Raw genomic sequence first — 120,509 nt, forward strand, 5'->3', positions numbered from 1 at the left:
TAATTGAACATAGACATTGATGATACAATTCACCAATTCTTCCCCACCCAATCTTTGGCCAAGAGGAATAGAGTATTCATGATGTTAAGAGATTTCTGGGATGACAGAAAAAATGATCTTAGGGAAGTTCTCAGAGACTCTGAGGGAAAAAAAATTGAATATTCTCGATGACTCCTGGGAATTCCTGGCATGAAGACACTCAAACTGGAGAGGTACCATGTGGGAAGGCAACTGAACATAATGACATCAAGCATCAGAGGGTGTGGGGAACATAAGCATTTAAGGCATCATGCCAACCAATTCATTTACCAGCCCTGTCAATTATCTCCTATCCACCCGTGGCAAGGATTGTACATCCTATATTAGCTCAGAAATCAGAGAATGAGAATGTAAGCTATCATCGACCATGAGGGTCTGCCTAAAACAAAAAAGTAATCTGCAGTGTCCTCTCAGCTACAGAGATCTGGATTTGATCATTAAACAAGACAACAATTTTTTTTTCAAAAGGTTTGCTTCCTGAAAATAAATTGGAGATTATTTTTTCAAACTGAACACAAAGATAATTTCAGATTTGCTGTATCACATGGGAAGTTGGAGAAACATTAAATTAACTTTTATTAAATTTAGCATGTTTAATAGCATAATGACGCTGACACGTTGGATTCAAATGACCTAAAAATATTTTGCTGCCGATTTTCATTTATACTCAGCATCTGATGCCTCTTATGTCAAGCGTTCAACAATAGTCAACCAGCATCGATGGATTCCCGTTGCTCTGATACTGCTTTTCCATGGTCACAATGACCTGGTAAAACCTTTCACCATGTTCGTCATTGCCTACACCAAGATCAGCAAGTATTTTCAATGACATGTTGCACTTCACATTTTTGTATGTTTGATGTAGACTTAAAATCTACAGGAATTTATAAAACAGGCTATATCTAAAATAAACGGTACGTGGTAGCAAAATGTTTAAGGTGCTCTTCATGATCAGCAGCCCAAAATCAATAAAATACATCTGAAAGTGTTCAGGATGAAAAATCTTCCTTGTCCAGTGTGGCATTTCCTCTAGGTGCTCTGTTTTCCTCACATATCCCAAAACCTTGAATGTCCCGATGTGTAGATGGGGAGAATTGTTGAGACTAGAAGGAGATTTAAATGGAAATAAAGTAGGATTTGTTAAACTGGATGCTTAATGATCAGCACCAATTTGATGAGCCAATGCTATATGACTCATTTTATTCATGACTAGTCATTTGATGAGATTGCAGACAGTTGGGTTTGAACATAATTCCTTCATTGTTGGACATAATTAAAGGTGCCCTCAGCTGACCAAGTTTTCAGCCGATGTATCTCATTTTGGTCCATTTAGTTAAATTTTACATTCTCTTGGTGCCTGCCACATTGACCACCGCCAGTGGGCTGATATCGCCTCCAACCGTGCACCTTGGCGCCTCACAGTTCGGCGGGCAGCAACCTCCTTTGAAGAAGACCGCAGAGCCCACCTCACTAACAAAAGACAAAGGAGGAAAAACCCAACACCCAACCCCAACCAACCAATTTTCCCCTGCAACCGCTGCAACCGTGTCTGCCTGTCCCGCATCGGACTTGTCAGCCACAGACGAGCCTGCAGCTGACGTGGACTTTCTACCCCCTCCATCAATCTTCGTCCGCGAAGCCAAGCCAAAGAAGAAAGAACATTTTATTTAAAGCTGATTCTGACCATTTAAACCCATGCTGCCCAATTCTTCTTTCTTCTTTGGCTTGGCTTCGCGGACAAAGATTGATGGAGGGGTAATGTCCACGTCAGCTGCAGGCTCGTTTGTGGCTGACAAGTCCAATGCTGGACAGGCAGACACGGAAAATTGGTTGGTTGGGGTTGGGTGTTGGGTGTTGGGTTTTTCCTCCTTTGTCTTTTGTCAGTGAGGTGGGCTCTGCGGTCTTCTTCAAAGGAGGTTGCTGCCCGCCGAACTGTGAGGCGCCAAGATGCACGGTTTGAGGCGATATCAGCTCACTGGCGGTGGTCTTTAGGCAGTCCTTGTACCTCTTCTTTGGTGCACCTCTGTCTTGGTGGCCAGTGGAGAGCTCGCCATATAACACGATCTTGGAAAGGCGATGGTCCTCCATTCTGGAGACGTGACCCACCCAGCGCAGCTGGATCTTCAGCAGCGTGGATTCGATACTGTCGGCCTCTGCCATCTCGAGTACTTCGATGTTGGTGATGAAGTCGCTCCAATGAATGTTGAGGATGGAGCGGAGACCACGCTGGTGGAAGCATTCTAGGAGCCGTAGGTGATGCCGGTAGAGGCCCATTTCAGTGCTTGACGTCCTGTTTTGCGGAAAATGCTGCCCAATTATACCCAAATTAACCTACAACCCTGAACGTTGGAGGGCGGGAAGAAACTGGACAAGATGTAAAATTGAATTCTATGTTTGTAAAAACAAAATGGCTGCTAAAATGGTGGAATAGATCTGAAATGGGGAATATATAGCAACTAAATATCTTTGAACCTAATGGGCAGATCACCCTTTCAGTTTGTACTATGGGAATATTGTGGTTGCTTCTGGGGAGTATAATTTTCACAGGATATTATATGCATAAAACAATAAATTGCTGGGTGGTGAAGCGGCCACAAAGGATATTTTAGCAGATCTATTTCACACCAGCTGATCTATGGAGAAGGTGGAAGAATAGAAGAATAGAGGTAACTACCATGCCAGGGATTCTGACATCAGCCTCTCGCTCATGACCATGAACAACGAATCAAATTCTATCCAGTGTATACAACTGGGCATGCAATGGAATGGGATTCTTCTATCCCGCTTGAATGTGTGCTGAAACAAAATCTCCTCTGTTAAAGAGAAAGTGGAGTTCTGGTTGGTGGTTTCCTGCAGATTTCATTCTCTAGCAGCAGGTGGATTGTTGCCAGGACATCCCAATTTTAAAAAAAATCTCATATTGAAAATCTTAAGGCTGGGAAGGAATATGGCAAACTATAGAGAAAGAAAATGGACAACATATTAACTGCATTAAAGTTTATTTCAAAACAGGTTAATTCACGACAACTCAAAGATTTAGGGCAGGGGGTAGGGGGTGATGGAGAGGGCAAAAACAATGTAGGTGATAGAGGAGAACACTAACAGAGGCGATATGAAACTAGTGTTGGTGGCTTTTGCACAGACTCCCGTCTCAGAATGTACTTGGATTTTAAGGTTGGAGTTGCTACGTGTTACAAGTAAGTAAAGTGCGGAAACAAACATGACACTGAAACTTGTAATCATCAATTTAGCTGTGAACGAAGCTGAGATTGTATAAGAGTCACAGGAGGAGGTGTTACTCTGCACTGGACCAATTTAATTTGTAGTTTACCTGGATGATAGCTGCAAATGACAGACTGAAATAACATACTGAACGTTGCCGTCATCCACAGGCCATGATGAGGTTTTGCCAGAAGTCACTGTTTCCTCTCTACTCGTGAAATTGATCCAGTGAAGGAGGAACCATCTCAAACTGAGATGAGTGAAGAAGTAACCAGACAGTAGAATTTATGTATGGAAATGTATACCATATATCTCATGTAAAAGTTAACCCTCTATTTTTGGCTAATAAATCTTTAATTTTCCACATATCTCGTGTAAAAGTCAACCCTAGTCTCTCACCTCTGATTTAAGAATACCTGAAAATGGCCCAATTTAGCTAGTGCTTCTGGCATGGCCGCATAATTGTTTTCCCACATTACAGTGTGCATATTCCAAAATTACAACTGCAAAGTCTTTAAAGCACTGAGTTAAAAGGTTCCTTCATGGCTTTTACAATTTTTTTTATGAACTCACCAATGTTGTCTATTCCATGGCTCATATTACCAGGAAGAATATTGTCTTTCTTTTTCAACATATGGTTGTATTTCTCCATTCTTTATTCAACAATCTTGTTCTTTCTGAAGAATATTTCCGTTCTTTCAATGCACTGGGACAATAGCAAAGCTTCTTTAATTTCTGAAGCTGCCATAACTATTGCTTCACCTCAAGAGACTTGTTCTTGTTTCATTCAAACTTATTCATGAATCTGGAGCTCCCCCAGATAGCAACAAACTCCTCAACAACATGGCATTAGAAAGTTGTTTCAGTTGCTCTTCACCAACACAAAGATAGAGCTACCAAAATTTAAAAAAAATCTAACTACAGATGGTCAATAATTATCCAACAGCAGTGGCTGCTATCAGCTGTTATCTGTGTGCGCACCATCATTTTTTAAGCACCACTTAGATTACATGTTTCAGATATGTAAGTTACCCAATTAGACGATGGGCAGATTCTTCCAACAAATCCCTTACTAATGTTGTCCAAGGCATTCCAGCCCCTTTCTTTGTTGCAGGGCCATATCCGACCAGATGTATCTGCTATACGAATATAAAATGTTCAAACCACCAGCTCTGCCTCTATCACCAACCCCAATACTTGATCAAAACTAAGGTATGCATAATTTTGAGAAATTCAGACTTACAAGGATATGATCTTTACTCCTTCTGAATTTTAAATTTAGACATACAGCTTGGTAATAAACCCATCCAACCCATGAGCCTGTCCCGCCCAAATACCCCAATTGACCTAAAACACCCATAGGTTTTGAAGAGTTGGAGGAAACTGGAGTGCCCAGAAGAAACCCACGCAGACTTGGGGGAACGTACAAATTCTTTTCAGACAGAGCAGGATTCGAATCCGGACCACTGGCATTGTAATTGCATTGTGCTAACCACAAAGCTAACCTTGGTACCATTTTTTTTTACCATTTTGCTTTAATCATTTTAATATGAAACAAGTTGGTTTTAATAGTTACCATGTTTCTCCTTTTGATTCAATAATGTCACTATTTCAAAAGGACCCACGACAGCAAATGAGTGGGCTGAGAAAGTCCCCTCAGTGGAAATGGATGACTGTGCTAATTTTTAATTTTGATGTTTGAGTTGTTAACTCCCCTCTATCTTAATGGAGTATATATCCTTTACATTTAATAAACATTACTTGTTGATTGGGATTGCCTTGATGACATGCAATCTTTTAATTCACATGTCCAAAGCCAACCAGGACCATAACTCATTCAAGGTAGCCTCATTGATGAAAATATTGATGCAATTGCAAACCTTTTTGAAATAAGCCTTTAGTATCCTTTGCCACTGGTAGAACGGTTCTATTGGACTCTGCCTCAAAAGTCTGAAACATCCTCCGTACTTATTAACCTTCATCAACCCTTTCTAGGGTAACCTCCTCAGTTACTGATGTTCATTCCTGCCAAGCAAATTCAGCCTCCGTCTTTAGACCATGTGCACATGGAATCAACAGATTTTTTGTTCATATATTCACAGGAAGTGGATATGTTGGCAGAATTTATTATTTATCCATTATTGCCCCTGAACCAAGGTAGGATTGAACAAACATTTGTCAAGAGTTCTATCTAAGGATGGCATATTTCCTTCCCTGAAGGATATTAGTGAACTTAATAGCTTGTCCATCACAGAGACCAGAAAAAAGTTACGATTTGATTTGTTGACACTCAACTTTGTTGCATTCATAAGAATATAAGAAATAGAAGCAGAAGTAGGCCATCTAGCATTCAATGCAATCATGGCAGATCTGATGATAGATTCATTTCCACCTACATGTCTTTTTTTCAGATCCCTTACTTCCCTTAATATGTAAAAATCTACCCAACTTTGTCTTAACTATATTTACTGAGGTAGTCTCCAATGCTTCAATGGCAGTGAATTCCATAGATTCACCACCGTCTTGGAAAAGCAGTTCCTCCTTATCTCCAACCTAGATCTACTACCCTGAATCTTGAGGCTATATCCGCTAGTTCTGGTCTCCCCTACCATGGAAACATGGTCTCCCCTACCTCTATCTTATTTATGCCTTTCATAATTTTATATATTTCTATAAGATCCCCTCTCATTCTTCTAAAATCCAGCGAGTACAGTCCAAGATAACTCAATCTCTCCCTTAGGCTAACCCCTTCATCTCTGGAATCAACCTGATGAGCCTCCTCTGCACTGCCTCCAAAGCCAGGATATCCTTCTTCACATAAATGACTAGAACTGCATGCAGTACTCCAGATGCAGCTTCACAAGTACCTTGTACAGTCCAGCATAACTTCCCTGCTCTTAAATTCTATCCCTCTAGTAATGAAGGCCAACATTTCATTTGCCTTCTTGACAGAGCTTGCTGGACCTGCAAACCAACCTTTGCACAATCATTTAATGGATCAGAATAACTAAAGCCACAATCTATATCATCAAGCAGGTCACCAGCGCATGGAAAGCACCCTTCAATTAACTCAATCAATCCAGATTTACCCTACCATATAGAGTATTCTGTGTCCAGAATAATGGTGGTCTATTGCAAACTCCAGTAAGGATGCTTGGAATCATAAGGCAGAAATCCATTGTTTTACAATTGCATGCAAGTTAAAGAGTGTCAAAATTGTTTTAGATCAGAAAATTGGTATTTTTTTAACGTGAACCGGAGTTCTAATTGTATATTGGTTCCCAGTCTTACCTCTGCAGTTACTAATATGTACAATCCCTCTTCCTCATCATCGAGCTTTTACATGTAACAACCCCTGATGTCACAGCAGAGGTAGAATTAGACTTATCAGACTCATATATTGATGAGCGAGATGCCCTTGAGGGGCCAGCATGAACTTTTCATCCCCTACATATCCTAGCTGGGTCATCAGATTGAAACATCGGTAATTTACCTCCTATGGACATTGCGAGACTGGCTGAGTACCTCCCAGCATTTCTGTATGTTTCTACCTGGTCATCGCGTTACCTGGCAGCATGTGAAGAGCTGAGTGAAATGGGGAGCTGTGAAGAGAAGTGAAATCACTGCCCTTTCATCCATCTCTTCTTTCACCTTCATCTCTCACTCTTGCACCTTCCTCAATTTCCTGCTCGTGAGCTGCTAAACAATTTGCTCTAAAATACTGGGTGGATAATGTTATGGATTCAAACTGCACAAACCCTCTGTGAGAGATTGCATCCACTAATACAACTTTCATGATATTTCACGCATATGGCTACCTGCGCCACGCTAATACATCATCGCGAGAACCCTAAATATCGTGTCATACATGAAATGGAATACTGTTGCGTGTTTTGGATGCTTGCTGCTGTTGACATTTTCTGCTTGTTTCTACCTTTCCAGGTGCTGCATCTGCTGAATAGAACCTGAGGGTCAATGTATCCTCCAACACTGCCATCTCTGCAGAAAAGTGTGCAACAGTGAGGGGATAGGGTTTGGGTGATGGTAAAAGCAGCAGAAAGGCCGAACCCCAATAGCTTATCACGCAAAGCAAACACGATAAATTGATGCTTGTACACGCTTTTCCCGCGTAACATCCTCCCACGCATGCCTCCACAAACTGGTCACCGCCATATTGAACCCTAGGTATGCTGTTGGAAATTTAGTTTCTCTGCCAGCTGGCAGGTTTCTCTCACCCCAAACTATTCCTTTGCATTAGCAAATTATCATTCATCCCATTGTATTTAAATGAATCGCTCCAAGATTTTGATCCTTGGAAGCCACTCTGCCTCATTGCCAATAGTGAGCGAGTTGGCACAAACCAGTGAATCTTTATTTTTAAGAGAAAGATGAGCTCCTTCTCAAAATTGCAATGAATTTTAAGTGAACACCCATTTGTACAAAAATCCTACAGGTGTGCACCCCGTTATATTTAGTTTATGCAGCCGGTAAAAAAAATTATTGCAAATTGTCCTGAATGCAGAAAGAAAACAAAAAAAAAGCCCATCAGTCAACAGGTGGTTTCCTTTTCAATTGCCATACATTTCATGGTTTGCAAAAGGCATTTATCACAATTTTGCATCCTGATGCTTTTACCATAAAGACTGTTCCAACAGTGGAGACATCCTCCCTGCTCACTCCTTTGAATCATTTCAATGATTTTCAATCATTTCTGGATGTGTGTCTTGGAAATTTCGTGAAATTGTCTGACACTAATTAAAACAATGCATCACAAGTCGTTGCAAAAGTTACCACATCATATGTGTGTTTGGAACTTCAACGACACCCCTTCTGTTGCAAAGTGGACCAGCCCCTGCTAAACCTGTCTGTTGCGTTGGCCAGCCAATTTCTTCTGGCAGTCACCGTTGTATACTTGGATGGACAGGTATTGTTAGTGAAGTACAGGGCATCAAATCAGGGAGATGAGAAAAACATTTAAACTGAAGTAAGTAATGATTTTTGAATTTAATTTTAGCAAACTGTGAGTGCTCTTGAGTGGTATAATGCAGCAAGATATATGATCTTCCAGGTTAAAGAGTGACTGCAATGGAAATATAAAGGGAAACAAGTTACCAGAGCATTACAGAACAGGAGAATGCCATCGTATCTCCAAAAGGTAATTACCAGAATACTTCAGCAAACAGCTTTTCTTTTCGTGTGTCTAATACACGAACTTCAGTGCATCAAATTATGTGACTGAATCTATTTCCTGTTTTGCAAATCCAAGATAATTCAGGAGGAAGAAACACTCCTGTATTTTCCAAAGCAAAAGTTTTTTAGTTTGCAAATGTATTTTAAGTAGACCCATTTCAAAAAAAGCATCAAGGTGTGAAATGAAATTTGAATGGGTCACCATATTTACAATTGAATGACATAAAAGTCCACAAAATGCTGAGATTTCTAAATATAAAGTGTAAGTCTTTGATCAGACTCTGCAACATTAGTGTGACTGAAAATTAAAGGAATATCACCCATGAACTTTCTTCATCTGACACATTTGGAACTTTATATGTACTCAGAATAGTAATGAATTCTATTCCACAGTGGATAGCTGAAAATGTATGCAGATTTATATGGCATAGAACGACCTGCAAGCAATGAAAATGTTCTTTGACCAGTCAACATCCAGGTACCATGTGAAAATATGTGACCATAATATTTTATGGTCTTTAAGTTGGCAACAAATTGATAAATGTAAAACTGCTGGAGAGACAAAAACATTGATTAAATCAGTTATCCTACCATGTGAAAATATTAAACTTCTAGCACATTATCCAGCCTTTTTTTTTGCAAGTTCACCTTTATGACCCCATATTGGGTTCTGACAATATTGGCTGCAAAGGACTGAACTCTTTCCTAGTTTTAAAAAAAGAGATAGTAAGAATAGAGAAAGTGTGTTTTTTTTTGTAATGTCATTGGCAGGAGAAACTCCACAATTATTTCTTTTTGTTTCCTTTTTGTTTTGCCAGTTACTTTTTAGATGATGGCACAAATGACACGTTTTAAAGAAGACAATTGATCATGTGATCAGTGACAACTTTTAAGTGAATGCAAAAAAAAAGACTCTTTAAGTACAGGCCAGCATAATGAATGTCACAGAATTGATTTGGAGTTGTGTATCTCTATTTTTCCTGGTCAACCAATGGCTGCACGGGAGAATATCACTTAGGATCAACACTGCCTTGGATGAGGTCTGAGTTAACAAAATGACTTAAATTTCAATGTTGAGGGTTCTTGCAAAGAAGCAACATAGATGTATTTTAATAAATCTTTCCAGGTGCTGATGAATTTCTGGCACATGAATCAGAGTTGTTTTTACAGGAATGCCATTGTAATGCATCTACAAGCATAACATATGCCATTTTCTCCTATCCATATACAAACTCTGATCCTGATTGGACAGGCATTCTTGTTTTACAGCAATGACACTTTGATGGTGATTGTTGTCAAGTTTTTCTTTTGAATTTACTGCATACAGACTTAAGTTTAGCATTGTTTTTGTTTGATGATTCTCACGGAATCTTTTCTTGGGGCTTTTGTGACTGTTGGTGTCTACACAGTGGCAGGTGGTATTGGCGTATCATCAGGTTATTTCATGTAACAAGGTGTGATAGTACAGATTCTATCACCAATGTGTATATGTACATATTGTAGTGTAGGATGACTGTGATTGGCTGAGAGTGTAGTCACGCCGACTGGCAGGTCTTAAAGGGTTGCTCCTAGCCAGACCAGGTCATTCTGGACTGGTCAACCTACATGTGATACGCTCCAGTCTTCTAGTTAATAAAAGCCTTGGTTTGGATCAAGAAGTCTTTGGTTCTTTCGACGCACTCTACACAAGGTAACCATGAATACAACTGAATATGCGTGGAACCACATGTGTTTACTAGGGGCTATACAGAAAATCCAGGTGTGCATGACCATTCAGCTTGTAATTCAGCAAAATGGTCAAGTGCTTCAATGTGAAAAACATAACTGAGGTTGAATTAAAAAAAAGTGATAATTAAAGAGCTTGAAATCTAAACAAGCCAGACTTTTGACAGTGTATAAACAAGAAGCATTTGGCATGCTAAAAGATCTCCTCATACCATTCAATCAGAAAGATGTAATGTTGAAGAAATACAAAGTTACTTTGATCCACAACCTTTTTAATGGGGCAAGGTATCAGAGGAGAGTGTAATGTTTCATTAAATGATTCTGGCGTCTTTTTGGTATGCACCTTATTGAGTGAATTTGTGTGTTGACGGATGGACGAACAAGATGTTGAACATCTGAAAACTGGGATTTAGATTTGCAGGTCAATCTACATTATCAATAGAAATGGGATATAATGTCAGCAAAATCTGAATGCCATAAGTGATTGGTCTTGCTGAAGTTCTCAAAGAAGTATTGTGAAGTCTAAGAGCACATAATGTACCAATGGGACCAACTTAATCATTGCCTACAGTGGTTTGGCCAACTCTCACCATGTTCTCATTAGGTTAGGACAGATTTTCAATTACCAATGCTTCAAATACCAAAAGGGAGCTCATAGAACATTACAGCACAGAAAACGGGCCCTTCTACTCTGTGCCAAACTATTAATCTGCCTAATGCCACTGACCTGCACCCAGTCCATAGCCCTCCCATCCACGTACCTGCCCAATTTATTATTAAATGTGAAAATTGAGCCTGTATTCACTGCTTCAACAGCTCATTCTGCTCTCCTGCTTTTCTCTGTGTGAAGAAGTTCAATCCAATGTTCCCCCTCAACATTTCCCCTTTCACCCTTAAACTCATGTCTTCTGGATTGTATCTCACCTAACGTCATTGGGAGAAAAAAAACCTACTTGCATTTACTGTATCTATACTCCTCATAATTTTGTATACCTCTATCAAATCTCCCCTCATTCTTCTTCGCTCCAGGGAATAAAGTCCTAACCTGTTTAACCTTTCCCTGTAATTCAGTTCTTGACGTCCCAGCAACATCCTAGTAAATCTTCTCTGCTCTCTTTCAATCTTATTGATATATTTCCTGTAGTTCAGTGACCAAAATTACACACAATACTTCAAATTTGGCCTCCCCAATGTCTTCTACAACTTTACAATAACATCCCAACTCCTACTAGCCTTGTGATCCAAGCAATGATAAAATAAATGCTGCTGGAATTCCAAATGACAACAGAACAAAGGGGCATAACTTGGAAATGTATTCGCTCATCTAGGATTGTGTGGTATTTACAAAAATAGTTAGCGCAATGCTATTATGGTATCAGCAATCTGGGCTCAAATCCAGTGTGGTCTGTAAGAAGTTCATATGTTCTCCCCATGTCTGCGTAGGTTTCCTCCCTCCTTTCAAAACTTATGGGGGGGGGGGATGTAAGTTTATTGGGGTATTTGAGCAACATGGACTCGTGGGTCAGAAGACCCTGTTACTGTTCTGTATGTCTTAAGATTTAAAAAATTAGTTGTTAATTGGAAACCGCTGCATATTGTATGAATTGATACTGCCATACTTTCTTGCATCAAGAAGATACAGTTTATGGATGGCATCAACAAATAAAAATTAGCACTGATGTAATTTTCATGGACATTAAAGAACAGAACATGCACAATGTTACAGATCGAAAAGTGAATACATCCGTCCATTGTTGTGGGGAACAATGAAAATGGGAATTTAAATGGGGAAGGACGCTATGGAATGACCTGTCACACCTTGTCATGTTGTGAAGAAGATTGTAGACTCTCATAGCTTGCACACCAACCATCAAGCCTCTATCATGGACTTCCCCTCCTTCATATTCCTGCCTCCTACTTGTATTAAGTGCACTTACTAGGAACTAATTAATCTTCCAGATTTACTCAGATCAGATTTCACATTTATTGTCAGAGTACATGCATGACATTATGTACAACACTGAGATTCTTTGACCTGTGGGCGAGGCAGAATTACCACATAATGGGAGTGGGAAAGAAAAAAACTGTACTCAAATGTACACATGTATGTAAATAAATAAATGTATACAAACTGCAACAGCGAGAGAACAAAAGTGCAAAATTAAGAGTCCTTAAACGAGTCCCTGCTTGAGTTTGTTGTTGAGGGGTCTGATTTTTGGAGAAGTAGCCGCTGCTCCTGAGCCTGTTGGTGCGAGTCCTATGGCACTTTTCTTCTTCTTTGGCTTGGCTTCGCGGACGAAGATTTAAGGAGGGGGTAAATGTCCACGTCAGCTGCAGGCTCGTTTGTGGCTGACAAGTCCGATGCGGGACAGGCAAACACGGTTGCAGCGGTTGCAGGGGAAAATTGGTGGGTTGGGGTTGGGTGTTGGGTTTTTCCTCCTTTGCCTTTTGTCAGTGAGGTGGGCTCTGTGGTCTTCTTCAAAGGAGGTTGCTGCCCACCGAACTGTGAGGCGCCAAGATGCACGGTTGGAGGCAAGATCAGCCCACTGGCAGCAGCGAGAAATGAGTGTGTGCTGGTTGATGTGGATCCTTGATCATTGCTGCTGCTCTCTGACGACAGTGTTCGCTGTAGATGTTCTTGATGGTGGGGAAGGTTTTGCCTGTGATATCCTGAACTGTGTTCATTACCTTTTGCAGGGTTTTCTGCTCAGGGGTATTGGTGTTCCCATACCACACAGTGATCTAGCCTGTCAGCACACTTTCCACCAAACATCTGTGGATATTTGCCAGGGTTTCTGATGTCAATCTAAATCTCCACAAATTCCTGTGTAAATAGAGGTGCTAATGTGCTTTCTTCATGATGGCATTAGTATGTTGGGTCCAAGAATGGTCCTGTGAGATGGTGATTCCCAAGAATTTAGATTTGCTCACCCTCTCCACCTCTGATCCTCCCTGAAATGTAGACCTCTGGTTTTCCCCTTCCTGAAGTCAACATTCAGCTTTTTGGTTTTGATGGCATTGAATGCCAAGTTGCTGTTGGTGCTCCAAGTTTTCATTTTCTGTCCTGTATGCTGACTCATCACCCCTTTTTTTTTATACAACCCACTAAAATGGTATCAACAGCAAATTTGTAGATGACATCCAACCAACATATCTCTGAAATGTAGGAGGAAGCAAGAGCATTTGCAGAAATACACACGGTTATATGCAAATTCCACACAAATTGTACCAAAGATCAGGATGGAATCCAATTCTCAGGACCTGTCCTAACAGCTGAACCACTGTGTTGCCTGGTATGTTTGAGAATACAATGCTGTGTCTATTTATCTTAGATCCAATGCAAAACCTGTTTATTGCAAACTGAGTCCAATCCAGGAGGGAAGTTGCAAAGGAATTCAATAATCCAGATCAAAAGAGTGAAAATGAGTCCTTCTGAAAACCAGAATGGGACACACCATGAACTGTACATAAGGCAGTCAAACTTTGAATGGTTCTGAGTAGATTATAATGTCACACAAAATCAAGGTGCACTAGATGAGCAAATGCTGCCACACACTTCATGAGACCTTCCAAGGAGTTAACAGGAACAAAAACATTTCACAAAGTTGGATCTTTTCCATTCATATTCACAGTTGAGAACAAAGATAATAAAATGTGACTAATCAATATGCACAAACGGTCGACTCATTCACAGTTATCCAATAGAGTGATGTTTTCAGCCAAGATATTCTAGATCATGGTGGATAAAGTTGTGCAAGGGCTGTTTTGTTGCTTCTATAATGGAGAAGATCTGTTGATTGTAAGAGAATAAACATTCTTTTTTATTTTGAAGGACACATTCAGGAAATTGCGTGTGAATTTGCTCAACATGGAGCAAATTCATATTATTGTAATGAGAAGTAATGCATCTTTTTTTCTGAAGCTTGATGCCAGTGACCTACAACCAGTGAATGAAAAGGGAGAAGATATCATTGATGCTCTAAAATCTTAAAAATAGTAGAGTTTAGATCATTCCAGGAATTATTTCATCAAGATTTTGAGAACACCCCCAGACTATTGCATCACTAGCTGTCGACCAAAGAGTAATAAAGCACATAGAGTAAAACCCCTGGTATCCAGAATTCAAGTATCCATCAGCCTCAAGCAATCGGCCAAAAAAAATCAAAGAAAATAAATGGAAAAAAAAAATAAAATAACAGGTAAAAATACTTTATGTAAAATTATAAAAGTAAATGTTTTCTGAAGTTACACAAACCTTTGGTGAAGATGGGAGCAAATATTCAGCCAGTGGAGAACCTTGGTCGTGCTTTGCTCAGAGCAACTGTTTTGAATAAGGTTGTGTTAAACAGCAACGGTGTCACCTAAGGTGCTCGCCGTTGGGGGTGACTCTCTTAAAGTGTCTCCTTATCCCTGCTTATTAAGAGTCATCCTGGTCTTGAGTTCATTCCATCTTGGACATCTATGTGAGGTTGTGCCTTTAAAAATAAAAAGCAGCCTCTATCCTCAGAGTCGCCCAACACCCTGGTCAGAACCTTTATCTGTAAACTTCGCCACGTCCTTTTCACTCTACTATCTTTGAGGGGGTGGGGGGTGGTTCAGAAGCCTAAAGCCAAGCACTTCTTCCTCACTGCCATCAGATTCCTGAATAATCAATGAACCATAGACACTCCCTTACTTTTTGTGCACAATTATTTTTATATTTATTATAAACTTTTTGTGCAGAATTATTTTTATATTTATTATAATGTTGTAAGTTTGGTATAATATGAATGGTTGCACTGTGATGCTGCCACAAAGCACAGAATTTCATGACCTGTTCATGATCTGCCTAAATTTATAATACAGTAAAATACCTGGTATCCAGCACCTATGGGAATTGGTTAATGACGGATAAGTGAATTTTCCGGTTGCTTGAAATTTACCCTTGCAATGTTAATGAATACACCTGCATTAAGAATAAACAGTTTAAAAGATAAAAAATACTACACTTACTTACACTTACCAAACTTCATTTGCATAAATATATAAACCTTAAAGCATTTTACTTTATTTTCTATCATTCTTTGAAAACATTTAACAGTCGTTGCATCTGCAGCTTCCTCCCCCTCCATGGAGCTGTACGAAAGATTAACAATAACATAAAAGATAATTAACCACCCCGCCCCCCCCCCCCTCAACTTTACAGATAAAGGATATTTGAGGATAAAGGCTGCATTTTTTTTAAGGTCCCACTTCATGTAGATGTCCTAGATGGAATGAAGTCTGGTGCCTGTAATGTCACAGCCTCAGTTAACAACCCTCTGGAGTTTATTCTTGTCCTGAGAGTTGGCACCTCCATACCAGGCAGTGATGCAACCAGCCAGAATTACCAACTAAAGTTTTGCCATTTCATTCATGCTTTATGTGTGAGCTGAATTAGAAATGTGCACGTGCGGTAAGAGTCAAATGATGCATGCTGTGTGCATTGTCTGGAAGAGTGAGCATAATTAGGCACAAATCAAGAAGGAATAATTTGGAATGGTGCTTGAAATGTACAAGTTTTTACCTTCCCGAATCTTTACCCACGTTACAAGCCACAACACCAACCATTTGGATCCCAAATCATTCGTACTACATTTGTAATAAACACACAGAGGTTTATAATCCTTGACGTAATGTTAAATGATGGCACATTGGAATTCCAAACAAAATGACCCCGGAGATGCTCTGACACAAGATGCCCAATGAAAACTCGGTGGGCTTTACACATAAAATGAAGTTGATGAGAATTTTCCAATGACTGAAATTACTGTACAACCCTGATTATCGGAAATGGTCGGGACTGCACCTATGTCAGATAAACGGGTTTTTCATTGAACTGGTCATTTTTTAAAAACATCCCAGTAGCAACAGCAAATCACTTGTTTATATAACAACAAATGACAAGGAAAGCTTTTTAAGCATTAAAATAATGTCTCATTCTCGCAAAAAAATGCTGACTGCAACGTCAACCACCGAGACCTCCAAACCACTGCTGTCGATCCACAGGGAGGCTTCCCGGGCCGATGGAACACTCATTGGCGAGTCGGCGGGCTCCTGTCTCCCTGATCACTAGACCTCCTGACGCCCAAGTGCATGGACCCTGTTCTTCCCAGAGATGTGTTTGATCGTGATGGTGAATTCGGATATGTACAAAAGGTAATGTTGATAGTGGGCTGACCACAGGTCAGATACTCTGGCAAACACAAAGGTGAGAGGCTTGTGATCTGTGAAGATTGTGAACTCCCTCACTTGCAGGAAATACCTGAAGTGCCACATAAGCAGGTACAGGGCCAGCAGCTCTGTCGAATGCACTGTACTTGATCTCTGTGGGTCGTACGTGCCGGCTGAAGAAAGCAAGCAGTTTCCACTGGCCTTTAATTAGCTATTCAAGTATGCCTCCAACTGCCGCTTCAAAGGCATCTACTCTGAGGGCCCTGGGGATGTCTACCCGGACTAGGAGCTTGGTGTTAGCTAGAGCTTTCTTGGCCTGGTTAAAAGCTGCCATTGCCTCCTCCATCTAGACAACTTCTTTGGCTTTGTTAGACATCTAATTGAAAAGGGGCGCATAAAGGAATGAACCGGTGGTAAAAGTTAACATTCCCAACAAATTCCTGTAGGCCTTTGTGTTGGGCTTGGCAAATTGACAAATGGCTCCATGTTTACTGGCAGAGGAACAGCTTTGTGATGGTCGATCTGGTGTTCCAATAAATCAATGGTGGTTGGCCAAACTGGCACTTGGTGAGATTGATCACCAGGCTGTGGTCACTGAGTAGTGGCAAAGCAGCCATAGATGTTCCTTGCAGGAGTGGCTGGCTGCCAGGATGTCATCTAGGTAGATGAACAGAAAGTCCAGATCCTGCCCTATTGCGTCCATGGGATGCTGGAAGGTCTGCTCTGTGTACAGCATCTAATGAATTGGAACAGGCTGAACGGGGTAATGATGGCCACCTTTGGAATATCATTGGGGAATTGATAATACCCTCAAACCAGGTCAATCTTTGAAACAATGTGTGCCCTATGCAGGTTGGCCATTATGTCCTGGATGTGCAGGACTGTATATTTATTGGAGATGGTTGCATCAATCAGCCTGGTGGAGTCACCATACGGCCTCCATCTTCCATGGACTTGGGCACCATATGGAGCAGGGAGACTCATTGGCTTTCTGAACGCTATACAATCTTCATCTCCTCCATTTTGTTAAACTCCTCCCTTGCAACTTGGGCCTGGGTGTGCAGGGGGTGTCCCTATGTGGGAATGTGGTGCATCATGCCGTGTTTGGAGGCTGCTGTGGAAAACTGGCGTGATGACGGATGGAAACTCTGGCAACGCCCTGGCAAACTCATCCGAATATATGATGGAGTCCAGGTGCGGAGACGGCAATTTGGCCTCACCGAGGGAGAAGGTCTGGAATGTCTTTGTGTTGGCCAGTGTTCCTTCAGATCCAAGAGCAAAAGGTGCGCGCGGAGGAAGTCTGCACCCAACAATGATTGTGATACCGTGGCCAGCGTAAACGTCCATGTGAAGCGGCCAGAACCGAATTGCAAGGGGATAGATAGTCCACATGCTGTAGGTGCGGATAGCGCTGCTGTTGGCTGCCGTGAGCTCTGGTCCGGCCCTTCTGGTTCGGGTGTTGTGGCTCAAGGTGGTGGGGGTAAGGAAGGACACTTCTCTGTGCTAACCCCGTATATACTGATGCCCCTAATATCCAAGAATCTTGATAGACCAACAAAGTTCTACCTGGCCATTTCCTTGAATCTCATCAATGGCTGCAATACCTCTAAATTTGTGAAATGTGTGCTCTTTGGAGAGAAATGTTTTTCAAACCTAATTGCATTTTCAGAATCAGAATTAAGGGTCACGAAATTTGGTGTTTATGGCAGTGTCATAGTGCAAACGTTCATATTATATCCATCTTGCTATCATAAAAATAATAATGGATGACAAGTAAGGCAATCTATTTGGTTCATTGATTATTGAGGAATCTGAAGGCATTGGGGAAGAAGCTGTTCTTGTGCTGTTGAATGCTCGTCTTTAGGCTCCTGTACCTTTTTCTCCTGATGGTAGCAGAATGAAGAGGGTGTGGCCTGGGTAGTGGGGGTCTTTGAGGATAGATCCCCTCGATGGAGTGATGTCGCAGGCGGAGTTAACAACCCTCTGGAGTTTATTCTTGTCCTGTGAGTTGGGGCCTCCATACTGGGCAGAGATGCAACCAGCCAGAGTGCTCTCCATGGGACACCTGCAGAAGGTTACGACCATAATCACAAGCATCAAGCTTTTGAACATTTGTCAAAATAATTCTGTAGCAACTTGCTGGCTTGAGCACCTTTGATGAAATGCACTCCAGAAAATTCTTCACAATCGCCAAGATCTGTCATCGGATCTGATAAAGAGAGAAGACAAATTAAAGCATTTCCAGGATTATTTGCATGAAGACAGTTTTCCTGTACTGTATAGCCTCGTTGAGCTTTCTGTTTGGATATCGTTTTTTTTTCCTTTCACTCCTGATTGTTTTAATTTCTTCTTTTATGCCAGGTTGTTTTTTAAAAATTAAAACAATTACAAACCAGACAGAAGAATTTCGGGGAATTTCCAGGCAACATATATTCCAGGAATTATCTTGCTCCGAACTTCCTCTTTTTCAAGAAACTGGATTGCAGGAAAATGAACATGACAACATATACAATTGGTCTTATTACACATCTTCAGCAGCTTTTTGTTCCCAAAGACATTGTATTCTTCTGTAAATTAAAATTTTAAAAATACTTTGAATGTAATCAGTGTTTCATTCAGATTATATGCTTGACAGTATAGTCAAGGTACATGCACGACATCACCTACTATCTTTTTCTGGAAGAAAAAGAAAGTAAGAAATCTGATATTTAAAAAAAATCCCTGAAAATATTGTAATGCTCAGCAGGTCATGCAGCATGGAAAGAGCAGTCATGTTGATTTGATCATTTCATAAGGTTCATTTTCTTGGATTTCAATGGTTGTGTCACTTCACTGAGGTTGGATGGGAAGAGACATGGTCGTGCAATTAGTTTATTTTGCACCCATGCACTTTAGTTTTAATGGAGGTGTCTTCAACAAAGTTCTAAACAGTCATTACTGAATTTCTCATATATCTCCTACTTGGTGTCATTTTCTGCTACCTCGACTTTCTCCCATTTGAATCTTATAACACTTCCAGTGACTTGGCCTGCTCTGGTGGAAAGCTTTCAATCTCCCGTTTGTATTTAATTCCCCGAGGCATTCTGGAATTGTTCCAGAACCCCCACCCAACTGTTGAATGCAACTTCCTGAAACATAGCATTTCACATGATAGCCATTTTTCAGTTCTTTTGATCTATTTCAACCAGCAGGACTTGGAGAAACATTGAAAAACATGTCCAATGGCTCACCCAGCCGCAAAAATCATGCAGTCAATTGACTCATAAGTGCTTTATCATCCATGTAAAAGGGGTGGTGTGGTTGGTATAGCGGTTAGCACAGTGCTATTTCAGTGTCAGTGCAGTAAGGAGTTTGTACATTCTCCCCACGTCTGCGTGGGTTTCCTCCACGTGCTCCAGTTTCCTCCCATTCTTCAAGACGTACGGGGGTTGCAGGTAATTGGGCGGCGGGGGCTCATGGGCTGTATGTCCTAATTAAAAATTTAATTTAAATAGTTGTAATTAAAATTCACCATTCTGTTTAGCAACATGTTCAGATATAGAAAGTCTTGATTAAAGGTCGGAGCCAAAAATGGAAGCTTCAAATCTGCAAAACGAATGAACGAAACAGGTTTTATTTGGTACAGGCGTTGGCTGAAATTTTGACAATATTCTTACTCTAGGGATATTTTATCAGCCTTCACGATAGTTGCTGTAATTGATCTATCAAGTAAATTCATTTTGTAATCCATAGGGGAACTCGTAATTAATCCATATCTAACTGTGTTTGGCTTCAACACAAATTCTTCCGTTTACTTCAAGGTAAAGTGAAGTGCATGCATTATGAATTATGAGAAGTACAAGTTATCTGTCATATTCATTAGATACGTCTTTCCTGACATCTGCCAAAATCTTAGGGCTCAGATAAAGGAGCCCATGAAGCATCCAGTTCTATGCTTGCATACTAAAATGTGGAGTAAACCCGATCAGTAAATTTAGTGAAGCTTGGGGCAAATTTAGTGAAGCTTGGGGCCAATCTGGAGATGAGATGTTAATGCACAATGGATGCTGGATCTGCTCATCTCAGTGAGCAATGCACATTTGTCACCATTCTGTTAATGTTGAATCAGATGTAAATCAAATGGGACGAGGATTTGCTAGGGATTCAGATTAAAGATTTATGGTGGAATACAACTGTTGCTATGAATGTAAAAACACACAGAAATGTACAACCAACCGTAGAACATTACAGCACAGAAACAGGCCCCTTTGGGGAGGAACTCAGCTGGTCTTGTGACGTCCAGAGGAGAAAAAGATATATTATTGATATCTTGGGCCTGAGGCCTTCAGGATATAAACAAAGAACAGGAAAGCATCAGAATAAAGACTGAAGGGGGAGGAGTCCAGACCAGCAAAAGATATTAATTGGATATGATAAGAGGAAAGGTGAGAATTTGTCTCTGAAAGGAGGTAGAGGGAGAGAGAGAGAGTTCTTTGCTTGAGCTTTGAAGAAGGGTTCAGACCCGAAACAGTGGTATTGTATCTTTACCTCTTTTGGATGTCACGAGCTCAGCTGAGTTCCCACAGCATTTATGTTTGCTTTTGTTGCTATTGATGACCCATGATGGCTCACGGATGCCTAATATTTGAGATACAAGGTCCATTCTGTCAAATGAACAGTGATCTTGTCTTTAGCATCTGAGCTTTCATGTGGTGAACAGTTTAGTGCATGCACAATAGTCCAAAAATGTGATGAAACTGCTTTCAGTCTCATCTTCTCAGAAAGATCAGAGTAGTGAGGTGGTCTGTGGCATCTGCAGAAAGAGAAATAGTTGATGCTTCAGGTCTAAGAACCTTCATCAGAACCGAGAAAGGGAGAAACAAATTAGTTTAGAGAGAAGGTGAAGTGAAAATGAGATGAATTTCTCTGATAGAGTGAAGTAACCTGCTGGGTAAGGCACAGAGTAACTCCTCTGATTGTTTAATGTGTTGCTAATGTGATAAAGCAATATAATATTGTAGTCTAGGCAAAGAGAAAGGGAAACATTGACATAAGTGAAGTGAAGTTGGAAAAATCAATATTAGAGTGGATATTATGATGGATCAATCTTGAAATGAGCGGTAAGAGTTTAGGCTGGTGAACTGACAGACAAATACAAATGTATGTAGGAGTGGCAAGATTTGGAAGATGATAGTTGAATTCCTGAGGGAGTATGAGAGGTTTGTGCTCTGGGGAATCGTGTTTACTGCCCCAAGATATCATTTTAGCGAATCTTTAAGTTTAATTGGCGACAGAAGGCTGGATAGCTGTGATGTACTCCTACCTCCACTGTAACAGCAGCATTAATGGTAGTAGTGTGAGGCTGTATACAACTGGCACCCTACAGTTCATCACTCCATTAAATTATAGAATTGTGCAGCACAGAAAAAGGCCCTTTGACCCATCCAGTCTGCACCAAACTTTCTTTCCCTGCCTGGTCCCATTGACCTGCATTCAGACCATAGTTCTCCACACCCCTCCCATCTATGTACAGTACCTATCCATCTCTTGAATGTTGTAGTCTGATCATTACCACCCTCTAAGTGGGAAGTATCTCCCCCAAAAGGTTTCCCTTGAACATTTCACCTTTAACCCTAAATCCATGTCCTCTGGTTCTTGTCTCAACCCACCTCAGTGGAAAAAGCCTGCTATCTATACCACTCATAATTTTGTCTACCTCATATCAAATCATCCCTCATGCTCCAGGGAATAAAGTCCTAACCTATTCAACCTATTCAACTCTGCTGCTCAAGAGCTGGCAACATCATTGTAAATTTTCTTTGCACTCTTTCACTCATTGATATCTTTCCTGTAGGTAAATGAGCAAATTTGCACACAGTTTTGGCCTCCGCAGTGTTCATACAAATCTAACATAACATCTCAATACTTTGATTTATGAAGGGCAATATTCCACAGGCCTTCTTTATGGCCTCATCCACCTATGACATCACTTTCAAGGAATTATACATCTCTATTCCTAGATCCCTCTGTTCTACTACACTCCTCCATTCCCTATTATTCCCAAATCTCCCAATTATCTGCATTAAATTCCATCTGCCATTTTCTGTCTCATTTCTCCAGGTGGTCCAGCTTTGAAAGACTTTCTTGCTGTTCACTGCACCCAAATCTTAGTGTTACAGTGAATGTTCTGGTCTAATTTACCATATTATCATCCAGATCACTGATATAGACAGATGGTAGACAACAATGGACCAGCACTGATCCCTGAGGGTCACCACTAGTCATAGGCCTTAATAAAGTACAGGTACACGATCCTTTATCTGGAAAGTTCCAAAATTCGGCAAGTGGGGAGAGAGGCGGCAGCACGAGTTGGGTGGGCAAGGGGAGGAGACTGGCAGCGCGAGTCAGGTGGCTGAGAGACCGGCAACGCAAGTCGGGTGGGTAAGGGCGGGTGGGGTGAGACAGCAGGATGACTGGAAGGGGGTGGGGGTGGATAGGGCACCACAATTCTTGTCGGCTTAAATTTGGTTTTCTGAAATCTGGAAAAATTCGAAATTCCGAAATCTGGAAATTCGGAACCCCAAGAGTTCCAGATAAAGGATCGTGTACCTGTACATGCAGATAACATCCATTGTCTTTCCTTCATCAACTTTCCTGGTAACCACCTGTCTTGGGTAAACTTATACCTCTCATTTTGTTCATTTAGATTGGTCACAGTGTTTGAGCTACCGAAAGAAAATAGACACACACACCGAGAGCAGTTCAGTTTATACAAATGTTTATTACTAATTCAAAAGCTGATTTCACACTACAATATGCAAGCCCTTCCCAACTATACTTATCAACGCTTGGACTGGTCCCAACTGCCGAAGCGAGGCAACGACTGCACACTTGTAGTAGGTTGTCAGGGCGCTGGTAGCAGCTTCTCCACCTCCCCCGACCGGGACGTTGCTCGGACTCTGGCTGTTCTTCCTTCTTGACAAGGGGTGTTCCCACCCCTCGGAGAGTCTAAACTTCAGCAGCAGGACCACAGGCTTATATACCCCAAAAACAATTAATCATGCGCCTACTCCTTCTAATATTTGTCAGTCAAAATCAAAACTGAACATTACATTCTACAATTTAGAAGATTAATTATTCTGGAACCAGGATGTTATAACTTCCTGGTTTATCTCGTAGATACAAAGACTTATTAAAACTTCTCGAGCAAGACAGGTTGTGACCAATTCGTCAATTTCAGAGTGTTGCATTTGACAACTGCTTTCCCTGGGCCTCACAGTGGAATTCCATTTCAAAGTGTATCTTCAGATAAGTCCCCATGGCTGAGTTTAATTACATCTGCTAGTTCTGAAAGTAAGGTGACCTGCGTGTGGACCCAGTGTCGTCAGTTCCACATAAGCAAAAAGCATCTGGGTACATGGTTTTAATCCTCCATTACACCACCTCAAAAAATATGTCTATAAAATTTGTTAGACATGACCTAAAACTCACAAAGCCATGAGCACTATCCGTGTTCAATTCCTGCTGATATACCTTCCCGTTACTTAGCCATCGCTGATATCAGACTCACTAACTAAACAGTTCCTGATTTATTCTTGGAGCCTTTCATAAACCACAAGCAACATTAGTGATTTTTCCCCCAATACTCCAGTACCTCTTCTGTGGCTAAAGACCCCCATAATTTCTGCACAAGCATCCCTCAAAAGTCGAAAGGAATATCTTGTTCCTGCTTTGGGGGGGTTTATCTCAAAACAGCAAGTATCTCTTCCTCCATGATCTGTATAGGGTTCGTGACCTGTATAGGGTCTGTGACCTCATTGCTATTTTGCTTCCCTTCTGTAGACACTCTGTCTCCTCAGCAAATACAGATTTTAAATAAATAATTTGAAATCTCTCCCATTTTTTTGTTCTCTCTGAGCACAGATAGCCTCTCTAATCTTCATGTAACCAATTTTGTCCTTGCAATCCTTTTGCTTTAATATATCTGCAGAAGCCCATGAGATTGTCCTTCCCCTTGTCTGCCAGATCTACCTTGTGTCTTCTTCCTCCTGATTTCCTTCTAAAGATTTTACTTGCATTTCTTGTATCCATTGTACCTAATTTGCTTCATGCTGCCTTCCCTGCCATGCCAGTATGAAATCCTATTAGTTTAGAATTTTTCGAGCAGGCTTATTTTGGAGGTATTTCTTTGGATGAAAAACTCTGGTTATGACGATGATTAATGGAAGCTGATGGTGGATGAGTGGTGGAAGTGTAATGAATTGAGTTGTGGTTAAGCCTAACAGATTGTAATGTTTGTAAAATGGGTTTGTTCACAAGGGTGTCAATTTAAAACAGAGATGTGGAAAAATGTCTTTAGTCAAACGGTCGTGAGTCAGTGGAACTTTTGTTGCCACAGGTGCCTATGGGTATATTTAAGGCAGAAATTGACAGTTATTTGATTAGTCAGGGCATCATGGGTTATGTGGAAAAAATTGGGGAGTGAGGCTGAGTGGGAGGATGGATCAGTTCATGATTAGAATGGCAAAGCAGACTCAATGGGCCTAATTCTGCACCTTTGACCTTCTGATTTGAATTGCTTGCAGCAGTGCATGTAGATTCTCCCAGCCAGACTCCTGGTAGCTACCTCCACTGGAACAAGTTCTTGGGAGGGAGGGCGGAGAGCTTCTTCAGATGAAGAATAACTGGTCACTCTCTATCCCCTTCAGCCTATAGGCTGATGAACATGAAATAATGACACACAATTGCAGGCAACTCAGAACTCTTTTACTCAGGTCGTCCGTGTATTCCTTTAAAACATTGAAACACGCGCGCCAAGTCATGACGTTATGACGTTAGACTTCTGGGAGTTGTAGTCTATTTGTATTGCTGTTACAACCCAACCTCCTAACATTTTACACAATATAGATGACACCCTTTCATTCTTCTCCAGTCAATTCCACTTGAAACTAATTCCCAGCACTTGCTCTGTCAGCATCAGTGGAACTGAGGTGAAGATAATAAGGAGTGACATCTTGAGCATCCTAGTCTAACCATGTCGATGTGATGGGCAAGTGTCCTAACACCTCTTAATTCCTCTGAAATCTGAGGAAATTTGGCATGTCATCTGTGTCCCTCAATAACTTCAACAGATCCAGCAGTGAAAATATCCTACTAGGATGCATCGTATGGGAACTGCTTTGCCCAAGGGTGCAAGAAACAGTGGAGAATTGCGTACGTTGCTCAAACTATCGTTCCAACCTCTTCCTTGCCATCAGCTCCATGTACACTTTGGCTGATTTGGACCGACAGCCAACCTATTAAAACACTTATCCCACCCTGGCCATACTCTTGACTCTCCTACCTGGAAGAAAATTCACAGAAATCCAATTCAATGCCAGATTCAAGAGCAGTGTCCTTCCCAACAATGTCACGCTCCTAATCAAATCTCACACTTCTAAAATAATGTTGACCTTGCTGTTCGCACAGACCTCTCTTTGCAATTCTTCTCTCTTTTTAGTGCTGTGCTATGATCGCTGGTCACTTGAAAATTCAACTTTCTCACTGTACCTCGGCATTTCCAAAACTAAACTTGAATAAACTCCAGAACTACCTTAGCTTTGAGAGATGTGGGCTTGCTTTAAGAAGTGCAGGTTGGCTTTAACTGGAGCACTAACACAGGATCTTGTTATCCTATAAACAAAATTATTTGCAATCATTGATGACTTCCTTGATATAATGTAATACTGGATTCAACTCATCTGTTGTACTTCAGTTATTTTGATGTATTGATAATTAACGTAAAATTTCAAACACAAAAAGGATGGTTTTTGTTTCAGAATTTGGATTATTACAGTAAACAAAGTTTGTTTAGTATTGCATATTTGTTTAATATTATCATAATTTGAATACATAGGTGTGGATGCTCTGGGGGTGGGGGTCCTGACTGTTGTCCGGGAACCAAAACTCGATTCTTTACATATTATTCACTAGTGGGAGGAGTAGGATTAGAATAAAGGGTGGGGGGGGGGGGAAACAACTTTATTTTTCATTTTCTCTTAAAGAAGAAGAGATCACTCTAATTGGATAATTTACCATGAATACACTGTAATATTAGAATATGAAGTTATATAAGACAATGTATAAACTAATGGTTCTTATACTGTATTTTATAAAGTTGTGTGGTTAATATCTGGGCTGTCATATTCTGATGTCATTTCAATTTAAAAAATACAATACAAGATAATAGGTAAAATCAGAATTGTTTTAATTAATGCTATTCAGTCCAAGTCTGTGGCCATTCAGAATTAGTTCAGAAACTTTAACACATTACATTGGCAAATTCAGATTTTGTATGGTGGCAGCTAATAGGTAAGTTACAGTATACAACACCAATAAGAAAGCACGTGATTCCACAGCAGGGGAGAACTAACAAGCGAGGGTGAAGGTGCACTTCACTAACTGGGTAAATACAATGTAGTTTAGGGAAACAGTAAAGAAAGTTTACTTGCTCATTGTTTGTACATTTGTTAAACTACATGGAACAATATAAAAGCTAGCACTGGAGACTTTTAAACACAACATTTAACCAACCTCAGTGTGCAAAATGTCAATTAATAGGAAAGATTGGAGTGCTCTCTCCAGGTAGGTGCCTTTTAATATTTAACACTTTGACTACTTCCGTATTAGTGCTTAATTTGCACTTGAACTTGATTGGACAACTGTTATGAGAACTAAAAAGTGAAAAATCAAGTTTGGTATCTTGGTAGTTACCATTTAAAGGAAATGAAAATTGAATGCTGCTTATTAAATCTCTCCTCCCTTTTAAACCATACAGATTGGTGGAATATCTGGCAAGTAGGGTAACAAGGTAGAAGCCATGTACAAATAAGTAATTTGACTTTGAAGTAATAAAATAAGTTTAAAAGCTCACCTAAGTGATACCTTCAATGTGTGAACTCATGAATTCCTGTTGAACCTGAACATTCTGTGGACTCTTTTACAAGGGTCACTCTGAGTATGATAAGAACAAACATATTGATTTGTCCTCATAATTATTGGTCACGGACTAATGGTAGTCATTACTGAAGTCCTTGAATGGTGGATTTGAAATGTAATTATTGGTCATGGACTAATGGTAATCATTACCGAAGTCTCTGAATAGTGGATTTGAAATGTAATTGTTTTAAATAGAATGAAATTATCACATCAGAAGCTTATGGTCGTACTGTGAAATTGGTCAGAGGCTGAGTGAAGGCAGCACACTTCTTGGCTTCTAGAATTGGAATTTTGTGTCACTGATGTGGAAAAGCTTTTCTATTTCTAGGGAATTGAGTTTTTCTTCTCCAGTTGACGCAAGATGTGTTGTGGACCGTATTTAAGACTGGCGTTCATGGTTTGGATTGTAGTTCACATGTCGCTTTTTAGATTTTTAATATCCAATTTACATTAGACTTAATGGCACTCAATTTATAGGAGGGTACGGATACAGATTTGTAATGGTACAACACAGAGACAGGCCCTTAAACCTTGGAGGTTTGGACTGACCATCAAGTGTCCATCCATATTAATCTTGTCTACTAACATTTGATTGGTCGAGGTCTTTGCCTTGGTCATACAGATACTCATCCAGTCAGTTGTTAAATGTGATGTGAGCATCTGCCTCTACCACCTTGTCAGGAAGTACATTCCAGATTGCATCGATTCTCTGAGTGGTAAAAATGGAAGAGGATCTATTTTTAAGTACTAAAATATGCTGCATTTACTGGGTATTTTATGTTATCAATCCAGGACAATTCAAAGATGGGTAAAGAAATTATAGAAGTGAGGTAATGATGTAGTGGTCTGCACTACTCAATATAGATAAGTTCATTTGAAACATTTGCAGCCAGAACAATTTCCTCTCTGAATTAAACTTTAATCACACATCAGGCCAAGTTTCTTGTCAAGTGAATCTTACTGGCATCTGATTGCACAAGTACAACCTGGCGAAACAGCGCTCTCCGGTCCTTGGTGCCAAACATGTAGACACACCACCAGACATAACACACACAGACAAACAATAAATATGCAGGACAAAAATGTTCATCTATACAAATGAATAAACAAATTAATTTTGATTCATGAATATGATACTCTTGGATGCTTCATTTGAGCAGCTCATTTAGCCGTTCAAAATGTGAAGAAGCTGTTCCTCACCTGGGTGGTGCTGTCTCTGATCCTCCTGTATCTCTTCCCCAATGGGAGCAGTTGAAAGATGCTATGTGCAGGGTGGAAGGGGTCCTCAATGATTTTGCGCGCTGCCTTCAGACAATAATCCTGGTAAATCACATCGATTGGGGTGGGGGAGAGGGGCGGGAGGGAGACTCCAGCAATCCTCTCTGCCAATTTTATGTTCTTGACCTCTGATCCATTTCTCCAATGCAACTGCATTACACTGTGATGCAGCCAGCCAGGATGCTCTCAATAAAGCTCCCATAGAATTACCTTCTATGGCATAATGGTGGCCAGTAGCCTTGCCCAATTTAGTCTTCTGAGGAAGTGCAGTCACTGTTGCACCTTCATGACAATTGAGGAGATGTTGAATGTCCATAGTAGGTCACTAAGTTAAGTAAACTCCAAGGAACTTAGTGCTCTCCACTCTCTCTACTGCAGATTTGTTGATGTGTAGAGGAGATGTGTTTTCGTCCTCCTAAAGTCTATGATCATCTCCCTCATCTTGTTATGTTCAGACTCAGGTTGCTATCTTGCACCATATCACAAGATTTTACACCTCTTCTCTGTAGAATGACTCATCGTTGTTGCTGATGAGGTCAATTACCTTTGTGTCCTCTACATATTCGATGACACTGAGCTGTATCTGATGATACAGAGGGTCCATAGCGTTAACAGGAGCAGGCTGGCACATAGCCATGATGTGCACAATTACTCAGTGACAGTGCTTGGTGTTTTGCTACCAACCCGGACAGACTGTAGTCTTTCCATTAGGTAGTCAAGAATCCAGTTACAGCGTGGGGTATTGAGTCCCAATGAGGACAGCTTCTCCACCAGCCTTTGGGAAATGATTGTTAAACGCTGAGCTGAAGTCAATGAACAGCAGCCGGGCATATGTGTCGTTCTCCAGGTGGGTCAGGATGGAGTGAAGAGACAAGGCTATAGTGTCATCTGTGGAACCATTTCATCTATAAGCAAGTTGAAATGGGTCTGCATTAACAAACTTGTAGCCACTAATAATAGGCTTAGGACCTGATTACTGAAGCTAACAAACATAATTTAATTGGTTTAACCAACTTGCGTTAGGTTGAGGCAAAAATTGGTTTCATTTTTGTCTAGTCACATTCAGCAAATCCATTGGAGTTTTTGGAATTTTAACTAATTAAAGATCAGCAAAATAACAAATCAAATCAAATTAGGGCACTTGAGGCCTATGAAAGGCATTTGAAGTACTGTGTTTGTATTTGAGATTTTTTTATGCATATAGGCATGAAGTGGTTTCCTTTTGTAAGAAGATGAGGGCAATACTTTCTCATTAGAATATAAACCAAGTTTTAAAAAAATCTGTGTCAGTATTATTATCTGATGTCTATATTTGTAGAATGGGTGAAGCCCAACTCCCTGTAACCTTTTGGTATTACGACAAAGCATTATTCAAAATGGATTGAGCAGTTTGCAATTATTACTCACTGCAATAGCACATTATTTCAGTGAGCAGTTGACCAATGTTCACTTTCTGTTAATATTTCAATAAATGAACAGGTAGTCACTGATATAATACCAGTCCTTCAGCGCGGGCACAGGCAGCCGCACCCTGTACAATGACGTGTTACTAGTCAGAATGAAAAATGATCAGCAACATAAATACAGTATTTCTTTACAACTTCTGGATGATTTCTTTGACTTCCCAGCGATTCTATTTCTTTATTCTCTGTGTGTTCAGATATACAATTATTATTGTCCCCATATCTGAAAGGAACATCTTTAAACATACATTTAAGTAATAATAGATTGAGAAGGATTACAAGGTATTAAAAATATGTGCAAAAATTAATCTTCATGAGTCAGGAAAATGGATATTTGGGAAACAAAACTTTCAATTTTATTTCAAAAGTCAGTCTCCAAAATGCAAAAATACTGGGGGCTCTCAGACACAACTAAAAATAAAACAATGCCTCCTCAAATGCTGGATGTGTATGTTCCACAAAATCTGGCTGTGCACCATGTGTATTTTTGGGCACTAGGAGTGCCAAATCAATACCCAACACACCCACTTGTGGAGGAAGTGTCAGGTCAGATGCCATGTTGAGGTAGGCAACAGCAAGTGCACACCTGTAGCTGACCAGCAGTGTACAGAGGAAAGGAATTAATTGTCCATCAGCATTCAGTGCTTGTCTTCATTTTGCATGGATGATTGTTTGCGACTCCTACCATGATTCTGTAAATGCATGCCAGATTTTTTTTTAAATTATCCTCTAGTCTGTAAAGAATGTTGCAGCAGGTGGTGAAAGATTTTGGTCCAATCAAGGCTTCTTTAGCCTATTTCTTTGGAATGTAGTGTATTGTAATAAACACCATGTGGTCACACAAAATATAAGGATGTATATTAGAATGTTGAAATGACTTGCTGCTATCAATACGATTGAAAGAGGGCAGAAAAAGATTTACGAGGATGTTGCCGGGTCTTCAGGAGTTGAGTTGCAGGGAAAGATTAAACAGGCTAGGACTTCATTTCTTGGAGCGAAGAAAAATGAAGGGAGATTTGATAAAGGTTTTCAAGATTATGAGAGGTATAGACAGAGTGGATGTGAGTGGGCTTTCCATTTAAAGGGGGAGATAAATACATGAGGTCATAGTTTTAAGCTGACAGGCGAAAGGTTTAGGGGGAACGATAGGGGAAAGTTCTTCACTGAGAGGGTGGAATGGGCTGCCATCTGATGTGGTGAATGTGGGCTTGATCTTTTATTTTAAGGAAAGAATGGATAGATCTTCTAGACATGGATGGGAGAGGTCTTGAGGGTTATGGTTCGGGAGCAGGTCAATGGGGCTAGCGGAATAATGGTCGGCACAGACTAGAAGGGTTGAATGGCCTGTTTTCTCTGCTGTACCATTCTATGGTTTTACCTGAACTACTTGAGTCGTGGAGTGTTCAGCAAATATTTGTTGTGATCTGCTCTATGCTGCTTACCTTGTCAAGTTTTGTTACCAATGATAACGACCAACAGTCAAGGAGTAGAGATTAATAAGAGGAGAAAAATAGATGGGGAAGAGGAAGGTTTGTCGGACAATGTGGCCATTCAGGGAGTATGTACTACTGTAATTAGACTGAGCAACTCCATTTCCTCATTCATCAATGGCTCCACATGCAACTTTCTTTTTGGTTTACTGAATGTCAGTTCGTCACAAAACAAAACAAAAGAAAAACAATAGTTTTTGCTTGAGGAAACTTGTCATTGGCCCATTTTCCTTGGCTTTATGAAACTGCACATAATGGATCAATTAGATACGATTAAAATAGTGGTTTTCCAACTTTTTATTTCCATCCACATACCACCTCAAGCAATCAGAGCACCTATGGGATAGGGATTACTTAAAGTGGTATGTGGTGGAAAGAAAAAAGGGTGAGAACCACTGAATTAGATCATTAATATTTCTAACCTGTTTGGAACTTTGACATATTTCCACCTCACATTTCAAGTGCAGTACTAAAAAACTAGCTTTGTAGATGGTTTTGTTGTTTGCCTTGCATTTACTCCAATGTGCTCCTTCACATTGTTACTCCTTTGACTGCAGCAATGTTAGTGGAACAGTTCTGACTTTCACAGATGATCTGCAAAGAATCTTGGAAAAGTCTTTTTGGTGCATAGCAGTCCCTGCGCATCATACTTGCTTTGGTATGAGCATCAAGGAATAAAGTTATGATTGACAAAGAGTACTAATAGGCAAGTGATGGGGTGACTGTGCACTGAATGCTGCAATGCCCTTTTTGACATCCAGTCTGTTCTTCTGCCAGAATACATACATGCTTAAAAAGTAGTTCAATAATTATATATATATATTTTTAAAAAGCTAATGCAATGTTGCTTTTTATCTCAAGGGCATTGACATATGGTCTTATAATAAAGATCTCATCAGGAGTAGACAACTTTCAGTTTTGGTTGCAAGACCAATGGAAAGAGGTAATACCTTGATAAAGGTCTCTTTGGCTTGGCTTCACGGACGAAGATTTATGGAGGGGGTAAAATGTCCACGTCAGCTGCAGGCTCGTTGGTGGCTGACAAGTCCGATGCAGGACAGGCAGACACGGTTGCAGCGGTTGCAGGGGAAAATTGGTGGGTTGGGGTTGGGTGTTGGGTTTTTCCTCCTTTGCCTTTTGTCAGTGAGGTGGGCTCTGCGGTCTTCTTCAAAGGAGGTTGCTGCCCGCCAAACTGTGAAGCGCCAAGATGCACGGTTTGAGGCGATATCAGCCCACTGGCGGTGGTCAATGTGGCAGGCACCAAGAGATTTCTTTAGGCTGTCCTTGTACCTTTTCTTTGGTGCACCTCTGTCACGGTGGCCAGTGGAGAGCTCGCCATATAACACGATCTTGGGAAGGCGATGGTCCTCCATTCTGGAGACGTGACCAACCCAGCGCAGCTGGATCTTCAGCAGCGTGGACTCGATGCTGTCGACCTCTGCCATCTCGAGTACTTCGACGTTATGGATGAAAGCGCTCCAATGAATGTTGAGGATGGAGCGGAGACAATGCTGGTGGAATCGTTCTAGGAGCCGTAGGTGATGCCGGTAGAGGACCCATGATTCGGAGCCGAACAGGAGTGTGGGTATGACAACGGCTCTGTATACGCTTATCTTTGTGAGGTTTTTCAGTTGGTTGTTTTTCCAGACTCTTTTGTGTAGTCTTCCAAAGGCGCTATTTGCCTTGGCGAGTCTGTTGTCTATCTCGTTGTCGATCCTTGCATCTGATGAAATGGTGCAGCCGAGATAGGTAAACTGGTTGACCGTTTTGAGTTTTGTGTGCCCGATGGAGATGTGGGGGGGCTGGTAGTCATGGTGGGGAGCTGGCTGATGGAGGACCTCAGTTTTCTTCAGGCTGACTTCCAGGCCAAACATTTTGGCAGTTTCCGCAAAGCAGGACGTCAAGCGCTGAAGAGCTGGCTCTAAATGGGCAACTAAAGCGGCATCGTCTGCAAAGAGTAGTTCACAGACAAGTTTCTCTTGTGTCTTGGTGTGAGCTTGCAGGCGCCTCAGATTGAAGAGACTGCCATCCGTGCGGTACCGGATGTAAACAGCGTCTTCATTGTTGGGGTCTTTCATGGCTTGGTTCAGCATCATGCTGAAGAAGATTGAAAAGAGGGTTGGTGCGAGAACACAGCCTTGCTTCACGCCATTGTTAATGGAGAAGGGTTCAGAGAGCTCATTGCTGTATCTGACCCGACCTTGTTGGTTTTCGTGCAGTTGGATAATCATGTTGAGGAACTTTGGGGGACATCCGATGCGCTCTAGTATTTGCCAAAGCCCTTTCCTGCTCACCGTGTCGAAGGCTTTGGTGAGGTCAACAAAGGTGATGTAGAGTCCTTTGTTTTGTTCTCTGCACTTTTCTTAGAGCTGTCTGAGGGCAAAGACCATGTCAGTGGTTCCTCTGTTTGCGCGAAAGCCGCACTGTGATTCTGGGAGAATATTCTCGGCGACACTAGGTATTATTCTATTTAGTAGAATCCTAGCGAAGATTTTGCCTGCAATGGAGAGCAACGTGATTCCCCTGTAGTTTGAGCAGTCTGATTTCTCGCCTTTGTTTTTGTACAGGGTGATGATGGTGGCATCACGAAGATCCTGAAGCAGTTTACCTTGGTCCCAACAAAGCATGAAAAACTCATGCAGTTTGGCATGCAGTTTTGCCGCCAGCCTTCCAGACTTCTGGGGGGATTCCATCCATACCTGCTGCTTTGCCACTTTTAAGTTGTTCGATTGCCTTATATGTCTCATCCAGGGTGGGAACCTCATCCAGCTCTAGCCTTAGGGGCTGTTGAGGGAGCTGGAGCAGGGCGGAATCTTGGACTGAGCAGGGCGGAATCTTGGACTGAGCGGTTGGCACTGAAAAGAGATTGGAAGTGTTCTGACCATCGGTTGAGGATGGAGATCTTGTCGCTGAGGAGGACTTTGCCGTCTGAGCTGCGCAGCGGGCTTTGGACTTGGGGTGAGGGGCCGTACACAGCCTTTAGAGCCTCGTAGAAACCCCTGAAGTCGCCAATGTCCACGCTGAGCTGGGTTCGTTTGGCGAGGCTAGTCCACCACTCATTTTGGATCTCCCGGAGTTTGCGCTGAAGATGGCTGCATGCGCGACGGAAGGCTTGTTTCTTCTCTGGACAGGACGGCTTTGTAAGGTGAGCCTGGTGGGCAGCTCGCTTCTTTGCCAGCAGCTCCTGGATTTCCTGGCTGTTTTCGTCAAACCAGTCCTTGTTTTTCCTGGAGAAGCCCAGTACCTCTTCAGTGGATTGCAGTATGGTAGTCTTCAACTGACCCTAGAGGGTTTCAGGGGACGGGTCCGTGAGGCGGGTTGCATCGTCGAGCTTTGCTTTGAGGTTTGCCTGGAAGTTTCCTCTCGCTTCGTCTGACTGCAGGTTTCCAACATTGAACCTCTTTCTGGGGGCTTTATTGTTCCTGGGCTTTGGCTTGAAGTGAAGGTTGAGCTTGCAGCGAACCAGCCGGTGGTCAGAGTGGCATTCCGCGCTAGGCATGACCCTGGTGTGGAGCACATCTCGTTTGTCACTTTCTCGCACCAGGATGTAGTCCAGGAGGTGCCAGTGTTTGGATCGGGGATGCATCCAGGTGGTCTTAAGGCTGTCCCTCTGCTGAAAAAGGGTGTTTGTAATGACAAGTCGCTGTTCTGCGCAGAGCTCCAACAGGAGGCGCCCATTGTCGTTGCACTTGCCGACGCCATGCTTGCCCAGGGTTCCTGGCCAGGTTTCTGAGTCTTTGCCGACACGAGCGTTGAAGTCGCCCAGGATGACAACCTTGTCGGCCGTAGGGGTACGTTGGATGAGGTTGCGCAGGTCGGTGTAGAACTTGTCCTTTTCTGCTGGTTCTGCCTGGAGGGTTGGAGCATAGACACTGATGAGGGTGATGTGACGCTTGTTTTGAAGTGGAAGTCGCATGGACATGATTCGGTCCGAGAGGCCTGTCGGAAGGTTTTCAAGTTTGGAGGCAATGAAGCTCTTGACCATGAAGCCTACACCAGATAGGCGTCGTTCATCCGAAGGCTTGCCAGACCAGTAGAGTGTGTAGCCCGCGCCGCGTTCTTGGAGGCTGCCTACATCTGCCAGGCGGACTTCACTGAGAGCGGCTATGTCGATGTCAAGTCTGAGGAGTTCATGTGCAATGAGGGCAGACCGACGTTCAGGTCGGTGGCTGTCAGCCTTGTCTAGCATGGTTCTGATGTTCCAGCATGCTAGCTTGAGTTTGTGAGCATCTTTTGAGGGGGAGGACATGGAGGGGGAGGACGTGGAGGGGGAGGACGTGGAGGGGGAGGACGTGGAGGGGGAGGACGTGGAGGGGGAGGACGTGGAGGGGGAGGACGTGGAGGGGGAGGACGTGGAGGGGGAGGACGTGGAGGGGGAGGACGTGGAGGGGGAGGACGTGGAGGGGGAGGACGTGGAGGGGGAGGACGTGGAGGGGGAGGACGTGGAGGGGGAGGACGTGGAGGGGGAGGACGTGGAGGGGGAGGACGTGGAGGGGGAGGACGTGGAGGGGGAGGACGTGGAGGGGGAGGACGTGGACCTGTCCTCAGGCCTGCGCAAAGGAGCTTTTAGGTGGAGTGCAGTGCGCGCACTACTGGCCCCACCCTTTACACCCATGGTTCGTGTGCCGTGGCCAAGCAAGCTGGGACGTGGCAGCGAGGTCCTTGGGTCGTAGGTTTTTTATCGGAGTGGCCTTCTCCTATGCAGGTTTCTTACCCGGGCTGGAGGAGCCTGCCTCCCCTCCTAGGTCGGTCCATACTGCCCGGACCGGGGCCGAGGCAGCCGCAGCTCACCCTGTGCCTGGACTGGGGCCGCCGCCTCCCACTCCCTGTCCGGATCGGGGCCTCCGCCTGCCTCACTTGACCGAGGCCGGGGCCGCCGTCTCCCCCTTGCTCCTGCCCGTATCGGGGCCGCCGCCGTCTACCCTTCGCCCGGACCGGGGCCGGGGCCGCTGCTGCTCTCCCTGTGCCCGGACTGGGGCCGCCGCCTCCCACTCCCTGTCCGGACCGGGGCCTCCGCCTGCCTCACTCGACCGAGGCCGGGGCCGCCGTCTCCCTGCAATGGTATAACATTAGGAAATAGGTTTCATAATTAGAATTTTTATGAGTCTAGATGGGTGACAAGTTACTAACTCAAATGATAAAGTGATTGAATAAGATACAACTTAGAAAAATCGAGAACATCAAAGTACAATCATTAAAAACAAAGTACGTACCATATATTTCGGCATATAAGTTGACTGTCCAATAGGTCGGACCCCCCCCTCAACTTTTTTAGGCTAATTTTAATGGTTTTATGGTATGCCGGCATATAAATTGATCCCCATTTCTGGGTTGTATGGGCCTCCCAATATTTTTTAATCACCAAGTAACAAAGCTGTAAATTAAGCAAGTTTATTTAAAAAAAAGTTTTAAAAAAAATCTCAACCTACCGGAAAGGAGCGGGGACCTCGCTCTCCTGAATAGGAGTGGCAATGTCGTTCTTCCGGCAGGAGTGGGAACCTCGGACCTACGTGGCAGGAGCAGCAACCTCATTCTCTGGGGCAGGAGCGACCACCTTGTTCTCCCGGCGGGAGCAGGAACCTTTTGCTCAGTAAGCCGAGGTCGGTGCTCCATTCGGTTGAACGAGGTCACTGCTTCTGGAAGCGCTGACTTCATTCTCCCGGCAGGAGCGCCAAGCTCGGCCTATGTGGCTGGAGCAGCGACCTCAGCCTCTCGGGTAGGAGCGGGGACTTTGGGCTCTATAATTGTAGAATGGTCTGGATGGATTATGGCAGTGCCCGGTGGTGGGAAGGGGCTTCCAAGGTCGACTAATAAACCAAATTGACCCTTCCAGGGTTGACTTATATGCTGAATCAGCATCAAACAGGTTTTGAAACAAATTTAAGGTTTCAAGAGTATATCCGGCTTGTATCGACTCCCCCCCCCACCCCACCCCCCCCATTTATTTTTGAGGGTTTTATGACTCAACCCATATGCTGTGATATCTGATATTTAGAAAGGAAAGCAGAACAAACAGCCAAAGTCTCCACACCAAATGGATGTGGTCACTAACTCACTTGTGTTTAAAGTTAAAATTGATAGAGTTTTGATTTGTAATAGTGTCAGATGAATGAAATCAAAATGCTTAACAGACTTGTGCCACAGTCCATAATTATATGTGGAGTAATGTCCACAAAAATCAATGAGATGTTTGAAATCTGGCCTTGCTAATAATATCGTGTCCCATGCTTTTGAATTGCTAAATGTTGGTTTGCAGGTGCAGCAGGCTATCTTAAAGGCAAATGGAATGTTGCCTTCATTGCTGGAGGGATTGAATTAAGGAGCAGGAAAGTTTTGCTGCAACTGTACAAGGTGTACTGGTGAAGTCACGTCTGGAGTACTGAATGCAGTTCTGGTCTCCTTACTTAAGAACTGATGGACAGACTTTGGAGGCAGTCCAGATGAGGTTTGCCAGATTGATTAGAGATGAGGGGAATTAGACCATGAGGAGAAATTTGAGTCATCTAGGACTGTACTTGCTGGAATTTAGAAGGGGATTTTGTAGATAAGTATAAAATTATGAAAGGCATAGATAATATAAAGGTTCGTGTTTTTTCCATTGGTGGGGGAGACCAGAACTAGGGTTCATAAGCAGGGTCGGCACCAGAACGTATATTAGAGGGGGATAATTCAGTGGGAGTGGGTGGCTAACAGGGACCTACCTGTTGACTGGGGTGGGGGGTGGCCGGGGGTTCGATGTTGCTAGCTGGCTGATGCAGGAGGATGTGGGGTGTGTCTGACAGCCAGGGATGACCATGACTGCATGGGGGATGGGCAGAACTCCTCATTTGGGGGGAAATGCCTGTGGATGCCCCCCCCCCCCGGTTCATAGCCTCAATATATTTAGGAAGGAGATGAGGTGGCTTTTCCCAAAGGATGGTGAATCTATGGAATTCGCTGCCCATTGAAGCAGTGACGGCTTCCTCAGAAAATGTATTTAACATGAGGTTGGATAGATTTTTACAAAGTAGAGGAATTAAGGGATATGGAGAAAAGGCCAGTTGGTGGAGATGAGCCTATCATTCGATCAGCCATGATGACATTGAATGGCGGAACTGGCTTGACTGACAGGATGGTCTAATCCTGCTCCCTTTTCTTCTTGTGCTTGAACCAATGAAGGGAGCAGCCAATAAAAACTAACAGTTTATTTTCTAGTTCATTTCCCATCTTAGTTTTTCTTTCGTCGCTGCCATTTTCTACTCGCTGTCCTGAAATCTGTAATATTTTTGCTTCTATTGAGTTCCAAACATTCTTCCTGTTTTAGTTTACTTAGAAACTGTTGTTATGCTGTGCACACGTACATGCACATACATGTTAATGTATGACAATGTTGAAAGTGAAATATTCCTGCCTTTCTGAGGGAGCTGAGGCATCTATTTGATTTTGTCTCGGATCAAGTTTTTTGAAATTCTACCAATGTGTAACTTTCTTAAAGTTATTCACTGGGATAATATCAATGTTCTTCCTGTTTTACACAGAAAACTGTGGCAGCTGGTGATCTCTTTGACTGGTCTCCCCAGTCTGTCATAATGATGGAGCTTCCTAGTTTTGCAGAACATGGGCTCCTTGCCAATTACATTTTATATTTTGAGAACAACTAGGGGTCAATGTGAAGAATAGAAGGGGATCGAATAGAGGTTAATTTCTTTGGGTTCAAGATAATGCCTAAATAGAGAAAGTATGCAGCTGCCAAATTTAAATCATTTTATAATCAAGAAACATTAACAATATCACATTTGAACAACTGACTTGTAAGCCACTCACCTGAATCTGCACTCAAGAGTTGGATTTTTAAAAAAATCAATAATGTAATGTGGAAGCCTATTTTTAAATACATTTTGATACCAGACATAGCAGTCAAATGGTTGTCTAACTGCATGAATGACCCTCCCTTCCTGAAGTTCTCTCCACCAGAATTTCTCTGCCAAGTAGAGGTGTTTGTACTGATAGCACCGACTGAAACATTAGTCCTTTCTTATACCATAGTTTAACTTTGCGATTACTGTCTCAGCTATTGCTGTAACACATCAGGTCAGCCCAATTATCGCGCCTACTGGTCTTTTCAGATTATTTATGAAGAACTCTACATCGCCTTATAATTACATTTTCACTTTTGTTATCAGCTGGAGGAGCAACTGGAGAAAAAATATTGTTTCTTGCGCTCTTGTTGTTCTGAGGTTTCCATGGAAGTTGCATGATCTCTTCTTTTTGAGCTTTCATTGTACTATTTTGATTGCCTGACAAATAGTTTTCTGATTAAATTTGAAGGCAATGTTATTTATTTGGATCAATCCTTTTGACTGAAACTCAAAAACTCTCAAAAAGTATATTGGATATTTTAAAAAAAGATCAAAATAACAAAAAAAGGAAGGAATGATTCATTTTGGGGTAAAGTAAAATTTAAATCAATTCAGGTGAAAATAATCTTTCAACTTCATTTAATGTTGAGATTTTCTTAGATTCATCTTGAAAGAACTAATGAAGTGAGGAACGGCACTTTGATATTACAGCAAACAATGCTTCACTAAAATGAGGACTCTGCATGAGAGATTATTAGGTTGTTTTTAAAAGGCTGCCAGACACAATGATCAGATTTCTCCTGACAATTTCTGGATTCCATTACTCGTGAGTTTCCCCGACTTTGGCAATGGGAAATTTTCTCCTGATTTGCACTCTTCACTAATTTCGAATAAGTCTCTGCCTTTCTCCTCTTAATATGTGCACAGATATATGCTAGTATCCATATAAAATATCTTACTTCACTATTGGGTATATATGAAAAAAAATTTCAGAATGATTAAAGATGGGTCAAGAAATTATTGATTTTCTTCATCCCAATTAGATAAATCTACAGAATCTACACATTTTTGCCTCGATATTTGACTTTTGGGGACATATAAATAATTAGGGTGCAAGATTCTTTATTTGTCATGTAATAAAACAGCTGTAATTTTGCACACAATTGCACTCAAGTCTGACGTAAGCCAGACAAAGATTCGCCATCAGAAGAAATTGCCTGGTGCCCCCTATAGTCAGAGAAAGCGAAGCAAAACAGAGTCCCTTCAGAGTCACCGAGGGTTCATAGATTCATCTCTGCAGCCACACATATCCAAACCATCAACAACCCAGGCTCCAGATCCAAATCTCCAACATAATTTGGAACCCTTCAATGTGCAAAGCCCCTTGGCTTTCCTGATTCCAATTCATTAGGCAGTCAAACAGTCCTAACCAAAGTTCTTCTTATTCCCCTGTGTCTAATACATCAATTTTAATGGCGGCACGGTTGGTGAAGTGGTTAGCGCAATGCCTTTACAGCGCCAGTGACCAGGACTTGATCGGGGTTCAAACCCCATGCTCTCTATAAGGAGTTTGTACATTTTCCCCGTGTCTGCATGAGTTTTCCCCAGAGGCTCTGGTTTCCTCCCACTGTTTGAAACCTACTAGGGGTGTAGGTTAATTGGGTGTAAATTGGGTGGCATGGACTCACAGGCTGAAATGACCTGTTACTGCACTGTATGTCTAGATATTTTTTTTTAAGTATTTCTGTGTCCTTGTACCACCAGCTCATGGGGACATCTTCCCTTTGTCTAATTTGAAGCATTTAAATTAATGTTAATTTGAAGCATTTCTTTGCAAGTTTAAGTAAAAGGAGACTCAAGGATTTCTGATGAATCTCCATTTCTTGTTCAGCTGTTCTTACAATCCCACTTTTTAAAAATGTTTTACTGTCTGAGTCATAAACTGATCAAAGGAACTATTCAATTTCCACTCTGTAGATTTTAGTGGAATAAGTGTAAGGTGAGCTCAGCAAAAGTCAAACAGTTCAGTCAGTTTACTGTGCAAACCGAGAAAATGGATATGTATCACAAACTTACTGAATGGGTTTGCAAAGGGTGCTCTGAGCTCCATCACGTATGCAAGAACCTACAGCAAACTAATGGGAGAAAATCCTGGTCTAAAAATGTATTTCACATTAAGTGAGTTGTGACGATTATAAAAACACTTTGAATTTGCCAAAGATTGTGTTTATTAAATTTAATAGTCTCTAATGGTGATGAGGAATAGAGGGAGGATGTCATTATTTAATTAACACTTCTCAATAGCCTCCCGGAAATATGATCCTGGAGCTTTGCTAAATCTGCCTATCAGTGGCACATTTGTCATTTAGTCATTTCTGTACAACCACAAATAAGCACTTTAAATCATAAGTGGAGACATCCCCAGACTCTGGGAATTCACAAGTATAACATGTTACGTATCTCTGAATTATGGAACAAGCAGTGTGTCTTGGTGTCGTTTGAGAATGCTAACAGGAAGATGCCAGTAAAAACTCGAACAGATGCTCTATCTTTAAATATATTTTTAGTTTCCTTTTTCTCCCCATTTGTTTTAGGGGACTTCTTAAAGGGAAACAGCCCGCCAATCCTGATATTCTGTCCCTCCTTGCTTTATACTTTACCTGAGTTTATAAAGTTCTTGGAAGTATTAATTCTTTATTATGGATTTAGCCATCTTCGACTTCACCATCAGACATTATCAGTGAGCTGATCTTGTCTTGTGAAATATAAAATCTGCAGATATTGGAATCTTGAGCAAACAATGAGCTGCTGTGAAGGAACTTTGTGGGTCAGGCTGCATCCATGGATATAAATAGTCAGTCAACATTTTGCTTCAGGGCCTTTCATTGAGATTAATGTAAGACGAATATCAAGAGTGGAAGAAAAGGACTTCTTTTCCATTAACCATGATACTGTATAACACTCTTTAAAATATTGCTCTTGCAAATCTAAATATAATGCATACAGCCAGGTCTCCCACAAGGACAGGAGAATGTTCTGATGCAACGATGGAATGGTGAGCTCTCATAAGAATCGCAAGGATCTCTTTCTGAACTCTTCGCCATTAATGAGGTAGCTGTGTGCATTCTTCAAGTATTACCTTTTGATTATTTTCTCTAATCTAAACCACCAGCACTTGCACATCCCAATTCAACCATTCCACTTGAAGACGTCAAGTGCGATTAAAGAAAACAGGCATTCCCTTCTGATTTTCCTTGTCATTGCAAAGCACCACACGATTGACAAGATACTGAGATCCTGTGGTGATTTTAAAAATAATTAACTCTCTAAGTGAGCTCAAAGTATCCAACTTGCATTAAAACCAGTTAGGTATATGTAGCTCAATACATCAGGTGTAAATTGCCACATGCCAACCATCACAGTTATGAGTTGGAAAAGAATTAGCTATTGGAGGAACTCGGTGAGTTGAGCAGCATCAGTGGAGGGAAAGGAGTTGCTGATGTTTTTGGTTGAGACCCTGCATCAGGATCCAAAATGTACGCTATTCTCTTATCTCCACTGATGCAGGTTGACTCTCCGAACTCCTCCAGCAGGTTTTAGTGTGCAATGAAGAATCAGTTCTCTGTGACCTAGTCCTGAGTTCAAAACCATTCATCCTACTTCTCAAGGATCATCTTATTGTTAGTCTCAGATTGTTGAAAACGGGTAAAACAAAGCTTTAGTGTGAAGATTTATTGGGAAGGGATGAGGAGTTTAAGTATTGTAAATTGTGTTCACTGTTCAAATTGATCCATTGTTTTTTTCACAAAGGAATGGAGTTGTACAGTGTATCCATTTAAGATCAGATATGATTTTGTTGTTCTTCAATCTCTCGCACGATCAGATTGAATTTAGTACACGGGGAAGTTCCTAGTGTTAATTGTTATCTTAATATTGAGTAACAGACTCCGACAGATGTACTCATGCTGGTATTTTGTATATGGATTTCAACAGTCCCATGAAAATTGACATTCTGCATAGTGAAGCCAGTGGAGCTATTAACTATGTTTAGCAGGTTTGTTTGGTCTATAAGGAACGGGTTGCTGCAATATCATTGATAATATTCTGCATCATTAGTTATGGGATCTTGGTTAGGGCGAGGCATTCTGAATCATTTCCACCCCCTTTCCTCAGCCAGAAACTGTAACATTTGTATTCTCTGGTGAGTATGGAGCAGTGCAAATAAACCTAGGTTTTCCTGTTCCCAAGGACTCACAACCGGACTTTATGCTTGCATGTGTCACTTCTGTGTGGCTGGGAGTTGCTGTATGTTGCATATTTCCAAATGTGAAAAACAATAACCTGATCAGCATTCCTAACTTTTTTTTAAAAAGAAAGGTGATCCACAGGAGCCTTTTTAAGCAGAATTTCATGCGTCACATAACCACATACAGTGGTAGCTTAGAGGAAGGAATTCAATGGAGGAGCATGAGGCAGAGAGCTTTACAAGGATTTGCCCAGTTTAGGGCCTTGGCAGCGGAAGATACAAGAATAGTGAAAACTTTAAAATCTACATAAATTAATGAGCGGAATTGGATGAGTGGAGATGCATTTGAAGTACTGTGGTGTTGGAGAAGATTATAGAAGTAGAAAGGGTTGAGCCTGTGGAGGATGCAAATAAGGTCTAGAATTTTAACTTTGAGCTGTGGCTTAACTCGGACCACTGCACACAAGGTAGATTCTGAGCAGGACAGTGTGAGTTGGGATATAGACTGTAGAGTTTTGTATGACATCATTTTTTTTAGAGGACTAATATGATAGGAGGAAGTTCATGAATTTGCCTGGTCTAGAATTGACAGATGATGGTTTCAGCCAATGACCCGAGTTTGAGTTGGGAAATGAAATAGAAGGGGAAGTAATTTTGCTAAGAATAAAAATGTGGTAGATTCAGTTAACAAAAATAATCTGTAAATTGCATTTTTATTCTCATGGATGTCAAAATACAAAGCCCCACAAAGCATTGTTACCTTTTGATGAGCTGTGGCTATTTCCAGATGTAGTTAAATGATACCGTTAGAAATAAAACCCATGTGGTAAATGTCCAGTTTATCTTCCAGGATTTTGTGTGATGTTAGTGTTGGTTGCAAGGCCAGGATTTATTGTTAATTCCTAATTACCTTTAAGAATGGGTGATAATTAACCTATTTGAACTACTGCAGTCCAACAGGTGAAGATGCTTCTGCCTACCATTAGGTGGGAAATTCCTGGTTTTAGATCAAACAATGATGAGTGAATATCACTCTATCTCCACATTGAAACTGCAGGTGGTTGTGTTTCCATCTCTCCACTACTATTGCCCTTCTCACTGTTAATATTGTGGGATTGGCATGAGTAAATGGAGTAGCTAAGGCAGGTAACAACTGTGGGCTTTATTGATGTATACACTGCAGTCATTGTGCATTGGTAATAGAATGAACATTGATTTGGGGTGGTGGACCAGGTGCCAGTTGAGTGGCCTGCTTTGTCCTGCATAGTTTCAAACTCCTTTAATGCTGTTTGAGGAGATGCAGACAAGTGGAAAGGATTCTTTCAGGTTGCAATGCCTCGTGGCCGGTGGCCTTGTGCCTCGTGGCCGGTGACCTTGTGCCTCGTGGCCGGTGGCCTTGAGCCTCGTGGCCGGTGGCCTTGTGCCTCGTGGCCGGTGGCCTTGTGCCTCGTGGCCGGTGGCCTTGTGCCTCGTGGCCGGTGGCCTTGTGCCTCGTGGCCTTGTACCTCGTGGCCGGTGGCCCGGCGGCTGGCGGCCAGTGGCCCGGTGGCACGGTTGGTGTAGCGGTTAGGGCAATGCCTTTGCAGTGCCAATGATCGGGATTGGAACGGTTTGTATTCCACACTGTCTCTATGTACGTGTGGGATTTTTCTAGGGAATCCGGTTTCCTCACACCCTTCAAAAATGGTGTAGGGAAACTGGGGTTAAAATGGATAGGCATAGACTGTAGAGTTGAATTGGGCTGTTACAGTGCTGTATGTCTAATTAAAACATTTAATTAGAAAAAAAACTTTAATATTTAGCGCTAACTTATTTGCTACAAAATATCCAGCTTCACATTTGCTCTTGTTACTATCGAGCTTAAGCTTCATTGAGTTCTTGGTCAATGGTGATCCATCAGGATATTGAAGGTGGGGAACTCAGCTCTGGCAATACCAAGGAATGTTCGGTAAAGTAATGTATTTGTGTAAATGAAAAACAGATATTGATTTTTTTTATTATTTAAATTGGAGCATGGTAACGGGCCATTTCGGCCCCTGAGTCAATGATACCCAATTAAACCGCAGGCGCTGGAACCTTTTTGAATGTTTCGGGGAAATCTGTAATAATGTGGAAATTTTAAGTGTGCATATGAGGTTGTGCTTGAATGGCACTGAGAAGGGAACCGACAACAAAATTCGGAATCCACCCCAAGCAAAACTCCACAGCACCCGTGGCCATGGATACCACGGATCGGTTCAGTTTGCAGCTGAACATGCGCTTCCTGGTCTTTGTTTCCAGGGGTTACAGACCCATGCAGATCTGCATTAGTGGAAGGAAGTTCAGTATTTGGTGATGTGGAATAGATGGAGTTAGGAATGATGTGGCTGTTATGTTAAATTTAGGGAGAGCAGGGTGGGAGTGGGTTTTCCAATTGCAGGGTTGGGATGGAGGCCAGAGATGGGAAGGTAAAGTGAGGTGAGGAAGGATGTAGACTAGTGCTTTTTCAAGAAGCCCTCCCAGTTTAGTGCTGGTGAATGTTACAATGAAGACAAATGTTCGGTCCAGTAACATTATACAAATAGCTGTATGGTAAATGACCAGTTCATGTTAAACATTTGATAATTTTATTGGGATCTGAGTCCAGAATTTATTGCCTATCCCAAACTCCCCTTCTTGTCGTAGAGTTGTACAGTATTGTAACAGGCCTCTTGCCCCATGGCATTTATACTGACATTGTGTCTACCTATATTAGTCCCACATGTCAGCATTAATTCCACATGTCTCTATGCAGATACGTATTCAAACACCTGTCAAGATCATACTTAAATATTGTGACTCGTCCTGCCTCTGCTCATTCCAGATATTCACGATGGCTTGTGTGGGGGGGGGTGGAATGTACATTTCAGATCTTTTTCAAACCTCTTCCTTCTTACCATAAACCATGGGCCATTTTCTGGTTGTGTTGTGGATAAATTAATCAAATTGACTTGGGTTTCATGATCAAACTATTGTACACAAATAAAAAAGTGATGTATATATTCAAAGGAAGGAAGTTTAGGAATTGTGGCTCATCAGTGAGTTGTCAAAATCTTTGGACAAAACAGTCTTTCAAATAATTTTTTTATTAAGGTTAAAGGAAATCTATGCACACATTTTAAATTTAGCATGGTAACAGGCCCTTCCTGCCCCCAGGCCTATACTGCCCATATAGCCCAATTAACCTACAACTCCTGTATGTATTGGAGGGAGGAAACCCACTTAGACACAGGGAGATAGGACATACTCCTTACAGAAGGTGGCGGATTTGAACCCTGGTTGCTGGCACTGTAATAGCATTGCGCTTACCTCTGTGCTAACCTGCTGCTAACAATTGGCAACTTATCACATTGGTATTTTGGACGAAAGCTTCATAAAGCCATTTTCATGCCCCACACAGAAAGACTTGCCCCATTATTCCTCAATTCAATTTTCATACAAAAGCCAACGTGCTGATCTTATTTTTAAACCCTTTCCTTACAGTATGGGTTTAATTAAGTGACCTGGTTTATTGCATATTTTCTAGTCTGGCAAGGCAGAGATCAATGGAAGATGATGAAGAATTTGAAAAAGCTCGTCGGCGTCAGAACCGAAAGAACAGTCTAGTGATGGATAATGGAAGTATTGCTGAGGAACAAGATGTATCTGAAAACAGGTAATTGTAATTAGATGTATTCTCTGCAAGAAAAAAAAAATCATTGTTTTGACTTGGAAACAAGCTGTAAGGGTGATACTGGCAGCAAAGTGATCCATCATTCAACAAAATTGAAGATGTTCAAACTTCACTTTCTAGCTCAATCCTATATTTCTTCCTGTAGGTGCAAAAATTCCCTTGTTCTTGGCCATCAATATACTGAGCATTCATAGGCCTCTGTGATCTGATGCCCAAAGGCTTCACCACATACAGGGAAGAAATTTAACCTCATCTCAGTCCTGAATGGCCAATACTGACACTATTTTATTCAAAATCTCCAGAAAGGGAAAGAGCATCTTTCCTGCGAGCGAGTCTCAGAATACAATGTTGAAATGAGGGCACCTTTCATTCTTCTGAACGCTGAGAAGTAGAGTCCCATCCCACTTCACTCGATGACCACATTGAAGGATTTAACAGAAATGCAATTAGGGTGGGTGTGGTGATATGTTTCCTCCATTGCATATAGTTATGGTTGACTATATATGGAGCTGGCCCTCCCACTGATGACTCATACCCTATGACTCCTCCCCTGTGGTCCTGGGCCATAAAGGTTGAGCCACCTCTCCCTTCCCGCCATTCCTATACCTGGATCTGGGCCAGCAAGTTTCTTCTGTACATTAAAGCCTATTGTTAGCCTATTCTTTGTGGTTACTGGTAGTGCACTGCAGTGGGGCTGCTAGTTTAATGTAATGATGTGGAGAGGTACAAGAGAAGAAAGGGGTGAGGGAGATGGGTTCGAAAACAAGATACAGAAACAGGAAAGGAAAGGAAACAAAAAAATATATATTATAGGACAAAATTAAAAGTTAAATATACTTGGTGACAAAATACTCATGAGGGATAAGGTAGAGAAAAAAAGGAATAAATGTTGAACAGAAATGAATGGTATTAAGAACAAACTTCAGGAAGACATTGCTTTGACTAGAAGCCAGAGGCATGGATCTGTTGGCCATACTCTACAATGATAATTAGTGAATGTAAATTGAAGTAATTAAATAAATCTGGAATTTAAAAAAAAAGTTTATATCGATAATGGTGTTATATAAAAAATGCAACTGTTTTTGAGTAAGGAAATCCACCATCTAATCCTCAGTTTGTCCTATATGTGAACTCGATCACCCTGCAGTTTTGTCTAATAAATGTCCTCTGAAATAACTTAATATGCCTGTTTGATCAGGGACAATTTGGAAGGACAATAAACCAGCCCAGGCAGAACAATTCATGGATTCAAAAAGGGACTTATTCCATTGGCAATATTTCCTCATGATTTTTTGTTATTTGAATTGTGCAAGTAGTCCATAAATGTGCAGGGTTGTGAAGGAATGAATGTTACGCCAAGGAGAAGAGACTTACTGAGGATGCCAGGATTTAAAAAGCTTAGCTATTGAGGAAAAAAACTCTTCTGAGAAATTAGTGCTAGTTTAAACAAGTTAACAAACCAGTATCTAACAAGCTTATACATGTCTCTTTTGACATGCTAAAATTTAGCAGAGGTTGAGGTCTAAATCTTTGTGTGTTACTGAACAGGCCTTGCTCTCTGAAAGTCCTTGCCCGCATCTATCAGGTCTCCCCTGGGCCTCCCATTTTCCAGAGATAACAACCCAAGTTTTCCTCATTTCTCTCCATAACTCATCAGCACTAACCAGGCAACAATCTAGTAAACCTCTTCTGTACCCCAGCCAAAGCTTCCACATCCTTGCGGGACAACTAGAATTGCACACTGTATTCCATTTGCAGCTTATGCAAAATTTTGTGGAGCTGCAACGAAGCATAACATAGGATATGCCTTGTTTACCACCCCATCTACTTGCATGGCCATTTTCAATGAGCTTTCAAAAAGTGTCATAAGAGGGTTTGATAAGGACAAAGCTAATTATTCCTACTGTGCATGGCATATCAAGAAAACATTGCCAAAAGATTGTGAAATTCACTGCCTTGTAGAGGAGTGTTGGGTGCTGATGGGAGGAATTTTTCTGGGATTAAACACTGGCCAAGATCATTTAGACCAAATAGCCTTCTCACAGTGGGGGAAAAAAATAAATCTGCAGGTGTTGCAGAAATAAAAACAGAATAGTGCTCCAAATATTCAACAGGTCAGTCAAAGTGTGGTGAGAGAGAAAAATGTTTAGTCCAATTTTGCAAGATAAGAGCACTCTGTTTCATAGATGTACTGAGCATAAAATACCTATAAAGTAGAATTGTCAAAAGAGAGCTGGGTCAGAATAAATAGTCGAGGTACTTTTTATATTCTGAATAGTAATATATGATGGCTTTGACTATTTTCCCTAGATTTTGAATATTTTCCAGGTGTTGGGTAAGCTGTTTTTTTTTTAAATATTCAAAATAAGTTTTATTTATAACTTTTTTTCTCAATGATAGCATTTCTACTTCCAAATTTGGAAACCAATCCAATATACTGCATCACAAAACAAATAATCTGTAGTGCAGGTTTAATAAAAGCTTGAAATTTAATCACCTCAATCTAGGTAATAAAATTACAGATGCAAGAAATAACTTGAATCTTTAATAGGTTGTGCACTTTTGCTGTACCTTGTTAATTATTTTCACAGTGGAGCACTTTGGAGTTGTTAGAGGCCTCCCATTGAAGGAAGGCCAAAGCAGAGGCACAAAAAAAATACACACTTTCCCCTTTGGAATAATGAAAAATTGGCTCATCTCCAAAGTGCTCCTACTTGCCGGGGGGATAAAAAAAGACGAGGTACCTTGAATTGTTTACTTTGGAGTTGGCTGAGATGATCTACTCTTATTCATTTACATATAGCATGGACATTTTCCCTCTCTAACAGAGAGAGACAACACATTCTAAGGCTGCAGCTATACTGTGGAACTGATCTGACAGTGCCTGATTCAATGGACAGTTTGCACATAGCAACTTTGTTTGAGACCATCAGCCTCGAATGCTACTCTTTGAACCTTGCCATCAAAAGTACTAATTTCTGATCTCAGCTGTTTTTTAAAAAATTAGACTTGCACATTAACACATGCTCCCCATGAGCCTCCCACAAATACACCAATTAACCTACAATTACCATTTCTTTATAGAAAAGTGTGGGAGGAAACTGGAGCACCTGGAAGAAACTCATGCAGACACCAGGAGAATGTACTGGTGCCTTACGGATAGTGCCAGATTCGAACCTGGGTCAGTTGCACTGTAACCACTACACTAACCATGTTGTCCCAAATTTTAAATGTTTTGGGATGGGGGGGCATAGGAACATAGGAACATGGGAAGTAGGAACAGGAGTAGGCCAAAAATGGCCCATCGAGCCTGCTCTGCCATTCAATATGATCATGGCTGATCTAATTTATGAAAACTATATTAACAAGAATGAGAGGGAAGGCACGTGAGGGAGAGCACAGAGGTTATCTGCTCTTTAAAATATACAATATCTGCATTGGGTTTTAACCTATGAAATGTTCCCTGATGTAACACCAAAGTTCCAGATCGATATTATGTTGTGTCAAATTCCAACCACTTTGCGTTGTCTTCCTGCAGGTCCCAGATACTAATAATTACAGAATAACAAAGTTGCAACTTTTCCTTAATTTATTTTCTATATCATAGCTGAGTTTCTCATTAATGTCAGAAGCTTCTGTTTCTTAGTTAAAGTGCAAATTTGTGCACTGTTCTGGTGGGTTGACATTATTCCCTCTGGCCTGTTCAATGGCTCAAGACTGCCGTTTTAATTAAATTTTATAGACTTCATTTTGTGGGATAAGTTAAACAATGAACACTTGTGGAGCAAGGTTATTACAAGGAATGGTGGTACAGGAAATGACTACTTTTGACTATATGAATTCCTCATTGAATTAAGGTCAAGTTGGTGATTGATTCACAGAGTGTTACAGCATATCATAAATATCTTTTTCCTAACAAAATTGTTTTAAACCAATTATTTCCATCCATAATTAAGCACTGCATTTAATGCACAAGAAGAAATGTCTCCACACTCAGAAGATGAAACTGTTTCATTTGCTGAAATGTTGAAGAAGAGAGAAGAGGATAAAAGGCGCAATCAGCATGAGACTTTGCAAAGTTTGAAACTAGCGAAGCTTGGCTCCGAATCAAAAAATGAAGGGGAAAGCAACAGCATGCAGGGGAATGAAAACAGGACGCCAAAAATGTGGGAAGTACCCACCAGAACACAGAGGAAGCAATCAGAAGACAATTTCCGTGGAAAACCTAGTGCAAGCACTTTGATGGTGAGTGTCATACTTCCAACAAAACATGGCTACAAATTATGTGAGGGTTGTTGAGGGTTAAATTTAAAATCTCCAATTTCTTGCAGTAAGTTGGGTGGCACCATGCTTCAGGGCTGAAGTGTATATACTGCAATTGCAATGTTGTATTCTGATAAGTTATATTAACAAGAATGAGTGGGTCGGCCTCCTATGTTCTAGTGTGATAATGGACTCAGCCTCCTTGTAACACTAGACCCTCAATAGAACATTTGAGGTGCTACTGTAGAGTCATCATTTGGCATGTTATCTTTACAGTGTTGCTCTGGGCTGCTGGTAGGATAGTATATTGTGGTAACTAGTGCCTTCAAATTGTTCTTAAATCCAACATTGATTCATCTAAAGTCTTTATCCTTGGATTAATCACCAATTTGAATATCCACTGAAGTCAGCAGTGCTAATATTTTCTGGTTTGCTCTTCGTTTATTAGCCCATTCATGTTACAGTATGTGATTGAGCCTCATGAAGTTCTTCTGCATTATTGGAGTAGATCAGTTGATGGATTTCCATTTCATAGCATGAAAGAATCACCTATGAAGAAATTATATGGAAGGTAAAATCTGGAAAATTTCCCAACACACAGTATAAAAATGAAACAACTGTTCAGAATTAATCTGCGTGTAAATATTTATAGAATCATAGTTAAAGGTCTTGCTGAGACCACACCTGGTGTATTGTACACAGTTTTCGACTCTTTTTGTGTGGAGTGATATACTCGCATTGGAGGCTGTTCAGAGAAGGATCACAGAGATGCTTCAGAGGTGAAGGATCTGTGCTATGAGTGGAAACTGAGGAAGTTAACCCTATACATTTGGGCTTAGAACAATGGGAGGTAATGTGATTAAAGCAAGTAGGATTCTGTGGAGGCCTTGCAGGCAAGATGCTCAGAAGTTGCCTCCTCACAGAAAAATCTAGCAGTAGGGGGCAGAGTCTCAAATAGATTCATTCTTTTGAATTTCCTCCCCAAGTGAATTCTTAAGATTGAGTTATTGAATGCATTCAAGATTGAATGTATAGTCTAAAGGGAAATAAAGGTTGTATAGAAATGTGCAGGAAAGTGGAGCTTAGAATTTTCTCAAAGGCAATTGCACACAACAATAAATAGCTTTCACTGTTAAACACAATCCCCACAGCAATGAGTGTGATAAAATTGCTATAAAATGTGTATCATAATGATGTTTCTGAGACCATGTATTTTCATGTCTTTCAATTGTATTTAAGATTGCAGTCCCAAGGTACAAGTTCAGAGTACTTCATTGGTTATGATGTTAATATTGTCATTTATCTGAAGTATAATCTCTAAGGACTGATTTTATTAATCCACACCCAAATCACAAATTTGTTAATTATACGAACAAGAGCTCAACTTTCCAAACACCTGAGAAAAAAATATTTGGGGGTGGGGGTGGGAAATAAATATTTTGAAGGTTGGAAGTCCAAACCTTAAAATAATAATAATATTCTTTGACACTACTGATTGATGGTTGAGAGGAACTAAAGACTAAATGTCTGCTTTATTTATTGCTTCCATCATTCGTGGATGTTGGGGCATGTGGGTGTCTCATCTTGGAAAAGCAATAATCTTAATTAGACTTAAGTTTGCCTTAGAATGGTAGAGCTGTAACATCATGAAAGCAGGACACTCAGCCTGGTGAATCCATACTGACTTTAGCTAAGAATGAGACCTGCCCTCTCTTCACAGAGTCCTGTCCATTGCCTTACACCCCATGTACCACATTGCTGCAGCATCTGAGGGTTTTTCAATGGCTGGGTGTATGGATAATGAAATATTTATTATTTTAGATATACAAGATGATAACAGACTCTTCCAGCCCACGAGCCTGTGCTGCTCAAATGCACCCATGTGAATAATTCACCTACGAATTCCATATGTCTTTGAAAATTTGGAACATTTGCCAACTCCACAAAGCGTGCCATTTTTTGCGACACTCCCTTCAGCATCACCCCTTCCTCCAATCACCTCTAAGGTTTATTTCTCCCTCATTTCCCTCTCCCCTGACATCTCTTTCAAACATTTTGTTCTTCCTTTTCTTGTTGCCACCTTCCTCTTGGAATGATGTTTGAGGGTTGTACTTGACAGCTTTGGCAGCCAGTTAGATGTTGCAGCTACTATTCTGTGGGTGTTGCTGGTTGAAAGCAGGGCCTGTTCTGCCACGTCAGGAAGACCTTTGACCAGAGATTACTACTGAAAGGATTATTAGGAGAAAAGTTTGAATTAATTTTGGAATTAATCTGGAGAAAGCTCTTCTGCTTGTACAATGCTGGTTGAATGACTTAAGGAGAAACTCTGTCCTGGAGTCAATCAATTCCTGTCCAGTTTTTGTGCCTGAGTAAAGAAACTAACATGGTTTTAGTTTAGTTTATTTATACAGCACATTTTAAAACTATTCACATTGACCAAAGTGCTGTACAGATCATAAATTATATCTTAACTAAAGAAGCTATTTAAAGAGAATCCAAATTTGCAGAGAATCAAAATTTGCTAACAAAACAAAGAAAAAAAGGAGAGGGGGAGGGGGTTAACTAATTGTGTGACTGACACAAAGGAGTTTACAGTAAAAGTCTAAAACTCTGGATGCCGGAAATCGAGACTATCCAAGAATCTGGACACTCAAACATTTTAAATTTAGCGGGCTTTTGTGTGTGCATGCGAAAGTGCCACAGTTGCACAGTGGCAACAAATGACCATGCTTCATACAGGAAGTCTTATCACAAAGAAATTCATATCAGAATCTGAATTTATTGTCAAGAGCAAGTTGTGAAATTTGTTTTATGGCAGTATCACACTGCAAACATTTATATAAACCACCTTACAACAAAAAATAAAAATAGTATACAAAAGGACAAAGTAAGGCACTGTCTTTAGTTAATTGATTATTGAGGAATATGATGGCAACAGGGAAGAAGCTGTCCTTGTGCTGCCGAGTGATCATCTTTAAACTCCTATACATTTTTTCCCAATGGTAGCAGAGTGAAGAGGGCATGGCCTGGGTGGTAGGGTCCTTGAGGATAGAGGCTGTTTTCTTAAGATACCATCTCTTGTAGATAACCTCAATGGAGTAAAGTCTGGTGCCTGTGATGTCGCAGGCCGGTTAACAACCCTCTGGAGTTTTTTTTCTTGTCCTGATCATTGGTACTTTTGTACCAGACATTGATGCAACCAGCCTGAATCCTCTCCACGGTGTACCGATAGAAATTTTCGAGACCCTTTGGTGCCATACTGAATCTCCTCAAATACCTCACAAACTATAGCCGCTGGTGAGCCTTCTTTGTGATTGCATCAACGTGGAGGCTCCAGGACAGGCATGCCGTGGAGATCTTGACACCCAGGAATTTGAAGTTCTTGGCCCTCTCCGCTACTGAGCCCTTTATTTGTATACTGTATTTTTCTTTTACAATGTTAATTTTTAAACAAAATTTCAAGCATTACATGCTTTTATTTGTAGTAAAAAAAAAGTGTTCATTTTTGTCGTTGACTTTATTTTTCTTTAAAACTGCTCATTTTGATAAATGAAGCATGCTGGATTTGCTGAAGGACAAACTATCACAATTTATCTGTCCATCTCTTCTTTATTCCTCATTAAATTTGAATTTTAATAGTACTGCTAGAGAATCCAGAACACCCAATCTCTGAGCAGTCCAGATTATAGGATTTTTACTGTAGTGAGGTTAAGTATGTAGTCAAGATGCTAGTAGATGTGGTGCGTTGTGAAGAAATAAAAGGATATACAATTCGGAATGAAGAATTAACAGGCAAATTATTATTTAAATGGAGAGAGATCATAAAGGCTTCAGACCAATGGGTTCAGCAGTCCATGTGCAGGAAACAATAAAAAGTTGTCACATAGACATACAAGTAATTTGGGAAGAATGAGAGGATGTTGACCCTTATGTAGTGTGTACTGGAGTCCAAAAGGAATGGAACTGGGATACCAAACCTACATCACACAGTTTAGGACTCCTTATTTAAGCAAGAATATACCTGCAATGGAAGCAGTAAAGGTCAGCAAGTTGATTGGGTTGAAGATATTGACATTTGGGGAGAGGTTGAACAATTTGAATCAGTGTTCATTGGGGTTTCGAAGAATGAGTCACCTTACTGAGACAGAAAAGAAAACTCTGAAGGGGATTGATGAGAGAATCTGTGAGGATGTTTTTTTTTCCCCAGTGAAAGCATAATTTCAGATTAAGAAGTTTTCCCAGTTGAGTCATTATTATACAACATGAAAACGGGCCTTTTGGCCCATGTCCATACCAGCTGTTGTTCCTTCAGCACTCATGATTCCTCATGCTGTGGCCCTTATCAAAAATGCACTTGACTCCATCATCCCATAAGGTAGTGTGTTCCAGATGGCAACCATCCAAATAAAAATGTTCATCTCAAATTCCTTCTGTTTCCTGTCCCTTCAGTCTCTATCATCTGGTTATGGTCACCTCTGCTCAGAAGAAATGTTTCTCAGCCTCCATTTATACCCCTCTTATTCCTCTTGGCTTTCTCTTTCCTCCAAAGGAAACAAGCCCATTCTGTCCAATTTCTCTTGCTAGGAACCAAAAGTAGAGAGTGGGAATGTGGTGTTGAGGCCAAGATTGTATCTGCTGTGATCTAACTGGTGGAATGGCCCTGAAGGGTTGATTGACCACCTCCTGCTGTGCTTCTTGCGCTCAGTTGTATCATAATGATCCTGTTCAAAGAGTGAATAAAGTCATGCATTAGGCCTCAGCATCAAATGTTGACATAGCACAGTTGATCCCAACCCAGTCAATCTCTCAGTCCTCAAAAACGCATGAATACTGGTGCCTTGATTGGTATAGATGTTGCATAGTCCCACACCTGCCTCGTCTACTCTGACAGCATTACCCAAACTCAAGCTTTCTGCCACTGTGTCATATAAGCATAACAGATGCACCACCACCTCCAAGTCGTACATTGCAGTCCTTTCATCATCAAATCTAAAGAAACTTTTCCCAGCAGCACCATAAATCTTTTCATCAGAAGGTCTGCAGTTATTCAGGAAGGTAGCTCACCATCTGCTTTGTCAGGGTAGTCCAGGATGGGCACCAAATGCTGTCTTTGTTAGCGATACCCAGATTCTAAACAGTGGACAGCTTTAAAAGAAAAATGAATAACTGTTGTTTGAATTGAGGTAATAAGTTCCATCTGCTGTGAAAAGAGATCTTGGTCCACTTAATTACAAATTATGCTGTTTAGATTTGCAGATGATGCAGTTTATCTATAAATAACAAACCTTTTGGCACACAAATTAAAATGGCTGTTTGATAATAAAGTATGATGTCAAAGCGATCAGCCGCCTTGTTGTCGTATTCATGCAGTTGATTGCTGAATGTGTATTCGGTTTAAATTAACCACACCAACACTATATTGGTTGTGTGCAGAGAATTAGAAATTCTCATTGCCAGTCACCTGTTTGTATACATATTGTTGGAAAATGCAAGTAACTTACAAAGGTGAGTGCCATTTCCAAACAGAAGTTAGGATCCAATGTAACTGGACTTTTTCTAAGCTGCCGTGAATCAGAATTTATTGTCATGAACATGTCACAAAATTGTTGTTTTTGTGGGAATGTTACAGGTGCAAAAATGCTATAAATTAGGTTTTTTAAATTAAAAAAAATCTGTTAAGGAAGTGGAAAGTGAGGTAGTGTCTGTGGTTCATTGTTCATTCAGAAATCTGATGTCAGAGGAGCAGAAGTTTTTTACTGTTGGGTGTTTGTCCTCAGACTCCTGTACCTCCTTCCTGATGGTAACAGTGAGAAGTTGGCATGGCCTGGGTGGTGAGGGTCCTTGAGGATAGAGGCTGTTTTCTTAAGATATTGCCTCTTGTAAATGTCCGTAATGGAGTGAAGACTGATGTCCATGATGGTGGTGGCCTAGTTCACAACTCACTGTAGTTCTATTTTCCTGTCCTCTGCATTGGCACCTCCATACAGACATTGATGTAACCCGTCAAAATGCTCTCCACGGTACCCCTGTAGAAATTTGCAAGTATCATACCAAATCTCTTCAAACTCATCACCAAGTATAGCCGCTGGTGAGTCTTCTTCATGATTGTATCGACATGGAGACTGCAGGATAGATCTTCAGAAATATTGATAGCCAGGAATTTCAAGTTATTTATCCACTGCTGACCCATCAATGAGGATTGGTTTGTTTCCCTCTGATTTTTCCCCTCTTGAAGTCCACTATCAGTTCCTTAGTTTAGTAAACCTTGACTGCAAGGTTGTTGTTGTGACACCACTCAACCAGCTGATCTATCTCCCTCCTGTATGTTTCCTCATTGCCATCTGAGATTCTGCCAAGGACTGTGGAGTAATCTGCAAATTTGTAGATGGCATTTGAATTGAGCCTAGGCACACAATCATGGGTGTAGAGTAATGGAAACCTCGTGAGTTTGTCCAAAGCCTGGTGGAATATCATTGAAAATTTTTGCCAACAAATGTTTACTTGAAATCCTTAATGGACACAGAGATGCAATGGATTCCTGCAGCAATGTTTTGTATCAGATGACAAATGTGCAATGTAAACTTTAATCAACACTGGAATTGTTTTTTTAAAAATATAAGCCTTTTCTTCTGAGCAGGAAAAAGAGACCAACAAGAAAGCAGCCACCACTCAGAACCATTCCGATACAGGCAGTACTGACCATCAATCACTTCTTAGTCCAACACACACTACACGGGCATTTATCAGGTAAGATTGCCCTGTAACTGAGGATTATCTTGTATCACGCCCTGTGCTTTTTAAAAATGTCTTGCTAATTTTACTGCAGCCTCCACCATATTCTTGCTGGGAAACTAGTTAGAGCTGTTAAAACACTGGCCACCATGGAAGTGAGGAAAACTGGGGATGATAGAGAGGGCTAAGAAACAGAATGGAGTGGATATGAGCAGAAGTGCGGGGGTTAATGAGGAGGTATAACATTGGGGAGGGAAAATGTGTGGGTGGGGGAGGGAATTGGATCTTCACTATGGAGCAGCTATGCGCCTGATGTTTCTAATCTGGTGATGCCCCCATCGGGCTGCGACTCCATTGATCATGGATCCTCAAGTCACAGCCCTTAGTGTAGAGATGCTGTGATGTTCTTCTCAATGCTGTCTGTGCATGAAAGGGTAGCACAAGCATAGTGAACAAGTGAAAATAAACCCAATGTTCCATTAGGGAACCTTCAGGTCGCATGGTTCTCAACTTGTTGCACAATTTGCTTCTTGTTTTAATTAGCCGTGAGTGAACAGATGTCATTATTTTCAATCTTTTGATCCTTTTTATTAAAAATATGCCTTCCGTTTCCCATCTTGAGGCACTTTCCCATGCAGTCACAGAAGATGCAACACCTGGCCTTTCATTGGTTTACTTCTCCTTCCGGGAACCCAAACAATCCTTCCAGCTGAAGGATTCACTTTATCCGATCCGGTTTACTGCATTTAGTGTTCACGATATGACCTCTTTACACTAGAGGCACCAGATTGGAGCACCAGCAATTGGTTCACAGCAATGACCTTGAGCTTCAGAATGCCTACCACTTTAATTCACCATTCACCTCCCACTCCAACCTATCAGTCTTTGACTTCTTTCATTGTTGTAATGAAGCCTTGTGCCCACTTAAGGAGCAATAGCTCATCTTACCTCTGGGCACGTTTCAGCCTGCAGGATTCAATAAAGAATCCTCCAACCTTTGATAATTCACTCATTCTATGTGTTTATATCGGAACTGGCCATTTTTACTTGCCATTGTTTTGGCTCGGTTTTTTTTAATGTGAGGGTATGTTGTTACAGCCCTTATCATTCACACTGCATTGCACAGCCAAAGATCCTGTTCTGATATGAACTGACATATTGATTAATCTGTTCAGCCACCCTCCCACCACCCATGCTCCCTTTGTACTATTCATTCCACTGTCTACCTTCTCTGTTGCCAAAGCACACTTCCTTCTCTCATTATTCTGATGAAGGGTCCCAGACTCAACATTAACTGATTCTCTATCTATAGATACTGCCAGACCTGCTGAGTGTTTCCTGCACACTTTTTGTTTCATTTCTGGATGTGTCACAAGCGTACGCTAGCGCACCAACGAGTTTATTGCCTTGTAGGGCAAGAAGGGGTCCCGAAGGGATTCGGGCACTGAGGGCTTCCTGATCATGTCGATGAATTTAAAAGGAGTCTGTGTGGCTGCAGAGGCTAAGGGAGCGCTGGAGGCAAATCCATTTACACTCTGTGACTCTAAAGGGACTTTCTTTTGCTTCTCTTTCTCTTTTACTGTTAGGGGTGCTGGGCTGTATTATGGTGACTTTGTCTGCTTTACAGCAGGCAGAAGACAATTTTATGTAATATATGTTCTATTCTGCTGCATGACACTAAAGGAATCTTGGTGTACATTGTACATGCGTCTCTTGTAGGGACACTGAAAGACTAGCTGAGTTCCTCCAGCATTTTGGTGTGTTTTTAAAATATTGTACATTGTACAACGTACATATGCACTGAAATTCATTCTTGCCGCAGCTGAATAATGATGTGATTACATGAGAGAAATCTAACAATGAATTGACACCTAAACTGGAATAAATCATGACCGGAAACCCCTCAAAACAATCACAATCTATTTGCATGATTTATGCATTAAAAAAAGCAAGAGCAAATGTCTTAATTCAGTTTTCCTTTTCATTTTCAATGTGATCTTCTATCTTGTGGTCACATTGGGAACTGCTGATGTTCAACCCAATCGGTGATGAACGAGGCACCGTCATCACACGGGGGATGTGGACTGCACTGGGTGACACCATCAGAGGGGGTGACACCAAAATGACTGTCTATAAAATTTTTGTGCAGTGTTTTAGTAGAAATTTATTACATTTTTCGTAAACCCAGCTTGCAAGGCTAAAATTCTATACTAATTTACTTTGAACTTCCAAATGTGCTTCAGTCGGACCCCTTCACCCTGGACATACAAACCTGTCTCTTCTATGCTTGGTACATTCGTACACTCGGTCCATGGGGTGGGGGTGGGGGGGACATGAGTTACCGCACTGGCATCACTAACCCTAGTGATGCCACTGGAACAAGGTGCTGCTGTAGATATTCCTGGGGTTTAATTGTTCAGGAAAATTGTGTGATGTTAATAATTTAGGGGTGACCCTAATTTTTTTTCTCCACTTGCTCACGCACAGTTTAGGAAAGCCCAAAGAAGAAAAAAGCCCAATAAAGTTGAAAAAGCAGGCAAGTGTGGAGAACCAGTGCCGTCAAGAAGAGAATCGCCCCATGAAGATTGAAAACGATTGTCACAAATCACAGACTAAGGCATCGGAGATCAAAGGAAATGAAAAAGGAGGATCTGAGAAATTACAGGAAGCTGGTTTTCAGAGAGGAAGCAAGAACAGTGCGAGAGTACAGGTAAGGCAATGAATCAGAAGCCAAACCTTTGCACTCTGTAGGTAGGGACTTGCCCTCTGCTTGTGTTTAACCCCAGCTGTTGTCTGTGACTGCCTAGCTTTCCTACCACATCCTAAAGACCCATGGGTCAGTAGATGAAACGGCCCTCATAACTTGCCCACAGTATATTGGTAAGTTGTAGAATCTGGCAGGAATTGGCGAATGTGTAATGCATGGTTCATGATGTGCATGGATTTGATGGGCTGAAGGGCCTGCTTCTTTGCTATATCTATGACCCTTATTACAGCAAGACCATATCTTGTCCTTAACAGCTGGAATAAAGATACTGATGATAGCATTAGTGTAATTATTTAGAGGCTAAATCCACAATGAAAATAAAAATTAATTGATCTCAATTTGTCTGCTTGATACGCTTCCTTTTGGACATTGAGTGGACACTTTTCCAGTTATTTATGTCAGTTAATGACAGTTGTTTAATAGATGGATAATTTGGTTAGAGAATTTATTTGGAATTTAAGAACCCACAGCCTCAAGCCACGAGCAAAAAAAAAATAGCAGAAAATAAATCAGAAAAAATTATGAAAGTTTAAAATTGGTGTGCCTTGCCATTAATTCGCTAATCACGCAACGTACAATCTTAAGCGGCCAGAAAATTCTGTTAATCCAACATCTACGAATCCATATATTGGAATTTGAATCCCCATAGGTGCTTGATACCGGGGGCTTTACTGTATTAAGTTCTTGAAGATTTTCAATAACTTTGATCTGGCTCATGTGAGGTGCTGCTCTCTCCCTGCTTATTGATGTAATTGACTTCTGGAAACATTTCTATTGAGACATCTGACCACTGCCATCAGAAATGGGAGAAATTTTGTTTTTTTTAGGTTTAAAATAATAACTTTGCCATCAAAGAACCCAAATGAACGGCTGTAGATTTTTAGTATGCTCTTTCCTTGAAGCTGCAGCAGGCTTTTGCGTTCAATTTTTTTTCTTTTTTTCTTTTCTCTCTCCAACATCCACTTCCTCCCTCAGACTATAGTCCATTGGAATGAGACCTGGGAATGTTGCAGGATCATCCCCTTCCAGTTCTGACCAAATGAATGGCAGTTTTCCATTTGGGATTTTGCTTCTAAACAATCATAAAACACTACCCTTCTACTCCATGCCAAAAAAAAATTCCGCTAGTTCCACTGACGTGCACCCAGTCCATAACCCTCCAGACCTTTCCCATCCATATATCTATCCAATTTATTCCTAAAATGTAAGATTAACCTGCATTTACCATGTTGGATGTCAGCTCAACCCACACTCCCACCACTCTCTGAGTGAAGAAGTTCCCCCCAAACCTTTTCCCTTTCACCCTAAAGCCATGTCATAACGTTTTTATTTCTCCTAATCTAAGTGGAAAGAACCTACTCACATTTACTCTGTCTATATTCTTCATAATTTTGTAAACCTTTATCAAATCTTTGCCATTCTTCTATGCTCCAAAGAATAAAGTGCTAACCTGTTTAATCTTTCTCTGTAACTCCTGAAAACTTGGCAACATCCTAGTAAATTTTCTCTACACTCATTCAATCTTACTGATATCCTTCCTATAGTTTGGTGACCAGAATTGCTCACAATAATTTGATTTATGAAGGTCAAGATGCCAAAAGCTTTCTTTACAAGTCTGTCTACCTGTGGCATCACCTTCAGGGAATTATGTATCAGTATTCCCAGATTCCTTTACTCCTTTGTGCTCCTCAGTGCTCTACCATTCACTGTGTATGTCCTACCTTGGTTTGTCCTTCCAAAATGCAACACCTCACACTTATCTGCATTAAACTCCAGCTGCTATTTTTCAGCCCATTTTTACAATTGGTCCAGATTCCTCTGCAAGCTTTGAAACCTTTCCTCACTGTCCACGACGCCTCCAATCTTAGTGTCATCAGCAAACTTGCTGATCCAATTTATCACATTATCATCCAGATCATTGATATAGACAGCAAACAACAATGGTCCCAGCACAGATCCCTGAGGCACACCACTAATCACAGGCCTCCAGTCTGAGAAGCAATCATCCACTAACACTCTGTCAATTTTGAATCCAATATACAACCTCCCCATGGATACCTAGTGGCTGAACTAACCTCCCATATTGAACCTTGTTGAAGGCCTTAATAAAGTCCATGTAGACAACATCTTCAGCCTTTCCTTCATCTACTTTCTTGGTAACTTCCTCGAAAAACTCTATAAAGATTTGTTAAACACAAGCTACCACGCACAAATCCATGTTGACTATCCTTAATCAGCCCTTGGCTGTCCAAATATTTGTAAATCTGATCTTTCAGAACACCTTGCAATAATTTACCTACTACTGATGTCAGGCTCACTGGCCTTTAATTTCCTGATTTACTTTTGGAACCTTTTGTAAACAACGGAACAACATGAGCTACCCTCCAATCCTCCGGCTAAGGACACGTTAAATATTTCCGTCAGGGCCCTTGAAATTTCTACACTAGTCTCTTTCAAGGTCCAAGGGAATATCTTGTCAAGCCTGGGGGAATTTATCTACCTTTATTTGCAGTAAGGTAGCAAGCACCTCCTCCGCTTTAATCTCTATATCTTCTCATACACTACTACTTGTTTCCCTTCCTTTGTTATACCCTATAACGGTTTTATGAGTAAATACTGATGCTCCACACACAGACGACCATTCTGATCTTCTAGGGGACCGATTTTTGACCCTTACTATCCTTTTACTCTTAACATGCTTGTAGAAACCCCTTCAGATTTACCTTCACATTATCTGCCAAAGCAGATCTTTTTGCTTTCCTGATTTCCTTCTTAAGTAGTTGATTATTATTTAGACATGTGATGATGCAGGGAATAAAGGGATATATACTGGTCACAAGCAGCGGAGTTTTAGTTTAATCTGAGCATCATTTTCAGTGCAGATACCTGGGCCCAAGTGCCTGGGCTTTCCTGTTCCTTTAAGCAAATAAACAGGAAAGAACGTCGATTTTAATGGCTGTTAACTATTTCAGGATGAGAAATGTGGAATACAATGGGAGAGGAAGGAAAATGATCCTGATTGTTCCAGTTCCGACCACACTCCCTTCCGTCGCTTCTCCCCCAGAGCTGCATCGTTCAGAGTGAGTGTCAACCACACTGTTGCTTTTGCGATTATATAATTGGTTGGATTTTGATAGTTGCTGGTACCAGCATGTTCCCCTGACAAATACAAATGTACTTACATGAGTGGAGTGCTACTTTACACTTCTGTGGGTGACAAGAAATAAATGTCTGAAGATCGAGGGTCAGTTGTAAAAGATTAATACAGGTGCTCCTCTACTTACGATGGCGCGGCTTGTGATTTTTTTGAAGTCACCATGGTGGTGTTGGTGTGTCTACCATTATTGGTTACCGCGCAACAGCTGATGGATGTTTTGGCTGGCGTTATATTTTATGATTTTAAAATGTTTTTTTTCAGTGTGGAATAAAAGGTATTCAACATTAAATTATAAAATAAGCTTTTGTTTTAGATAAATTTGCCCAGTTGTAGGCAATGGTAAGTGGTATGAGCACATTTAAGGTTGGCTAGACAATGATGATGGGTGGGTACGGAATTCTTAAGTAACGCAACCCCATCGTAGGTAGGGAAGCATCTGTATTACTGATAAACATCTTCAGATTGACGCAATTTATATTAAAAAAATCAAGGGATTGTACTGTACTCAAAAAAAAAAACTAGGAAATAAAGTATGATAAAGAAAGTAGTTACTCTTGTGTTAAACAGGAAAGTCTGCAGATGCTGTGATTGTAATGCAATACACAAAATGCTGGAGAAACTCAGAAGATAATCTACAGGAAGCAAAGGGCAACCAATGTTCTGGGCCACAGCTCTTTGTCAAGGTGTGACCAAGAAACAGACAGGCACCTGAATAAAATGGTGGAGGAGAGAAGAAGGGGAGGGGGAGGAGCAGAGGCCAACAGGCAAGAGGATATGGTTGTAAGGGCAGATGATAAAAAAGCTGAGGTGATGGGGGAGGAGGTAGATCTCTGAATGGAGAGGGAAGGGGGTGGAAAGCAAACAGAGGGAGGAGCAGAAACTGAATGCTGATGCCATCTGGTTGAAGAGTGCCCAAATGGAATATTAGGTGGTGTTCCTCCAATTTGTGGATAGCATCTGTTTGGCAGTGCATGAGGTATATTGTTGTGGGAATGGAGTGTGAAATTGAAATGGTTGGCCACTGGGAGGTCCTCATTATTGCAGTGAACAGAGCAAAAGGGCTCAATGAAACAATCTCCCAATCTGCGTCCAGTCTCTCTGATATAGAGGAGGCCAGAACTGAAGCACCAGAGGCAGGATCATTTTTCTTTTTTGCCCGTCCACCCACATCCTCCTGCCTGTTGACCTCTGCTCCTCACCCTGCCCCTTTCTTCTCTCCTCTACCTTTATGCTAACCAAGAGCTCTTTCTCAAGTTTAATTTAGTAGAAAGATCAAACACTTGAAGAATTTTACCAGGCTACGTGCCACTGGCAAACCCCCATTAAAGTGTTTTTTTTTTAACTTGACTATTCAGATACTCGTGATTTTTTTTTGCAATTTGGAGCTGAATCCAATTGATGATTCACAAATGAACCATGCTGGTTATCTGCTGACTTAGAGTAAAACTTTTATTCTTTCCAGAATTGCTCTGCTGTGAAGAATTTGTTTTAGGCGTTTTATAGTTTCTTATAATTTTATGATAATCATGAGTTTATTGACATATGCAATGTGCATATGTATCAAAATACTTACTTGCTGCAACCAAACAGATACTTCATTTATATTAAAAAAAATTACAATTGCATCAATAAAATTCAGATTTTAACATCAATGGGGAAATTTCTCCCTGTTCTGGATACAACTTCAGTAAGTTAGAGCAGTCATTCTGAATAGGGATGACAGCATATTTGGACTGATATCATAAAATATTTTTTAATGTAGTCATTAGGAGAAGAGTACAGAAGAAACCAACTAAACCTGACTGTTTTACCAGGAAGGGGGGCCCATAAACTACGACAGTCCCCTAAGGGGGCCATGGCCAAAAAAAATGGCTGAGTTAGAGGACCCTAGTCCGTCCTACTGAAGATTCTTGGTCAATTTTGATGTGAAATGCAGAGATTCTTCAAGTCGGAGTGTTACCGAGCATTCCAGAAAAAAAATCCTTGTTGGTACTCAACACATGCAATATGTATGCAGCGACGCTTGGCTCTGACTGTTCCTGCTTCCATTTTACTTCGAGTATGGTTTTTTTAAACACCCATGTTGTCTTGGCTGCAATCTGTCTTATTTCTTTTGGAATGCTGACGATGTCTTGTAGATCTTCTTCAATCCCCATCAGGAGGGTAGAGCTTCATTGGGGGTCATCCTGGATGAAAGTGATAAGCTAATGAGCATCTTTTGCTTACCTATGCTCTCCCAATGGCTCACCATGGAGACCCTTCCCTGTGGTGGTTCTTCCTGATCCTAGAAGAGGATCAGAATACACACTTCTTCCGTCATGAATTCTGCAATTTCACAACCAGTTGCACAGAACTGCCCTCGCAAATCCGTGCAGCTGTATTTATCTCAAACAATACCAATGGAAATAAAACTGTTATCAATCTTTTGAAACAACACACCATAGTTTTTATTAAATTTAGAGAATTTGCATGATAACAGAACCTTCCAGCTGCCCAAACACACCCAATTAACCTGCTAACCCCAAACATCTAGAAGGAATCTAGATCACCCAGAGGAAACCCACGCAGGCATGGGGGGAAGGGACAAATTCCACGCAGACAGAATCAGATTTGAACCAGGGTCAATGCTGCTGTGTAATAACTTTGCTTTAACCACCATTGGCCGCATTTGCAAACCTTTCCAACATGCCTTGTGGTGACTGTAAGCAATTTAAAAAAAAAAAGCAATACAGAGACACTGATCGCAGATTAATATAAAGCAGCATATTTGTGTCTAGCACTTCTGATACTGTTGGTGAAAGGAGAAGTGGACCAATTGTAGGATGAGAATAATTGATGTGCTTTTTTTTTAAAAAAGGTCACAAATACAGAGGTTATTAGCCAAACATTCCAAAGAAGGTGAGTGTTTTTAAATATTTGTTGAAATTGCAATATGGGGTGTGAACTTTACTATAAGACCAGCAATTAATGGCCATTAATAACTGCTCTAGTGAACATACTAGAAAGCAACCACCTTGGACAAGCACAGTCCTTCTGGTGTCTACTCATTCTTTGAGTTTTAGAAACTGGAATTCCATAATTTGGGTACAGCAACTTGGAGGATCAATAACATATTTTGTATTCAGTCAGTGTTCATCTTGAGGGGGGTGGGGGTGGGGGTGTAATCTGGTGACAGTTGCTTTGCAATGGCTGGTTGCCATTGGTCTTGCCAAGTTCAAGATTATTATCATCTGATTGTATAAATACAACCTGGAGGATCAATGCCTCTTGAGACCACGGTGCCCGCACAAAAACACAGCATACACAGTACAGTAGCACTGACAGCGTAGTGGTTAGTGCAATGCTATTACAGCACTGGCGGCCCAGGTTCAAATCCGGAAACTGTGCATAAAGATGTTGTTCCTTCTCCCCGGGTCTGTGTGGGTTTCCTCCAGGCATTATAGTTTTCTACCACCTTTCAAACTGTACAGGAGGTATCGGCTAATTGGAGCACTTGGACAGGCTTGTTGGCCGGAAGAGCCGGCGACTCTGTGTGTGTGTGTGTGTTATCATGGTTCAGGATCCAATTTATCAGGGAATACCCAGTATGACTGTCATCATTTTAATGTTCCTGTACCTTCTTTCTCATGGTAGTGGGTTGAAGATGCTGTGCATTGAATGGAAAGAGTCTTCTATAATTTCATGAGTCCATTTTAGACAGCACTCCCAGTAAATGTCATTTATAGAGTCAAGGGAAGTGCTCCATAGGCTTCTGGGCTGATGATTTGCAATTGCCATATCACACAATTATGCAGCCGGACAGGCAACTCTCAAATGTGCTCCTGTAAAAGATGGTCAAGATGTGGGGCAGGGAGGTGATGGTTGGTGGGGGGCAGTGGTTTGGAAGCCTTGCCATCCTCTGGCTCCTTGGGAAGTGTAGGTGCTGCTGTGCCTTCCTGACTAATGGGGACGTGCTGATAGTCCAGGATAGGTTGGTCCCTTGTATGTATGCCAAGGGGGTGGGGGGGTGTGGTGGGGAGGGGGCTTTGAGCTCTCACTCTTTTCACAACAGTACCGTTGATGCATAATGGTGTAGCCAAGTGATAGAAGTCAAAGATTCAGCAGCCTCGATTTGCTCTGCAGAGCAGAGAACCTTGGTGGCGGAGGCCGTGAATGTGGATTGTAGTCCATACAAATCAAGTTGATACCTTTGTCCTTCATTATTGAGACTTGTTGGAGCAAAACTTCTCCAGATAAGTAAAGAGTACTCTAACATGATTTGACATGCCTTCACAGATACAGAATATTTGGGGAGTTAGTCAGCGAGTCACTTGGCACAAAATGCCCAACTCCTGAGCTATTTTATAGTTAGAGATTTCATCCTTCAGGGTTTGCTGATATTATTGATTTAGTTGTGTGTTAAACCCTTCACCATACGATGCAGATCTTTGCTGCACTCAGTACGACTTGATGGAAGATCACCGTTTTGGAGGAAGTTGCTTAGAGAGATTTGATGTTAACTGATCTCTGATCACAGGACCATGGCAATGCATAACCTCCATGGTACTCTGACAATGGCTGCTCTTTGTGCTATTCCACTGTGGTAACATAATGTAAGAGTACATTTGGAAGGAATATTTGGCTACATGTTCAGTCAATCTTCCAAAGGCTTCCTAATGTCAGCGAACTAACTAGCAGGAAGCCATAATTAAAAACTGGCCAAACAAAACCCTCCATCCAATACCCAGGACTCCTGAACCATAATTCCAGAGTATTTCCTAAACAAGTGGCAGGTCAGTCTCAAACGAACAGATGGTATACGACAAAGAGGATTGCCTTGCCATATTCTTATCATTGATTCCAAATTCCACAATGTCTCATGGCATCAAGTCAAATCATTGGGAATTGCGATATATTTTGGCATATAAGTCGACCCCCCAATTTTTGGCCTGTCTGAACAGCCCAATTTATTTATTTATTTTTAAATACCCCAATCACAAGTAACAAAGCAGTAAATTAAGTAATTAAAAAAAAAAAAAATACCTTGGTCTACCTGGCAGGAGCAGCGACAGTGACCTCAGGGTCCCAGGTAGGAGTGGCTATGGCAGCGCCCAGTAGTGGGGAGGTGTTGGGGAGTGGCAGCTCCGGCACTGGGGAGGTGCTGCCAGCATCGACTTGTACGCAGAATTTACGTCTTTTTTTTTGGTGAATTTATGATCTCAAAAGTATATCCAAAGTATAAGTTGACCCGCCCCCATCCTTTTTGAGATTTTTTTTAGGGTTTCACGACTCTTATACGCTGAAATATATGGTAGATGAAAGAATTATAATTTTTTTTCTGCATGAATGATAAACAAATGTGGAGTTGATGCATTGATTTTGATCTCTTGAAACAGTGCCAGTCTAAGGATCCCAGCTAGATCATCCACAGGAAAGATTGGTGATATACTTGAGAAGTATGCAAAGGCAATTGAGGTGAGCAACACACTTTCAAATATAAGGCAGAAAATGTGCAAATTTGAATACAATTCATGAAAACTAAGTTATCTGTTGGCATGGTTTTATGTACAATTTCAGGGGCAAACACAACGTGGAAGCAGACAGAGTTTTCACAATGTTTGCCATTTTTCCAGTGGGTCCACAGATCATCTGACTTGCCAGCTGAATGTGCAGTGGTGTCCAACAGCATGAACTGAATATCACCATGGCACCTGTGCAATTTATATACAATGATTACGAAGCCTTCACCAGACCCTACTTTGCCAGAGCTCCATCATTGGGTCGCTAGGCTGCCAACTCAACCAGACCCAATCCATCAGTCTGTGAACAGAGATGATTGGATTCTTCATCCTCCCACCCACACGACCCTGCATAATAATTCATTCCTCTCCACCAAACCCTGACAGCTGACGCTTGCTCCAGTCCACAGGCTAACACCTGCACATACAAGGACAAGGCCTGATTGTTGCCTTAATGATCTCAGACTAACCCATCTAATACAAGCACCCTTCTGATCTGCAGTCCTCTTAAACTTGAGCCACTTGTGTTCCCTGCAGGATGTCCTCCAACAAATGCCACCAGTATACTAAATGGTTTACACACCTGAAGGTTGCTACTCAATTTCCAATCAAGAACTCTCCATCTTGTTTTGAAAATTGCAGCCATGTTGATTGATTTTATTGTCTATTTGTTTGTAGAAAAGTGGTAACAAATCAAAGCAATCCCCTTCAAATTATCTGTCTCGGCCATTGGAAGGTGTTGCAAGCAAGCGCTGTGTGTTTGAGAAGGAAGATACACAGGGGAGTGCTTCACACTATCTGATAACCAGAAAGGTACAGTGCAAACTTTGTGGGTTGAGATTAGTAGGATATTACTTATAAGCATACTTACATGTGAATGTAATAGATATTGTAACACTGAGAATCGATTGAACTGACATAGAAATACCAATACAGGATCATTAACATTAGACCACAAATGTTATCTAAAAGGTTTGGTCCCTGAAAAAAAAACTTCAAGCTGAACTCAAAGGATAATTTCAGATTTGCTGTATCACGTAGGAAGTTAAAGAAACATTAAATGAACTTTTATTGAATTTAGCATGTTCAATTGCATAATAATGTTGACACGTTGCATTAGTTCAACTGACCTAAAAATAATTGTGACAGAATAAAGATATGTTTTGGGGAGATAAATTGGTGCAGGTATTTTAGTGTAGGTCATATACAAACACTTTAAAACAGATTTTATTTAAAATACAAGAGCTCTGCTCATGTTAGACATATTGGGGGCCAACAAACTTTGCAAAAGATTTGGAGAGTGCCCAAGAGACTTCACTAATAGATTATTGCTTACAAAAAGGCAACAGATGAAAGAGCTTGTCAGAGCTGCATATTGTCTGGAGGGGAACTTGCTGTTCTAAGAGGGTTATGTGGTTTTTCAATCAGAGAGAGTCAAACAGGCTTTCTGTGTGTGAGAGAGAGAAGTGTTACAGCCAGCAGATGTAGCTGGGACTGGAACAGGACAAGCTGGCAAGATGAGTGAGTCCAGATGAGATTTGACCAAGGCTGTATTCAATTGAAGCATAACTGCATCTATTCCAGCTTCATTGGCCAATTTGACTGCACTTTCCAACTGTCTACCTGGAATTAAGGATGTGTTGTGCTCTCAGTTTCTACCTTCTCACTAATTAGAAATGTGTCGTTTATATTACCCATCTCTGAATTCTGCCATTGTTCATCAGTCAATGCTCCTTTACAATCTCTGATCCCATCTGAATGATTGTTATTCCTCCTCATGCAGACATCTTGCAGGTTGTAACATTGAAGAGGCTTCAGTTGAAGGGAGCACCAATCCTATGAAAGATTTGAACAGCAGATGTTACTCAGACATTACTGCACTGAAATTGACCAGCTTTCCAAATGATTCAACTGTGGTGTGCTGTTAGACAGAATCAGACACACACACAAGGTAAAGACTGTACAACAGGCTTTAATCCACAGACTTCCACAGAGCCAGGCTCGCTGTGGCTGCAGCAACTCTGTGTGAGGCCTTGGGAGGTTGGCACAGGCTTATATCCCAGAGGGAGATTGACACCCAACTGGGTGGGGCTTGAACCATTCAGGCCAACTGATTGACAGCCATCCAGGTGTTGTCCTGTCCCTTTACACTCCTGCAGGTACAAAGGTTGCCCCCTGCAGTAGGCCGGTGGTATACAACCACATTCACCCCCTTCTTTAAAATTGTCCTGGAGATGTTGAGGGAGGGGCAGTAACAAGGAATCGCACCTACTATATACATATATATTTACAGGTTGAGACGATTTGGCGGCCGCCGGGGTCTCTGTGACCGTCATAGGACTGGCTCCTGGTCACTAGTCAGAGGGAAAGTGAGGTGGGGGGGGGCTGACGGCAGGGGTGTGCGTGGCTGGTGTGGTGCCGCGCAGAGGGGTGGGCAGGGTCAACGTATGCAGGTCGTATTGGCTGGGTGGAGGGGTGGGTTCATCTCCTAAGGCTGAAGCAGGCCCCTGGTGATCAAGCAGGCCCTGCATGCCTCATAGCTGCCTGGGGATGTATGCCCGGTCAGTGTCGTCCTGGGTTGGAGGGTGGCGTGGTGGGTGCTCTTGCTGGTTTCAGGTCCTTGATATGAAGGCAGGGTAGCCAAACATGGTGAAAATCTGCACCAAGGCATTGATGATGGTGGCCATGGAGGTGTTCGGTCAAGGGATGGTGAAAGGGAAGTGTGAGTACACTCGTCCACGACTGTGAAGAAGTAAACGTTTCGGTTCGTGGAAGGCAGGGGCCCTTTGAAGTCCACGCCGAGACGCTCGAAAGGCCGAGTAGCCTTTATGACATGGGCCTGCGTGGGGGGGCAGAAGAAGCAGGGTTTACACTCCGCACAGACCCGACAGGCCTCGGTCATGTCCCTGACGTCCCTGATGGTGTATGGGAGATTTCGGGACTTAACAAAATGGCACAACTGAGTGATGCCTGGATGGCAGAGGGACTCATGCAATGCCTGCAACCTGTCATCATGCATAGACGTGCAGGTGCGAGAGAGGGCATCAGAGGAGTCGTTAAACTTCCCAGGTCAGTACTGGATGTCGTATCTGTAGGTTACCAGCTCGACTCTCCAGTGCAGGATCTTGTCATTCTTGATCTTGCTCTTGTGGGTAGTATTAAACATGAATGCCACGGCCTGCTGTTACGTGAGGAGTGTGAATCCCTTGCCGGCCAAGTAGTGGTGCCAGTGGCGGACCGCTTCCACAATCACCTGGGCCTCCTTTTCAATGGTGGAATGCCCTAGCTCGGAGCTGGAGGGACCTGGAGAAGAAGACAATGGGGTGCCCCCCTTGGTTGAGGGTAGCTGCGAGGGCCACCTCGGAGGCATCACGCTCCACTTGGAAGGAGGTGTCCTCATCTACAGCCTGCATCGTGGCATCTGCGATGTCTTGCCTGATGCCGAGAAGCGAGGTACCCACTACAAGTAATAAGAGAACAGGCCCAGGCACCTGCTGAGGGCCTTTAGCGTTGGTGGGGGGAGGGGGTAACTCCATTAATGGGCGCATCCTTTCCGGATCTGGGTCGACGACTCCATGGGCCATGATGTACCTCAGAATGGGGAGGCGGGTGGTGCTGAACACACACTTCTCCTTGTTGTAAGTGAGGTTCAACTCAATGGCCATCTGGAGGAATCTTTCCAGGTTAGCATCATGGTCCTGCTGGTCATGGCCGCAGTTAGTGACATTATCCAGATATGGGAACATCACCTTCAGCTTGTGCCGGTCTACCATGCGATCCATCTCCTGCTGGAAGACGGAGACCCCGTTCGTGACGCCAAAAGGAACCCGGCGGAACTGGTACAGGCGCCTGTCCTCCTCAAAGGCAGTGTAGGATTTATCCTTTGGGTGGATAGGGATTTGGTGATACGCCGACTTCAGGTCAATCTTGGAGAAAACCTGGTAGCGGGCAATCTCATTGACCCCATGTCAGTGATCCTTGGCAGGGGGTAGGTATCTAGCTGGGTGTACCGATTAATGGTCTGGCTGTAATCCATGACCATCCTCTGCTTACTTCCCCCTTTGACCACCAGGACTTGGGCTGTTACTGGGCTCTATAATGTCTTCCGCCAGGAGTCGCCGCACATCCACCTTGATGAAGTCCCTGTCTACAGTGCATTAGGACCTACTTCTGGCAGCGATCGGCTTGCAGCCTAGCGCAAGATGTGAAAAGAGTGTCGGTGGGGTGATGCGCAGTGTGCAGAGGCCGCACGTTGGCCGGGGCTGATATGTTGGCGTGCTGTGAAATGTGAGTAGAGGTTGGGGCCCCCCGAAGGCAAGGGTGACACTCTGCAGGTGGCACTGGAAATCCAGGAGGAGTGGGACTCAGAGTTTGGGCATGACCAGGAGCCTGAATCCTGTGTAAGTCTCCCCTCCCACCATTATATCGACTGAGCAGCGCCCGAGGGTACAAACAGTCTTATCCTTGGTGGCGAGGGTGATCGAGCAGGTGGTGGGGTGGACCTTTAACCTAGGGGAGTGGGCCACACTCGGGCGAATGAAGCTCTCAGTGTTGCCACTGTCCAACAGGCACTTTGTTACCTGCCCATTGACTTGCACATCCATCATCGTGCACGCAAGAACATGGGGAATGTTCCTGGTCAGCGTGGTGGTGGCCAGGACCATCTCTGAGTCGGAGTCACTGCTATCCAGTGGGATGGGGAGCGTTGATAGGGCGGCCTGGTCATCACCCGTGTTGACGACATCGACATTGGTCATTAGGTGCAGCATGCTGATGGCACCCGGAGACACGGGGAGTGTCGGTAGGGTGGCTTGGTCATTGTCTGTGTTGACCATGTTGTTCTCAACGTCATCGGGGGCTCTCCGTGTTGGGCACTGTCTGGCCCAAAATGGCGGCGGCACGTGGGGAGCTGCTGCATGGCTGGCCTTCCCCAGCCATGTCCGCTGCGCTGGGGGAAGTGACGTTATCACGGCTGGTGTCAGTTACGTCAGCTGGAAATGACATCACACCGTGAGCCGGAAGTGACGTCACTGTAGATCTCAGTGAGTGGTGCCGGCGAGGGTGGGGGCTGGTGCAGATATTCATGGTACATGCTGTAACGGTCACTGGTGGGGCCGGATGTTGCACGGTCGATGTCAGGGAAGGGGGAAGTCATTGCAGTGACAATGGCACTGCCCGGCATGCGCATGTGGGGGGGTCGGTGGGGGTGATAGGGCAGTCATAGATTGCCGCTGAGCTGCCGGCAGGTTTAGAGAGGCACACTTTTGCAAAGTGGCCTTTCTTGCTGCGTCGGGAACAATACTGGTTCCTAGCTGGGCAGTTTTGGCACGATCGTCGATATGACACACACCAGGACCCACAGTACTTACAGGGGCTCCAAGCGCCTGCTGCAGCTGCAGTGTGAGAGGGCCATGAGGGAGCCTGGGGGAACCTGGAATTGAAGGCTTCAACGTGCATGGCTGCTGCTTCCATGGTTTGGACCACTTCCACAGCCTTGGTTAGGGCATAGATGTTTTCTTCCAGCAGCTTCAGCCGGATGGCCCTCGGATGAAGGCATCCTGGATCAGCCTTTTGACCTCCTCTACCCCTACCCCGGGTTCAGCGAGACACGGTCGGGCTAACTCTCGCAAGTGTCCCAGATAAGACTCAGCCATCTCCTCGCGTTGCTGGGCTCGGGTGTTGAGGAGGTACCTTGCACAGGCCTCATTCATGGGGGGGCGGGGCTTGTACAAGTTCTCGAGAGTGTCCATTGCACTCTTGTACTGGAGCAGCCTTTGGTTACCTGGAAGGCGCGGGGACCCAGCTTTGACCAGAGTAGGACCAACCTCTTCCGACCAGAGTCCAGGTTGTTGCCCTCGTGTGCCTTGATGATTGCCTCGACCACATGCTGCCAGATCTCAAAGCGTGTCTGGGCTTCTGGGTGGCGTGGATTGACCTAGAGGCTCCCTGCACTCAGGAGTTTTTCCATGGCAGCCATGGAAGAATTTTGTGGATTAAGTTGTGGTGCACTGTTAGAATCAGACACACACAAGGTAAAGAGTGTACAACAGGCTTTAATCCACAAAGACTTCCACAGAGCCAGGCTGGCTGTGGCTCCAGCAACTCTGTGTGAGGCCTCGGGAGGCCGGTGCAGGCTTATATCCCGGAGGGTGATTGACACCTGACCGGGTGGGGCTTGATCCATTCAGGCTGAATGATTGACAGCTGACCAGGAGTTGTCCTGTCCCCTTACTCTCCTGCAGGTACAGAGGTCGCCCCCTGCAGTAGGCTGGTGGTACTCTCCTGCAGCTACAGAGGTCGCCCCCTGCAGTAGGCCAGTGGTACTCTCCTGCAGGTACAGAGGTCGCCCCCTGCAGTAGGCCAGTGGTACTCTCCTGCAGGTACAGAGGTCGCCCCCTGCAGTAGGCCAGTGGTACTCTCCTGCAGGTACAGAGGTCGCCCCCTGCAGTAGGCCAGTGGTACTCTCCTGCAGGTACAGAGGTCGCCCCCTGCAGTAGGCCAGTGGTACTCTCCTGCAGGTACAGAGGTCGCCCCCTGCAGTAGGCCAGTGGTACTCTCCTGCAGGTACAGAGGTCGCCCCCTGCAGTAGGCCAGTGGTACTCTCCTGCAGGTACAGAGGTCGCCCCCTGCAGTAGGCCAGTGGTGTACCACCACATCAACAAAGCAATTCTGGTTTATTTTATTCAACTTAGTATCACAAAGAGCTCACATCCCAAGTCTAAGGGTAAACTGTTTAGGATGAAGAGAAACCTCTTCAGAGTTGTGAACTTGTGGAACTCCCTGCCTCAAAGTTGTTGAGGCCAGTTCATGAGATATACTCAAAAGAGCTGGATGTGATCTTAATGGCTAATGCAATGAAGGTAATGGAGAAAAAACAGGAAAAGGATACAGAAATTGTATGGTCAGCAATGAGAATATTGAATGGTGTTGCAGCCATGAAGGGCTGATAGGTCTGCTCCTACACTTATTTTCTGATTCCACTAATCAGTTAATCCTCATGTACTCACTTGGAATGGACCAGATTAATGTAAATGTGCAATCATGCGTTGATTTGCATCCAGTTTATGTTTTGGAAGTGGGGATGCAAATTGATTGCGCAAATAACTAAATTGGAGCAGTTAAACCTTTAGAATTCCATGCAATAAAAATGGCAAATACTTGCATATTCTGTGAAGCAATAGCCATGGTTAAGGTTGTTTATGGAGCTCATATTCCTGGGTCCTTGGACAATACTTAACACAGTATGTGATATTATTGGAAAGAGGGCAAAGTATTAATATACTTTTCACTTGTTTTGGGCTGCAACTTGATAATAAACCACTTGGGGGAAGAGTTGTAAAGATTGCTCAGTTAACATGCTATGCTCTAAGTGGCAGGTCACATGAGGATGAAATCAGGGATCAGATGGAGAATGCATTTGGGCATCTGTTTTTAACATTGTCTCTACCACTTCAACATTCAGTTAGAAAGTGGAAATGGTTGCAGGTGTGGGAAAAAATATGAGTCTTTCATCCAGAAAAAATGTTGAGTGAAACTTCATGAACAACCAAGAGGAGGTGATATTTTGCATTTTTACCGAGAGCTTAAGAATGTCTTGATGTTGTCAGGGCGAATAAAGACTGACATTTAGAAGTAACCATTTCTGTACTTAGGAAATCTTAAACAACTTAATAGACAATAAAATGCCTTTGAAGAGCCACCACAGTCAGAATAGCAACAGCTGATTCTGTACAATTCAGCTAATCAGTCAATTGCTTCTCAAAATAAGGACTCAATTTTATATACTTTATCAGGTCTTTCCTTAGCCCTTATACTCCAGAGAAAACAATCAAAGTTTGCACAATCTTTCCTTTTAGCTAATATTCTCATATCTTGATGGCATTCTGGTGAACCACTTTTACACCATCGCTAAAGTTTCAGATCCTTCTAGAACCCCACCTAATATTCCAAACATGGCCCAATTAGTTTAAACAGCCACAACATGATTTACCAACTTTTATACAGTGATTCATGTGCCGCCTTTATCACCCTATTGCCACCTTTAGGAGACTATGGATCTGTACCAGATCCCTCCATATATCAGGACTGACAAGAGTTCTGCCATTTCCTCTTGCACTTGACCTCCCAAAATGTACCACCTTACACTTGTCAAAGTAACTTCTTTGAACAATGACTTTGGAAGGACTGTTGAAGCAAGTTAGCTACCCTGCATGGATTTTGGGGTTCTGTTCCTCCTCTCCACTCCCCTGCAAGCTCATTAATCTCACCCAAGCCTTTCATGGTCTGGATCACCATACACAAACTAACTTGGTAATCCAACCAAGCTGACTTCTTTCTGCCTGATGAGCACCCCATTTAACCTCCTACCCCCCTCCCCCCCATTCAACTTTAGGACCATTCCTTTTCATACAGATGTTTGCAGCTAATTCCACAGAGCTGACCCTTCTGCTCCCACTACACAATCCCCAATAACTGAGTATTGCATCTCATCTCCTACTTACTTTTTCTACTGAATCCACAACCTTCTGGCTCTTTCCTCGGATTCTGCAAAGACTTTCCAACTGATCAGGTCAATTCAATGACCATAAATACTTGGGTCTAATGTACTATTGAAATTCCTAGCTTCAGGTCAAAAAGGTCTATATTAGCTGCCAAGCAACATTGGAACTGCCTTTACAAATACCAAATGGTTTTTAATCCATTCGACTAAGAAGAAAAAAAAGATTGCCATGGGAGGATTACAATACTGTTGTATGTCACAGGATCTTCATTGAAAATAAAAACTCCAGATGCTAGAAATCTACAATAACATAAAATGCTGCAGCAAATCAGGCCACATTTGAGGGAATGTTTTGGCTCAAAGACCATGAAGGGTTATTTGGTAAAGTGGACAGTATCATTTGACAGATAGCAACTGCTTTACCAGGCTTCTGTCACACTAAATCAAGACTAGTGTTTGTGAAAGATTCATAAATATTGGTATTTTCAAATACAAGGTTTATTGAGTGTCATTGTCAGGTTTGCCAGATAGGAGTTTTAACGTGCCATTTTCTATCGATAGATAATAATCTTTTGTATGTTCAGTCATTCAACACCATTGGTGTGGTCTTTGCACTTAGCTTTTTTAAAAGGAATATAATCATAATAGCATAGCATAAGCAACCATTTTTCATCTGCTAGATAGAATGATGAAGTATAGTCTTGATGCAGATGACCATGGACATTCTACAATCAAGGGTTTCATTGTTTCCATTAACTAAAGGAGAATCACACCGGAAAAACAAATTTCTTGACATGCATGAATACACCCAAAAATAGCAATCGTGTTGTTCCTCAACAAGTTAAGCCAGTTTTAATTGCAGAGCACCAATTATTGGCCTGAATTAAATGGAAGAGCAACTGTGATCGACTGATTGCATAATTCTGTTCCTATGTCTTATGGTCTTACTTTTGGATCTGTGCAAAGAATTTTTGAGACAACTGTTTCCACCAGTGTAGCTCCTCTGGATATGGCACTGAATAAATCAATGTAACTTTATGGTACTTCTAACTCACTCAAGATTATCAGTATTATTTCAAATCAAAGCACAAGTCCAGTACAACTCTGATTATCTGAAAATGGATTCCCAGAAATCCTCATTTATTTATTTTTGTAAAAAAAAATCAGATAAATGATATCCAAAACAAATCAGAAATCCTCATTTATTTAAAAAAAAATTCAGAGCCGAACTCACCTCACAGGTTGAAAAAATTCAACTGGTATGAAATTAGAATGACAATTGTCCTCTTTTCAGGTAATTCCCTCCCCTGTCTCATTCCTTTTCTTCTTTACCTATCCCTATTGACTTTTCACTCCAACTCTCTCTCAAACTGTCTCCCAGCTGAAAGCGGTCGGAAGAATCTCTTGTCCCAGCGTCATCAAGGAGAGCAGCCTCCCGGGTAGGAACAGGACCTTGTGCTCAGTAGCGTTCCCTTCCCTCCCTCCCTCCTCAGCACACCAGAGCTTATGATGCCAACTACCCTACACACACATCGGACTCCGCTGTGTGCATGTGCGGTAGGCCTAGGAGAGGATTCGGAATCGGAATGATGGGCTGGGAACTCCAGGAGCCCACCAACTCACCAGTGAGTGTTCCACTGGCCTGTGAAGGCTCCTCAAGGACCAGCAGCACAGTGGAGAGATGTTGGGGTCGGCAACGGTTGGGAGGTCTCAGTGATCGGCGGCGGCATTGTGGCCAGCATTTTTTTTTGGTGAGAATTAAACATTATTTTAATGCTTAAAATGCCTTCCCTTGTGTTGTTTAAACATTGATACAAGTGATTTGCTGTTGCTACTTCAGGGCTGTTTTTAAAAAAAAAAAATGATCAGTTTTCTCAAAAAATTATTTATCCAACTTGAGCCTGATCCTGACCATTTCCGACAATCAGAGGTGTACTAATAAGACATAGGTTGACAAGAGTCATAGTTCTGCTACCTCTAGTGTTATTTCAGGTTAATGCAGGTGATTTATACCTTAAGTAAAGCTCAGAACATTGGTTATATATCTTTATCTTTGCTGTATAAAGTATGTTGCTTGACCTGCTGAGTTTTTCCAACATTGTGTTTTTACTTCAATCACAGCTTCTGTGTTTTACTCAATGCAGGTGATTTTTTTTTTATAAACTCATTGTGGACACTAACTTATCATTGACTTGGTGACTTGTAAAACAGACAACACCCTATTGTTCAATTTGTGCAGGTGATCAGGATAATTTTCCTCCATGGCTCATCTAGAATATTAAGGACGAAACCTCACAGCTCTGGTGACCTCGTTATGCAAACAACACCCAAAGTTGTGATTTAAAGTTTGCAGATTCGCACTGACTCAATGGTTTAATAGACAATAGACAATAGGAGCTGGTGTAGGCCCTTCGGCCCGTCGAGCCAGCACCGCCATTTTACAGATCATGGCTGATCACTACCATCAGTACCCCTTTCCAGCCTTATCCCCATAACCCTGAACTCCTTTGCCCACTAGAGTCTTATCTAACTCTCTTTTGAACATAATCAGCGAATCTGCCTCTACCACCCTCTGTGGCAGAGCATTCCACAGATTCACACTTCTCTGGGTAAAAAAATGTTTTCTCATCTCCGTCCTAAAGGGTCTACCCTGTATTCTTAAACTATGCCCTCTAGTCCTCGTCTCCCCCATCATTGGGAACAAGTAATCCGACTTCACCCTGTCTATCCCCCTGATAATTTTGTATACCTCAATCATGTCCCCCTCATCCTTCTAAACTCCTTCGGACACAAGTCCAGTTTTTCTCGCCTTTCAGCATATGTCAACCCCGCCATCCCTGGAACTAACCTTGTAAATCTGCGCTGCACACCCTCTATAGCTAGTATGTCCTTCCTCAAAATTGGAGACCAGAACTGGACGCAATACTCCAGGTGGGGTCTCACCAGGGCCCTGTACAACTGCAGAAGGGTGTCTCTGTTCCTATACTCCAATCCCCTCTTTATGAAAGCCAACATGCCATTAGCCTTCTTCACAGCTTTCTGAACCTGCATGCTAGTCTTCAGTGACCGGTGAACAAGTACTCCCAGATCCATTTGCTCCTCCCCACTCCCTAGCTTGTCTCCATTTAAATAAAACTCAGCTTTCCTATTATTGCCCCCAAAATGGATAACCTCACATTTGCTTACATTGAATGTCATCTTCCATTCAGCAGTCCACTCCCCCAACCTGTCCAAGTCCCTCTGCATTTTCCTGACATCCTCCTCACACCCCACACCGCCACCCAGTTTCGTGTCATCTGCAAATTTGCTCAAGTTATTAATAATCCCCTCATCCAAATCATTTACATAAATAACAACAACTGAGGACCCAATACCGATCCCTGCGGCACTCTACTCGTCACATCCTGCCATCCTGAAAAAGACCCGCTTACCCCAACCCTTTGTTTCCTATTTCTTAACGAATTTCCTATCCACGTCAGCACCTTACCTCCAATACCATGCTCCCTGATCTTGCTCACTAGTCTTCCGTGCAGTACCTTATCAAAGGCCTTCTGGAAGTCCAAATACACCACATCCACTGGCTCTCCCAAGTCCACCCTCTTTGTCACATCCTCGAAAAATTCCAGAAGGTTAGTCAAGCATGACTTACCCTTAAGGAATCCATGCTGACAAGCCCTTGTACTATGATTTCTGCCTAAGTGTTCTGCTATTACTCCTTTTATGATAGACTCCAATATCTTCCCCACCACTGACGTCAGGCTGACCGGTCTATAATTTCCCGTTTTCTCCCTCCCTCCCTTCTTAAAAATCGGCACCACATCAGCCACTCTCCAATCCTCAGGGACCTCCCTCGAATCTATGGAACTTTGGAAAATGTCGACCAGTGCTTCCACAATTTCCATAGCAACTTCTTTAAGCACCCTGGGATGCAGCCCATCAGGCCCTGGGGATTTATCAGCCCTCAGTCCCAACAATTTACTCACAACCTCTTGTTTCTGGATCCGGATATCCATTAGATCCCCTACTTCCCCAGGAAAGTTCCCCAAGTCTCTTGATACCGCATGACCACTACCCCCTAACTGACCATAACCTATATCCTCCTTGGTGAAGACAGTTGCAAAGTATTTGTTAAATTATTCAGCCATCTCCTTGTTTCCGGTAATAATTTCACCCTTTTCCATTCTTAATGGACCAATTTTAGACCGAACCAATTTCTTCCTCTTCACATATTTAAAAAAGCTTTTGCTATCCTCCATTATATTATTTGCTAATTTCCTCTCGTACTTCATTTTCCCCTCTCTTATGACTTTCTTAGTTACCCTCTGATGCTCTTTGAAGGTTTCCCAATCCTCTAACTTCCCACTCCGCTTCGCTATCCTATACTTACTCCCTTTGGATTTGATATTACACTTGATTTCATTAGTTAGCCACGGCTGCCATTTGCATCTCCTAGAGCCTTTCCTCCACTTTGGAATAAATTTGTTTTGTTCAGATGCTCTGGCTTCCCCACCTATGCTGGTTGGTAGGTTATTGGCCCCAGCACAGATGGGCAGCAGGACAATTGGGGAGCAGTTGATGGGATGTAGGAGGAAGTCAGATTATGGTTGATAGATGCTTGGTGGTCTGTATGGACTGAGTGATTCGAAGAGCTTGGTCCCTTGCTGTGATGAAGAGCGAAAGGAATTGAAAGGAGCCTAAACAATTACTGGAAGTTTTAGTGTATTTTAACATATTGGTATGGATACTTTTATAGTACACGTCAAAACAGGCCTAAACTAGTCATGGTAAGATTTTTGGTCAAGGATTAAATGTTAAGTAAACAGATAGAAACAGTTCTACATGATCTGCCTCACACTATAGTCATTACCACACAAATCACTGTTTTCTCATGGAAATGAAAAAAAAGTTACATTATATGGTACGTAACACAGTCCATAAATCTACATTCTTGAAATACAGCTTCATGCACAGCTAAAAGCAGATGCAAAATTTTACAAATGGAATGATAGTTAGTGATATTTGGTGGTCTCGTACTTGGTATCTACACAATAAAGTAGCACAATTTTATATGTTTCACTATTTTTCTTCAATATTTGAATTTGTAATGGTTTTCCAAATCTTTCACCCCCAAGCAAAGCAAATAATCAAAGCCACATTGGCCTTACTCACGCCGACAATTACTTAAACTTTGACACAATGTATAGGGAGATTAATTTCTTGAACGGGATTGCACTAAGAGAACAACAAACCATCCACTGCAAAGGTAAAACACAAAAATCTTAGACGCAAGTGGTTGAATTAAAAACACAAAGCTGGATAAACTCAGCAGTGTCCTTTATATAGCAAAGGTAAAAAATAGATATCTTCATCAAGGCATCTGGTGGTGGGGTGGTTGCAAAGGCAGGAAGTGATGAAGGGAGGGAGGGGACAGCAGCAATTGGGAGGAGGGATAGCTAGCTGAAGGGAGGGAGGAGAACTGGAACAGGCGAGGGGAAGAGGAGAGCAGATTGGCAGAAACTGGAAAAGTCGATGTTAATGCCATCTGGATCTACTGGAGAAACTCAGCAGGTGGAGTAGCATCAGGGAGAGTAAAAGAATGGGCAAAATTTCGGGTTGGAACCCTTCAAGTCAAAGTTCAGAGGGGAGATGGCGAGTATTATGAAGACTGGGTTGGAGGGGTTGGGCAGGGGCCAGTGGGGGAATTGGTGTACCAGGGAAGGGAGGAAGGATAATGGACAAAGGAAGGTGTAAAAGAGAGATGAAAAAGGGGGTCCATGGAAGCAGTATTATATGGGGTGATAAACCGAGACAAAGATAACTAGTGCCGAAGTGTGATAAGAAGAGAAGGTAGTGATATAATTAGAGCAGTTGGGGAATGCCAGATGGTACCTGGAGGTAATTTGTTTTAAATTTTATATTTTGGAAAATATTTCAAATGTATACCTACTTGCTCCAAAATGCTTTGAAGTTTTGCCATTGATTTGGATGCAAAGACTTTTTCCCCCCAGACTATGCTCAACACTGCTCAGATTGTTTAATTTAAATGCACATGTAGCATTAATTCAGATATTTTCCTCCTTTCTCACTATAACTCATTTTCAGGTCGAGTTAGTCGGCATCAGAACAAATCTAATCAGAGGCATTAGGATAACTATGTGGTGGGGGGGTCGGGGGCATTAGGGTAACCACGGATGGGGGGAGGGGTCACAAACTGCTGTTCGAAAGCTCGATCTATAATGTAAATGCTTGATAATAAGAGTTTGCTGTTACCAACCCAGTTCCAATTTTAAAAACCATGCTGCAAAGTCTCTCTCTTTCACACACCCACACTGCACAAAATATACCCTACATGCAAGCCACGTCTTTTCCCCCCGCTCCCCCCTCCCCTCTAAGATCTGTATAATAAAGATCACATGACCGTATAGTGTTATGATTCAGTAATCTTACATGTTCAATTTATTTATTACATTACCCTTCCTTCTTACTCACATACACTAACAGAAAAAACATTAAAATCGTAACTTGATGCTTAAAACTGAAAACATTTCTACAGTAATAAATTTATTGGTTTTGTGCTTTCCAGCTCACATTTTCTGTAGAGCAATTGATTAGATGAAAAATGTTCCTCTACAAGCATGTACAAGGTGTTTCTAAACTTTGGAACATTGCCAAACAACAACCAATATATTGATTGTCTACAATATATACATTGCCTTCATTCATTCTTGCAGTCAACATCCCATGGATAACTCTGTGCCACCTCAAATCACCACAGTTTAAGTTTAAAGTATTTGAATCTACACCACAGGTGGAAGGGAAGATTTGCAAAATGCCACTTCAGTTCTTTGCACAGAGAATTATTGCAAATAACAACCCTCACCTTTTCAACATAACTATTGACAGTTTTTGGGAAGACTTTAGCAAAAAGTAAAATGCCCACTTATCAATGAGATAATACAAAGGTTACTGAGGATGTACATTGCCCCAGACCAGATGCCCATTATAACGTGAGGCAGGAATGTTCCTCGCAACCTCCACAACCAAATAGATGAAGGCTGCTGCTTTCAGCATTGTATTTCCTCCCCTCGAGCAGATTGCCTGATAACTTTGAAATCCTCGCACACGCACTAACACTGCAATTGTGACCCTTTTTTGCACTTGCACGTGGCAACCGGGCTGGGCTGGGCTCAGAGAGGAAGAAAGAGGCAATGCAACTTGAGAGAACAAATGTCAGCTTCGCCAGAAATGTGTAATTGTTCACTTGGAGGATTTTATATTTTCTAGTCTTGTGTTTTTCTTTATTTTTCTACATCTCTAATTTGCACATGACAACCTTCAGCATTCCTCTTCCACATCGATTAAACTGCGGGTGGATGGAGGTGGAGGGGGGGGCACAATAACTCATTGGGGGGGGCATGGTCCGTGGAGGCCCCCCCCCCCCCCATAACGTTGACCCTGGTGTTGAGTTCTCCGATCCCTGGTGTTGAGTTCTCCGATACAAGGTGACAAGGTGTCTCTCCATCAGGTTACAAAAGAATGGGTGTAACTGAAGCAATGATGAGATTTGGGATTATATTTGAGTTCATCTTTTATTTTATTCTAATTCAAATTCCTGCAACAGACTGCTGTTATTTTACAAATCAATATCAATATATTTCTTCTGTTTAAATATTAGAAACTTATTCATGGATCAAGATTCAGAAAAATCTCACCGCACTCCAAAAATGATTTCAGTAGCAATCACAAGCTTCTTTATATCTTGTTTTTGAATAATTACAGATTGATAACAATGTAGAAGTTTGAGTTTATTGGATAGCTATAAATATCGATTATAAGAAAACCAGCTAAGAGCTTACTCAGTAACACAAATAAAGTCAGGCTGGGAAAGACACATGTTTTAGGCTGGAAAAGCTTTCAAACAGGGATCAATGATCACTTCTGCCCAAAGGAGCCTCCCAGGCTTCAGAATCCTTAATGCCTTCCTTGATATCTTTAACACAGTAGTGCTAACTGACTACTGATCTCGACAACAAGCTGTCAAAAGGCAGCCTATTCATAAATCTGTTTCAGCGCAGCTGATTGAGTCTGCTACCTAGTAGATGCAATGTGAATTGTCAAAATCTATAGTAAGCATTCAGTAACAGTTTGACATTGTTTCTTCCTGGATATTTTGCCTACCATTGCATGACTTAAGATTAGTGTGAAGCTATCCATTTGCATGTATTAATTAAATCAGGCAGGCAGAGAATGGATGTTGATGTGTACTGGGAGCAACCCTTCCAGACTTCTGTTAATTTCTGTATAGTAGAAGGATATCTCTTAATTATGACTTGTACGGGAAAATAAAGGATTGATGTCAAACCATTTCCCTGTCTAGAAAGGAGATAGGCAAGATGTAAAATGTAAGCTTGTAACAATGAGTTCAAAGAAATGTTACCAAATTTGTATGCAGGAAAATGCCTTAAATATTATACATTCTGACTGAGTTCTTTGAATGAGATCCACTAGTATTAGTGAGATGGCCTTGTCTACCCACCATTAAATGCTGCTCATTCCTGCTGGTGTGATTCAAATAAATCCTGTGTGTGTTGTACTGTGTGGCTTGGTTATACTTTATGTGCTTTGACAAGAGCACGGCTATCACACTTTTCTCCATTGTTGACTTCCATTTCTTCCAGAAGGACAGAAAACATCATTTGTTGTCGGTCTTCTTAATATACTTGGCTAACAGCTGCAACTCTGGCATTGTGATGGCTCTATCTTTTAAGATTCAATAGCAGTGTGGTGAAGTTTATGAAACTGGAAGGCCTCCTCATTTCCATATAACCATATAACTACTTACAGCACAGAACAGGCCAGTTCGGCCCTACTAGTCCATACCGTAACAAATTCCCACCCTCTTAGTCCCACTGACCAGCACCCGGTCCATACACCTCCAGCCCTCTCCTCTCCATGTAATGATCCAGTCTTTCCTTAAATGTAACCAATGATCCCACCTCAACCACGTCTGCTGGAAGCTCATTCCACATCCCTACCACCCTTTGCATAAAGAAATTTCCCCTCATGTTCCCCTTATAATTTTCCCCCTTCAATCTTAAACCATGCCCTCTAGTTTGAATCTCCCCCACACTTAATTGAAAAAGCCAATCCACATTTACTCTGTCTGTCCCTTTTAAAATCTTAAACACCTCTATCAAGTCCCCCCTCAATCTTTTATGCTCCAGAGAAAAAAGCCCTAGTCTGCACAATCTTTCCCTCTAACTCAAACCTTGAAATCCTGTCAACATTCTCGTGAACCTTCTCTGTACTCTCTCTACTTTGTTTATATCTTTCCTATGATTTGGTGACCAAAACTGTACATAGTACTCCAAATTTGGTCTCACCAATCCCTTGTACAATTTCATCATAACCTCTGAGTATCAGCCTTGAGGGTACTATTTACCATCACTCCTAAATCCCTTTGTTGCTCTGCACATCTCAATAGCCTACCATTTAATACATATGACCTATTTAGATTTGCCTTTCCAAAATGTAACACCTCACACTTATCTGTATTAAATTCCATCAGCCATTTCTCAGCCCACACCTCCAGCCTTCCTAAATCACCTTTTAATCTACGGTAATATTCCTCACTGTCCACAACACCACCAATCTTTGTATCATCTGCAAACTTGCTTATCCAATTCTCTACCCCTATTTCCAGATCGTTAATATATATATCAAACAATAGTGGACCCAGGACCGATCCCTGAGGAACTCCACTAGTCACCAGCCTACAATTGGACAAACAATTTTCCACCACTACTCTCTGACACCTCCCATCCAACCATTGCTGAATCCATTGCACTACCTCCTTATTTATACCTAATGCCTCCACCTTTTTTCCTAACCTCCTGTGGGGAACTTTGCCAAAATCTTTACTAAAGTCTAAATAGACAACATCCACAGCTTTCCCTTCATCAACCTTTTTTGTAACCCCCTCGAAAAACTCAATCAGGTTTGTCAAGCATGATCTACCCCTGACAAAACCATGCTGATTACTCCCTATCAATCCCTGTACCTCCAAATATTTGTAAATACCATATAACTACTTACAGCACAGAACAGGCCAGTTCGGCCCTACTAGTCCATACCGTAACAAATTCCCACCCTCCTAGTCCCACTGACCAGCACCCGGTCCATACCCCTCCAGCCCTCTCCTCTCCATGTAACGATCCAGTCTTTCCTTAAATGTAACCAATGATCCCACCTCAACCACGTCTGCTTTCCATCAACTTACCCAGACTCACGGGCCTATAATTCCCAGGTTTACATTTGGACCCTTTCTTAAACAGCGGAACCACATGCGCCACCCTCCAATCCTTTGGCACTACCCCCGTGACCAGTGACATCCTAAATATCTCTGTTAATGGTCCCACTATCTGTCCACAAGCCTCCTTGAGTGTCCTTGGGAATATTTTGTCCAGTCCCGGAGATTTATCCACCTTTATCTTTTTCAACACAGCCATCACTATCTCCTCAGTTATCCTCATATGCTTCATGATCTCCCCACTATTTTTCTTTACTTCAACTGGTTCAATATTTTTTTCTCTAGTGAATACCGAGGCAAAGAAATCATTCAAATTTCCCCCATTTCCTCTGACTTCTCACTCAGCCTACCTTCGCTATCTACAAGGGGTCCCATTTTATCCCTCACTAATCTTTTACTTTTAATGTACCTATAGAAACCCTTTGGATTTATTTTTACTCTGTCTGCCAAAGCCTCTTCGTGCCTTTTTTTGGCTTTTTTAATTTCTTTCTTAAGATTCCTTCAAAACTCCTTGTAGTCCTCCTTCAAACTCTCAGTTCCCTGCTCTTTATACCTCTTGTACACCTCCCTTTTTCTCTTAACCAAATTTCCAATATTCCTCGAAAACCAAGCCTCCCTATGACTTCCAGCCTTTCCTTTGATCCTCACTGGGACATATCTACTCTGTACCCTCAAAATTTCTTTTTTGAATATCCTCCATTTTTCATTTACATCCAAACCTGAAAATATCTTGTCCCACTCAATACTCCCCAAATCCCTTCTTATTCCAATGATGGGCAATATGGTCAGGTTTCCCTGGAGTCTTCCTGAAAGAGACACAAAGAATGCAATGGAAGGGGCAACTGTGCAAGTCAGTGTGACAGAAATGACTTGGAAATATTTATTCTGCTCCAATCGAAAACAATGAATTTTCAGTTACATGATGCTAAAAATAAGCATTAATTAATTGAATTTCAAAACAAAAGCTTAGAAGATGGTCAGAAGGATTATTAATGTATTGGAAAGCAACATGAAGCTCTCAATTTAAGTCCACTTTGCTTCACTCATTGCACCCTGCAAACTTGAGCTATGAAAAAAAATCTGCAACCAGAGATTTTGCCTGGTATATCATTTGGATCTATATTTGCTGTGTTATGACTGAGGGAAAAATACATACACTGAAAATCTAAAACAAAATGAAAATAGTGGAAACATTAGGGTCAAGCCACGTGTGGAGGGAGAATCAATTTCAGACTGAATAAGTTGATTCAGTTTCTCTTCCCACAGATGCATATGACATAGAATATGGTTTCTATTTACATTTATTAACATAAATTCATTTGTACTTTGTTCTCCGTATGAAAATTCAAATTACAGATTGTCCATGTCCATGTGCATTGATACCAGTAGATGAAAGATGTTATTTTTGATTTTAAGGATATTAGACGAGGAGATGTGGCCAGCAAACGAAGCCTATGGGAGAACAAAGCTGATTCTTCAGAAAAGGTAATGAATTTTTTTTTTAATGGAAAAAAATTCCATGGAAGTAACTCATGCAACTATCATTCCAGTGTCTCGTTGTTTGAAATGAGGTTGAAAATATCAAATGCTGCTTTTCCTGGATTTTTGTGAATGTTGGTGGAAGGAGAATGTGAAAGATGTGTGAAAACAGAATTTTTTATAATTAAAAAGCAGCAGAAAATGCATGGCCTGAAGTAATGTATTCTGCATGAGTATGACTGAGTGCTCAGTGAATTTTTTTTTCCCAATTCTCCTTTAATATGCAGAATTTCAAATTGGGTTTGATGAATTGATAATGTAGCCTTTGAATTCAAGAAAGCAAATATCATCAGGATATTTATTGAAAAGTTAAAATGGATTCTAATTTTCAAGTTGTGGTAAAAATCGAACTACATCAATGCAAATTCAGGTATTTGATTGTAATCGAGGTTTCAAATTTTGGCTGGCATGTAGATGGTTTGTAAATTTTTAATTAAAAAAAATTATTTACAGCATAGCAGAAGCAGATTCTGCCCATTTTAAAACCATTCCATCCAATTACACTCAAATTTGACCTACATTTTGGAGAGAGGCAAGTGGAGCAACCAGGGAAAACCCTCGCAGACATAGGGAGATCGTATGTACTTCTTGCAAACAGCGCTGGATTAGAACCCGGGACATCAGCACTGAAATAGCATTCCGCTAATCGCCATGCTAACTGAGCTGCCTTGCAGGGGTTTGAGTAGAAAGTCTCTGTGGTGCGCTGTCGGTCAGAAGCAAACACACAAAACCAAAAGACTGTACCACGTAAAACTCCACAGAGCCAGGTGTGAGATTGTGCAGCTGTGAGCTCTGAGAGTGACTTCGAAGGGCCGGCTCAGGCTTGACACCCGACTGGGTGGGGCTTGGTCCATTTAGGTCGGCTGATTGACAGCCGGCCAGGTATTGTCTTGTCCCGATGCTCTTCTGCAGGTAAAGAGGTTGCCCCCTGCAGTAGGCCAGTGGTGTACCACCACGGTCTCAAACAAGACTTGTTGGATTAATATAGCAGCATCAGGATTGGTAAAACCAGTTTCCAATGTCACAAAGTTAAATTTAAAATTTTCAGGCAGGGATTGTAAAGAATAAATGCAAAGTAGCACAGTCCAGCCACTCATTTTTAAAACTCAATTAAATGAAAAAAAATATATACAAGCTCTGTATTAACCTCGATTTGAATTATAGTTTTTGTCCATTCGCTAAACAGATCTCGACATTAGTTTGAAACTAAGTGATCAATTTCTTTCTGCTATTCCAAAGTTTAAGTTTCCACAGGTGGTATTTCTAACCAATTGCAACTGTGTGGATAGTTCAATAAGCAGGATGAAAACCGCTGCAGATTAAATAAAAAGTAATCTCATTTCAATAGCATTTGATTGGTGATTACATCATGATCAGAACACGGTGGGTATGCACAAGTTTAAGTTCTTTACTACCTTCTTCAGTGTTTCTGCAGTCAGAGCATCCGCATTGTTTCTCTACAATGCATGTTTGCTCTTTCTCTACTCACTTTACACCCATGACTGTAGTTCGGTACGACAAACAACACCATCTACAAATTTGCAGATGATACCACAGTAGTGGGTTGTATAAAAGGGGCCATACAGGAGGGAGATTGAAAACTTGGCCGAATGGTGTACTAATAACCACCTCGCACTTAATGTCACCAAGGGGCTGATTGTGGACTTTTAGAATGGGAAAACCAAAGGTGTAAGATCCAGAGGATTAAAAGTGAAGAGGGTGAGCAAATTTAAATTCCTGGAAGGACCTTTCCTGGAAGAATGTCATTGTGTAGAAAATATGTCAGCGCCTTTTGTTTCTCAGGAGTTTGTGGAGGTTTGGTATGACCTTGAAAATCTTGGCAGACTTCTACAGGTGTATAGTGGAGAGTGTGCTGATCGTCTGCCAGGTATGGGGCACAAATACCCAAGTGGAAAGCCCTGCAAAAGGCAGTGGACATAGTCTAGGACATTACAGGCAAAACTCTCCCTACCATCAGGAAAATCTACATGGTATGTTGCCATCAGGGAGCAGCAGCAATAACAAGGATACACCCACCCTGTATATTCTCTGATCTCACTGCCATCCTCAGGAAAGAGGTAGAGGTGCCACAAGACTTGGCCACCAGGTTCAGGAATACCATCAGACTCCTAAACAACAAAGTCGATCATAGACTGATTTAAGGACTTTTACTTTGCACATTATTTATTATTGAATTTTCTGTATTGCATGATTTGTTTGCACTTTTTTTCTTTGCTTCCATTTCTCTCTTTTGTATATGCTTCTTTTCTTGAGGTAAAAGTAAAAACGCAATGCTGGAGAAACTCAGCAGGTCAAACCGATAAGTAGATGTTCTGTCTGGCCCACAGGATGAAGAATCTCGGGTGGTACATGATGTACTCTGACAGTAAATCTGAATTTCCAACTACTTTCTGCAGAATCAGGTTTATTGTCATGAACATTGACACAAAATTTGTTGTCTGCTGCAGCAGTATTGTGCATTATAGATGCAAAATTGCTACAAGCTACAATTCCATTTATATAAGATTTAAAACAAAATTGGTGTGAAAAAGACAAAAAGTGAGGCCATGTTCACGGGTTCTTTATCCGTTCAGAAATTAAATACCACACTACAAAGAGAGCCAAATAATTCACAGTTCTTGTTGTGAAGCCTGGGGCACAAAACTGCTAATGTACCTCTTGTGTTTAGTCTCACAGTAACAAATATGATCAGGTGAAACCTTTGGTTATCACAAGATTCGTGACTATGCTGAGGCTTACAAATAGTTGGTGTAACACAGATCATGTTGGGTTAGGTTGGAGATCATTCTCTCAGGTCGCATCTAAACTTTGTAATACATTCCTATTGAATCACAAAAGCATTTGGAGGTTTTTAATGGAAATTGAAGTTGATATTATGCTTCATGTTCTGTGGATCAGTGATAGATGATTTAATTTGGATGATTTTTGACAGATATCATTTGTACATTTGCTGCTTTGGTAATATTTGATAGTATTGCTCTTCAAGCATAAGATAGTTTAAGATAGATTAGTCCTTGAAAGTGAAAAGAACACACCTTGGCATTACGTGAAGGGTCCCAACCCTATCTGAGCAAGTGTTCACTCCCAATTACAGCTCCCTTGTGTACTGCCCTTGTTTAGTTCCCTCTTACTGCCGGAGGGAGATGCTGGAGTTGCTGTAACGGCTGTAACAGCTGTGCTGCTACCCTTGGGAACCAGAGACACACCTCTTCCCCCTAGGGGTCCAACCACCCAGTCCAACTGCCATCAGCTCAGCACAACTTTAAATGACCTGTTAAAGGAGATGACGGTGACTTAAAATCCTATGACTGCGGGGTCTGGCCCCAAAATGGCAGTGCTTATGTCTGGTTGCAGGCTCTGGAGAGGTGGAGGGCTAGCACAGGGAACCAGAAAACTGGGAGTCAATTCCCCCCCCCCCCCCCCACCCCTGTTTGAGAAGGAGAAACAGAAGAGACAACCCAAAGGATGGTGACCACAACAGCAGGCCAGCAAGGTGTCTGTGGCTGAAGAACACATAGGCGACAGGCTTTTGGTGACTTGAGGCGAGGAACCAATGCAAACAGCAAGCTGCTGATCCCTACAGATAAGGGACTCACACCAAGCTGCGGGCCACTGGAGACTAGCTGATGGGGAATCAGGTACTGGAACCGAGATGCAAGAGGGTGCCAAAGGCACTGAGGGCTTCCTGATCAGGTCAGAGGTTTGGATCTGGAGCTAGGGTCGCCAATGATTTGGAATGAAGGCCGTGTGATTGCGGAGGGTGCAGGTGCGCTGGAGGAAGATCTATGGACACTCGGTGAGTCTTTTGCTTCTCTTTCTCCGACTGTAAGGGGCATCAGGGCAATTTCTACTGATGGCAAATCTTTGCCTTCTGGAAGACTAAAGGAAATATTGCATTTTCTAAATAACAATAAAAGAATCTTAAATATTGAAACTTCTTAAAGTGATTTAAAACACAGGTGATTACTTCTATAATGTGTCCCATTTGTCCAGGTAACACTAGACAACAAATATTTTTTCAAAAGGTTTGTTCCTGAAAAATAATTGGGAATATGATTGACAACTTAAAGCTGTACACAAAGATAATTTCTTATTTACTGTATCATATAGGAATTTGGAGAAACATTAAATTGACTGAATTTAGCATGATGTACCTCTTGCATAATGGAGCTCTTAAGTTGACTGCACGTGTTGCACAGCAAATGTGAGGAGGCCAGGGTTTATCTTGGTTACCAATTTTGTAACTGTAGTAGAGCTCATGGGCTTTCTTAATAAAGTGCAGTCATGCTGCGTGTTTGAACCTTAAAGGGTATACTCGTCACAAATGTAACAATATTTCACAGCTGTTGCAACATTGACAAGAAATTTCTGCTGCATTGAATCTTCCTGAAGATTATCATTGTTGTTAAGTGCACTCACTATGCTATTGCCTGAAGAACATGTGCATCAACATGCGTCCAATCTATAATCAATGTAATGCACAGCATCTTTATATGTGAGCTGCTTTTATTAGCCTTTCTGTGTCTATCCTGACTAAGCATGCCCAGGCCTAAGATAACATTCGCATAGCACCTGCATTGAGTGCCTGCCCAGGCATGCTTGGACTGACCAAATCAGCTTGCTTTGTGGGCAAAGTACTAGTAGACTTAAAATATGGCACGAAATCACAAAAATAGGTTATACCTATTAAAAGGACAGGAGACCTATCAGGTGATTTTTGTGATCAGCAACCCAAAATCCATAAAATACACCCAAAAGTGTTCAGGAAGCAAAATCTTTTCATTGTCTTTTCTGGTTCTTGCAAGTTGCCCCTCAGCATTTTCTTACAGCTGGCAGCCTAATTTGGAAGTCCACCAAAGACCTTTAGGATTCTTGCAGCAAGAGGAGGCATCAAGTCAGCTCTCCTCCTCCTTCATTCCAGAGGAAAAATTTCCTACCCCTGCAAACCTTGCCTCATAAGCTTTATTTTCCAATCCAGGCAACATCCTGGTAAATTTCCTCTTCATCTTCTCCATGGCTTCCACAACCTTCCTATAATGAGGTGACCAGAACTGAACACACTAAGTGTGGTCTCACCAGAAATTTGCAGCATGACATCTCTATTCCTGAATTCAATCCACCTATAAATGAATCCCAGCATTCCATATTTAAGATTCTTAACTTTCCTATCAACCTGTGCTGTGTCCCTCGGTTCATCCACACTCTTAAGTAACCAACCATTAACCCTGTACTCCTAACTCAGTTTGCCACTTCATGGAATTTATATTTTCATTGCTTCCATGATTCTAGTGGAAAGGACATTTACACAGATGGGGATCCTGACCCAGCTTAGTGGAATCGCATGCCTTGTACAGTTAGGTACAGTGGTAATGTTGGCAAGAAGCCTATTCCACTCCTTCCAGAGAGATTTGACAAAACATTTGCTATGTTTCTTCATAAATTTCTGGCCACTTTTCAATTTTTTTTTGAGCACAGTATCAAATGCTGCTGCAATTGTACAACTTTAACCCTTCTACACAGCTTATTTCCCGGAGGCTTGGGAGGACCTTGATCTGAATCACATTATGGGAATGCACGATGCCTGGCTTGACTTCAAGAATACATGACATTTAGAATCCACCCAGTTAATGACTATCACAAGTTGTAACAGCGTATGCTATTTTCAGTAAATAAGTTTTTCTCACTGAGTCGATTCTACAAATAAATAAGCAATATTAAAGCTCATTCAGGTGAATAATACTGAGATTAGGTCTTTGTAGTTAAGGCAAACAGGCATAAATCAGTTGTTCCAAATGTAATTGTACTTCAGTTCCACATTATACAATTTCAAAATAATATCAAAAGAGAAAATTAAATAGCAGGAATAGATAGACTGCTTTCGATTCATTAACACCTTAACTGATCAGAGGTCTTAAGTGAACCTTCGCCATTGTTTGGAACAAAATAAGTGGCATGCACATAATAATTGACTTCCATATTATCACGTCTTCAGATTTTCCTTGCTGAAGATTGAAATGTCACAAGAAAACACAGGACTAACAAAATGTCCTATAGACAAGCCTGGATTTGGGCTCAGCAGTGGAAAAAAAAAATCACAGTGCTCAGTGACTGAACAAAGTTGCTCTCCTAGCAGCCTTCAAGCACAAAGTTGAATTTTTCTGACAACATTTACAGTCAGGCATCAACCTGTATGACGGTCGAAGGTGTTGTTAGTTGAATAGCTCAATGCATTGGAGTGCTTATGGTTTAAACCCAGGAAATTAAAAGTTCTGTTTTTAGCAATGTTTCAAATTTATTATATTCCAAAATGGTGATTGGAACAAAAATGCAAAGATTATAGAAAATGTCGAAGTATAAGCTTTTAAAGAATACAAAGTATAATCCATGTATTAAATTCTTTGTTGCATGATTTGCAAACCAATAGTCATCCTGGTATGCATTGTGAACCCACTTAACTCGTTTTCCACAACACTTCATATCCTTCCAGTATTTTACAGACTACTTTGTACATACTTGTTTTCAACTGCTCGTTCATTTTAGGTGTAAAACAGTGCATAAAGAAGCAGGGAATCATTATCTCAGCAACTGCTGCATTTCAGCATTTAACTGTGCAAATGCAAACGATTGCGAGAAAAACACCAATGGAGAGGGAAGGGGCGGAGAGCTCGAGGAAAGGAGGCAAAAGAAAGGGAGGGAGAATGGGGATTAGGCTAACAAAAACCAGAGAAGTCGTTGTTAATGCCATCCAGTTGGAGAGTGCCCAGACAGAAATCAAGTCTTGTTCCTCCAATTGATGGGTGGTCTTAATGGGATAGTACACAAGGCCATGAAGAGGTTGGCCACTGGGAGATCCCTGTCACTGTTACAAGTACAGTAGTTCCACAGTGTGATAACTGAGCATTTTCTCATCAATATTATTCAAGCCACTATAATTCAGAATTTGTGTGTATACATTTATCAATCAAATCCATGGCCCATTTTGTTCACGAACAGCTCTAATGGTAACACAGTGCATAGTTAGAGCTGCTGCCTCTTGGTCTCAGGAACTCAGGATCAACAATAACCTCCAATGCTGTCTCTATGGACACTTCTTTTGATCATGCAGGCTCCATGCCCAGTGATCTGGTTTCCTTCCTTCACCACCCCCGCCACCCCCACCCTGACCTCCATTCCAAAAGACAGAAAATAAAAATTCAAAGCAAATGTATGTATCTAATTGGGTCATCATGTATTGATGCATGAAATTGTGTGAATAGTTTCTAAAATGTCAAAATGAGACTGTTTTCAGCTATTAGTGCATCAATATCGGTGCATGTTGAAACATGCGGCATTTTCCCCATTTTTAATTTGAATGCTCAATGATAAAGAACCAATTTATAAGCTGCCTAAACCATTAAATATGAATGGTAAAAATTTAGTGTGTTTTTCTGTAATGAAATGCACACATGCCAAATTCATAATTTTGCAACAAGTCAAACTGCTTCCAGAATTCTGTTCCAGATCGTAATTGGGCAAGCATTTTTTTCTCTACTGTAATTGGAAGCTATTAATAGAAACTAATCAGATAGAAGAATTGTCAGCTTTTTCAATTAATTGTTTTTTCACTTATGGTGTAGAGAAACAGTTTTAGCACTTTGTCAGGATATTACCTTAACATTATTAGGTTGTGAGCCAAGATAAATTCAAGAAGCATTGGATTTGCTGGAATATTGAAGTTAAATGGTGACTTAATTTAAAAATCTCTGTACCTATTCAGTGTGCATCCCTAAAGACTATTCAAATCCAATAATGCACAAAAATGCATGATTTATGCATTTTAAAATTTCCTACAAGACAGGCCACTTTTTAAAACTTTCCTTCAGGGCAACTTCCAATTATACTTTTTTGCCATGGTTTAGAAATAATGAATGGGTGTGAAATTGACTGTGATCCTTGTTTATCTTGCACAATGCCACTCAATGATGGATGTACTGTTCTATGGTTCACATCAATGAAACCTGTTCTAGGCAATCAGCTAGACTGTGTATTAGGCATGGTGTTTAGCCATGCCTAACTTTGTTGTTTTCTTTAAACTGGTAGTCTGGCAGCTGTCACATTCCTCATGTGTTCTTTTCAATTACCTTGAAGAGATCAATATATAAAGGCTTGTGATGACTATAGTCTCTCCCAACCATTTCATCCCAAGACCAGATAAAGGGTGTTACAAGCCCAGAGGACCCAAAACCCAGCAGCAATGGATATTCACCAAGGCAAATGATTACTTAAACAAAAGATACTTTTAATTATCTTTAAACATGAAAACAGAATCGCACTTTAACTTAACTAACCTAACAACCCCCTTCTAATTCTAAACGCACATGTATGTAATGTGTATGTAAGTTCAGAAAAGTTATTTGGTTCACACTCCAATCTCACTTCTCATTCCTTCAAGTTCACTGGTTGCAGGCAATTCTTGTACTGTGCACAGAGTTTAACATTTATAAAGTTCACCAGGCTTTGGTGCTTGAAAGGTACTTGTCAGTTTTCAGAGAGATTTGTTGTTCCAGAACACCCACAACTGATTTATTTCCATCAGCCACTTCAGTGTCTTGATGATGAAACTTGGCCCCTCAGGATTCTCAAGATGATAACCTATTTCTTTCATGTCACCACAGAGTTCCTTCTTGTTTATCTTATTCCAAGTGAAACATTAGGCAGCCAGTCCTCTCCTCTTCCATGAACCACAAGGGCTTTGACCAGGCCATCTTACAAATGGCTTTTTACAAGTTTGCCAGCTTGACCACATGACCCTCTTAGAACAGCAAGCTCTTTTCCAGACAGAAGGGGCTAAGACATGATCTTTCATCTGTTGCCTTTTGTAAACAAAAATCCATTAGTAAAGTCTCTTGAGCACTTTTTAAAGCTCTTGCAAAACCTCTGAGGCTTCGATATGTCTAGCATGGGGCAGAGCTCCAGTATTTTAAATAAGATCTGTTTTAAATTGTTTGTATGTAACCTATTCTTACAAACTTTTTCCAAGTTATCTCCCAAAAACATTTCTATATACTCTGTCACAAGGGCATCTGACTGTTCCTCCAAATCACATTTTTAACCATTTTACAATTATACAATTTTTTATATCTAACCGAAGGAAGCAAACCCTTTCAGTAATCTGAAAAGTAACAGAATTTATATCAATATACTGAAACCAATAGTGAGCAACTGTTTAATGTTCTTGATTCATATTCCCTTGTATATTCACTGAACAACAATGCCAATTCATTTAACTTGCCTAGAACCCTCTATAATCAGTTTTTTTTTCAGAATTATTGCCAGAGTAGTTACATGACATGAAATTATTTTTCCTGTGTGCAAGGCAGAATTTACACTTATTGGTACATGTACGTAATCTGAAATTCTGAAAACCGAAAACCAAACATTTTTTCCATGGCTATCATCTGCACACCAAAGCTCGTGTTTGGCGCCAAACATGACACGATGTGACCCACGCTTGAATATCCCATGTTGGCCCATCTTGGTAATTAGTGGAACTGTAGGGAATACTTAATTTAGAGGTGCCAGCGGAAAAATAGTCCAGTGCCTCCGATTCTCCATATACAGACACCAAATTTCTCATAGGCAGCCCAATATACCCCCTCCCCAGTCCAGCACTGCCGCAAACACCTAATCTTCCTCCCTGTCCAGCGTTACGAATCAGATGCTCGGTAGGTTGGGGGCGAGTATCTGCGGTCACGTTCGGTTGGGTGGGCAGCTGGAGCATCAGTGATTCGGATAGGTGGGCAGCCAGGGCATCAGGGGGTTCAGATGAATGGGCATCCAGAGTGAGGATCCACAGCCAGGAGCTCGAGTGAGTGGGCTGCCAGGGCGTTGTTAGCTCCGGTGGGCTATCTAGCTGGGGTAAAAGTCCTCCGATGCGGCGCCAGGAGCTCTAGTAGCCAGGTGGCCAGGGCATTGGGAGCTATGTTTGCAGGACTGCTGGGGTGAGGGTTTGCTGTCAGGGCGTCAGGAGCTCGAATGGCTGCTGCAACACTTCCTGTCCAGCACTGCCATCGCAACACCTCCAGCCCCTCACCCCTGCAGAGACCCTTCCAGTTAGACTGTGTCTTTGTTTTGTGCAAATCTGAAATCAGTGCAATTACTTAACATACCACCATAACTATTATCCTATTATGCAAATAAATTCAGAATGCTGAAATATATCTGGTCCCAAGGGTTTCAGATAAAAGATTCTGTACCTGTCGTGCCAAAAAAACAAATGAAGAAATGTATACAAATTGACTGTGCAATAATGAGGAAAAAATCAGTAAAGTGCAAAAATAAGAGCCCTTAAATGGGTCTCTGATTGAGCTTGTTGAAGAATATGATACTGGAGGCATAGCAACTGTTCCTGAATCTTGTGGCATCTATTACCTCTTTCCTGATGGAAACAGTGAGAACAGAATGTGTACTTCATAATGTAGATCCTTGATGATTGCTGCTGCTTTCCGACGGCAGCATTCCCTGTAGATATACTCGATGTTGGGAAGCGTTTTACCTGTGATGCCCTGGGCTATGTTCACTACCTTTTGCAGGGCTTTAAGCTCAGGGGTATTGGTCTCTCCATACCAAATGGTTTTGTAGTAGTACTATGCCACACAGTATAACAAGTAGAGCAGGGGCAAATAACACAGCCCTGTAGCAGATTGTGGAGGAGATGCTCTTACCAATCCTCACTGATTGTAGTATGGACATGAGGAAATACAAGATCCAATTACCCAGTGGGTGTTGAGTTTCAGGTCTTGAGTTTTCTGATTAATTTTGAGGTAATGACGGTGTTGAATGCTGAACTGTAGACTGTATATAATCATCAAATATATTCATCCTTTCCAGGATAATCAGCTTTTAAAGAAAAGATAGAATACCTTTTCCATGTAATTGACTATTATCTGGAATTTGAGACAGAAAATGGCTTGAAGTATTACAACTAAAATTATTTCTAGGTACAAGTAAAATGTGATCAGTCAATGAACTAAATGTAGAACATTAAGATTTCAAGATTGGTCCAAACTAAATTTCTGAAATTGAGTACAACATACAGTCACTGCTTTTATTGTAGATTTCCTGCAATAAATCAGGAATAATTTTTTTACATTGAAATTCCACCTGCTCAAGTGATCAACATTTTAATACGAGACACTTTTCCTGTGAATTCCTGATGCTCGTTTCTGAAATCACAGCTTTAACGGTTGGAAAGCTGCTTGCTAATGTTTTTGCAACAATTCTAACTTGAAGGTCAGCAGCAGGTGGCTGTTTGAACAACATCTGCCTTCTGTCAAGCATGTTGGCTCAGAATTGTCTTGTCAGTGGGTAAAATAGATAGCTAAAAATATTTGTTTAGTATCCTTAGGTTGAACCATGGAACATTACACTACAGAAAACATGGCCTTTGGCCTCTCTAGACTGTGTCAAACTTCTGCTTCATCCCACTGACCTACCTCCAGTCCAGAGCTCTCCATACCCCTCCCATCCATATACCTGTCTAAATTCTACTTAAATGTTCTAATTGAGCCCGCATTCACCACTTCAGCTGGCAGTTCTTTCATACTCCCACCACTCTGTGTGAAGAAGTTCCCCCTAAACTTTTCCCCTCTCTCCTTTAACCTTGTCCTCTGGGTTGTATCTCACTTAAACTTAGTGGAAAAAGCCTGCCTGCATTTACTGTTATCTGCATCCTTCATAATTTTGTATACCTCAATCAAATGTCTCTTCATTCTTCTACACTCGAGGGAATAATGTCCTAACCTGTTAATCTTTCCCTGTAACTCCGTTCCTGATGTCCTGGCTCAATCCTAGTAAATCCTCCCTGTACTTTCTATCTTATTTTGGTTGTTGTAGAATAAATGATAAAGTAAGTGCAAATACACTGTGTAAATTACTAACCCATTCATGCACTGGATTAAAATAAATAATCCTAATGTGCTTTAAGGTTCACTCTCCAGAATGTTTTCAACATATTACTTAATCTCTTTCAGTAAAATGATTAAGCACACATCCAGACATGATTGGACACTGGGGTTGATGGTTCCCCGGATGTTGCTAGTTCGTCAGCACCCTGAGGCATTAGCCCCTGCCCACTATTTATTGAATTTGCAGAACAGTCTCTTTCCTGGATCCTCGGTACCAAAACTGTCAATACCCAAAAAGAAGGGCGTTCTTTAAAAGGTTGACAGGATGGTGAAGGGCAAGAAAAGGGTGTTTATAACTGAGCTTTCTCTCCAAAAATTACATTAGGCATCCTTGCACTGTAGTAACTGAGGAAATGATGAGTTCATTAGTAAATATGAGGCAACATGAGGAAGATTAAATGCATCTCTGGATAGAAAGCAAATAATCCAACAGTAGGAAATTTGAAATGCATGTGAATGCTGAGCAGGCTTTGACCACAGTCTCCAGCAGCCCACAGCCTCCATGGGTTCCACGCATCGAGCCACCAGCAGCCCCGTTGCCTGTCTGGTTCCTTCGGCCGCAGAACCATCACTGGTAGCCGCCACGATCACTGTTCTGTGGGTCATCTCCTCTGCTTCGCCTTCTCAAACGGGGGTTGGTCTCTGCATTTTTTTTTGTGCCCTGCGCTAGTCCTCAACTTCCCTGGAGTCTGGAGTCCCTTATGACTTCTGCCGATCATAGGCACCACCATTTTGAGTCCAAACCCTGCGGTTTGGGTGATTTTAAATAAAACTAGTGGCGTCTGAGGCTTTAAGATGGACACATGAATATGTAGGGAGAGGAGGGTTTTGGATCATGTGCAGACAGAAGAGATTTAATTTTATTTTGGCATAGTGTTCAGTTCAGACATTTTGGGTTGAAAGGCCTGTTCCTGTGCTGTAGTGTTCTTAGAGAAAGAAGCTTATGTTGAACAAAATTTTGTTGAATAGTCATTGACCTGAAACTGTATCCTCACCACAGATCCAATCTGATTTGTTCAGTGCTTCCAGCATTTATTTATTTTACTATTATATTTGCTGGTTTTCAATTCCACTTGAAGTACAAAGTAAAGTAAAAATGTTTCCATGTTCTTTATGCTTAGAAAAGATGACAAGTGCCATGATTTTTTAAAAGTTTCTAATAAATGTAATCTTTGAAGTTGTTAATCATTTCCTGCTTCATATCACCACTGGAAGAGAAGGTTGTTAAGATTTATGAACCAAAAAGATATCCCATCAACAAGTCACCACAATAAAAGATCAAGTGCTGCTAAACAATCCAGTTACCCAGATTTATGGGTATGTTCTGCATGAAAAATGTGTTCAGCGGTCTACATTTTGGATAATTTCTATTTAAATTGGTAATAGAATGTTTGAGAAGAGAGGTAAAGAGTGAGGAAGAAACATGACAATAGATACTGCCAACTCGGTCCTGTTTTCAGTAATATTACACGACCAGGAAGTTTGAATGATTGTGATCATTTCTTTTCATTATCACCTTCGCGTTGTTATAGCATGACATGAAATAGGTTGTGAGTCATTTCTTTTAAAGCTAATTTAAAAAATGCTTTTTTCTTCATACACGATGTAGTAATTGCTATTTGCCAGGTGACTGCTAATCAAACCATGAATAGAGCATGAAAACATTCTGAAGTACCCCAAATATAATCGTTTATTTGTCATTCATACCATAACCATTGCAGTGTACAGTGAAAATGAGAAAACTGAGTTACTCACCCTCCTTCAAAAATCAAAGCCCACCACATGCCATTACTCCACACTCCATTCGACATCGTTATCGACTGAATCGATGCGCAGCCGAAGATTATTCACGCCAGAAGTACACGCCTACGCTAAACATTCCCAACCCAAATCTGCCCCAGTCTGCGTGCAGGTCCACTGCGAATACACAGTACCCAAATTCATTGCACATGCGCTAGTGCCGGCTGGCGCATGCATGCGAGAAGAAACATGACTGTGCACAGCCTACGGACCCGGGAGGCTGCAAATTGACAGGTAAATGTGCCCCTACCCCCCTCCCTTTCCCTTTCTGCAGATTGTGCCCCTTAATCCGTCCTCCATTTGGGGGTGTAGGGTCTACACCCCCAAATGGAGGACAAATTAATGTCCAGATCGAGGTGGTGCCAGACGGAGGAAAGCTGGACTGTCAGCCCTAAATGCAGATGTCTGACCACCCTTGTTTTAACAATGCCAAAGACAGGAACTTGCTATTCATATCCGTTCAAAACTGCAAATGATGAATTTTGCACCCTGTTGTGTGGAGTAGTTTATCTAGTAAGTACAACATTGCCAACTGTTAACCAAGCCTCTTTTTTTTCCTCTCGTTTGTGAATTAGAAAAAGTTGCCTGATCATCTTTCTTTCAGAAGGAGCGACAAAGTAAGAGAAAGGCGTCTTATATATATTAGCCTGCCCCACCCATAAAATATGAGCTTTATGTTGCTAACCTGTCTGGTCTTGGAACTTCTTGAACTTCTACCCCTGATTGATATCTAGAACTTGTATGGGACCTATACTTGTTGTACTCACAATTTTCATCCTTGAATTCCATGGTCTCTTGTTTACTGCAAGCTCTGCAAAATACACCACATAATTATTCTCAAAGTTCTTGGAATAGCAGATCAAGGAGATGTGTGGAGAATAACAATGTTGTTGTTTGATAACCCAAGATCATAATTGAGGACGAAATTGTTTTTTGTTTTAAGTTATAACTTTAGCTTTACATATGTTTGCCCCAGTTATAATGAGTGGCTGTTGACCCTAAACATACATGCTTTCCGTTATCACAGTAGTTGCTGGATCAGCTGAGTATTCCCTGTATTTGATTTTGAATATGTGGATTTTTGCTGATAATTATTTTCAGCTGGTCTGACAGTTTATCAAGCTGAACTTAAACAAATATCAGTCTAATAAAATTAAACGAAGAGTAGGCTGGTAAACAATCTTATTCAAAATATATGTGTACAATCCCATCTCAAATCTACAAAATAGAATTTCAGTTAATCAGTCAATCTCACCGGATGCAACCACAGTGATGACTGATCAGTGAAGCAAGGAGAATAATTGCAGAGATGGATACTCTTTTCGAATTACGTGTCGCACACTTTATTAGTGCAATGTGGCTTTGTTTAGATGTGCTGCAAAAAAAAATGCACAATACAATAGTGTCAAATATAATAGAAATGAACATATACTCCCCATGCAAAGCTGGTAATAAGCCCAGCCCAGATGGGAAATGTGGGCCCCATTTCAAACCGCTCATTGTATTTTTGTAATTAGAGCTAAATACATATGATTAACATATGGGCATATACATGTAATCAAAGTGATAGCATTTATCTGCTGTCAAAGCCAAGTTTCCTAAAATTTAATAAAGAGATAAAAATTGTGTCCTGAGTGTGTATGGGTGCTGCGCAGGCTCAATGCAGATATCTATTTATAAACCAATTACACAACACAACAAATATGAACATGAAGAAAATGGTGGGTGAAGACAGCCTCTATCAAGCTACCCCTCAATAGCCAGGCATGCATGATCACTCATTTCTATGCAATGCGTGTGCATGGTGAGCATTGTGACAGTCACGAGAAAAGTGGGAAAAGAAACATTTTTATTTGTGTGTATGAGGCCACCACAACAAGATACATGTAATAAATTTCGAGATCAAGTTGGTATCAGTTATCCGCATTTATTTATATTTTATCTATATTAATCTTTTATGCATCTTCTTTAAAATATTAATATTTTGTGCTAAAGGATCCCCGTGACTCTCTTTACAATATTGATATACTTTAACCAAGGCAAAAGAACCCCCCTTTGGCTCTACCAGGGAAGTAGGCCCATGTCAACTGCCTCACCTGATCCCCCCTCTCTGTTCTGGCATAATGCTCCCTCCTCCTGCTTGGAGCACATGCTTCAGAACGTACTGTAGGCCTTTCAGCTATGTGTCTGTGCTTATACTAAACTAAAACCCTGCTGCTTGCACTTGATAGATATCCCTCCACCCGCATATATTCATGTGTATCTAGAAGCCTTGTAATTGCTATTATTATATCCATCTCTAGCACTATCCATAGAATCCCATTCTAGACATCTACCACTGTGCAAAATTTTGCCCCAAACTTCTCCCTTAAGCTTTCTCTCCTTCACCTTAAATGCACGTCCTTTAAGAGTGTGATTGTTTTACCTTGGTTAAAAAAAACATCTCCCCCAATGGTTCTCAACCTTTTTTCCCCCCCTCTCACATAGCACCTGAAGTAATCTTTTACTAACCACAGAACACACGTCACCATAATGATTTTATAAACCTCCCTCCTATTGGACTCCTATGCTCCAGGGAAATCAGCTCAATTGTCTAATTTCACCCAGAACTCTCTCTCTAAACTAGCAAACATCCTGTTCTCTGTTTGTGTACCCTATCCAAGGCCTCAACATCCTCCCTGATGTGGGGCAAATAGAATTTCACACAGTATTCCAAGTGCAGCCTATCCAAAGTTTTACATTGCTGCAATAGGACTTTTTTTCTTTATACTCAATTACCCGCCAAATGAAGCTAAATATACCATGCATCGCATTAACCATCTTATCCACTGTGTGGCCATTTTCAATGAGGTTTGCACCTGGACCCCCAGTTCCCTCTGCACAACAATGCCATTAACTGCATACATTTGATGTCTCAAATTAGTCAACCCCTCACACTTGTCCAGATTAAACTCCATCTGCCACCTCACTGTTCACATTTCTAAATTATCTATATCCTGTTGTATTCTTTGATAGGTCTCTACATAGTCCACAAGTCTCAATATCCTTTGCAAACTTACTAACCTTTATCTATCATGTATACAAAACAAACAACAGGGGTTTCAGAACACCAGTTGTCACAAACCACCACCCTGATTAACACCGTTCCACCACTATCTTTTGTCTTCTATGTGGAGTACAAGTTAGAATGCAACAGCTTTCTTCTAATATAATAGTTCTCAATTTTTTTTCTTTCCACTCACATACCACTTTAAGTAATCCCTATTCTATAGGTGCTCCATGATTAGTAAGGGATTGCTTAAGGTGGTATATGGGTAGAAAGAAAAAAGTTGAAAACCACCATTTTAATTGTACCTAATTGACTCGTTATGTGCACAGTTTCATAACTCCAAAGGACAATTTTTCTCAAGCAAAATGTTTCAGTAACAATTGGGTCAAGAACAGTGATTCTCAACCTTACCTTCCCACTCACATATCACCTTAAGCAATCCCTTACTAACCACCGAACATTGATGGCAAAGGGATTACTTAAGTGAGTGGAAAGAGAAAGGTTGACAACCACTGTGCTAACATGTAATACAATGCAAAAAAAACTTTAAAGGGTTGAAATTTCACTAAGTGCTATTTTATGGATTACTTGCCCCACCAAATTTACACCCAGAGTTTTGCATCAGACTGTTCACCAGTATGATGTAAATTACACTGTGGAATTTCTGTGCTTTCAAGATATTGTTCGAGTTTACTTTGACACTGGGACGATCATAACAGTTCAGGACTTCTCAACTGTTCATTGTGTACACTGCGCCATTTTCTTGGTTAATTTTTGAAATTAGCATGAAGGATGTGACCAAGTGATTAAAAACTTTCAGAAGCAATCTGTTAAAAATTAAGAATTAATTTTAACTCAAATTAGTCCATTGGATAAAAAAAAATCCATTGGGAGGAGGCAGTTTATTATTATCCTTCCTTTCCCTGTCCTTTTCATTATCTGTCATCACCATGTGTGGGGGTGCGGGGGACAATGTTGCTAAGATGTCAAAGCTCCATCCAGCTGGGAAAAATAGTGAAGGCTGTTGACTGTCTTGAAGTCCTGAAGTTTTCAAAAGTAGGGTGTGACGATTGTCCTTTGAAGAATTTGATTTTAAAATAAAATCAAGAAAATTTAATGGAAATAAAAGGCAACTCCAGAAATGAGCTCTCCAATGACCAAACATAGCTTTAAAAAACTTGCATAATAACCCACTAAAATTGGATGTTGCTGTCTCGTGTTCTCACACTATGTTTAGGAGAATCTACTCATTTTTTTTTTGAATGAAACTTTGACCCTGAACCACTGACGTAGACTGGATATTTCCGAGATAATATTACCAAGAGCCCATACATGATGATGAACTACAAGCCCATCATTTATATTTCATTAATATGGAGCAATCATACTTATTTTCTGTAACCACTGACACCAACAACATAGGGCTTGTACATGGTAAAGACATTCTATGGCACTTTGCAGATCAGTTTGTGAACAGATTGCTCATAGTTGGTAGTGGGCATCTTCTCAGTATCTCAATATACGAAGGATGGGGAGAAAAACAATTACATTGGTAAGGATAAAACCGTGCAAGCAGTTCATAAAAGACTACATTCCATATTAATTTATTCTCAGCAGTAGAAAATGGTCATTGTTCGACTTTTTGACTTTTAAGTCAATTGTTTCAATATTTTGACTTGATTTTGTTTTACTCTAGGAGTAATGAAAATGAAGAAAAAGTCAATTTTCCAGAGCAGGAATCAAGCCGAAGCCAAATATGCAATTCTCTTGAATGTGATGAATGCCTTCACACGAGCTTGAATAACTGAGCAAACTTCAATAGGAATTATTTTATTGCAAAATAGAAGAGATTCAAATACTTTCAAAACTTGTATAACAAAAATATGCAGATTATCATGTGATTAAAATCAAGTTTAAATTTTAAAAAATACTATTAAGAGAGTAAATTAGCTTCAAATATTGTAAAATAAAATGCATACATTTTACACTTTTTATGTTTGAAAATTCAATGTTCACTCCATTTCCTTATATTGCTTTGAAAATAAAAAATGTTTAAATTGTAACAGTTCTTCACATTGTGTGTATTCGCAATTGATTTAGATTATAAGCATAATTTACTAAAGTAGCATAGGAATACATTTTTGAAGGTAGAATCTCAGCAGAAATCATTTTCAAAACTTGATTAACAGACTTCATCATTATAAAATTTGGATTTATGGGATCCTACTGAAATGTTACAAAACATGGCACAATAAATAACAGATCCAAATGAATTCATAAACTAAAAGTGCAAATATATTCATCCCTTGTAATAGGAGGTGTACTCCCAATGTTAAGACTGTATATTACCAAATGAAGAACTTTTGGGGAAGTCTAGCTAATTAGAGAAGGTGAAATTTGTGGGTTAGGCATCACCTTCCATGTGAAATCTGCCATAGATTTTCTCAGTGTTGCCATATATGCAAGGAAAAAAGTTGTGGGGTTTGAATGCTACACATGTGGAATAATGCAAGAGAATTATTTTGTTGGAAGTGCAGAGGTAACCCAAGTCTCTAATTTCTTATTGCAGTCCACAGGCCAATATTTCAAGATCTATTTTCCTATAATGAGATCCTACAAGTCGAGCACACAAAAACAGAAGACTTGATTGAAAGATTGTTTTGTTCATTTCAATATCTTTTGTTGCCCTGGCATCAATGGTTGTCATTAATTCAATGAACAGGACACAAATCAGAATCTATCATTTGTTCTCCAAGAATAGGAAAGGCTAGGTTTGCCTTTTCAAGACACAAAACAGTTCTTTTGAAAGGTAAAGCAAAATGGGATGGTTGCATCTGTTCAAAAATAAAGACAGTTGTTCCCTTTCCACAATGCCTGGTTTCCAGACAGATACAACATTCTCCTTTTACTCACTCCTCATTTCTTGTCAAACTAAATTTAGACTTGTCTTACCGAATGCATTTTTTAATTATGCATAATTACCTTCTACTAAAAATACACTTAATTATAATGTGCCTTATTTAGACTGGTAATGCAGTAAGGTGAGCATTAAGACATGCATTTGGGATTTTTGAGTATTGTTCAAGCGCTTACCACTTGTGTGTTCATTCCAAATAAAAGTAAATCTTTAAGGTGAAATTTATTGAGTGCAAGTTTGCATTCATGTGAGGAGAATTGTGCTAATCATCCATATGTGGCTGCAGTGGTCAACTCGCTGCCAACTGTTCTCAGCATCAACATTGGATGCAACTTCGGCAAGCAACTTTGGGTTAATTATTCAATAATTGAAGTGTATACATTGGATAACACTGAGCTCTGGCCCTGGGATGTTGACCATTAAATTCCAAAACTATTTTGTGTTTTAAAAATAGGATAATAGAATATTATTCATTTATCTCCATGGATCAAGTGAGATACCACCTCAAGGCCATCTCTACATAGTCAATATAGTCAAAGCTCATCTGCTACCTTACTAAAGTCCCCTCTATCTTATCCTTGAGTAATGTAGATATTGCAGGTGCAATGTAAGCATCCTAATGGCAGTTCTCTCTCGGCTCCTGATAGTTCTACAATTATAATGGCATGTGGGCACTACCCAAAGTGCAAAAAGAGCCTGACGTGTACACTGCTAGTTGGAACCTAGATCTCTACCTGAAGAGACATCTTATCCCAGTTTTATTTTCATGAAAACATTTCAAAACCGTGCACGTGGTCAACTCTAACTTCAAATCTGTGATGATTTGCTATTGAGGACTGCTAATTAAAACCATTATGTGGTGTTTAAGTAGCAAATACCCTTATACAAAAGCAATACACACATTCACATTCCCAGATGAGAACTGTGCAAACAATCAAGAATCTTCCCAGCATCTAGAAAACAAGGCAGTCCTCTTTCTGAGGAACAGAGTGACCATTCCAAAAATTCACCTTCCCCACCATTAACTAAAGGACCTATATTTATTTGCTTAGGTTGCTCCAATAGTCCCTTGACCATTAACATCAATAAAGAGAACAGTAGGCGGATTGGAAACCCAATTTGGATAACTCCAGATAGGAGAGTCTCAAATGAGAGAGCATCAGTTTAAAGAGAGGGGAGAAAAGACAAGGGGACCAGAAACTGACAGAGGAAGTGGTAGAAATGGAACGCAAAATATTTTTGGACAAATACATTGGATAGGATAGGACAGGATGAGAAGCATATGGTTAAATGCAGGCAAATAGGATGGGTAAATTGGTCAGTATGGATGAATTGGGCTGAAGGGTCTGTTTCCGTATTGCACTGCTCTTTAAAAAAAAAGTTTTGCATATGATCAAATTTCTAGTCTGTTCCCCTCCAATTATAGAATTGGATAGGAGTTTAATTCTTTTTTGCTGCAATTAGAAAATAATTTTGACAATCTATTTTCAATAAACCCATTGGAAAATACATTTAGTTAACATTCTTCATGATGCAAAGGAACATGTGAAATAGACCTACCTTCCTTTATATGGGGTCTGTTCCCAAGATGGTGGCACCTGTGTTGGGCATCTTACCACAAGGGGTTACCAACTCTGAGGTAGCAGTGAACTAGGGCAGGGCACCAAAAATTGGAAGAACACCTCCCATTGAGAAAGAGAAGCATAGGAGATGACCCTACAGGATAATGACTATGGCAGTGGACCAGTATCCAGCAGTTCTCAGATTATGGGAATCAGGTATTGGAACCAGGATTCAAGAGGCCACTGAGAGCAAGAAGGGCTCTTAAAGGGCCTTGGGCGCTGAAGGCCACCTGATTGTATTGGAGGTTTAGATCAGGAGCTCAGGTTGACGATGGTTTGAACGGGAGTCGGTGTGGCTCCAGAGCATGAGGGAATGCTGAAGGTGAATCCATGCATACTCAGTATCTCTGAAGGGACTCTCTTTTCTCCTATTGTTAGGGGCACCAGGTCATGCTCATAGTGACTCTTTGTTTGCCCTATGGCAGACAGAAGTTGAAGCACATCATGCATAAGTAATAATACATTAAAAAATGTAATATTACTTGACAATAACAAGAACCTATGAACAGCCAAAGATGACATAACCAAATGATTTGAAAGGAGATATTTCAAAATGCTATTTTGACATATAAAATAAATGCAAAATACTTGATGCAAAACACCTTCATAGAATTAGATGTTTTTTGCTCTTTGTAAGTTAGAGATGTGTATATTCTGATCCTGTCAAATTAATTCACATTCATTATTGTAAAATGGGCCATAATACCACTTTTCTGGCAATCAGTTTCATGATCATCCATGCATTATGCAAACATTTAAATACTACCCAAAGATTTTTTTTTTCCCCATTCAGTAATGCCATACCTCAACTGGTCTGGGATTCAAATCTCAAGGGAAAACCATTTATTTTTGGAATGAGCGATCTTAGAGACTAATTTTAGTGTGAAAATCTGTCATAATCTCCACCAGTCACCTCTACATGTTTGATTTGAAACAGTTTCTGAATAATTAAACATTTTTAAAACAATTATATAGATGTAAATTCAAAGTTTGTGTATACATAATAGTACTTTACATGTTCTATTCCACTTTAATGGAATAATTTTTAAAAACCCACTAAAAAATTATACTACTAAAATTTATGCTAATCTACTTCTGAGCCTACATTTGCTAAGGTTAGTGTTACTGTTGGACTTCAAAAGGACTACACAGTGGACACTGCATTTAACTGGCCATATAATATTTGATATGTACTGCAGTGCATAATGAATCACTTCATTTTTTTGTTGATGCAATGTGGATGCTAATTTTGTGCGGGTATTTTTTGTTCATAACATCCTGGTCATTATAGCAGGAGCTCTAATATCCTGAATTGCTAGCAATCTAGAAGACTTCAAACCAGCATTCACCTTATCAGAGATAAGGGACAGTGTGATGGCATCAACTGAAGGCAGGCATTTTATTATTGGGGTTAATTTGAACAGCTATGACAAATGGCACAGTGATAGAGTGAGCTCCATGGTTTCCAAACTCTGGTTTGGAAATTGCCGAGGAGGATAGATATTTTCTATTCGAGGTTGATATTTTTTTTTTTCTTTGGCTTGGCTTCGCGGACGAAGATTTATGGAGGGGGTAAAAAGTCCACGTCAGCTGCAGGCTCGTTTGTGGCTGACCAGTCCGATGCGGGACAGGCAGACACGATTGCAGCGGTTGCAAGGGAAAATTGGTTGGTTGGGGTTGGGTGTTGGGTTTTTCCTCCTTTGCCTTTTGTCAGTGAGGTGGGCTCTGCGGTCTTCTTCAAAGGAGGCTGCTGCCCGCCAAACTGTGAGGCGCCAAGATGCACGGTTTGAGGCGTTATCAGCCCACTGGCGGTGGTCAATGTGGCAGGCACCAAGAGATTTCTTTAGGCAGTCCTTGTACCTTTTCTTTGGTTGATATGGCTGCTAACAAATCCCTCAAAGGCAGCTGCTAATCATCAGGAATCAAGCTCTGAAGATCCAGCTCAGTGCTCGAAAAATGTCAATGACTTCACACGTATAGCTCAGGTTGTTGAACAGAGCTTTGAATTACTTAAGTCACAACTGCAATACTAGCCCCGGGCTCTGGATCAGCACATCACAGCAGAATAAATAAACGACTAGTAACCCCAACATTCAAGAGGTGACATCATACTTGTATACTAATTCAAATCACTTCATTACTGGAAATCTGAATGAAAAATGAAACTTCCAGCAGATCAACTCAAGCAAAAGTTAACACTCTGGTTAATCGCTTTTCATCAAAACTAACAGGGGCTCTTTGAACACTAAGTAAATTATGGAAATTCAGGCAGGTTATGCCCCTTGCAAACATATCTGTAGTGCAACATCTAGAGCCAACATTCCAGTTTTCATTATTAACCAGGGAGAGGCTGCCAAATGTATGGACCGGGTGCTGGTCAGTGGGATTAGGAGGGTGGGGATTTGTTACGGCATGGACTAGTAGGGCCGAACTGGCCTGTTCTGTGCTGTAAGTGGTTATATGGTTATTCATGTCTGCAAAGGAAGCTCAAGCAGATGCTATTACAGCCTACAATACACATTCCAATGTTTCATTAGTGTCATGGAGGTGAAACTCTGGCTTGTTGACAGTGCTTCAGTGGACACAGATCTGCTTTCTTTCAAGACAGTAGCATTTGTAACCTCCTCACAATGCTTTGTTATTGCCTGACAATCAGCCAGTAAAGTCCACTGCACCTTACATTGAACAGCAAATTATTGACTCTTAAATTTCTAATTAATTTTTTTAAAAATACAAGTATGAAAGTTAATCTTCCAAAACACTTTAAAAACATATCAGCAAACTCACTTGAAAACAATACAAATTATCTTAGGGTTTCACCAAATCCCACACAATTCTTATTCTACATTCAAATGAGTAGATTCATTTTTTTTTTCCATTTCTCGCCAAGTATAGGATTGGTACTCAAGAACCTCAGTTCTGTTTTTTCCTTCCCCTTCCAATTTAAATAATTGATCATAATGTTCAGAGTGGCATCTTATCATTGCTACAATTAGAAATTACCAAAGTTATATTTGTACGCAATAAAACTGAACTAGAAACTCTCAGAATGAAATGATGTGTTTTGATTCACTTGATCAGACAAATCCTTTAAAGTATTAACAGAGAGCAAGATCATACAATGCTTCTGAATGCCATCTTACTTTTCCTTTGGGAATGAATAATGCCCATTTTTAAAAGCAGATGTCCCATTACAAAACAACTTTGACGGCAACATTTGCAAGGACAGGTATGGATGACAATGAAAACACAGTTTTATTTGAGATAATACTGAATATACCCTTGCTCTTATTAGTCATATAATTTACCTGCCTTTTACATTTTTCTCTCCTGTTACTGTCCACTTCCCACCCTCCCCTATAAAGGAGATTTGTGCTTTTGTAGTGACACTCACTACTGTGACATCTAAGAATAGCCAGATGCACCACAATGGACTTTTATGGTTTAGTGAATGGTGCTTCTGTCCAAGACAGACAAGCCAACATCCTTCCAAAATAGTGCATGTAACACAACACATGCATCAAATCAATTGTGGCTCACCAATCAGGAAATCCTTTGGTCATTAGGGTTGGACATTTTTTTTCTTCCCCAAAACACAAAAATTTAAGATAAACCTTCAGATCTTTAAAAGTCAGCTGTGATCAGTCTTGTTCTCCTTTCCTGCTTTTCCTGCTGTCTTTTTACCCCCCCCCCTCCCCACTCAAGGTAAGAAATTTGGCTTTTCCAACTTTATTGTAGAATTCTCTTTTTTGCTGTTATTTGTCATCCATGTGGAATATTCAAAAATATGTTGCTGTAAAAGACTCAATTCTACAAAAAAATTACAATTTGCCAGTTTGGAATGAATATCAAATAGTTGTAGATAAAGGAGTTATTCAGTGGAATCGATGGTTGAAAGTATACACACCAAATCTTTTTCCCTAATGTAATGTATCGTTCTTGCATCCCATTTAAAACACACACTGGTTAATGTTGTTTTGAATTTATTAATTGAAACTTTGTGGTGTAGCTATGAAATAAAATTGTGCATGTAACAAATTTAAGACCAGTATTTTTCTTTATAAAGCGACTAGGGAAATTTGAGTATGTAGATTATAATTATGGTGGTTGGAGCAGGGGAGAATTTGGAAGGACAAAAACAAAGTTTACCACCAAAGAGATCCTGAATGCACTTTAACTTCTTATGCATTTAAATCTATAAAGGAGAATACAACCTATTATTGGCTGCTTCTTATCTGAAATGATTAAATTCTTTAATCAAACTTGTCTCTTTAAAAGGATAAAGAATTGCAATGATTTCAAGTATGTAGGAGAGTAAGTGGGCCACTTGAAATAATTGTAATGCAGTCTCACTATGTCTATTAGAAACATTGATTTATCATGGAGGGGAACTCGGATTGAATTATGCTCTTCTTTGAAAGAATAAATCTCTACAGTCTGAATGGTTTTGGAAAACAAACGTTACACCATTACTAATGATTCTGTTTCATTTGCAAAATTGCAATTGCTGTCGATAAATACAAGAAAATTAATGTTCACAACAGTTTTAACTGCCTTAATTTGATAAGAACAGATATACAAGATCTTTAAAATCAGAACATTAAATCAGAACAATGATCCTAGAATATTATATCAAAAACATTTTCATTCTTCACATTTATCTGATTAACTATTGAAAATGGTGAAGTTCTGAAAGCTTTTTTCCTCATCAAATTAAACTTGATAATGGAGCACCCCCAACTTATCTCTAGAAAATACATATTATTTTATAAAATAATACTGATAAAGGTAGAACAGTGATTATGGAAACTGAGCCATGCCTTGTCCAATATGTTTCATACTTTATATTGCTCCTTTGCTGGGATGTTTCATCATAAGTGCAGGTTCATAAATGGTATATTGTAAATCAGTGAGACTTTTTAAGTAGTTGAATAGAAGTTTTTATGTGATTAAAATTAATAAAACTGCACAAAGCAGACATAGCCCCTCAGACATAGACTATTCTACTATCAGTATTGGTACCCACATACAACTGAATATTAAAGTTGAATCCTTTAGGCCTTGATGGAACTTCAAAGTGTCAACATCAGTATCGCAGCAGATCATCTAGGTGTCCATAAAAATGAATATCTCTGGTAATTATGTACATTACATTACCTGGAACATCCTTAAAAGACCCTACTATCTTTTGCCCAATGTTATTTGAATCCATGTTTTAATCTATTTCCTGGTTTCTTTCATGCATCCATTAAGTTGCTCAGATAAGTAGCTCTAGCACTCTGTCTTTCAACATTTTTTATACAACAAGGTTGCAGTGAGACAATGATTGGCACAGACCTAGAAGGGCTGAATGGCCTATTCTCTGTGCTGTAGCATTCCACAGTTCTAATCCTCATCAAAGAGTATCATGAAGAATGAGTAAACAGTTGCGTCACATTTACCTGCCAATATTCTTCCAATCCTGCTTGATACTGTGTACTTTAGAGTAATACAGGTTAAATCAGCATTTCCAAGATAGTTATGGTCAATCGTGTCATTCCCCTCTACTCGTGACAAACAAAGCTGCACTGCTATCTTTGGGAGTGAACAAAGCTCTTCACTTATAATTAATTCATTTTTCAAATCTCACTTTTGCAAGTAATCTTACTGTACAATTCCATTGCTTAGATGTGAATTTAAATCTTACCATTCATTTATAATGTACCAGCTAATATTCTCATCCAAAATATTGTTTAAAGGCTGATGTTTGAAATAAGAAAGCAAAATATTAGTGTCCTTTGAGGTGATTTTGATAACTATCACCAGCTTACTTTAAGATGTTATACCCCTTTAAATTAACTCAGAGATGCTCAAATGATTTCGAATGCTAAGTATATTATGGATAACACAATATTCAGGACTCAGATTCAAGGCTAACAATTTCAGAAGACACCCTTTGTGTCAAAAATGACAAGTTATCCATTTGTAATATTAATTCAGTTTTTCTCTCTCCCAATGCACTGCCTGATCTGCTGGACATTTCCTGTTGGCTTCAAATGAAAACAATAGCTGTGATATTCATTTATTCTCTCTATCTAATCTTATTAATTTATTAAACAAACAACTCCAAAAACACCAGCATCATTAGGCCACAACTTATCAGTGATATTCCCTTTGTTATATCTCCATCCCTCCCCACCTTCACTTCAACCTAAATTGTTTTGTTATTTTCAAATATCTATTGAAGATGCTTCATCCTGACCCATTAACAATTTCTCTTTCTACATATTCCACCTGATCTACTGAACATATCCAGTGTCTGTTTTTTTTTTCCAAATTAATCTTCAAAGAGTTTGGTAGATTTTGTTTCATTTCTGAAGCAAAAAACCAGGGATACATTTTGATTTTGATTTTTAAATCCCAAGAACTAATTTTAAGCATGTCGGACACTGAAGAGGTTGTCGAGGAATTTGAAGAAGCTGAGTAAGTTGTAAAACATTTTATTGCTTTTTTTTTTCTTATATTTTTCCATTATATAATCACTTTCTGACACTTCCTTGTAAGTATGTCAGACAGTGCTCCTTTTAAAAACATTTGCTCTTTCTTCCCCTTACTTTCCCCAAGTGTCCATACAAATTGGGGCAACACGGTGGTGCTGTTGGTAGAGCCACTACCTCCCAAAGACCAGAGTTCAATTCTGACTTCAATGTGTGGAGTTTGCATGCTCATCCTGTGACTGTGTATATTTCCTGGAAGTGCCTTCCCTTAGGACAAAGACATGTATCTGTTTATTGGTCAAGGTAAATTCCTCCTATTGGATAGAAACATTTAAGGAGAATAAAAGTATTGGATTAATGTAGAACTAGTGCAACATGGAAAACCAATGGTCTGCATGGACGATGGGGTGAAGGGCCTGTTTCCACACTTTAAATTTTATTGCCAGTATGCTAGAAGCAAATTCCAGCCATTTAAATCCATGCAGCCCCATTACACCCAAATTAACCTCCAACCCGGTTTCTGGAGGGTGTGCAGAAACCGGAGCACCCAAGGAAAACCAATATAGACACAACGAGAACATACAAACTCCTTACAGTCAGTGCTGCATTCAACCCTGGAACACTGTTGCTTTAATAGCATTGCATTATCCACCATGCTGACCATGTCAACCATTGCATTACTCCATGCCAGTGGCTTCCTCTACAGTTTCATCGGGCCATGTTATTGTGGGGAGGTAACAATCACTCTCTTGATTGAATCCATTCAGTGTAATTTCATCAAGATATTAACCACAAGTCAAACAATTGGTTCAATTTTTTTTTTCCTTCATAATCAAAAGTTTGAGGAATTAGCTAACTTGGCATTAAATTCAAAATGAATGTTAGACCTACCTGTTGGGGTAAGTAGGGGTTTATTGGGGGGGGGGGGGGGGAGGGGTCAGTTATTTGGACAACATACAAGACTTTGGGAAACTTTTAATTATTTTTTTTTCTCCCCAGGGAACAGGAAGGTAAGATGTTGGAAATTATTATGTTTCAGCTCCATATTTTGTACAAGGAATATCACAATGACCTGTAGTAAATATGTTTTCCTTATTTTTTTCTTTGCCTTCTACAACAAAGAAGAGGCTGAAGGTTTGTAACATTCTTTGTGATCATTCATACAAATGAAGATTAGTTACATCTTTTTTTGGCAGTTTGATGACAAACGGAAAGGCAAGATGCTATTTTGCACATCTAGATCGACTTTGCATAGATAAATATAGTCATCAGTGTGGCAATTAATTACTCCTGATTGAGGGATGTTGTCACTCTAATAGTCTTTGGATGAAAAAGAGGGTTAATAACATCCCAGTTGCCCTGGTAATGTATTATTTATATGGCAGATCAGCTTAATTTTTTTTTTCTGAACCCAGGTTATTATTATTATTATTATAAAAACGTGTAGGTCAGTCAGGTGGAATTTGGCAGCACGGGCTCGTGGACCGAAAGGGCCAGTTATCGTGCTGCATGTTTAAATTTAACTTTTTTTAAATGTACATTTAAATTAAAAAAATAATACTTCAAGGAGATCTCCCTCATTCAAAATGTTCAAATATAAAGCAACTTAATGGGTTTTTAGTGACCAATTGCCAGTTTCAACTTACTGATATGAGCTATTGCAGATTATTTTAATCAACTGAATATAAAGTCCCCAACTCCCAAGTACCATAAACAAATGCATCTAATCTTTGGTGGAGATATTGCGATGATCCGCTAAGTAATTTAACCATCTTACCATTTATACCTTTGAAACTAACAGAACAAAACTGGTCAAAATTACCTCAAGCATACCTGCAGATCTTTAATGTATCAATTCTGCTGTCAACATATATTTTGTTTATTTTTTTCCCCCAACAACTTCACAAGCAGCTTTCAAAAAGCCTTGTGATTCCTTCCCAGGAACATATTATTGAAGCCATTTCTTCAGGTAAACTTTCCATTATTGTCACATTTAGAATGCAACATACATGAAATTCTTTAACTTGTCTATCATAAGGCAGACGGAGAGTCGTCACTTTGTCCAGGACCGCTCGCAGAAACCTACAGCACCTGGTATTCCTAGGTGGTTTCCCTTCCAAGTATGGACCCTTCTACCATCCTACTGTGCATTCCTTTCACCCACTGTGGATTTTAGAGCTCTCAAACAAGTTTTACTTTAAGATGGTTTTTCAAATGAGCTTTTATAACTTGTCGTGGACAATATTATTGCAAAATATTCTACCAAATTTATATCACAGATTATGCAAATCACTTTCTATTCAATTTTTGATGCTGGATAATGTCATTTTCCACACACTGAAAATATAATTAAAAATGGACTTTACAACAACTCCTCCAATTTAATCTCGTATTCTATTCTTACAACTGATCTATAGCCCTTTTTCCACTGGCACCTTGTCCCAGGAATTAATGGGGAATTAACTGGTTAAGGGTCCAGTGGAAAAGGAAATCAATCAGCACACTGGCTTCAAATGATGTCAAATCATGTTGGGGATTGATGGCCTTGACCCCCTACTCTTATCCCTGGTATCAGCTGATGCCA

General features: G+C 41.0%; 1 protein-coding gene across 4 annotated transcripts; it reads left to right on the top strand.

The window, feature by feature from the left end:
* Window positions 1–8,158: 8,158 nt before the first annotated feature.
* LOC138765033 (ladinin-1-like) lies at window positions 8,159–108,926 on the top strand. 4 transcript variants are annotated; one of them, XM_069941676.1, is made up of 13 exons: window positions 8,159–8,245; window positions 8,330–8,416; window positions 47,184–47,312; window positions 51,287–51,575; window positions 58,231–58,340; window positions 60,813–61,035; window positions 64,065–64,172; window positions 67,107–67,147; window positions 69,625–69,703; window positions 70,426–70,560; window positions 89,973–90,041; window positions 104,437–104,478; window positions 108,607–108,926. In XM_069941676.1, exons 1-13 carry the CDS (start codon window positions 8,223–8,225, stop codon window positions 108,610–108,612), a joined length of 1,341 nt encoding a protein of 446 aa, XP_069797777.1. In that variant the 5' UTR covers window positions 8,159–8,222; the 3' UTR covers window positions 108,613–108,926. The 4 variants fall into 4 exon arrangements, with proteins under 4 accessions (XP_069797777.1, XP_069797778.1, XP_069797779.1 ...); XM_069941677.1 differs by lacking the exon at window positions 104,437–104,478 and having other exon boundaries at window positions 108,607–108,923; XM_069941678.1 differs by lacking the exons at window positions 8,159–8,245; window positions 8,330–8,416 and adding an exon at window positions 26,734–26,970 and having other exon boundaries at window positions 108,607–108,923.
* Window positions 108,927–120,509: the final 11,583 nt, after the last annotated feature.

Source organism: Narcine bancroftii, chromosome 5, assembly GCF_036971445.1.
Source record: "Narcine bancroftii isolate sNarBan1 chromosome 5, sNarBan1.hap1, whole genome shotgun sequence".
In the NCBI taxonomy this organism is placed as follows: Eukaryota; Metazoa; Chordata; class Chondrichthyes; order Torpediniformes; family Narcinidae; genus Narcine; species Narcine bancroftii.

Coding starts and splice junctions, on each gene's coding strand:
- LOC138765033 (XM_069941676.1), top strand. CDS start 8,223: ATGAGAAAAACATTTAAACTGAA. Junction 8,246..8,329: donor AGAAAAACATTTAAACTGAA/GTAAGTAATGAT, acceptor ATGATCTTCCAG/GTTAAAGAGTGACTGCAATG. Junction 90,042..104,436: donor AAGCTGATTCTTCAGAAAAG/GTAATGAATTTT, acceptor TTTGTGAATTAG/AAAAAGTTGCCTGATCATCT.